Source organism: Amphiura filiformis, chromosome 16, assembly GCF_039555335.1.
Source record: "Amphiura filiformis chromosome 16, Afil_fr2py, whole genome shotgun sequence".
Taxonomy (NCBI): domain Eukaryota; kingdom Metazoa; phylum Echinodermata; class Ophiuroidea; order Amphilepidida; family Amphiuridae; genus Amphiura; species Amphiura filiformis.
Window position 1 is genome coordinate 11011191 of NC_092643.1, and position 144179 is coordinate 11155369.

General features: G+C 37.0%; 4 protein-coding genes and 1 long non-coding RNA gene across 5 annotated transcripts in view; 2 read left to right on the plus strand and 3 right to left on the minus strand.

Annotated features, from left to right (window-relative positions):
* LOC140135558 (uncharacterized) overlaps window positions 1-1612 on the minus strand; it is a 6668-nt gene extending 5056 nt beyond the window's left edge. Inside the window, exon 1 of the long non-coding RNA XR_011856538.1 lies at window positions 1519-1612. This is a non-coding gene — a long non-coding RNA (uncharacterized lncRNA). The remainder of the gene's footprint in view (window positions 1-1518) is intronic.
* A 13549-nt stretch (window positions 1613-15161) lies between these two features.
* Window positions 15162-21529, minus strand: LOC140172425 (CD5 antigen-like). The gene is made up of 4 exons (XM_072195573.1): window positions 21472-21529; window positions 20142-20483; window positions 17142-17474; window positions 15162-16168 (listed from the first exon to the last, which is right to left on the minus strand). The coding sequence occupies exons 1-4, from the start codon at window positions 21527-21529 to the stop codon at window positions 15945-15947; spliced, it is 957 nt and encodes a 318-aa protein (XP_072051674.1). The 3' UTR covers window positions 15162-15944.
* Window positions 21530-23492: 1963 nt separating this feature from the next.
* Window positions 23493-36029, plus strand: LOC140135559 (proteasome assembly chaperone 2-like). The gene is made up of 7 exons (XM_072157099.1): window positions 23493-23633; window positions 26165-26336; window positions 29290-29348; window positions 30779-30897; window positions 31722-31910; window positions 34444-34558; window positions 35413-36029. The coding sequence occupies exons 1-7, from the start codon at window positions 23577-23579 to the stop codon at window positions 35512-35514; spliced, it is 813 nt and encodes a 270-aa protein (XP_072013200.1). The 5' UTR covers window positions 23493-23576; the 3' UTR covers window positions 35515-36029.
* Window positions 36030-43853: 7824 nt separating this feature from the next.
* LOC140135560 (pre-mRNA-splicing factor ATP-dependent RNA helicase PRP16-like) lies at window positions 43854-77159 on the minus strand. Its single transcript, XM_072157100.1, has 24 exons — window positions 76827-77159; window positions 75978-76132; window positions 75121-75285; window positions 74347-74587; window positions 73354-73463; window positions 71907-71971; window positions 70209-70364; window positions 69323-69508; window positions 68270-68428; window positions 67308-67535; window positions 66875-67036; window positions 66084-66230; window positions 65344-65442; window positions 61836-62010; window positions 57103-57258; window positions 55034-55181; window positions 53047-53209; window positions 51772-51936; window positions 49502-49650; window positions 48314-48503; window positions 47301-47426; window positions 46760-46855; window positions 45454-45575; window positions 43854-44797 (listed from the first exon to the last, which is right to left on the minus strand). The coding sequence occupies exons 1-24, from the start codon at window positions 77147-77149 to the stop codon at window positions 44713-44715; spliced, it is 3771 nt and encodes a 1256-aa protein (XP_072013201.1). The 5' UTR covers window positions 77150-77159; the 3' UTR covers window positions 43854-44712.
* A 7859-nt stretch (window positions 77160-85018) lies between these two features.
* The window catches only part of LOC140135561 (pyruvate dehydrogenase phosphatase regulatory subunit, mitochondrial-like), a 72960-nt gene continuing 13799 nt past the window's right edge, over window positions 85019-144179 (plus strand). Inside the window, exons 1-16 of the mRNA XM_072157101.1 lie at window positions 85019-85210; window positions 91197-91480; window positions 92521-92654; window positions 93257-93338; window positions 95230-95393; window positions 96381-96502; window positions 97813-97927; window positions 110346-110495; window positions 130092-130216; window positions 131330-131522; window positions 132684-132842; window positions 137837-137973; window positions 139184-139332; window positions 141753-141960; window positions 142467-142556; window positions 143690-143872. Of these exons, the coding sequence (XP_072013202.1) occupies window positions 91227-91480; window positions 92521-92654; window positions 93257-93338; window positions 95230-95393; window positions 96381-96502; window positions 97813-97927; window positions 110346-110495; window positions 130092-130216; window positions 131330-131522; window positions 132684-132842; window positions 137837-137973; window positions 139184-139332; window positions 141753-141960; window positions 142467-142556; window positions 143690-143872 (2265 nt within the window). The 5' untranslated portion in view covers window positions 85019-85210; window positions 91197-91226. The remainder of the gene's footprint in view (window positions 85211-91196; window positions 91481-92520; window positions 92655-93256; window positions 93339-95229; window positions 95394-96380; window positions 96503-97812; window positions 97928-110345; window positions 110496-130091; window positions 130217-131329; window positions 131523-132683; window positions 132843-137836; window positions 137974-139183; window positions 139333-141752; window positions 141961-142466; window positions 142557-143689; window positions 143873-144179) is intronic.

Consider the following 144179-nt stretch of genomic DNA (forward strand, 5'->3'; position numbering starts at 1 on the left):
ATTCAATAGAGTTATTGATCGATTACCGTAACAACGTGCCATAGCTGCTATATAGGTCTATCTGTGTCACTATCAATAATTAACTCCTTCGCAGTAGGCCTATATTATGTTGTTATCATGGCCTGTTCAATGAAGTCAAATGGGTTTCTTAATATCACGGATATCCATTTTAAAGGCCAGTAGAGGCAATTGAGGTAGTGAAGCCTGTGAAGGAGGAGTCGAGGGGTGAAAAGTGGAGAAGCGGATGTGTGATCGTGATTGTAGGGAGGGGAGGAAGACAAAAAGAAAAAGAAAGGAAGATGGGGAGAAGGAAAGAGAGAGGGAGACGGAGAGCGATGGCGTATAGATGGAGGGTGGGGGGATAAATCCCCCGAATATTTTGCCAGGTTGGATTGTCCATACAATCTCCCACACCCCCACCCCATGTTGACGCCTGTGTGTGGGTTTCTGTCGAAATCAACCTCATATTTGGCCATGTTAGCCACAAAATGCCATTTTTTTAGTGCTTCGCGCGTATTTATTCCACTTTTGTCCCATATTTCAACAGTTTAGTTTCAATAGGCCTGTGGTAACATTTTTCGGGCGCCACTGCTAAAGTGTAGGAATAAGAAAGAATAAGTGCAGAGAAAGGAAAAGAAAGTGATGAATAAAGAAAATAATTATTATTATAAATTAAGCATATAACAGCACTAGGCAGCCATTCAATGATGCCAAAACCTTTATGCGTTACGTAATTAAAACACCCAGTCAGATGTATTTTACACCTGCCAAACACAAGTCACCCAATTTCGAAAACTAGACGTTGAATGTACACTCTCATGAATATTGATTGGCAACATTTTCCAATATGTCAGCGCTCTAATCGGAAACAATAGAACAAAAGACCCTGCAGAGCGTTGGATGGAGCTATCTCAAAACGCATCAGAATCAGTGAAGCATGACACCATGTAAAGCAATGGAAATTCAGATGTAAACAACACCTATCACGACGGGTAGTTAGTCCACACTCCATCTGCTATCCACTCAGTAAATATTGTGTTGTTGTGGATAGTAGATATATTTCTTGATCAACTTCATCTTGGTATGATGTCGTGTCCGAGAATAGCAAAAGAATAGTCAGAAGACGTGTATGACTCCACCGGTCCAGGTGTGTTATGCAGTATCACTTCAGATTCAGAAGTCGTCCAACTGGAACATACCAGATAACTTTCAAGTTAGCTTACATATCAATTAATTCCTAGTTTTATCATACCAGTAAAACATCATGTACATACATGTATACATACTGCAGAGCGGATTTGAGTTTTCTTAGAACAAGGGACGTGTTCCGCCGTGTTAACAGTTAAGCTTATGAAAATTTATATGCGACGGATTATTAGAACAAAACAACAACACTGATGTGTCTTGACTTGACTTGAAATCTTGTCAATCGACAGCTCTTAAACTACGTCAAGACAATTTCCAACCTTAGTAAATATATATGCTAGCATTACACTTGTTACTTCAGTATTTACTCACAATATTAGTGAATTTAAGTATGTATTTTCGTCTCATTTCAAGAGCATCTGGACTCGTAACTTCCAATCAATTTGTTTCAGGATGATCATCGATTTATCTCTCTGTGCAATGCGCAGATGCAGTGACCTTTGACACTTGAACTTGAGGTGACGGGTTGTCACAACGCAGGCGCAGATCAATTATTTATGACAGATTATTTTTCCTGTGACGCACAAAGAAAACACTTGTTTTTTGATCCATTTTCATGAAAATGGAAGACATATCGAAACGAAAAAAGACCACACGCGATAGCACCTTCAAGTAGAGACATTAATGACAACAAAATGAATATAAAACGTCAAAGGAATCGTCCTCTACCTGCTGATGATATGCATGGTCCTTCAACAAGTTTTGCAAGGCCAGATATGGTTGATGGCGAAACAGATCAGATTCAGTCAAAACTGGGAGAACTTTGTTTAAGTCAAATGCCAGAACTGTCAAGCACTGTGCAGGCAGAGAATAACAGTACAGAAGAGAATATGGGAATCAAGTATCGAAGGCTGAATGTGACAGAACGTGTGAAAAAACAAGCTTACGCATGCCCAAGTTACTCGGAGAGTATTGATGAAAAATCAAGATTTTTCCAATTTCAAGTGAACAGGCCAAGAAGTTTTATTTCAACTTCAAGTGGTACGGCAGGAAGTGAACCTCATATCGATACAAACATACCTTTTTTCTCCAAAGAATCTAGTGTATCTCCTAATACTTCCACTTTAAATGATTTAAATGAGACGGAGGATTCTCAGGATTGGTTATCGACATCTGATGATTTTGTTGAACAGCAACCTGAAAGCATAACCACGCCACTCCAACAATTGGACATGGATGTATCCAGAAACTCATTATCACAGCATGATGACAACCAGAACTGCATTATAACTGTACCATCAACAAACAGTTTGGCCCTAAGTGTTGAAAACCATGATCTCTTTTCAGTAAGCCCAGATATGAATGCACTTTTAAATTCAAATTATAATGGGCTCCCATTAATCCCGATATTTGCATCAAGGCAATTAAATCCATCTCAAAATGTTGATGTGAATTTACCAAGGCCATCACCATTTGTAAATGGTTCGACAGACTTGGATGATGAAGGATTTGAAGATGAACCAACTGAAAATGAAATGACTGTTAATAGTGACTTGGAAGAAGACTATGCTCTCTAAACTTAAAGAGGGCATTTCATTTTTCTTTTAAAACTTTGGGCATTTCGTGATCCACAGCATTTTGTTTTTCTTAAGGGCATTTTGTGATCCACATCCTCATCCCCCCACTTTTCTCCAAAAAAAAGTTACGATTTTTATACTGGAATCCTCTACATACATGTAATGTTTAGGCCTACAATGTATACGTACAAAAATTTCTTGCAGATTAATTTGTTTAGCTAAAATATATCGTCAAATTTGAATTGCATTCTGGTATACCAGAATAAAATTACACCACTGGCCTATGGAGCAGTGTAATATACATATCATGCATAACAATTACATGTAAGCTTTTTTCGTTGATATCTACTGAAAATGTTATAAAAAGAGGATGCTAGAATCACAACTCCTTTAAGTTGAACTTATTATTGACCCAATTATTAGCAATCTGGAAAAATACAGTGGACTGGAACCTCATTAACGCAAAATTGTAAAGGCCGTGGGATTTTGTGTAATACTGGGTCTTTATATATATAGACTTGAAAAAAATTGTGTCATCGTATCATGAATTGTGTGGTAAGAGTTGGTCACTTTGTGCTAACATATTGTAATTCTTTTCTGCAGGGTTTGGCATTAGATAATAGAGAGCTTGCGATTTCCAAACGTAGACATCGGACGTCGTTGATCTATTCAAAACCACTCTCCTGTATCGAAGCGAGGTCACGTATTTAGCTATTTTTGAAGATATTCCACGTGCGAAATCGACGTAGATACATCGTTGAAAATGCACAAAATTTGTATATTTCACAATATGTTAAAGACAGTCAAAGATAATGAACATACGAAGGAAAGTCTAATTATTATTATGATCCTTTTTGTTTGTTACAAATCATTATAATAAAGGTACATCGATGTGTTAAAAATGGACTAAATTTAAACGCAATATTCATACGCAGAGATTGTCTATTGAAATGTGTGTGATACTTTGCGTATAAAAAATTAGCTTGCGATTTGACATTTTGGACTCAACGTAGCATTAAAACGTCGTTCCACCATGGTTCCACGTGGAAATAGGCTGATTTTACCTCGAGTCTAGGTAAAGGAAACGTAGAGAACGCAGTGTTTCTCTACAAATGTTATAGTCAAAATATCATGTGTTTTTGTACAGCTGAGGGTGGTGCAATAACTTTGTGTATCCCGAGGTGGTGAAGTATTATAGGGGGTGAGGGGGGGGGCAAAGATTGGTTGGCAGGTCAAAGGGGGAAGCATTTTTTGCAGGTCGAAAGTTGGGTGGGGGGAGGGCAAGGAAATTTTGGCTCAGATATTTTAGGAACATTAGGAACACGATCAAATATGCACAATTCCTGATAGGTTATTTATTTATTTATTTATTTATTGTCTGGCGCTCTAGCTGAAATACAGCAAGATAATGTAAGATAGTAAATGCAAACCTGTATTTTAGCTAGAGTATCTCGAGCTAATGAACACGACCTTTTGCCAAAGCCAATGTAAATGAGTCATTGTGAATTAAAGCTGAGTTTATTCACCGCATAAGTGACATAATTGATCGGATTAACTACCATAGCAATAGATGAATACAATTTTTATTATATCGCCCTGCACTACAACGTTCACGCGGTACCTATGCATTGAACCATAGATGTCAAAGAAAGGATGTTCACTGGCACCTATAAGATTAGTATTTTTGAAAAGAGCTATATTGTATTCAATCTATGTTTGCAGATATACACAGGTGATTAGTGCAATCTGCTTGTGTTGGCATGGTTGGGCGATCTATTCAAACATTGTATTCATATATTGCGATTATTACGTCACTTCTTAACTTATAGAGGCCCTGCATTCTTTTATCGATTGGCTCCAAACAAAGGATTTGAACCGGTGTCCTTCACCGTAGTTATGGCGTAGTGCAGTTCAACAAAAGCGTGATTGCAATCTACCACGACATTTCGGCTCACACACATAAGAAATGCACTACCATGACTACGATAAAATAGGTTGATGAAAACAGTGCAACAGAGCATTAATGCCCAAAATTGAAAAGCTGTGTAATTTATAAACAATATACACTACATATAAAAAATACTACTACAAGGGATTTTCAACATATACGAATCCAAACAATCAAGTACCAACATGCACAGTTTTGTCCTTATATCACTTTTGGGTTTATAACAAAATGTTTTCAAGCCTCTATCATGATTGGCAGCTGCATAAGACATCTCTTTGATAGTTGATATTGCCCATCTATTCACCAAGTGGCTATTAACTGATGAGCACTGTCATTATGCTAATATGAAATCATTGTTTATCAACAAAGGCGAGGGACTCGTCTGTCAATATGCTCAAACAAACCGCTACACTGTTCAATGGCTTTCTTGTAGTATATGAAATATGGTGGGCGATTTGAAATGCACGTGCCCTGAGCAAACTACGATGCGTACGCACACTGCAGGGTAAAGAACAATGGAAATTGTCATAATTCGCGCGCATACTGCCGGGTAATGACGTCACATGTCAAGTAGTCTATACCCGATCATTGTTGGAGTTGCCTATAACCTATATGTTTAAAATTCAATATGGCCACCGAACTGTCATGTGGTCCAGTGGATTAGTGCGCTGGACTTCTGTATTCTGTATGTAGCAGCGGCGCGGGTTCGAGGCCCACCTGTGCCGAACTGAAATTCCATTTTTTTTTTAAATTTAATATTAGGGAAATGAGACGGGGCGAATTTATGTATGACGTAGAGAGGATTAAGATCCCTTTATTGATCCCTGACCCCACCGACTACCCCGGGCTGATTTCATGCAAAACAAATCACCAGACGACTGACTATATGACATAGCGCCACAACACGAGCGTTGGTAAAGTATGTGGCCTCACTGCAATACATAGCTACGTAAAAACGTACGTAAAAACGTACGTCCTACGTCTACGTTTGGAAAATCGCAATCTCTCTAATATGAAAAATATTTTACATACATATATATGTGACGTGTCATGTCAAAAGGAGACACTTTTGGGCAGGATCGTAAATGGAGAAATATAGCCAAAAATCTGCCCGGGGTGATTTGTTCACAATTTGGGTTTGTTGCGAATTTGTGATGTTATTAATGTTTTAAATTTTATTGTCTGCTAGTTTCAGACCGGAATATAACTGGCATCTTGTATTTTTTGAGACATTTTTCAAGGTAATTCCTACTCTCAACATTGTCAATAATATTTTTAAAGGTCGATATCTCAATTTCCAATTTTATAATACCATAACTTACGAACTCAATATCTTCGGCTCAGGAATGTCCGATTTCATTGGAGAAAACAGCGTTGTGGAGTAAAATATCTCTATATTTACGATATGTAAAAACCTCAAAATTGATAACCTGCCCAAAAGTGTCTCCTTTTGACATGACACGTCACATATGTACTTGTACAAATGTGTAAAAATTGTAACAAGTTAACCAGTAAATCAGGATTACATACAAACAAATATTTCTATCAAGTTCACAAATTATGTGTGTTATTAAATTAAACTATTATGAAAAGAGGAATATCACTATTGTTTCATGCGGTATTCCTTTGGCATACCCTACCACATGGTTTTCAATGCAGGTCTTTTGAGAATACACACACAGTAAATGGAAGAAACGGTAGGGTATTCTGAAAGGATAACCAAATTATGGGGTATTGACATTGTAACCAGGGATGTGCAAGCTGACCTGAAGGACAAAGCCTGAAAAGTGTGTGAATCTGGGCCAAACTGAGCTTCCAAAACGGGCTGAAAATAAAGAAAAGTGTGGGAATTTGGACTTGCAGAATCATACATTTTTTGGGGGTCTTCTCAAGGTAATATTTGTAATCGGATCGGAAAATGTCATTTTGGTTCACTTTTTTGGACAGGGTTTATCAAATTGTTGTATAATTATATTGTCTCAACCCTATAACCCTAAAAGTAGAACATACGCTACATCTACTTTGTTTTGCCTGGAAAGGAGAAAATTATTGTGATATTGTGCTCATAAAAAGCACCATACTTGGGAAATTATTATCACATTATTTGCATTGCAAATTTGTTTTTGATTCAATAGTAATTCTCAAATAATCTCTATAGACCTATCCCACAATTGGATCCCACTCAATTTTAAATTCTAGCCTACAATGTTATGTAGCCAGAGTTTTTAGGGTGTTTTTGTTTCCTCCTCTTAAGGGGGTACTACACCCCTGGCCAATTTTGTGCCTATTTTTGCATTTTTCTCAAAAATTATAGCTCATTGGTGACAAGTAAGATATGTATATTATAGGGCAAGGACTACACCTACTGTACTGAAAATTAAGCAAGTCAAAGCAAGTAGTTATTGATTTATTGATCAAATATTGGTTTTCCCTCATTTTTGACTGTAACTCCACAACTGTTGTCTGTGCTGAAATAAAATTTCCATTACAGTAGTTGTAGTCCTTGCCCCTATAATATACATATCTTACTTGTCCCCAATGCTATAATTTTGAGAAAATGCAAAAAATAGGCACAAAATTGGGCAGAGGTGTAGTACCTCTTAAGCAAAATAGTTATGACAGCTGTTACCTCAAAATACTAAGCTTAAAATACTGGCAAAATTATATACACTTATAATGGCAAAAGCATGAGAATTTCAAAATTATGTATTTATGTGCTATACCCATGGGTCTCTTGTTCATATCACCCGCGTACAAGGACTTTTAAAAAGTACCCAAAGCAAGTATGTATCATTGGTGTAAAATGGACCCAAAAAAGCAAGTTGTTTTCTACCCTAAGCAAGTATTTTAGTGTAATGAGTTGTGATGAACACACCAAAAACCGCCGGTAGCGATACAAAAAAGCACATGTTTTGAGGAGTTTTTGAGAACAATTTCACTCAGAATTTTACCTTTTTTGGCAACTGATTTGTGTTGGCATCTTGATGCCGAGTTAGCTACCCTTTTCAAGTAACTATGCAATTACGGTACCTTTTGTCCTCAAAATAAAGGTGAAATATATGTTCATGTTTACTGGGCCAATTTCAATTTTACACTTTTTGGGGGTTGAGTGAGCAAACCAAATCATGTTGCTGACCACACTGCTCAGCAGTCTTGTGTTGTCCTTTTTGGCCTGTTTCCTAAATAAAATGTAATAATTTCCATATTATATCTTGCATCCCTCTTGTATTGTGTGTTATTTGAGTATACATGTAGTGCCTTGGAATATTTCCCTTTTAAACCCAAAACATAATAATACCCACAACTGAGCACCACATAATTTCTGATATAAACAAGTTTATTCAAAGTACAACAAAAATACATCAACAATAGAAATTTACACAATCTTTAAAATACATCTTGTATTTTGACAAAATTAGAATACAAGTCTGCTACAAAATATGAAATTACTTTGACCTAACAACAAAAAGAAAAATGTTATGTCTCCAAGCCCATGGCAGATTCAAAAACGGATGCATAATGCACTTCTTTTTTTTTTTTTTTTTTTAAATTTATTTTTCACTTAAATTTGCATGTATCAAATCAAATAACTTTCTTCAAATTGAATTTGCCATTTCAGCTAAAATGGATGTGCTACATGTAGGCAAAAGGAATGCGCATGAGATTTGAGACATAACATTTTTTTGGCCTAATCTTTGTTTCAGGTGTGTATAGACTTGATTCACTTTCCTAAGCCACTAAAGGCTTTTTCATGTTTTTCCCCTTCCCTCGATTTTCAAACAAATCTACAATATAAACAATCAATGCACAATTAAACATTTTATTTTGACACCCAAGATGTACATGTACCACCAACTTACCTATGCCGTGGCATAGCCAGCATTTTGGTGTGAGGGGGCATAGCTAAATTTCCGGCCCCATTTAAGGGGCAAGGCCAGATTTTTGTCCCCATTTAGGGGGCAAAGCCAGATAATTTTGTCCCCATTTGTCAATTTGTTGTCCCATTTCTGGTCATTTTAAGGACATTTTGCTCTTTGCCATCCCAATTTTGTCCCTGAAAATTTTCTGGTGGGTGGGGGCACTCTGCCCCATGCACCCCTGGCTATGCCACATACGGTACCTGTTTTGATAAATAATGTGATTGGACAACCTGACCCTGCAACCAGGGGTGAAGCCAGCTTTCTTGGTCAGGGGGATAAAAAAAATTTTTGGGGGATAAAATTTGGGGGAAAAGATGGACAACATTTCTCGGTTGCATCATTTGACCAGGTATTATCGGTGGGATATACACATGCACCATTTTTCAGAGAGACTGTACATGTAAAATCTTTAAGCTTGCAAAAAAGGCTTTTAAATTGGTGCCAAAATATGCATTTTACACTATTTTGGCCCCTTGCCCCCTTTTTTTTCCATTGCCTTCCCAATTTTCTTTCATTTTTTGTCAAGGGGGCATGCTGGCTACGCTACACTCCAGCCTGCAACAACACACTGCATTCTCAATTCAACACCCTTGAATAAATTGCATGTATTCCATCATGCATTTAGCTAAAAGATTGCCCTTATACATACAGAACTGATAATTCTCAATCAATCAGTCTTTATTTCATTCAAAATACAACAATACAATAACAGCTAAACAACACATTTCTTATTGGATGATGTTCACCATTTTCCCTTGAATGGAACTTGCGGAACTTTTTTTGTGTGATAAGGTTTGGTTTTCATTTTAAAAGGGTGTCACAATTTTTTCAGATCATTTTATTAGCAAACTGACAATGTCCCTCTAAATATATTGCAGTGAAAGACTTGTGCCATCTTCATTGCCCAAATTCTTCCTGTATTTGTAAAATGGTTTCCCACTAAAGCGATGAAATGATTGATTTTAGTGATGAAGCAATAAAGTGATTAATTTTGGGTCATTAAACCTCTTCCATAAGGAAAAAATCCCTACTGACCAGGCCTACTTGGCAGTCGACCTGTGGAACAAGTTTGGTTAAATTCAGTTACCTAATCTATGCATATCATTTGATTTTGATTTTAAAGCATAATTACAAGGAAGCGGGGAGGGGGGGGGGACACATCCCCCTATATTTTGCACAATATTTGCACTTAAATTACGACAAGCTTACACATTTCTTGACCTCGGAATAATTTGTTTCAGGTGTGCAAGGAAGGGTGTCATAAAAATTTCCAATCCGAGATGGGAGTCATAAAAAATTTCAGTCCGCAATAGGGGACATAAAATATTGACTCTATGGTCACCAACATATTCATAACCCCCTTCAGAACAAAATGGCAGCCCCCCCCCCCATGCTGTGTTTTCAAATCAAGACAGTGGCGTAACATGGGTCATCCAATTGGGGGCACCGAACATGATTGGGGGACACCAACCATGATCGGGGGTGGCACAAGCTCCCGGTGCCCCTATGTAGCTACACCACTGAATCAAGAGAAATCAGAAAAACTTTGGTGGTCCTCAACAGATCTCAAAAAGTCCCTTTTTAAAGTAATAATCCCATCCATGGACAGAGAAGATATCTTTAATACACTTCCCACAATCCATTTTATCCCTGAAGACACAAAATACCTCATTATTGATGAGATCCCATAAAAAATGCCAGACTATCAAAAATCTGAATTACTTTCTAGTCCGGGAAAGAAGTTCAGAAATATCTCAATCGCAAGATCTGGATAAGCTCTGTTGGTATTTATTGTCACTATCAACCCATATTGCACTGAATCATGCAAATCAGTACATGAGAGAAATGCATTGTGGGAAGTGTAAGATATCTTCACTGATTTATAGGTAATCTAAATAATCTTGTAGAAAATGCAAGACTATCAAAAATCTAAATTACTTTCTAGTCCTGGAAAGAAGCAAATCAGTAAGTTTTAAAAACAAATATCATAATAGTCCAAACAAAAATGGGTAGTGGTGGGGTGGTACAAGGGACATCCCTCAGAAAGGAAAAACAAGTACCAATATAGTCCTTGCCCATCACTGACCACAGCATTAGGTCAGAGGATGATTTAAGGAAGCCCCATCATGCACCGCAAACGTGTTATCACTAGAGTTTCAACTGCCACTTTACTTTTCAAATCCCATTGAATACTGTGCAAAAGATGTTATTTTACATTGTGCGTGTGTCATTATTACTTGGCCGATTTCAGAACAAAAGTGATGTATGCATAAAGGATAATTCACACCTTCTGTAGGTAACATAAAATGTGAAATCAACTAGCATTTTGAATGCGTTTTATTGTAAATATATCAGTTCAAATTCAAATTTAACCATGCCCGTCAATGCAATGTGCGAGCAGTGGTGTCATGTTCACTCACACAGCTGTGCTAACCGCAAGTCAACACAGTGGCATGGTGGGAAGTGGTTAAATCATCCTCTGGGGTTAGGTGAAGCCAGATATCCATGGTGATTTAGATAGGCTAGAAATAGAAGGCCCTCAACGCATGGAGAAGTGAGCGTAGATGCACACAAAGTAAGACTCACTTGTGCGTCTTTGTTGCTATGCAAAGTCAATATGCACATTGAAGTCAGTACTTGTTTGTCTGGGACTTCCCCTTGGTGCCCCTCCCCCATCAGAGCAAAACATTACTAAAAATCAAGCTATTTTGGGCATATAATGCCAAATTGTTGGAATTTTGATCACCCCAGATTTGACTTTGCTTACTTTTGGTTTATAGGTCTCCTTCAGGATATCCCCCCCCCCTGAAAAAGGTCCACATTTTCAAAATCTGCATCCTATCAAAAAATCCTCTATGCAGGCCTGGTCTAATTTAGTACAATCTCATAAAATTCATGTTGAAAATTTTGGTTACTATTTCAGAATTTCGAAATTTACATTATAAAGTAATAACATACACTTTACCTAAATATTGCTATTATGCTATACAATTCTATAAAGAATAACAGAATTTTACGAAGCTGCAAAAATAGAAGAAAAATATACTAGGTACAAACTACAAGGAAAATATACTAGGTACATTGTATTTTACATCTAGGTACATTATATTTTACATTGATTTTTCAATTATTTATTATTTATAGAATTGCACATCACATCAAACATGTTAACCTGGAGTTACACTTTAGAAAAGGTTACTAGTATTGAATGTGTTGCCGATATGGTCACATTTTCACCTCTTACTATAACAATGGGTCATTTTTTATGATGTTAGGGGGCTGGCATTTTCTTCGGAAGGGGGGGTCCCAAATTTACAAAAAGTCGGCGCGAATAAAATTGCGACCCCCTATTTTGGCAACAAAAATTTTATGACCCCCCCCATCACTGATACATCTTACCCCCTAAACAGGCTAAAATTGTATTGAAATCTGTCTTTTTGAATAAAACAAACACACTATCTGTGGTCATCTTCATGTGACTCTACATTTTGGTCATCAAAAATTGTATGACCCCCTCCTTATTTTTCTTTCCAAAAATTTATGACCCCCCAGTATATTTGAGACCCACCCTTCCGAAGAAAATGCCTGTACCCTTAACTACATGTATGTGGATGGGTCAGTTGGTTTTTTTGTTGTCAGTTTGACTCTACATGTACATGTACAAATGTTTCGTAGGCTTACTTTGGTTACTAGTCATGCTATAGTTCTATTGCAAAAGTCCAAAATTGCCATTTTTGGACGATATATATAAATGTATCATATTTTTGAAGATTACTATATATTTTGTACAATTTTCTACTACACCATTTTCAGCCTGATGTGGCAGTAATGTCAGTGCATACTCAGGGTGCAGCCTCAAATCACTAGCATTCACTGAAAGAGTTGGCGTACACTGACGCTACATAGATGTGCAAGTGAAACAGCCGCTTCAACACGTTGAAGTCACTGCCACATCAGGGTGAAAATGGTATAGGAAGTATGTTAACATAATATGTACATATTTTGGCAATAATATTTATGACACTGTTTATCAAAAGTATACATCGAGGAGGTTCTTGATTTTGGATATAGGGTGCAGATATGCGGCTAGGATTCTGACCCAAAAATATATTAATAATCTGGACTTGCTTTATGTAAAATTTCAATTTGCTACCTTTTTGAGAAAAAAAAAATCGAGAATTTTGTCATAACACAATTTTTTATGATTTTAGATGAAGTTTGAAGAAGGCACCCAACACAAAGCTATATATATATGCCTGTGAGCCTGCAATGCTTTCCTTCTCAGCTGCACATCCTTTTACCACCTTTCCGCTAAGAACATCCAAATGCTCTTGTTGATACTCATGTTCCTAATAATGGTATATCCCACCGAACATAAAATGTACTTTACAGAAAGCATTTAAATGTTGGGTTGTAAAGGGTATATCGAGGGTTCAGAACCAGAAAGCTGTAACTCACTATGACCAGCTCTCACAAAATGAGCATAAAGTTGGCTCTTCAAAATCAAAATATCCTCCACAATGTCTTTTGTTTTCTTTTGAATTTTGTCATGATAAATGAACTGTATCTTCTACAGTGCTCATTTTGTGGGAGCAGGTGATTGTGACTTGAGCCTTTCTGGCTCTCAACCCTCGATATACCGTAGAATTCCGTCTGGAAGCATATATGCCTCTAACGAGGTTTTTTTTAACGAAAGATATGAAAGCCCAATACCCTTCTCAAAAACATTGCAATAGATTGGTCTTACAAATATACATGTTTGTACAGCCGCCTTTATCAGTAATATAGTTGTTCAAACTCCAAATAACATTTTTGTTGAGAGTGTCTGCCTCTTGTCTCTTGTGTCAAAAAAACCTCGTTTAGAGGGATATATATGCTTGTAGACGGAATTTTACGGTAATGTTTTTATAACATTAAAAAACTTTTTTGACAACTTGCTGCAACATTTTAACATTTTAACAAAATGTTATTTACATGTTAACAAAATACTTAGCAAAAATGTTTGCCAAAATATTTCACAATAACATTTTGAAAATGCTGTGACGTTTCAATGTTATTAAAATATTTGGACCAACACCAAAATATGCTTATAATCTGTTTATGTTTTAAAAACAATTTTGTGTTTGCTGGGATGATATCATACATTTTCAAAACTTGTATTATAAATGTAGTAGAATATATTGTACATACATTATGGTCTACCACACTACATGTTGATCTTTGGCAAAATCAATATCTAAATTGCACAGTAATTGTATCCCTGATTGCTTATTATCAATGTCAGCACCTCAAAACTCAATCAATTTATCCTTCAGCCAGAGGATGTTTAAAGACATTCCCACAACCCAATGGGGTTTCTGACCTTGTATGTCTGGCTTTTGTACACATGTAGTACAGTTGAGCATACCTTGCATTGGAATTGTGTGCAAATATCTGGTGTTTTCATCCTATTATTTAACATTCAAAACATCGAGACTTAGGAATAAAATTAATGCAGTGGGACAATATGAATGTTTCCTGTAAGAAAATCAAATATCATTCCTAAGTCTCAACTATTAGCTCGTTGGCTGCAGTTTTAAAATTACCATTTTGTGTGTGTGGCAATGGGGACTTTGCCTTTAAAATTAGGTTATATTGATCAAATTTCCCAATCATAGTGCATTGTAGGAATGCCTTTAAGCCTCCTCTGTCCTTCAGCAGACCTTGCCATTTGAGGGGAGCGATTGCTCTTGATTGCTTTAATTCACTCGCCACCGAGTGAGTGGTTTTCTACTCGCTCGCTGCGAATCACCCAAAATTGAATTCAATTTACAATAAAATTTCAGCACTTTCAAGGTATTCAATTTATCGCAATAAATTAACCTTAGCATAATCATGATAATCCCTGAAAATGAAATGTCGACTGCTCAGTACCAGAAGTAGGTAAGTGCAATAGGTGTTATGTGTAGATGAGTACAATATTCTGTGTGTAAATTGCCAAATGTTCACAGGGCAGCTATTGCACTTACCCACTTCTGGCACTGAGCAGTCAATATGGTCAACAGTATGAAAGTGGTATGAATGATCTTTCAGACCTAGAGAGTGATTCGACTACGATACTATACTAGAGAGTGATTCGACCACTCGCCTAGCTTCATGCCAGTGAATGATTGACCACTCACCTTTAAAATCTACACGGCAAGGCCTGCTTTGATCAGTACACCTGCCATTGCATATGTACAAATTGAAGACCATTGGACAATGGAAAGTCAATTTCCAGTGTCACAAAATGTTTCCCTGAGACAGTGAGGAGGTGACATATTCATTATTTGACATATTCCATGATTGCACAATTTGTTATTATTAACATCATGCATAAACATAGATTCATGCATAAAACTTCTTTATAGACATTTGGTGGGACAATATCCTGGCCCCCGCACTCCGTTTATCCACTCAAGCTCGTCAGCGAACTTTGAAAACACTCCTTTTGCATATCATTTCGCGAACTTTTCAGAAGAAATACCCTCTTTTCTTAGCAATTTCACTGACCTTTAATAATGCCCCTTTTTTGGTACTCTTATTGGTATTTTAAAATCAATAAATCATTGTTAACATTGTTTGCTTTATGCAAATCCAAAATAAATGAAGATGTTGAACTCACATTTTTTTAGTGAAGTTTCACCACTACACTAGTGGTTTCTTCAGACTGGCAACTCATCACATCTGACTGCTTCCTTTTATAGGCAACAGGATGCACTATAGAGGGCATGATGAGTTGGTCAAAGCGGGGGTCAAAGATGTTGTTGAGTAGGCCCCCTCGTCCTTGTTTAGAGTGACTTTTCCTTTTCGGCGTATCCAGCTGGCTTCTTTCAGCGACTTAGTGGTCTTGTCAGCTCTGTTGATGACTTATGAGTCCTTTAGCTCCCAATTGATGGAATGATTTGTAGAGACAACATGATCAGTGATAGCTGACTTGTGAATGTCTGTGATAGATGACGTGCAGCTGGCTCGTATGTTGGGGCTTAATTTCAAATTTCTCCACCTCTTTTTGGTGTTCTTTGAGGCAAACGCAGAATGGATGTCCGGTTTCTCCAACATCTTTGACAAACTCATTACGCCTTCTATAGCGGTTCCTGTTGCCTATAAAAGGAAGTAGTCAGATGTGATGAGTTGCCAGCCTAATGAAACCACTAGTTTAGTGGTGAAATGTCACTAAAAAGTTGAGTTCAACATCTTCATTTATTTTGGATTTGCATAAAACGAACAATGCTAACAGTTAAATCTAACAATCCAAATGAACTTGTTCAAAGATTCAATAAATCATGCCTGATACTTTAAAAACTCATAATTTAATATGATTTCAGATGAAATTCAAACCTTTTCGGGTTCTATTTGCCCCTTTTTATTCCCATTATTCATTTCTATGGATTCCTTCTGATCCACCGATGTATAGTCCACAGATTTCTGTTCCGTTGAAGATTCAGATTTACGCTTTTTGTAGACGCAGAAGACCACCACAAACAGGATGAGAAGAAAGACCGGTATAAGTAAGAGACATAATATTGTGACTAGCACTGCTTTGTTGAAAACACGACCTGTTGGGAGAAATAACAGAACAACAACAGAGTTTCACATACATGTGCTATTAAATATTTCGTAGTATTTGAACAAAAATCCAACTAAACATAGCACTGAAGAAAAGGCTCCCAGGAAAGGGCTATTCCAGATAGAAATTCATACACCCCCTATGGAAGACATGACCTTAATATCCCATACAGGGGTGTAGAACCCATTTGAAACTCACACTCCCTGTCTGGAAGATTAAGGTTATGTCTCTCATAGGGGGACTGGATTTCAACTGGAATAGCCTAATGCTCAAGAGTGTTCTGGATTAAGTTTCCAATTAAATGATAAGCCAATTATAAAAGTTAGAGAAATGAAAATACTAAATAGAAAATAGAAATATATGAAATCTACTCGACACTTGCCAGTTCCAAAGTTGGTAGGAATAAGAAAATTAAGGATCTGAGCATCCCCATCAAGCATCGAACATTTGCCCACCAACTACACTACAAGATTCCTACTGATGGGGCTGTCTGCACAGGTACACCGTTGCCAAGGTACTGGGATGGTACAGAATACCTACACAGTACCAATGCTGCTACTGCACACAACCCACCAGTAGTGGTACTGCACTGGTACTTCACTAGTACTCCCCTGGTAATTAATGCACAGGCAACAGTGTACCTGTGCAGGCGGCCCCAATAGGAATCTGGTAGTGTACATTATAGATCATAAAAAATAACCCAAAATAGCCTCTACATAGTACAGTCAGTCTACTCTGAAGTACAAAGTACCAACGCGGACGCACACATTGTGCCGACTTTGAAGGCACGCATACCTCAGCAGAGGCAGAGACGCAGCACTGCACACTGTTTACGCGCTGTATATGCGAGCGTTATCACTTTGTACTTCAGAGTGGACAAACTGTAACATTATCTTCTAAATGATTAATCATATGTATGAAAATGATTTTGCATTGTATAACTAAAATGTAAGAATAGTTACCTGTTTTTCTGGCCACACATGATGCCTTGGCATAGTTGCCTGATGGACATGTATGTGTTCCATAAACTCTCTTACACAGCCCGATATTAGTCTCTTCCCCAGTACAGTTTACGTTGCTCATCAAATAAAACCTGTCCTCATGGCCCTTAGGATAATCCACTCTAGCGGAGTTATTGAATCCTTTGGAATCAGTAAACCCTAGTTGATTGCAAACAACAGTAGCATCCTTTAGATTCCATTGATCAGAGCATATGCCCCACCATATGCCAGCGGAAGACACTTCCACTCGTCCGGAACTGTTATCATGTCCTCCAAACAACCGCACTGGCAATTCTGTGTACAAATTAAACAAAATTAATGAGACAATAAGGGAAGAGGCCTATGCATCATACACTCGAACATAGAAACATTAAAACTTTACAAAGTAGCGCACAAGATCTAATTAATAATGCTTAATCGTTATTCTTAATATATCAATATACAGGGGAAAGAAGATTGCACTCTAGCACAATTAAACACTGAAATTACAAATGGAAACATAATATGCATAGGCAGATAAACCAGAGAAAAAACTCTGGACATACCTGCCTGTATAAGGACTTGAACCCCAGACCTCTCGCTTGCAGCAATGGAAATAGCTGGTGTTGCGTAGCAAAATGCTACACAATTTTATCAATTTGCTACACAATTTTGGAGTTGAATAGCATTTTTATAGACATAGACTTACACAAAGTATGTGAATGTACCAAGAGAAAAGTAATGAAAGCAAATTTTGCTATGCATAAAAAAATGCTTACTTCCAACACTGCTCGCTTGCAGGGCGAGCACTCTAACCACTGAGCTACACAGACTGTCCCTGATAAACAGGACTCAAATCTGGTATATGAGCATTCAGGGTAAACAGTACAAACAACACAGAACACACCACATGATCATTATGATGCTTACATGCCAGGAAAGAGGCAAGAGGACAAGGGAAGAGGGCAAGAGGCGGATATGCATCATACACTGGAATGTGGAACATACAATGTAGAAACATTCAACATTACAAACTTTTGCAGTTTCAACATCGCACACTAGCACAATTACAAACTAGCCCACAAGATCAAATTAATGATGCTTAAGGGTACTACACCCCTGACCAATTTTGTGCCTATTTTTGCATTTTTCTCAAAAATTATAGCGCATTGGTGACAGGTAAGATATGTATATTATTGGGGCAAGGACTACAACTACTGCACTAAAAATTCAGCAACTCAAGGCAAGTAGTTATTGATTTATTGATCAAATATTGTTTTTTCCCTCATTTTTGACTGTAACTCCACAACTGTTGTCTGTGCTAAAATAAAAATTTCCAGTGCAGTAGTTGTAGTACTTGCCCCTATAATATACATATCTTACCTGTCACCAATGCGCTATAATTTTTGAGAAAAATGCAAAAATAGGCAAAAAATTGGGCAGGGGTGTAGTACCCCCTTAATCGTTATTCTTAATCAATATACAGGGGAAAGTATAATCACGCATCGCACACTAGCACAATTAAACATGAAATTACAAATGGAAACATAACATGCATAGGCAGATAAACCAGAGAAAAAACTCTGGACATACCTGCCCGTGCAGGGACTTGAACCCCAGACCTCTCGCTTGCCGGATGAGTGCTCTAACCACTGGGCTACACAGACTGTCCCTGATATACAGGACTCAAGTCTGGTACTTATGGATATGAGCAGTCAGGGTAAACAGTACAAACAACACATGACATACCAGTGTACAAGATCAATTAATGATGCTTACCTGCCAGCCTAATATAATCATACAAACAAGCTTAGGGAAGAGACCTATGCATCATACACTGGAACATAGAAACATTCAAACATTACAAATTACAAACATCACAATTAAGAATCACACAGCGCACTCTAGCACAATTAAACATGAAATAGAAATGGACACAAAATAAATAATGTTTCAAAAAAAATAATTGAAGTTGATTCCAAAAAAAGAAGAACATAATACACTGACAGTGACATTAATGCCTCCTGCATTTTCAATATGCACTAGAATATATTTTCAATATACTGGAATGGCATGTTTTTATGTTTGCCAATAGTTGACGAACTGACTGAACTGGTGCCTGAATCATCGTTTCCATCAGAGCTATTAAATCTGTCAGTCATTCAGTTTATTAAAATTCAGGTGGTGTATGACGTGCAGTCCCTAAATTCAGTAAATTTTCATCGTCAACCGTGTAATTGAATGGGATTATTTTGAAATTTTAAAACGCTTGAAATATCACAAACAAATAGGCCTATGTTGATAAATAATATAAATACAAGCTAAAACCGTTGGGGTTCGATAATGAACCCCACAAAACTAACCGAGTATATGGAAAATGCCATACGGCCGGGTGGTTTCACGAGTTGCCGGCTCGATCATGTCATCCGCCGCCTGTTAAAATTGATAAGCTAAAATCTCAAAGGTATTCTGTCCCTTGAGTTTGAAATCTACAGGCCCTAATCAATGTTCACAGGCACAATTTGTAAAATTTTAATGTTACATCGGTCCACATTTGTGACACTTTGTAATACTTGCCATTCAAGCGTTCAAGCAATTCCTCCTGGATTTTCAATACAAAATGCCTCTGGCCTTAGTAAATGGTTACTATTTAGTTTGATCAGCTCTTAATAGGCGGGAAATGTTAGGCTTATACCACTACGCCGAAAAGTAGACCCATGTTAAGAGTGCTATTAGTCGACTGCATGGCCTACATTTTGTAAAAGAAAGTAGACAAAGTATAGGACTAGAATTAATAATTTGTGATGCTTCTGGCGAGATCGATGTCACAAGACAATTCTAAAAATAAAATATTTTGATAATAATCAGCGATGTAATAAGGTCCGCCGATTACGAGCTGATCAAAGTATATGGCCCCAAGCTCTAGCGAGACCACAACACCAGTTGGCCTTTGAACCTGTCATACAAAAAGCATTCACCCACCTGCTTGGTGTCTTGCACATGCGACACTATTAGGCCACCCACACACTGTATTCTCTTCAGTAATCAGTGATTTCCTACATCCAAACAATGAGTGAAATCCTCGTGGTGACACCGCATTAGTGCAGTTCACTGTTCCTTTGTGTATAGGCATTGACCCATCTGGAGGATCTATTATAATGCCTTCATTGATCAGAGCACCTGTGTAACCAGACTGACGACATGTCGTATCAGCTTCTGTGATTGTCCATGGAGTAGAGCATAGGATACCCCATTTGCCGTCCAAAAAGAACTCCACAATACCAGTTGATGGGCGAGAACCACCAGTAAGGCGAACATCATGTTCTGGATGTAGATATAATTGTTAATAAGACATTATATTAAGTGGAATAAATTACGTTCCACTCTATAGTGAATGGGAAAATCTATTACAAAAAAACACATGTCTAATGTCTTATAAACATCAAAAATTTATAGCTTAGCCATAATAGTTTTAGCCAAAATGTATGACCTCCTTCAAATTTTAATTTCATTAAATTCTTTACCCGATATGCTGAAATAATATTAGTATACATGTAACTGCCAGGAAGGGGTTCTATCCATTTTAGTCTGAAATAATAAGGTAGAGTGTAAAATAAGGTAAAGCCTCACAGCCACAGGTTATTTTGGATGTTTAACAGCTCTATGGGGGACTTAAAGTCATAATAAATTTGGCTGATTCCATTTAGGTGCAAGTTGGGATATTTGTAAACATTGCAAATATGGTTCGAACAAATTAAACCAATTTCATATTGTAAGATCAGGTATCGTACAATTACCAAATAGGGAGTTTAGAGTTAGAGTTGGGGTTGGGGTTGGGGTAGATTGTAATTTAAGACTAGTAGAGTTGCACCCTATTCGGCAATCACTCCTAAGATCATACATTTAATATGGCTTTTAAGTAATGTCCCATTTTTATTAATTGTCCTATTGAATAGCTAGCTATCTTTACTCTAAACAATGCTAAAGGCAAAGTATTTATTATCTACAAAAATGTAAGTACTGAATCATTTTGTGTTATAAAGACCAAATCAAATAATAAAATAATTTGCTCAAATCTTTACTTGCTCTTCAGCTATCATCTAAATCAAGTTGTTCAAAGCTATGAATTTGAAACTGGCTGGCTGGGTCAGTGGCGTAACATCATAGGGGCATGTGCCCCCCTTGACCTGAAAATTCAGAAAATAAGAAAATTGCTGAAAATGACTTGGGGGGGCTTTTATCACAATACTTGTTCTCAGTTGGAGCTAATTATGGCTTATGCATATATCCAATTTGAATGTTTTGCTTTTACTTATAACCTCACAATTTTTAATATTGAAGCTTAAAGGAGTATGTCGTGATCCTAGCATCCTCTATTTATGTCATTTTTCATTAGATATCCACGAAAAAAACCTATTCCCAAAATTTCAGTTGATTCCGATTTTGTGTTCATGAGTTATGCATGATTATGTGTATTACACTGCTCCATAGACAATGTGTTGTAATTTCGTTCCGGTGCACCAGAACGAAATTCAAATTTCACGATATCTTTGCTAAAACGAATTAATCTGCAAGAAATATTTTGTACATAAACATTATGTAGCCAGAGGTTTCCAGTGATATAAAAATCTCAACTTTTTTTGAGAAAAGTGGGGGATGAGGCTATGGATCACGAAATGCCCTTTTAATTGTTATAATCATATTCTCTCTGCACAATACTCACGTAAATCCCGACCACAGACAGTCAGTACCATCATCATCCCCAGTAATGCTTGCAAATACATAACTTCATACATGTATACAACTATTTAGCTCCAATACGGTGATGTAAGTGGCAATTTCAAATCTTCACACAATTACGCTGGTGGTGACATCTGTTGTACTATCCTCTGAAATTGTAATAAAAAGGAAATTTATATATTATGTTCATTTACTCGAAACATGCTCAAACTTTATTACTTTAGCCTTATTGTAATGTATGTACTATAAGTACTCAGCTCAGTTATTGCATTCACTGTTTTGCAAAAGCGAGATAGACTGACACCCTCATCAGTCAGTCAATGTTCACTATTAAAAACAAGCATTATACACATACATGTAACTTGTGCAGTCAGTAATTGCTATGTCTGGTTCAATCCACACATAGTTCCGCCCCTTTGTACATGTAAAACCCCTCTAAATTGAGCCCTGCACGGATGCTACGCAAAATCTGAGGTTCTGCGGACGTGCAAAAACTCCAAAATCGGAGGTTTTGCATCTATTTTAAATTTTGTTAATAATGTTTACTACATCGATGGTCTAACCTTCGTCATGCTCATGCAGAGTGCCAGAAGGCTAGAGGAATTTAGACTTGCTTGCCAGTCCTATATACGCCGTACCTATGTATATTAAGGACTGGCTTACGCCATTTTGGATGTCAATGGGAAATACACACAAGTTTAACGATTTGCGCCGGTTAGAAACTTGAAAAAAAATCTTAAAAATTTTATCAATGTATATAAAAGTGGTACCAACCTTATTGTGCTTGCTAATTTAAGACTCGGTTGAAACAAAATTAAGGATCGAATGCATTTTAGTGTCCAAAAGGCAAAATTATCGTCAAAGTTCTGCGAAATCGGCACCCTTATGCGAAGGGTTCAGAATTGAATCGAGAACGAAAATATCCGATCTTTGCGATCAAAAACACAAAATTACAACTTTAAACATACTATTGGCAAAAGACATTATTACCAAACAATATAGAATAGAAAATTTGACATCATTTTCTCAAAATATTGAAGAAATTTGCTCACTACTACATCGAAAAAGTACGCAATCCAATTCCCGTTCAAACGTGTGAGAAACTGAAAGTGCATAATCCCGACTAGAGGAATTCAGCTCTAGGTAAACAGGTTTGGGATTTTGAATATTGTCGCACGGGCTTAACGTGCACAGTTTACCTTGTGCAAAATAATGCACGCTGGTTAGTTAACAGTACATACACTGAATTTATGAAACTGAAATCTGCTAAATATTTTATACATGTAGGCTACATTTGTAAAATTTTTATAAAGGAAGCTTAAATTTGTTAAATGCACATGTTTATTACAGGTCTAAAAGTTGAACTTGTGGCATAATTTGACCCAAATTCCAAAGTATAAAATGGATTGAAAACATCAAAATATTAAATAACCAGTGCAATATAGGTAAAAGTATGTGACATAATTATGATCGATTTCACTTACCGTTATTCGATGAGTGGGTTTTAGACAAACCGTCCAAGATTTTGTAAACAAAATAGTAACCAGCGCTGTGTTTATCTGGACTACAGCTGCATTTAGTAAATTACGCATGCGCACAGTTGCCGATGAGTAAACACAAATTCGAGATTTAGATAATAATTTTCTTGCTTTTGAAAGGGTTTTGAGGCTGTGCAAAATGTTTATCAATGCTGGGAAATCTTCTTGTCAATGGGAAGGCTACACTTTGATTCTGGTAAGTGATCGAGCTAGGGGTGTGCAACTTTTAAGTAAGCTTAAAATTGCAAAATACATGTGTTATGTTCGAGTTTCCGAATTCGACACTAACAAAATGTTTTGCCTAATTCCTTTCACAAATTAATTTGCACAAGGTCTTATGCACATGCTTAGTGTCACGAGCGTATACGCAAGGACTAAAGCTGAATTTATACTCGATCGCTTTTGTAGAAAAGCGATTCCCATGCCATGCATGCACTCTCGTGCATAGCCCGAAACATCATGGGCATGGCCTAGCTCGAGATACTGTAGCTAAAATACAGGTTTACATTTACTATCTTACATTATCTTGCTGTATTTCAGCTAGAGCTCCAAACGACAAGCTTCCGGGTTTTTTGGAGAACAATACTGTTACGTAAGATGAAGAAGAAACCCGCCTCGGAGTCCGCCCTACTCATTATTTCATTGTACTTATTGCAATTTGCCTCCACACATTACGTAATCAACACAAAGCTTTTGTGAGGATTAGTGAGTGGATAAGAAATTGACAGTGGAGGATACTGAAGGACACGCCGATTGTTAGTTGTCAATCATGAATTGCCGTAGCGTATTAATATTTTACTGCATGGCATTCCGCAAACACCAAGACAAATTATGCCGTATTTCCCAAAGATCATCTCATATGAAGTAAGCTGAATGCGATCTGTACTTTTGTAACATTCCGATCGCTTTTGATCACCTATTATCGGCGAATTTGCTTGAAAACACATGAGTTCATGTTGTGTAAACATAATTAGCATAGACACAAATGAAATTACGATGCAATACAATGCAATTTGAATGCGCAGCAGATCTACAGCTGTATAGAAATAACGTTGCCCGGTTTTATGCAGAATTAGACCCTGTCTGGCATGGCCCTGTTCCTTCCTCATTAGGGCCATGAATGCCCTACGTACGTAAAAACGGGGCACAAGTCTGGTCTTTTACATCCTCAAATGTGCTCAAACTTTACGAACATGCACCAAATATGTTTTGTTTAAGTCTCATCTTCACGTGAGGAATGGTAGGAAGTGGTATTTATGAGAAAAAGTGGTATTTTATGTGTACCCTGGACCAGATATGCTCAGGAGTCTCAGACCTTCGTACGGAGAAGGACAGTGGAAATCGTAGTGACGGAGGTGTGAGAACCTCGGGCTAGCTAAATGCAGTGTTCACTTCCTTTTCAAAGTGTCAAGCCGATCAATTGATACAAATCGCTGAGGCAAAAACGACGTCGCTTTTGTGAGTTGCAAGAAAACTCAACTTTCTAGTGATATGGCTTGACACGTGAATGCATCGACCAATCATTTCCTATCAACTGGATCTATTATTTTGCTAATTAAGTTACCTTTCTCGATTATTAACTTTCGGTATGAATTAATTCAAAGCAATAATTATTGACAGCAATGGATGTTCTAAGAATGTATTTTGTGGCATTTAGAATATTTTAATTGTTGTCTGCAATCGCTATCACTCTGATATAAGAATAAATGCAAAAGCGTCGAGCAATGTATCGCAAAATTCGGCAATTGCCCATCGCATTCCAAAAGCGGTGCATCGCAATCGCTCGGCGATCAATACATAAATTCAGCTTAAGGGGGTATTACACCCCTGCCCAATTTTGTGCCTATTTTTGCATTTTTCTCAAAAATCATAGCGCATTGGTGACAAGTAAGATATGTATATTATAGGGGCAAGGACTACAACTATTGCACTGGAAATTTTATTTCAGCACAGACAACAGTTGTGGAGTCAAAAATGAGGGAAAACCAATATTTGATCAATAAATCAATAACTACTTGCCTTGAGTTGCTGAATTTTCAGTGCAGTAGTTGTAGTCCTTGCCCCTATAATATACATATCTTACTTACCACCAATGCGCTATAATTTTTGAGAAAAATGCAAAAATAGGCACAAAATTGGCCAGGGGTGTAGTACCCCCTTAATGGTTTAAAAGGATATTGCAAGGTATTTTTATTTTTATTTTAAATATTAATACTTGTCTTGCTTTTTAAAATATGAGATTGAGTGAGAGGATTTATTTTCAAGGGAGGCAGTTGATCGAGAAGTCAATCCAGGCCACTGATAACTGACTATGGATATGCAGATAGAGCTTTGAGCTATCTCAAATTGCATCAGAATCAGTAAAGCATGATGATGACATGTAAAGCAATGGAAATTTGTAAGTTGCTCAAATGACACTTCGTCGAATTGTTAGCATGATAAATCTCTTAAAAAATAGCAAACTTTGCTCTGAACATGCAGATAAGTCATCAAAATAAATTGTGTTACCCGGGTACTGGTAACATTGTATAAAAATTTGTGATAATTAAGTGACTGAGTCGTTCCACAATATATCTACTGATCCATACAGTAACTATTGTGTTGTTGTGGAGAGTAAATAGATCTCGATCAAGGTGGCAGTTCTTGAACTTTCTAGGTTCTTTCCCCCCACAGTATACCAGCTTTGATAATTGACCTGTGATATTTTGTTTGTTTTCATTTTTACAGCCTGCTATTTCTGTTGGAAACGTTGGACAACTGACAGCTGATTTACTGATCTCTACCCTTCAGCTGGACTCAGTAGGACACTTACATGATGAAAGCATACTCCCTCTGTGTGGTAATGATCCATATGCTAGTACGGGAGTTGCACAAGGTGTTCTAGTAACAAGTGCAGAAGGTAAGCTCAAAATAAAAAAAAACCCCTTTTTTTGCCTACTGTATAGAGGGCCAGAGAATTCACTTTACCATGATAAAACTTTTTAAGATTAATTATGTAAAAACAATGGAGTCAATTCATGAATTAATTCACCAATGGTCAAGACGTAATCTTACAGTTCTGGGCCGTGTAACTTATTTTATCTAAGCTTACCTTTCTGATTTTAACTTTGTCTAATCCACAATACGAGTTAATAAAAGATTTAAACCAAATAATATATAAATTTATATGGAAAGGTATTGATAAGGTTACAAGAAATCAAATGATCCAAGATTATGGTCAAGGAGGTGTGAGAATGGTTGATGTCCAGTCATATATACATGCACTAAAAATAACCTGGATCCGTAGAATCATTAAAAATGCGGAGACAGAGTGGGTAAAGCTTTTTCTTCAGACAACAGGTATAAACCGTATCCAGGACATTGCCGGGTGGATCTACTAATATTATGAATTTCATGAATAACAACAATGATAAACTGAATCAATTTTGGAAAGATGTTTTTTTGGCATGGTTTAGTTTTTCTAACTGTCATCAACCAACTACCAGACAGGAGATACTGAAAAGTTCACTTTGGTACAATGAAAACATTAAAGTGGGTAAATAAAGTTTGTATTACCAGCATTGGGTTCGTAATGGTGTTGATCTTGTAAATGATCTATTAAATGAGAGAGGGGAATTCCTCTTGCTGGAGGATTTTATGTGTATATTTCATGTTCGCACAAATTTTGTTGAATACGGTGGTGTAATATTGGCGATCAAAAAGTCATTTCCAAAATTCTTTGACAAACCTGGTGATACCCTTGTTTATCCTACTATTCCATTTCACTTTGATGTTCTCTTTAAAGATAAAAAGGGTTCCAGAAGAATATACAATATTCTTGTTTCGAAAAAAACAATTGTTCGTAAATATGTACAAAAATGGGAAGAAAAGCTTGAAGCTACATTTGATCCTTCAAGATGGCCTGTTATTTTTAATACACCCTTCACATGCACAACAAGTACTAAACTCAGGTGGTTTCAATTCAGAATAATTCACAGAATCCTTGGTACAAACGCATTTTTATTTAAAATTGGGATAAAAGATTCCAGTATGTGTACCTTCTGTCTGGAGGAGAGTGAAACTTTGATTCATATGTTTTGTGATTGTCATGTGGTTAGGAAATTTTGGGATGATGTGAAAAGGTGGATCGAAAACAAAGTTAATATAAATCTCTCTTGGAAAAAAGATAATCTGCTTTTTGGCGTTGGTCCTAGTTATATTGTTTTGGATTTGATTTTAGTTTTATGTAGATTTCATATATATAATGAAAATGAAAGAAAATAACCCTTCGATCCACATTTTCAAGAAAGAATTGCAAAATCATTATAAATTAGAAAAATATATTTACATATGTAACAATAATATTGGTTTATTTTATAAAAGATGGGGTATTTTCAATTCACTCAGTAGAGAATAAGATTTAGACCCTCATACACGCGGAGAGGTTTTTGCATGGCGATGTGTAGTGGCAGAACCTCGTAATGTGAGGTTCTGTACTTGCATAGCGTTGTGTGAGAGCTTTTCTGTGTGTATGAAATTATATTTCATCATGTGTATCATGTAATATCATTGTGTATGATTAATGTTTACCTCTGTTTAAAGTTAAACTTGAATAAATGTTTTTTTTTCCTCTGAAAAAAAAGGAAAAAAAATAAAAATAAAAATAAAACTTTTTAAAGGAGTACTACACCCCTGTGGTAAATTGGTGACTATTTTTGCATTTTTCTCAACAACAAAAAAATAACACACTGGTAACAAAAGTTATGCATATCATTGGGGCAAGGAATCCAGTTACTACACTGGAATTTCAGTGACTCAAGACAAGCAGTTTAGTTTTTATGATAGGAAATGGGGTACATCCTAGCGGTACCTTATTTCTTATCATAAATAACGAACCGCTTGTCTTGGATCACTGAAATTCCTTGCCCCTATAATAATTAATATACATAACTTTTGTTACGGTACCAGTGTGTTATTAGTTTTTGAGAAAAATGCAAAAATAAACACAAATTTATTGAGGGGTGTACAAATGTAGTACCCCCTTTAAGAAGTCAAAGATGTCATGGAGTGAAAAATGGTACCGTAGTGTAATGAATGACAGAAGTAATTTTAAACCAATGAACAAAAAATGTGATCCTTAAAAAAACTTTTATTTTTATCAATTTTACATTTATCCTAAGTACATAAAAAAAATATTTCAAAATCCTTCTCTTTTTTAGTCAAGACTGATTTTACTACAAACCAGCTTACAATTGTGAATTGTCGATGCTATTCCATAATTATGTACATGTTCCAAGCACTCAAAGAAATAATGTGGCTGTATTTTGTTCAAACTAATAATGTTATTGATTCATGTATTTCAGATCACTTGCATGCAACTTGCACAAAACATTACAACCCAGAGATTATACAATGTCATCAGATCATTTTAATGTCTACATTATTTGTTTTATGTCTTCTCAAAACATTCGGGTTATTTACGAAACAATGGCCATTTCCTCTATACAAAATCTGTCATATTTATGAAACAAAGGAATAAACTAAACTTTTTGAAGTTGATGTTAAATATATTGTACTTTCGCTTTTCAAGTGTCTATTTAGTGCAGTTAGGAAAGTATCAGACTTATGGAGGATGGAAATAACAGATCACTGGTTTGAGTCCCACTGAAGCCATGGAAACTTATTTTCTTTTCATAATCCGTTCATAATGCATGATTGCATTCCAATTAATGAAATTTTGAGCAGCAAGATTGCTATTATCCTTAAGTACCGGTATCTTGTTTTTGTGTGATATCAAAGTGAACTGAATTACATGTTTTCTGATGTCATTTCTTTAATATAATCATTATTCCTGTTTTATAATTATCTTATAGTGTACGAGTGCAAGGAAAAAGAGTTGGTAATTATTCAACAAAGAGCACCACTTGTAAAGGTAAATATGAGTGCTTTTACCCTGAACTCCTTCACAACCATGTGTCGCTGTGGACACAATCTGTGAAACATCACCTAACAGCTTATATTATTCATAAGCATGTGTCACTAGGCATAAAATCAGTGGAACTTCATCTTTTTAAGGCTAAGTCAGTAGCTTAAACTAACCTTTTTGCCAGTGGCTACAACATCAAGCAGCAGGAATGGTGCCCGGAATGATGCTAATATTGGCCACAAAATTAAGCTACATGTAGTCCCAAAAGATGTCATTAAATGCATATAATTATTTCCTGTGCAGTGTTCCTGCGTATAGTATACTTTACAAGCCATGTGACAAAGCCATGTGACAAAGGTGGATAATAGGGACAATCCCCTTGGTACTGGACCTAAAGACAGGGTGCACATAGAGGGCCCTATATTAACCATAACAACCAACATTATTACAAAAAAATCTTACAAGAAGGAAAACCACTGGCCAGGGGTCGCATTTAAGGAGTTTACGCGTCCAGGGACTCCTTATTTTTGGATTTTGCCCATTTTGGACTCCTTAAATCTCAAGTTGAAAGTGACCAAAGGGTCCGATAAAAACTGTATGGACTCCTTAATTTCACCATGCACGGAATCATAAATCATCAATTAAAAATAAAAAAATAAAAAGATCATAAATAATTTCACTGGAATATTTGACAAGTTCTGAAGTTTAGAATTTCGGACAGATGGACTCCTTAAATTCTCATCTGACCCCTTAAATGTTGGTTTTGCAGGTACCGAAGGGTCCAGAAAAATGAAATGGGACCCCTTGATTTTTTGTGCTCGCGCTACCCCTGCCACTGGCCCAATTAATGCACATGCATGCATCCCATGTGATGTCATGATTCATCACTCGAAGTCAAATACACACAGCTTCGTTGGCCACACCAGCAAAACCTTCATGGCTACCGGTTGGTGATGTTGTGCTTGTGCTTGGCACACGAGGGGTCTAAGCTTTGAATCTCGGGGGTACCAAGTGACATCTTTGTTCATCTTCTCTCCTTTTTCATTCCTTCTTTCCCTTCCAATAGCCAGAAATCATCATAGAATCGCAGACTAATTACCATTTAGAGGACTACATTGGTGTAAAAATATTTTGTATGTTTCATGTTCATTACTATACTAGAAAGCTGAGTCCTGTTGGCAGGCTCAGATTTGTAAACTAATTCGATTAAGGTTCCATCACCTCGAGCTTAGTGGTGATGTTTAGTTGTGTATTTCTAATTTGCATTAAAGAACATTTTGTGGGCATTTTGTCTACACGCTTATGGCACAACAGCAAAGGCACTGATGCCCGGGCACTGATGTCACAACCAAACACAAGGGGAAACAAAGTAAGGTTTTTTTGTATGTTTACACCTATATGTTGTAATTGTTTCATTTTTTTTCTTCATATTTCAGGGCAAACAAAGAGATTTTAGGAAGAAGCTACTAGCCTGGATTAAGGAATGTAAATTTTCTCAAGTTGTTCTTTTGAGCAGTACACATTCACATGAGAGAGTAGATTCCCAAATAACTGGGTAAGTAATCTTTGCAGAATCATTTCAAAAATATCATCCAATTTTGGCGATGACATTTTCAACAGACTAAAAGGAGAGCATTCAAGTTAAACAAGGCAAGCCATACTTTGGCACATAATTGTTGTGTCACCTAAAAATATCACTTAGGAAAATTGCTCAGAAAATAGCAAAATTCAAAAACACAACCTTTTTTTTTTTTTTTGATTTGATTTGTTCGGGTTTTTGACAACCCTGGATAACCCAAGAAAGCCTCTATTGAAGCTTATTTCCATTGGGGTCCATTTGTGTGCATGTTACACTCACATTTATACTTCCAACAGACCGGGTAAGGAATTACGGGGTCACCATACAATCAACCTGAAAGGGAGGTTTCCGGCATGTCTAAGAAATGGGTACATCATTATTATGTCCAGTAGATTTATGTATAAATTCTTTTCTTTTACACTGGTCAATATTCTAGCCTTAAACTTATTGATATGTGTAAGTAAGCTATTCTAATTTTCAATCCAACTTCTCATCTAGCCATAAAAACACCTCATCCAATAACCATTGTCCATAGTTTTGAGTTTAAAGGTTTGATTATTTCTGGAAAATAAAATAAAATAGCAAAAACAAATAATCATCCAATTCTCAGTGATGTAATCTTTTAAACATAGGACATACGACACCTGTGGCACAATGACCATGCTCAAGTTTATGCTAAAATGGTGGAATAAATTCAAATATTCTTAAGTGGAACCCACTTCTGGCTAAGCCCTTGATACATTTTCACAATGTTGCCATTAAAAAATGTATACAATTTCTCACTATGATGCATTCTATAGGAGCCCATTCCGCTTCCTCTCCACTGCATCATTATCTATATCTGCTGATGACTTGAAGTGGCAAAGACTTGAGACTAGAGAGGATATGTGGGGTGTACAGAGGCAGACTGCAGAGGAGACTATACCAGAAGAGGCCAAAGGAGTGTACATACCTGGTGGTGGAATGGCCAAGAGGTTCTTTGAGGATTGGTAAGTAACCGACTGAGGCACCCACTCACCCAGAGGAGGCTTAAAGGCATTCCTACAGTGCACTATGATTGGGAAATTTGATCAATATAGCCTAATTTTAAAGGCAAAGTCCCCATTGCCACACACACAAAATGGTAATTTTAAAACTGCAGCCAACGAGCTAATAGTTGAGACTTATGACTGATATTTGATTTTCTTACAGGAAACATTCACATTGTCCCACTGCATTAATTTTATTTGTAAGTCTCAATGTTTTGAATGTTAAATAATAGGATGAAAATAACAGATATTTGCACACAATCCCAATGCAAGGTATGGTCAACTTGCCACATGTGTACAAAAGCCAGACATACCAAGGTCAGAAACCCCATTGGGTTATGGGAATGTCTTTATACATCCTCTGCCACTCACCTTAGAAATGGATAGATCACTGAACCACATTCATTCAGTGACCATTATGTTTCACTACCTGGAGAGAATTGATAAAAAATTGAATTCCCTCCTGAGGTTCGTATCTGTCAATGAGTTGACCAGATCACAAGGATGTCATTATAGCTAGAGGCAGTATATAACACAAATGGGTCAATGAGTTACATAAAAATGACCTTGTGTGGTATTTGGTTCCCAGGAAGTGAGTTTTGCCTGAGGCAATTTGTGGTTAAATGTTGATCCCTCACTACTGTCAATTTGGTTGAAAAAGGAGGTGAGACATGATCAAATCTCTCCAGCTAACAAAACATAATGACAGCTTTAAATGAAGAATACTTTTTCCACAAATTCAATCCCTATTCAATGTTGTACCCTGTTTATTTGGTCATGCTCCCTAGATATACCCAACATTGATTGGTGGGGAAAGAGGGGGTTGTAGTAGTAGAAAAGGGCTCAGGCTTCACGCCAAAATTTTAGAGTGTCAAATATAACTGAAGTACGATTTTAAAAACAGTCCTACTTTTACATAGGTATTCCAACTACTTTTGACCAGGATTGTGATTCAGGCCACCACCACCAGGCAGGCTGGAACATCCACAGAAGCGGCCCAGACTTGCATAAATAATGAGTTGGCGACGACCTTTACTTACTTTAAATATATTGAACCCACTCATGAATAGCTTAAAATCTGCTTCAAAACATACATATAGGTAGAAGAAAAAACAGAAGAAATCTAATTATGAAAATGGGGTTCAACTCCAAAACTATCAGATAAAAGTTATGTACAAATACATTCATAAATGTTGTACATGAAGAGCTTTGTTGCAAAACCCCTTACACATGTACATCCACTTGAGCAATTTTGAGAAAACATCAAAAAAAGTACTGATATATGGGGGTTTGCAACAAAAGCAGTTTTTGGCGTGATGCTCTAGTAGGATAAGCATCCCGCCAAAAACAGGTTTTTTTGCAAACCCCCTTATAACTTTTTTTATGATTTTTTGATGGGTTCACAAAATTCCTCACATGTTGGTAAGAGGTTTTGCAACAAAGCTCTTCATATGTTCCTCAAAATGTATACCAATGATTCAAATTGCAGCTAGTTAAGGTTTTAGGACAACATTTTATTCTGATAATTCATGTCGATTCCATGTGAGGTCACTATCTCCAATATCTTACCGAGCTCTCCTGTCTGCCAATGGTCAATTGCAATTACCCCAACTCAAATATCTTTTTTGCTTAGCAGACTGGTAAACGCTGTCATGTTTTAAAACTAGGATCAAAGCAATCAAAGCATGCCAGACTTGGACTACTTTGCAAGTGTCAGGTGGAATATAATATTATAGGGTGTCTGATGGAATATGAAATAAATAGGTGTTGCTTTAAGGGCTGGGGTATGAACGTTTGGACGGTATTTATTTTGGGACATTAGAGCACATCAGACATATCGAATTGCATTCTGAATACGAAGAATGTCATTCTGATATCAAATAATTTTGATTTTTGAAATTCGCAATTTAATACACATTTTATGGCAAATCATTAAAAATTGATATTTTTGATATTTAAGAGTACTTGAAGTGAACTTTATAAATCTGATGATTTATACTTAAAGTGTATGTAGGTGGGATGAAAAGCCGACGATCAATTGAAAATTTTGACCTTTCAGTATTGAAGATATGGATTTTTTCCCAAAACACCAAAAAAAAATTAGGTCTTTTGGGAAAAAAATCCATATCTTCAACATGAAAGGTCAAAATTTTCAATTGACCGTCGGCTTTTCCTCCTGCTACATACACTTTAAGAATATATCATTAGATTTATATAATTCACTTCGAGGATTGTTATATGTCAAAATTTGAAAAATATCAAATTTTTATAATTTGTCATAAAATTTGTATTATATTGTGATTTTCAAAAATGAAAATTATTTGATATCAGAAAGACATGCTTCAGTATTCAGAATGCAATTCGATAGGTCTGAGGTGCTCTTATGTCGCACAAAAAATACTGTCGAAACGCAATAAACGCTCATTTTAGATCCCTTAATAAAAAGAATTTATCAAACAATTGAATTACAAAATAATTTTAATGTTCTGTACAGTTGCAGAGAGCAAGTCCCCCTGGCAGTGTTGATGGTGTTTTGTTCCGAGGGTGATAACATTCCTGATGCTATGATGCTGGTTTCAGAGCTCAATAAATGGATTAAAGTTGTACAGGTAAAATATTGTCAATAATTTATAATAGGCGACTCAACACTTGAGGCCTGATCCTGGAATGTGTCAATATGATCTCCTCTGTGCTTGCAGATGGCATCGCGTCATGATCTTGATCATTTCCTGGATACGGATACAATTGCAGTGTAGACACTTTCTACCTTGAATGCACATACTACATGTATCCTTGGTTTCAGGTGTTAGGGCACTGGGATAGTTTTGTTTTTTGTTGCTGTTTTGTTTTATGCTTCTCGATTTATTTTTATTCTGATCTCTGTCAGTCTTGTCCACCTACTTCTGCTCAGGTGGCCCTGTTGACTTGGTCATCAGAGATATGAGTGAGAAGTAACCAGAGAAAATTGCTAATCTCGATTTTCATCATGTAACTGCTCTCAACAACTTCAAGTTCTCAATCTATTATAGGCTCTCTAAGTGATCTTTCTAGCAGAAAGATCACTAAGGGATCAAATTCTTTTGTTTTATATTGTTTTCAGCCATTGATAAATTGCTCATAACTTGGTAATCAGATGTCCAATTTTGTTGAGGTTTGCATCAAAATGTAGCATTTGTAAACTGCCAGAAAATGATGGAAATGTTTGTGAGGGGGCAGTCTGCCCCACCCTCTGGTTATTCCCCTGTGTTGATCATTTGTTTGTGAAATGGCAGTCTGCCATACCTTTTGGTTATACCCCCTGTGTTGATCACTTTCCATTTATCTTGCATAATTCCTGCAAATGTAATGTGGTAATAATTTTATGTTTGAAATAAATTTCATAGTTTATTGTTCATTATGTGCAGATTTATTTCTTGCAAGTTAATGTAATTGTTCATATCACATTTATTTCAATTATTTACAGGAAGCAGAAAATCAATCCCAGCAACAGAGGAGAAGTCCTTGGAAGAAACCAAAGTCATGGGATTTGCTTTATGGCAGTGCTGTAGAATCATCTTTGTATTGAGAAATGAACCAACTATAGAACATTTGGGATATGGCTGTTGTGTATCTGAAATGTGTACACACACTGTGTCTATGTGGCTTTTTGTCATTTTGATGATAATAGAAAGCACAATTACAGGTAATATTGAGATTGGATTCCCTATAAAACAACTGCAGGATGAGTACAGCCAAAAGGGACTACAGCTAGATAGGGTATCAAATTTGCAGTATGACCAAGAAATGGTGTGAAATTTGCTGTAAATCATGAAGAAATACTAAATTCAGGTATCAAAATTACCTTTTTTCCAAATACAAGCATACAAAGTATCCAAATTCAAAATTGATTTCAGAGAAAGCAGCCTCAAAAGGATAGGAAATTATAGGCCTATCTGTTTCAATGTTTTAAATACATTCCTGAAGCCCTTTATCAGAGATTTTCTGTACCAAATGTTTTGTGTAACTTCACCACCATCTTATCACAAAACTGGGGTTCAACCCCTTTCATTTCCAATCTTAGATGAATGTTAATGAAGTAAATGTGACCCATCACATCGAAACAGACCACTTTGCGGCAAGCTTCATTGGCAGATATAACAATGAAAGAAGATGGAATAATATAAAGAAAATAAAAAGAATTCTGAGCTTGTTTTGCCTCATAAAACATTTTTGCTGTATCTGATTTCAACAAGTAAGGTGTCATTTTCAAGCTAAAAAGCAGCAGTTTATCCTAGTGTTTAAATCTCCATTTTCATTTCTGCCGCAAGGTGGCCTGTTTCGATGTGATGGGTCACATGTACCTCATATAGATTCCTGTCATCTGATTGGTTAAAAGTGCAGTCATTGAATTAGCTATGCCCTCCTTTTTGAGAATTACGTAAACGCCACAACGCCTTTTTCCCCAATAAAATCGGACATTCCTAAGCGAAGATATTGAGTTTGTAAGTTATGGTATTATAAAATTGGAAATTGAGATATCGGCCTTTAAAAATATGATTGACAATGTTGAGAGTAGGAATTAACTTGAAAAATGTCTCAAAAAATACAAGATGCCAGTTATATTCTGGTCTGAAACTATCAGACAATATTTTTAACATTAATAACATCACAAATGCACAACAAACCCAAATTGTGAAAAAATCATCCCCGGCAGATTTTTGGCTATTTCTCCATTATGATCCTGCCCAAAAGTGTCTCCTTTTGACATGACACATCACATATTATCCAGTCAGTAGACCCTTCTTTCTCGGGCGTCACAGTTTTCAGATGGGAGCGTTCTCATTCTGAACTTGCAATCATTGCGAGATGAGTTGATATGAATTTCCAAAAGGGGCTTTGAAATGACTACATTTATGCTTGTTCCAAAATGAGATTTGATGTATCCAGGAATTTTGTCAAACACGTTGCTCCAAATATGCATGTAAACTCAAAAAACCAATGAAAAAATATAAGGAAAAAAGTACTCGAATTGACAACTGTGGGTATAACATTCTGTATGTAGTCTCACTGTGTGATATTAGGAGATACCAGTTGAAATCTATATACCCCCTGTGGAAGACATGACCTTAATCTCCCACAAAGGGAATGTGAATTTCAAATGAGGTTACTGAATGAGTGACTCCATTTGAAATCTACACCCCCTGTGTGAGAGATTGAGGTCATGTATTCTGTAGGGGCTGTGTGGATTCCAACTGGAATAACCCATTGCATCAATATTTGTTCGAAAAGCTTGAAATTTTGATGGCTACACTGTATATGTTGAAAAGCTTGAAATTTGGACCCAATGTGTGGTGGTTGACCGCCATAGAACTTCCTTTTGAGCACGGTTTTGCCAAGAATTTTAAGGTTCCTGCTTTGATATACAAGTTAATCGTATTTGGTATTTTCTGATACTGTACAACTTTTAAAACCAAATAAAATAAAATTTGATTGCATTTCAAGAATGTATTGTGCTGTACTAATTGTGTGTGTCTTAGTGTTGAGAAATATTGTGACAACCACATACTGATGATAAACTTGTGTTATTATGACCTGAGAGGGCTAGTGTTATATTTATAGTTGTTTTTTGCTTCTCGCACTGTTTGTTAGGCTTTTGATACAGACGGTTTATAATTATCAATATGCTGACATCATAACGTTATAGGTATAAGATGATCATAAGCAGAGATGCCAGTCAGTGTTGTTAAAAAATCCTGAAATGGAAAAAATCCTGAAAAATGTACTTTGCCTAGATACATTTGTACCTGGGGATCATCCGAGTAAAATTTCCTGAAATCAGGAAATTTCCTGAAGACTGGCAATACTGCATAAGGTTGATCATTGTTCCAACCTGTGTTGGGAGGTCACTTTATATTGTGATAAAGTTGAAATATGCAAAAATGATTACAAATGAGTCAAAGCTATGTAATGTGGTTTTCTATAAACATTATATTTGTACATTCACATTAGGCAAGTACTAATAAAATACAAGAAATACGTTATTTGACTGATGTCCTTTCAATAATCCAGAACATGATTACCCAGCAAACACAAAAATGTTTTGAAGACATTATAAATGTTTTGGTTTTGGTCAAAACATTTTAATAACATTTAAATATTAAATGTTGTACTATATGAAAAAACAATACAACATTTTTTTAAATGTCAAAATGTTGTTGTAATATACCGTTTTGCAAATGTTTGTGCAAAATATTTCGCCAACATTAACGTTAACAACATGTTATAATATTTTGCAGCAAGTTTTCAAAAATGTTTTAATATACTTGACATTGAAAACATTTTCTGTAAAACATTTTGTGTTTACTGTGTAATACCCCATTTACACTGGGCAAAAGTTGTAATCAATGGGCTATTACAGAAAAAAAAGGCACATACCCTATAGAAGACAAATTTGACACATCTAACCTCGTAAATCAAAAAAATTTTATTTTGGGAATCCCATGTCTTCTATAGGGTAGGTGCCATTAATTTCTGTAATAGCCCATTATGTATTTATTTATTATTTCCCCCAAAAAAAATTTCATAATGCAGAACCATTTCCCACCACGCTAGTAGATGCCATAGTTAAGTAGTGTTTGAGTTGGTGTGGGTGGGGGAGGAGATATAATTATAGATAGTCGATAACCGATAATCAATGATCAATCAGTTATCAACGTCAGTTAAATTCTAAACCGTAGTACGCAAATGATGAAAAAGACTCTCATGTTCAAATGGCTAAGGATGATATCCTTGTGGATACTTGGGGGGAGTGAGTGGGTATTGATTATTGATAATCAATTATCGATTATAGATAATTAATAATCGATAATCGATAATCAATGTTAAAAATTTATAGGCCTCTTTAACCCGACAAAACTGGGAATCGCTAAGGATGATTCCTTCTGGGTATGGGGGGGCTGTGCAGGAATTAATTATCGATTATCGATTATCGATAATCAATTATCGATTATCGATCATCAATCATTAGTTTATCAATATCCAATGTTTAAAAATGTATAGACCTACGCAACCGACAAAACGTGATATCTGCATTAATTTGAAAATATGATTTTCTCCAAAGTGCTAGAAAAGCACACTCTTTGACCATTTCTATGCACATCGTATCTCTTGCAACCCGAAGGAACGAAATTTGTTTCCGTTTTCGATTTCAACAGCTTAAAATTGACATTTTTCGTAAAATGCACATCAAATATTTTGTTCTGAATTGGAAAATCTCTCTTGGTATAAAATGAAAAATATTTTGGATTTTGGTTGTCAATTTCAAACTTTTTATATCAATCATCATATCCGTAAGCACGTGGTACTCTATTTTGAAAGACATCCGAGTCTCCATTTTGACAAACGGGTAAAAACAAAAATAGTTTTAACATTGTCATCTATGGAAGAAAAATCACAAAACTGCCTTTTTTCTCAAGAAAAAAATTGGGACTCAAGATAAATTTTCTTCAAACTCGCTTTTTAGAATCTTTATATATGCTTAATAACTTAAAAAAAAAAAAAAAGCGAAAAAAAAAAAAAAACGAAAAAAAATCCAAGTTGATACTCCATGTAAATGATTTCAGTATACGCTAATCCGAACCCAAACCTAACCATTATCCTTCTAATAACCCTAACCCTAACCCTAATCCTAATTTCGTGTAAAATAAGGCCTACATGATGAAGAAATAACCAAACTATATTAGAATATTGGAAACTAACTCAATAATAGCCTCATACCCCAACTATGCCTGCTGCTTTAGCTTCACTCTTGAATCTCTGTTATGGAACTGTGACAGAAGATTGATATGCAACCTCTCAGAGCGTCCGAAGTTTTGTGTCACGTGACCTTGCTCTGTTTATGTATTTATTTCATTTCTGTAATAGCCCATTATGTATTTATTTATTTATTTATTATTTCCTCGACAAAACGTGATATCTGCATTAATTTGAAAATATGATTTTCTCCAAAGTGCTAGAAAAGCACACTCTTTGACCATTTCTATGCACATCGTATCTCTTGCAACCCAAAGGAACGAAATTTGTTTCCGTTTTGGATTTCAACAGCTTAAAATTGACATTTTTCATGTAAATGATTTCGTATACGCTAATCCGAACCCAAACCTAACCATTATCCTTCTAATAACCCTAACCCTAACCCTAATCCTAATTTCGTAAAATAAGGCCTACATGATGAAGAAATAACCAAACTATATTAGAATATTGAAACTAACTCAATAATAGCCTCATACCCCAACTATGCCTGCTGCTTTAGCTTCACTCTTGAATCTCTGTTATGGAACTGTGACAGAAGATTGATATGCAACCTCTCAGAGCGTCCGAAGTTTTGTGTCACGTGACCTTGCTCTGTATGTATTTATTTATTATTCCCCCCCCCAAAAAAAAAAATTTCATAATGCAGAACCATTTCCCACCACGCTAGTAGATGCCATAGTTAAGTAGTGTTTGAGTTGGTGTGGGTGGGGGAGGAGATATAATTATAGATAGTCGATAACCGATAATCAATGATCAATCAGTTATCAACGTTCAGTTAAATTCTAAACCGTAGCACGCAAATGATGAAAAAGACTCTCATGTTCAAATGGCTAAGGATGATATCCTTGTGGATACTGGGGGGGGTGAGTGGGTATTGATTATCGATAATCAATTATCGATTATAGATAATTAATAATCGATAATCAATGTTAAAAAATTTATAGGCCTACGCAACCGACAAAACTGGGAATCGCTAAGGATGATTCCTTCTGGGTATGGGGGGGCTGTGCAGGAATTAATTATCGATTATCGATAATCAATTATCGATTATCGATAATCAATTATCGATTATCGATCATCAATCATTAGTTTATCAATATCCAATGTTTAAAAATGTATAGACCTACGCAACCGACAAAACGTGATATCTGCATTAATTTGAAAATATCATTTTCTCCAAAGTCCTAGAAAAGTACACTCTTTGACCATTTCTATGCACATCGTATTCTTGCAACCCGAAGGAACGAAATTTGTTTCCGCTTTTGGATTTCAACAGCTTAAAATTGACATTTTTCGTAAATGCACATCAAATATTTTGTTCTGAATTGGAAAATCTCTCTTGGTATAAAATGAAAAATATTTCCGATTTTGGTTGTCAATTTCAAACTTTTTTATATCAATCATCATATCCGTGGGCACGTGGTACTCTATTTTGAAAGCCATCCGAGTCTCCATTTTGACAAACGGATAAAAAACAAAAATAGTTTTAACATTGTCATCTATGGAAGAAAAATCACAAAACTGCCTTTTTCTCAAGAAAAAAAAAATGGGACTCAAGATAAATTTTCTTCAAACTCGCTTTTTAGAATCTTTATATATGCTTAATATGCTTAAAAAAAAAAAAAAAAAAAAAAAAAAAAAAAAATGAAGAAATAACCAAACTATATTAGAATATTGGAAACTAACTCAATAATAGCCTCATACCCCAACTATGCCTGCTGCTTTAGCTTCACTCTTGAATCTCTGTTATGGAACTGTGACAGAAGATTGATATGCAACCTCTCAGAGCGTCCGAAGTTTTGTGTCACATGACCTTGCTCTGTATGGGCTATTACAGAAAAAAAAGGCACATACCCTATAGAAGACAAATTTGACACATCTAACCTCGTAAATCAAAAAAATTTTATTTTGGGAATCCCATGTCTTCTATAGGGTAGGTGCCGTTAATTTCTGTAATAGCCCAATGTCAGTAGTAACAATTGAATTGATTTAATTTATATCAGAAGTGTAAACAGGCAGCGTTGTATTCAATCATAATTCTAAGAGTCATAATTCCAATGACCCAGGAAATGCAGAACACTTTTTACATTATTCGCAAAGGGTTGCCAAAAAGACTGACACATCGGGTCATATATGTGACCCGTTACAGCAAAAGGTACCTTAAGTCGGGAGCTACATATGCCTTATTTTGCTAGTAACAAATGCATTCTAAACCAATCATTAATCCTATTGTTGTAGAGGATAATAAGCTTGTACCTGTCTATAGAACTGTTTGTTATACAGCTCTAGTCTTTATTTGATATGTGTAGATCTGTGCTTTTGAATATAATCTGCATCTTAACTCCTATTACATGAACTCACACATGGCATGGTTAAACCTTTTGCATGATTACATTACATTATATATTGCATATGCTCTCACTAACAAAGCTGTTTTACATGGGCTATGTAACACATCTGTCATCGATGCTATGTATTATGCCTCGATGAACTCTCTGCATGTACATTTTTTTTTTTTTTTTTTTACTTTGCACGAACTTACACTTTGTAGTAGAGCTTAGATTAGAGTAGACCCTATGAGCATTTAGTTTTTGTTGTGGATTTTGATGTGTTTTTAATGAGCTTACTTCGCCATTTGTATTGGATTCATCATTATACAGACCTTGATGGACTAAAGATTTTAAGGAAAAAAATAACGCTTCGCTCAACGGACCCTTCAACACAGCTGTGACAGCGAACTTGAAGGGGTGCGCCTGAATATAATAGGCGGGATATCCTTGATGATTCTGATTCTGATTCTATGGCTAATCCCTGTTCAAGTGGCATGAGTGGTGGGTTACAAAAGCATTGTATTGTATTTGTATAGGTATGTATTAGCCACCCACTAACAATGAGAGGACATTCCTGAACCTCGTTGACTTGTAGATGATTTGAAATGACCGCCACTTCAGATTGTCATTATTGTTTGATATTTTCTGCCAACATTGGGGAAAAAGAGACACTTGTAGCAGCCGACATAAGGTACCTTTCGCTGTAACGGGTCACATATAGAATATAAAACATTTTCATAACATTCAAAAACATTTCTGGTTTCTGAATACTTACTGCAAATAACATAATGTTATTTAAAAATAATTGTATTTTAAAAATGTTCTTGTAGTGTTTTTTCATACGAAACATTTTTTTTAAAAATTTCATAACTAGCTTGTCGGGTGAGAGGTCTGGGGTTCAAGTCCCCGCACAGGCAGGTATGTCTGGAGTTTTTCTCTGGTATATCTGCCTATGCATGTTATGTTTCCATTTGTAAATTCATGTTTAAATGTGCTAGTGTGCGATGTGTAATTCTTCTTTCCCCTGTATGTTGATATATTAAGAATAACGATTAAGCATCATTAATTTGATCTCGTGCACTAGTTGTAATGTTTGAATGTTTCCATGTTCCAGTGTATGATGCGTAAGCCTCTTCCTCTGTTTCCAACATTTAATGTTATTAAAAACGTTGAACCAAAACCGAAACCCAAAATAACCCGTTTAAAATGTTTCAAAAACATTTTGTGTTTGCTGGGGGACTTTAATCATCATACATTTGATGTGAATTAAAATAAGTCACCAATAATTACATCTTTTCACAAATGTAAACTCTTGATGTAAAAACCCATTGTTGAATGTGTGTTTACTTATCAAGCTTGTGGCTGCTGCACTTCTGGTTATCATCTGCAACCAAATGAAATTGACTTTCCTAAATGATTCAGCGTAAACACAAGCCTTGAAATAAGCTGACTGGAACCAGGAGCAATTTATTTTTGAACATTGCTCCTGGTTCATGTGAATTTTATAAAGATCGGGAGCAATTGGGGGGAAATTTGCTCCCAGCGCCTGCTTATTTCAAGGCTTGTGTAAACACCTGCACAAATTACTTTATGCATTATAATCCTCAGATGTATGTTAAAACACAACTGAAGTCAATAACAACTTTTGCCCAATGTATTGATAAGATGCTGAGGAGAAGCTTCTGTACGAGAAGCAATCATAAATAAAATATAAACATAAATTAATCATATCACAGGAACTGCTTCTAGTGGGCTATTCAGTTGAAATCCATACACTTATATAAGACATGACCTTAATCTTCTACACAGGAAGTGTGGATTTCAAATGGGGTTACATGAATAGTTGACCCCATTTGAAATCTACACCTCTTGTGTGCAAGATATTTAAGGTCATATCTTCCATAAGGGTAGTATGGATTTCAACTGGAATAACCCAATTTTAATGTAATTGTCAGCAAGTAGCCTGTCAAATGAATAAGAATATAGAATTCACTATTTTACTAAATCTGGCATCACGTTGCAAAGGTCTTGTGCATATCCAATAAGCACACATACTAAGCACAGATAGAATATGTCATCTTCTTAGCCATTGTCAAATCTAAGTACAATACATATTTCAACTTCAGGTAAACTGCCTTTGTACATGTATGCCTTGATCAGATTACTTATGGTAGGGGTTCTCTTAACAGGTTGCCCACAAGCCAAATCCAGCCCACCAACCCTTGATAGTTCACCCTTGATCAACTGTAAAGTAAACTTAGGATTCTGGGGTGTATTTTGTCTGCTTAGTGCCAAAAGTGGGTAAGTGCCATGTGTGGATGCCATGTGTCAGATGACTACAATATACGGTTTGTAAATTGCTAAATGTTCACAGGGGCAGCTATTTGCACTTATCCATTTCTGGCACTAAGAAGCCAATTTGGCCCTCAAGCATATAAAGTGTTTGAAATGTATTTGGTGCCCTTGTGGCCCTCAAACAAATAAAGTTGAGACATGTATCCTTCTTTCAAAACACCCAAATCTAAATGTTGATGATTTTGGGGTTCTCTGGTTCAGCAGCACATCAAAGGTGCAACTTTATAGGATAAGTACTTTGTCCATGACTGAAATTCAAATTTTAAAATCCCCTTTCTGTGACGACATCATAGTCCAAATGATGAGGGTGTTTTTCTTCTTGGTGTGCCTGCGACTTGTGTTTCCTTTCTGCCTGGTGTTACGATCTTTAATCTGTTGAGAAAGCATATATACGTGACTTTTAAAATTAAAGTTTGTAAAGTCAAAGGTATTGACACTTTTATTTCACTCACTGGCACACCTGTTTTTTGTGACTGTTAAGCTGAATTTACACCTGATCGCTTGGCGATTGCCATGCTTGTCGCTTTTGCATTTATACTAATTACGGCCACTGAATTATCATTTTGAATTAATATACTTCCGAAAGTTGATGATTGAGAAAAGTCAATACATTAGCCAAATGGATAGATCCAGTTGGTTGGGGGTTGGAAATTTTTTAACACTGCAATGTTATCAAAATCCATCGGCTTGATGCTCTGAAAATGAAAGGAAATATTTCAGGCATGAAAAATTTTAGGCTTTAACCTGAATTCAGGATAATTTGCATTTGTAATCAGCATTTTTATTTTTTGTCGGCCTGTTTATAGCCTTTAAAGCCTGAATTCATGCACTTTTTCAGGCTATTTAAAAAAAAGTGAGCAATTAGTGGTTTGGGCCCCTTTATTGTTTAGATAGCCCGACTGGAGTATACTGTTCGATTTCACTTGTTGTACTGGCTCATAAAAACCATATTTCACCTTGGGCCTATAATTTTGACCATGCCCCTCGTAGCAGTCAATATTTGTATACTATAATTCTTGTTGACTTACTTCTTGATTGTAGATGTCCTTTCACTTTCTGCTTCCTCTTGTCTTGTTCGCATCTGTTCTGTTGCTAGTCTCATCTCCTCTTCCATGGCAGTCAAATTAGCCTTGGCCTGTTGCTTGCCAGTCTGCATGGGGTCAAAGGGTAACGGTCAACTATTATAGGTTAATAGCTGTTATGTGAAAATATAGCAAAATCCCTCACAAAAAAAGGGGGAAACTTAACAAGTGCCCCTCTCACTATCAAAGGTTCCAAATGTTTGGTACCTCTACTCAAATAGCTTAAAATTCAAGTATGATGCGCCCAAGTATGATGCGCCCAACAGAATGTCCCAATAGCTTAGATGTCTTAGGCTATGCCCCAACAACATAAGCCAACCCTGCAACCTTGGGCCTAATAAAAAAATTGGTGTTACATAAAAAAATTAGTGTAGGTAGGTAGGGATTTTTTTGTCACTTTTTAAGCTGTAAATTTTGTTTGATAAAGGCGTTGGAACTTTTTTTTCTTCTTTTTTAAAATTAATTTATTTTAATTCATTTTATTTTTAAAAATTTTATATTTTATTTGCAAAAGAAAAAAAGTCAGGGTCGGCCCTACTTTTAGGGTCTGTAGGGGTACGTCAATCAAACAATTATTGTTAGGCCTTAGTCAATATGGCAACAACCTAGATCGGGTCGGCTATGTATTTAATCATTAGTCAAGTCATACAAAATAAAAATCAAGAACAGTTCATACACTAGAGTTCATTCTCAAACTCCATCAGATTTGGAATGAGAAAGTATTTTTTGATAATATATCACACATTTAGAATTATTGGTCATAGTTTTGTACATGTACTTCAATTATGAATCAATGTCAACATTTAAAAATAGTCATGGACTAAGTATATAGAGCACGTAGTGCGATGGACTTGAAACCCTGTTCGTCGACATGAGGACAGCGATGTCACACTTGGAACATGTCATGTGGACGTAGGTGGCAGCAGCATTTTTCTTTAATTAGCATATTCATGAATCGTCATGTTAACATAAGTCTCCACAGCACTACGCTTATTTTTTTAGGTAGCGTTTAGTACTATCATGGTGGCAGCAGCATTTTTCTTTACTTTTCCAATATGGCCCCACCCGTGAATCAATTTGGCGACGCCATCGGACGCCATGTCAGTGCAGGGTAATACACAGGGGAAGCCGACGCTGTCGCCACCTTTTTGTATTGTGCTAGTATATGAGTTGCAACGGCCTGAGATAGTATATCTTAGCCTTCAATGCTTAGCTATAGATGATGCCCCTTCTGTAGGTATATACCACTCACCTGTCTAGATTTGCCAGCTTCTTTGACACTGTAGAACATAGGACCCAACTCAGCCAACCACTCCCCATCTACTGCTGTCACACACTGCATGTATTCCTGTATATAACAAAGAGAATAATAGTAACAAAGGTTAGTTATGTTGTCATTGTCAATGGCATGCAATTTGGCCAAATTCACTGTCTTCCAACATTTTTTCAACATTTTACTCAAAGTGGCCACTTCACTACAGAGGAATTGACGTACACCTGTTACTTTGGTAACAGACAGAACAAAATTTACTTGCAAAAGTTTCAATTTTGACTAATTCTCTAAGGATCTGGAACCAAAAGTGTTTTTTCCCCTTCCCATAGATGTTCCCGACCCCAGGGTGAGGTTTGAGAGCTTGCTAGCTAGTAATGACCAATTCATGATAGATGATATACTCTGGTGTAATCCCCAAGCCAAAGAGAGAACTGGTTTGATGTATTTGACATGACATGGCAAAGCGCTTTCCCCCATTTCCTAGATGTCTCCTCCCCCAGGGTAAGGTTTGAGAACTTACCTTGCTAGTCATGACCAATTCATGATAGATGATATACTCCGGTGTAAATCCCATGCCAAAGAGAGCACTAGTTGGATGAAGATGACATGGCATACCAGTGCGGATGTTCACATACTCTCCAATACCCTGTGAGCCCAAAGTATCATCATTGGTTAATGTAAAATAGGCACAATGGGTTACATAGAAAGGAACTACAGATACATTATAGTGGATCACAATTTTTGCTAGCTTTCCTTGTATATCAAAATTGTTTAGTTATGAATTTGTGCTGCTGTAATGTCACGCTTTACTTCAAATTTGCAAATTCTTCAAATTTGCTCGTTTTGACTCTAACCTTTTTTAAGCTGAGGGAGGTCTAAAAATGTTTTTGATGTTACATTACTACTCGTATACTGGGCAAAGCCATCTTGATGTTTACGTACTTTCATTGTTTCAGCACCATAGCATGATATTTCTTTCAGGACCCAAATAAAAAAAGTCTCAGGTCAGGTATATTTTTAGGGTTAGTCAGGTTACACCATTAAAATTATAATAATTTTTTGGCCTTACAAAACCCACTGTTTAGTTTACATGTACACATGACCAAACGTTATGCATTCCTAAAAACCCAAACATGTCAAAATGTCACTTCCTGAGATTTTGATAGTAAAGATAACTATTAGATTAAAGGAGTATTTCGTGATCCTAGCATCCTCATTTTATGACATTTTTCAGTAGATATCCACGAAAAAAGCTTATTCCCAAAATTTCAGTGGATTCCGATTTTGCGTTTACGAGTTTGCATGATTATGTGTATTACACTGCTCCATAGACAATGTGTTGTAAATTCAAATTTCACGATATCTTTCCTAAACGAATTAATCTGCAAGAAATTTTTTGTACATTAGCACTATGTAGCCAGAGGTTTCCAGTGATATAAAAATCTCAACTTTTTTTGAGAAAAGAGGGGGGGGGATGATGTTGTGGATCACAAAATGCCCTTTTAAGTCACTTAATGTGAGTGTGTGTATTACCTTGAGTTTGGCAGCCTGATGGAAGAATGCTGAACAGATACATTTCCTGATGACATCCCATGCTGTACCAGAAGCAATGATTGGCAGTCCTTGTTGCTCCATGATCTCCTTCAGTTGCTGACGGACTTCACGAACCTTACGCATCGCCTTGATGTGAATGAAATGCTCACTGGCCCAAACGGATGAATAGCTGGAAGAATGGAAGAATTTGCAAGCAAAATATAAATTGAAAAGAGTAATCTAGGCAGTAGGCCTTTTACATGAGAGTGCACAGTTAGCATCAGCATTTGCCTACTGGGAGGTATTAATAATGTTGCCTCCTATCTGTGGATGGTTTGAGCAGCCAATCAGTGGCACAGTATTACTATGCCCTGGGTACTACACCCCTGGCCAATTTTATGCCTATTTTTGCATTTTTCTCACAAATTATAGTGCATTGGTGGTAAGTAAGATATGTATATTATAGGGGCAAGGACTACAACTACTGCATTGAAAATTCAGCAACTCAAGGCAAGTAGTTATTGATTTATTGATCAAATATTGGTTTTCCCTCATTTTTGACTGTAACTCCACAACTGTTGTCTGTGCTGAAATAAAATGTCCAGTCCTTGTCAAATTTCCAATCAGTTGTAGTCCTTGCCCCTATAATATACATATCTTACTTGTCACCAATGCGCTATAATTTTTGAGAAAAATGCAAAAATAGGCACAAAATTGGGCAGGGGTGTAGTACCTCTTAAAGTAAATTTTGTGAAAGGAATCACACTTCCAAGTTTAATAAATAACAGGGACATTTTAAGCATGAGATTTGAGTAAGAGAAACATTAACAATAGCAACCCCAGTAAAGCTACAAATTTGCACACATTCCAAATTATACAGCTATGCATTCTTAAATTTAAACATGATGTGATAATAAGTGATCAACTTAGCTTGTGCTACATTCAGTGAAGACTCATTCAGTTGATCCGCGGGTTTTCAAAAGTGGGGGGGGGGGCACAGGTCTTGAATCCCCAGACTGCTCAAACAATTTCAGCTCACTTCACTCGCCGTAATTAGTAACCACATAATTTTTACCCCAACTGGGTGCATTTCCCCCAACACTGAATGACAAAAGTGAGAGGGCCATAGCCCCCAGTCCCCCCCCCCCCTCTTTGTGTATGCCACTGGACTCATTCTTGCACACTTACTGGTTATTTTTCCACTGTTGGTAGACATTCAGATACGTCAAATGGTCACTCTCTGGGACGGAAAACTTCTCTCTAGCCAAATCACTCTCCTCCTCACGGCCTTTAGGACGGTAAAATATGGATGGTACTGATAACATGGATACTATCATCTGAAAGTACATAAAAGAAATGCTGCTGATTATGCAATTGACTATGCAACATGCAACAGACATTTTAAGGAGTATTTCGTGATCCTAGCATCCTCTTTTTATGACATTTTTCAGTAGATATCCACGAAAAAAGCTTATTCCCAAAATTTCAGTTGATTCATTCAGATTTTGCGCTTGCGAGTTATGCATGATTATGTGCTGTAATTTTGATACCAGAACAAAATTCAAATTTCTCGATATCTTTGCTAAACGAATTAATCTGCAAGAAATTTTTTGTACATAAACATTATATAGCCAGAGGTTTCCAGTGATGTAAAAATCTCAACATTTTTTTTGAGAAAAGTGGGGGGATGATGCTGTGGATAACGAAATGCCCTTTTAATATGTGACATGATCTGGCTCTCAGGGCCAATGGCAGCAAATTTGAAATTGAGATAAAGACAATAATATGGAGTAAAAAAACAATAAAATACATAACAAAATACATATCACAAAGCTTCAGAACTTTAGAACCAAGTGTGCCAAACCTTTTTTTTTTCAGTAGATGATAGTCTATTGTTTGTATAAGGTAATACTTATAGTAACTTGATTTTCAAAAATGCCTCCTTTGGCCTTGTGGACCAGAGTGTCACATATGGTCTAATTCTTAAACAGCTATAATGATCTTGGTAATCTGATAGACAGTGCTCGATTTGAGATTACTGTTCCGAACACAGGCTACTTTTTGTACATTACAATGCACACAGCCCGTAGTATTGCCCTCAGAATAAAGCGTAGTATCAACACGTCCGTCAAGAGCCTCATCAGATTGAGCATGTTATGCAATTGATGAATGATTGGCATTCTGTCTTCTTGTTCCATTTAAAATAATGGTGTCTACAATGTTATATCAGGCAACAGATACAATACCTCTATTCTCTAATTCGCATACAATTTGTATAAACGCATCCCAAAAAGAAAGTATCCAGTTTGATTTTGGTCCATAAGTCAAAGATAAGGTCTTAAATCAAGACCTACCAAAAGTATGTTACAAATAAGTTTATTCCGCACAGTTTGATACCTCATTGTCTGAATTGATGCAGAATTGATGACACAGTGACCTTTTAAATGCAATAGCCTCAATTTTAAAAGTTGCAGTAATTTCTATTGATTTGGTCATGCTACTCATGGTGCATCAGACGTCTCACTTAGAGCATGCGCCGCAGATGTCTGGCAGTCATTGATGCAGCAGGAGAACATAACAGATATTGACTGTGGAGGGTGAAGGGTAAAACATTGAGGAAGGAGTAATTTTAAGAGTATCTGTATTGAATAAAACAGATGAAGTGGAGTCAAACAGTCCGTCTCTGTTATTGTGTCAATACGGATTACTGCAACTTTTAAAATTGAGGCGATTGCCTTTAAAAGGTCATTGTGTCATCAATTCTGCATTGATTTGGACAAATGAGGTATCAAACTGTGCGGAATAATTTCATCTGTAACATACTTTTGGTATGTTTTGATTTAAGACCTTATCTTTGACTTATGGACCAAAATCAAACTGGATACTTTCTTTTTGGGATGCGTTTATATAGATGAGTTGACTTCTGACGTCAATGCCTGACAGTATGCGCACGCATCAACACAATTGCGATTGTTTTTTGCCTTTTTTTAATCGCGCGCATCATATTTTGTTCAGGGCCCATGTTTTTAAAACTCCCGCCACAACACAATAAAGCTATTGAACAGTGTATTGGTTGCATGGGTTCACATGAGCATATCGAAATACCAGTGCCTTGCCTTTGTTGATAAACATTGAGGTCACCTCATCTATACTTGAATATATTTTAGTTAACATATTTTTCCCTCAATAATTCACTCCTTATCTCCCTACTCTTTCTCTTTGACCTCTCACTCTGCTTCTGTCTTTCTGTCTGTCTCCCCTCCCTCCCTCTCTCCCTCCTTCCTTCCTCCTCCATCATTCCTTCCTTCCTTCTCCTCTTCCTTCCTTTGTCTTTCCTCCCTGCCTTTCTTCCTTATCCTCTTCCTTCATTTTTCTTTCTTTCCTTTCTTCCTTCCTTCTTTCCTTCGTTCTCTTCCCACTGACTCTTGGTCCCCCAGTTTGTTAGTAATACGACTTACCAATGCTTCTGCACTACATTTCATTTCACATGCAACTATAAGCATTTTTGACAATGCTGGATCCAACGGAAACTCTACCATCTGTCTGCCTATAGATGTCAGCTGACCTGTGTTATCCATGGCTCCTAGAATCCATAGCTGGTACATAGAATTCAACATGTTATCCTGTAAAGAGAAATCACAGTTATAATCACAATTCTGAATGATTTGTAGGCCTCTATTTGTATATCGAATTGAAAGGTCACCTCATCCCCCATTTTTATATAATCACAAGTACAATTTTTGGGCCTGTCCTCTTTTCGAGCTCAAAAACAATTCTTTAATTTGAAGACATTCATTCATTCATTCATTCATTTATTTATTTCCACAATTCACATAGAAATACAAAATACGCATTAAAATACCATCAAAGAATCATGGAGGAGATGGCCGAAAGGCCAGTAAGGCCAGAGGTAGCTATCCCCTTTAACAGAAAAGTTACCAAACAGAAAATTCAACAGCAAATAATAAAAATTAAAAACAACAAACAACCAAACAAAAAAAAAAAAAAACTACAATGCTCGTCAATTAATCATATTTTGAAATTAAGTGTCTTTTGTACACGTTCCGGAAATGTTTCACTGAATAAGACGCTCTTAAAATTTTTTGCAATGAGTTCCATAATATAGGACAAGCTGTACGGACAGCGTGATCGGTGAAAACCCTGCTATTTTTAGTCAAGTTATAGTTATTAGCGTTTCTTGTTTGGTAATCATGAATATTAGATCGTAGGGTAAATAAACTGTCAAATAAGCTCGGTAATTCATTAATACTGTACTTATACATAAAAACTCCCAATTCTAATTTATAGGTGTCATTGTTTGCTAAAATGTTATATTTGGCAAACAAGGGGGCTGTATGACTTCTGTAATGACTACTGGCAACTGTCCGTATCGCCCATTTTTGGAGTTTCACAATTTTATCCAAATGTGTTTGACATGTGTTTCCCCAAATTAACATTCCATAGTTCAAATAAGGTTGAATAAAGGTACAATATAGAGTATAAAGAATGCGATCTGGTACAAAGAATTTGAGTTTGTTCATTACACCAATATTCCTTGAAATAGTTTTTGCTATACATGGAAGACATGAACTTAATCTTCCACACAGGGAGTGAGCATTTCTGAATGAGTCCACTCCATTTGAAATATACACCCCCTGTGTGGGAGATTAAGGCCATGTCTTCCATAGGGGATATATGGATTTTAACTGGAATAGCCCATTTATGATACATACCTGAGGGGGTGGGTCCATAAAATGGAACTGCAATAAGTCTTGTACTCCTAATGACTTGAGTAACAGTACCACATTAGCCAGATTGGTCCTCTGTATTTCTGGTACAGTAGTTACCAGTAGTTCATCTTTGTATGCTCTCTCTGTGTACAGACGGAAGGCTTGACTGTAATGAAAATATAAGAAGAGTGGAGTTATAATAGGGTATAGTGGGAAAAAAGGATTTAAAGTCTGTTGGAGAGTGTACTCTTGTAATTAAAGGAATTTTACAAGACCATTACACGCTGGGAATGCTAGCGACTTACAGGGTGAGTAAAAAAAGTGCAATAAAGAAAAGAATCCATTTTTATTTAAGAACAGAGTTGAACCTTTTAGATTTGAAAACATTTTATAAATGATATATCCATTAGTGACCTTGTGTGAAAAAATCAAGAAATTAGCATTTTTATGACACATTTTATAGCGATACCCAATTTTAATGTTTGTCCAAGAGACATCTAAAATTTAAATGTCAGCCCACTCTGTGTAAGGTAGATTTGGAACAACTACCATTTGCTTAACCTCATTGGCATTGAAATAAAATGGAGCACCCAAAGTGTTATTGCCCTTGGTCTTGTTTAAGGAGAAGAAACATTATTTATTGTTATTTTCATTTACCTTTACTTTCAAGATGTTTATTCTCTATCAAAAACATACACATTTGTGGGCGGGTTTTTCAAATGTGGAAATGAAATGTGTGCAAATTGAAGTAGAGTGAATTAGAAAATATCCAGTAAGTTAGTCATATTGGGATTTAAAAAATTGAAGTTGGAGTCAAGTGAAGTATGAAGGACTTTTAAGACCTTCATACTTCACTTGACTCCAACTTCAAAAAGTAATGTTAGAAAGTTTGTTTGAAGCGAAAAAAATAAATCAAAATGCAAAAATCAACCTTATTTAAGTCAGTTTCAGAGCTGGTGCCTTTATCGTGCATTGTGTGCTCTCTCATTCCATATACATGGTACCTCATGGATAAATAATGAAATTGGGTATCACAGCAAAAGGACTCAATAAAAATTAAACGGTAGTTGCGATTCACTTCATATTTTCACAGTACTATTGAGTGTGGCATTTATAGAAACTTTCAATAATGAGAAAGTTCAACTTGGTTCTTACATAAATATTGATTCTATGCTATATTGCACTTTTTTTTACTCACCCTGCATAATATTGATATTGATATATCGGCCAGGTGGTTTTCCAATAGAGCAATTGGGCATAGACAGAAATACATTACCATAATGCAATGCTCACTATGACTAGGGTTCGAATGTGGCTGTATCGCATAGCAGTTTGCTCCATATTTTGAAGTAACTGCTACCCAATTTTGCATTTGTATAGCACTTTTTATAGTGCTTTAGTATACGGAAGTCTCCTGATTATGATGAATTAACCAAAAACTGCTATGCAAAATTTTTAAACGAATTCGAACCCTGACTATGACTGCTTAGTACGATATGACAATAATGACCATTATTTAACAATATCACTTTGTTTTGCACAAATTTGAGCGATGGGAATTTAAACCTTTCATACAACTCACACAAAATGGTCTTGCAATATTCCTTTAATTACAAGCAAGAAAAAAGGGTATGCTAGTCATTGCTCCAAAAATGATTGACAATTCAATGCACTTTCAAGGTATCATGCATATTCATGCTGCAAAAGGCCTCTACTTGTGACCTGCTCTTGCAAAACAAGGAAAAAGTCACAATTTTTAAAATTGCATTTTTTGTTTAGTAGAAAAGAAAACACCTGCAAATAAGCTATAAAACAACCAAGACCATAAATAATTTTCAAGATATGAGTGATTTCGTAAAGGATGATTATGATATCATATCATTATTTTCAAGTTTACAACTCCAAAATATCTCTAACCCTTGTTTTGGATTTTTTAGAAGCAGACGACATATATGCCTGCAACTTGGTGATAAGATATTGAGAGCCTTACCCTGGTCCGGTCCTGCCAGCTCTGCCTGATCTCTGCCTAGCATTAGCCTGACTAATAGGGTACACTTGCAATGCATCCATACCTATGCGAGGATTGTACACCTTCAGTTTACAGTAACCTGCATCTACTACAAACATGATCCCATCCACTGAAAATGAAAGGATTTGTAACAATGATTTATAGTAAATATAATACACAATAATACTATAATTATTACTTCTCTTAAACTCAATAGATACAAAAATATGACAAAAAAATTAGTTTAGTACATTATTAAACCACAAGACTTCTAGGATATCATCAAACAGTTTCACCTGTAAATATAGTAAGCCTGGGGTCGACATAGCTTATGTTGCTATTTATGTCGACATAGCTGAAAAATAGCCATAACCCAACATGTCGACATGATACCTCAGATAGCGACAGGAAAAAACTTCAAAATACAACAATCTTATGTTTAATTAAAAGTGGTTTGTTGAACAAACCTTGCATCGGGCAAATGGTACTGTAATTCCATAGCATCAGCGGTATATCAATACCCCGAAAAAGACGCAACCAAGAATCAGGAAGGCCAACACACTTATCACCACAGTGTTCTGTTCATTGCAAATGTACGTTGTCCTTGTCCATTTATTACGTTACAAATTAGTGATCACTGCATGACTGTACATGTATTGTGAATGTGATGTAAATTCCACGTATACTCCTGGCACCTTACGAAAACTGAGGGGGTTTTAGGTTAAGACACTCTGATTGGCTGATCACTTATACATGAATATTGATCAGCCAACAAAATTTTGATCGTGATTGGACAGATGTATGATGTCGACAATGCCCAAATATGGAACTATTGGGTGTGACAAAGCTATTATTAGAAGACCAAAATAAGAAGCTTTATTTATATTGATAACAATTTCCTAACTAGCTGATCATGCAATGCTTTTGTTGTTGACTTTGATACATGTTTTGGCTGATTTTAAATACAAGATTATGTCAACATGATGTCGACGTCGAGATTAAATTATGTTGACATGTCAACATGAAAAAAACATGCCGACCACGGCTCTAAAATATAATCTGTATACCTTCCTCGAGTCAGTAAGTTAGATATTGTTTTTTATTGTATCTCTAAATGTCATAAAATGTTACAAAAGTCATAAAATTACACATTTTCAGAAAGCAAATGATCCAAGGAATCCAACTAGCATAACAGACTCCTGCAAAAATTAACAGTTTTTGAGAAAATCTCAAATTTGATTTTACTTTACTGACTCGAGGAAGGTATAAGGACTATAAAATGTATTACATTGCACAATCAAAGTTGGAATGGTAAAGACTATAAATGCATGATGTTATCGTTGTTTTCCACATGTGGCTGATGTAGATGGTTAAATATTGAATGGCAATCAACCAATGAACTGTCTAGAATGTGTCTCGTCTCAAATTGAGAGTAACGCCATGTTGGATTTTGCAGTGGCAGATTCAAATTTTGCGCTCACCTAATCCCACGGGGCGTATACACAAGCATAGAAGGGCGATTTGTCCGTACACTGGTAATGCAACCGCATACATGCATTGATTTTGAATCTGCCACTGCGAAATCCAACATGGCATTACTCACAGCTCGAGAATAGACAAATTATAGTATTCTTGGTCGAGTGATATAAAAGAAAAATGAATACAAGCCAACCCCTCCAAGTGTAACTTTGTTGCACTCATGAGAAATGATTTATTAAATTTTTTTAACCTGATTTTTTGCATCTTTATAATGCTTGCACATGTCCCAACTTATACAACTTTATGGAATCAGTCAAATTTGTTTGTCAGGTAAACAGAACAATGTTAACATAATGTCATATTCAGTAAATAAGTTCCCCATAAAACTCAATGTTAAAAACCAAAATAGCCAGTGGAGTTTCTGTTACTTTACCTTGTTATTTCAGCTGGACAGAAAACTTTCCTGACAGTTATTACAAATACTATTTCAACATTTTGACTATAGAATAACAAAATCAAAATTTGATGGCACTCATACATTATGTCTTTAACACATCAACTATTTCCTTTACCTGTAAGTGATGTCTCAGCGATATTGGTAGCCACCACACATTTCCTGACTCCGTCTGGTGCCTTCTGGAAGATCTTGGCTTGTAAATCAGATGGCAGCTGAGAATAGATGGGCAAGATGGCTAACTGAGGAGCGTTATCCAACTCACCTAACCGCTCTGAAAACAAAAATAATTTGTAACCGGTTAAAGGAAATGTCTGTAAGATGGAAATTACGACAAGGTGTAGCTTGGTCAAATTGGGCTATACCAGTTGAAATCCATAACATCATATGTAAGACTTAGGGATTCAATCATGTTTTATCGTTGTTTATTACCGTTAACAATAATGCGTCCATGTTGTCTACATGGTTTACTTCGCAAGGGAAGCTTTAGCTGCCTGAGTGAAGTAAACCACGCAGACGCACTGCACAAGAGTTTGCCATTGTTCATTACCATTTAACAACCATGTGTTCGCGTCATCTGCATGGTTAGTTCGCAGAGCGAAGTAAACCACACAGACACGCCGGACGCGAGTTATTAAATAGTGGTGAACAATGCGCGCTTCCATTAACTTGCATTCGCATATACGCTACTGGAAAAGTGTGGATTCATCACGGATTAACAACATTTGGATCCTGTACCAAGATATAGGGATGAGTTGTTGAAATTACCAAAGTCTTCCACACAGGGAGTGTAGTTTTCAAATGAAGCACCCAAGTGGAAATGTGTCCTTACATTGACCTATGCACAAAAGGAATGTATTCACACATTTTTATTTTGCAGTATCAAGTTGAGAGTAACACCATATTGGATTTCGCAGTGGCAGATCCGAATCGCGCATACTAACATAATCCCACAGGGCATATACACTCCTGTAGAAGGGGCTGGTTGGAGGTGAATCCTATGACTTACATACAATGGAGTCACAATAAGTTTAGGGATAATACTAACCTGAAATCAGATCACATGTGGTTTCAATATCCTCCTGCCCAGGCATGAACACTAATATATGGTAACTGAGGGCGTAGCGCTGATCACGGCTGCTTTCGCTCTCCCAAGAAGTTAAAGTTTTCATTCGATCAGCGATGTTATTTTGGGCTAAATTTTGTGTCATCATATTTGTTATAGCCTCTGGATCAGAATGATGTGCCTCAAACTGATTTTTCTGTCAGGATTTGTCGTCATTTTGGCGAATTTGTTGTCATCATCTGTAGCAGAATTGTCATGCACGGAATCGCTATACGATCACGTTGATTACCATTCTGAACAGCCCATCAGGGTAAGAAATATCGACTGTTTTCAATCACTTTCGATCGTAATGGAAACTAATCAATCTGAAGCCTATTCATACTCCCCGGATTTCATGCGGAGTTTATCTCACACTGATTATCATGACTGTAAACTTTCAAACGAAACTTTTGAAGTATTATCATCTCTTCATCTACTGCGTTACCCGTGTAGGAAAAATGAAACCTCCTTACATAGGCGTTCACACAATAATAAGCGTTGGAGACATCGTGGTAGACGTGCTGGTAGAAGACATTTAAGAAGAGAAAATCAGATACCAGAAAATCAGATACCAGTTATTATATCCAATTCACGTTCAAATATTTATGTTGGTGGGCAGAATGGATGTAATACTAATAATTTGATACCAATATCTAGAGCTAAACCATTCTCAAACTTAAGCGTGTATCATTGGAATGCCCGGTCTATAGGCAACAAAACAGTAACATTAGTTGACTATGTCATTGAGAAAGATATAGATATCTTCTTCATCACAGAAACGTGGCTAGCCGTCGAGGATTCCGTAGTCATCGGCAATTGTACACCACCCGGTTATGAGTTCATCAATATTCCTCGTGGAACCTCCGATCATGGCGGAATAGGTGTTCTCTTTAAGAAACCCCTTAATCTTGTTGTCTCCCCTACCAGTTTTGAAGCGATAACGTTTGAACATGTATGTGTTACTGACAAAAGTAAATCTGTCCAGTTTGTTGCTGTCTACCGCCCATACCCCTCCTCTACAAATCGTCTGACAACAGGCCAATTCCTATTGAATTTGACAAATTTCTTGATGAAATTTGTATAATACCTGGTCAACTTGTCATTCTGGGCGATTTCAACATTCATGTTGACGTTCAGGACTAATGGGACACAAAAACGATTTCAATCTAGTTTGTCTATGTATGGCTTTCAGCAACACATCTCTGGCCCTACTCATATACACGGGCACACTCTCAACTTGGTAATTTCCAGGCTTGATGATGACATTATTCAGGACACTTACACCGATCCATTGTTCTATTCAGATCACAATATCATCATATGCACTGTTCAATATGAAAAACCGCAGCCTATGAAGGTGACTAAAACATCGAGTGAATATCGAAAACTTGATATGCAACGGTTTGTCGAATGTCTTGATGATCGTCTTCGCGCAATACCTTCAGACTGTAACGATCCTGATACATTATGCGATATGTATGAATCAATTACGTTATCTGTTCTTGATGAACTCTGTCCTGCCGTCACGAAAGAACGTGTGGTAAAGGCTAGGCTTCCATGGTATAGCGACAACATCCACCAGGAACGACGCGTCAGAAGACGCCTGGAACGCAGATGGCGCAAGACTCACTCTGTTATAGACTATGATGCACTGCTCGATCAGAAAGACAAAGTTAATAAACTCATTGTTCAATCTAAGCAGCAATTCTTCACTGAAAAGTTTCTTAGTTCAAATACTAAAGATATGTTCAAGACATTGAATGGTCTTTTAAACACATCCTCTCGTGTCTTGCTGAATGCAGACTCTAACACTGATCTTGCTAATGACTTTTTGTCATTCTTTGTTGAAAAAGTTGAAACAATTAGATCTAACAACACTGCCACAACTGAGAGTGTTGTGGTTAACAAAGTTTGTGAAAGTAATATGTCTGGTTTTGAATCACTTTCAACTTCTAGTGTTTCTGAAATTATAAGTCAAATGTCTAACAAATCATGCTCTTTGGACACTCTTCCATCGTGGCTTATAAAACAAAATTTACCACACTTGTTACCCAGCATCACAAGAATTGTTAACGCATCTCTTGTGTCAGGTGTTTTCCCAGAGACATTAAAACACTCTATAATCACTCCTGTCCTGAAAAAGACCAATATGGACCCAAATGCCCTGAAGAGTTATCGTCCGGTAGCAAACATCAAGTGTATTGCCAAAGTTATTGAGAAGGCCGCGTTGTGTCAAGTAACTGAGTATGTTGGCCATAACAAACTTGGAGAGACTTTCCAATCTGCTTATAAAGCTCATCACTCCACTGAGACCACTCTTCTCCATGTTAGAAGTGACATCCTTCAGTCAATGGATGCCAACAAGGCTATTCTGCTTGTATTGCTTGACATGTCGGCGGCCTTCGACACTATCGACCATGCAATTTTGTTAAATAGATTCAAGGTCGTTTTGGTATCACCGGGCCTGCCTTAGATTGGTTCAAATCGTACCTTGAAAATCGTAGAACAAGAGTGATGATTAACAGTGTTATGTCAGATCAGCATGTTTTCAATTATTCTGTTTCACAGGGCTCCATTGTAGGACCACAGTGTTTTATCATGTATGTACATCCTGTTGGTGACATAATTATGGAGCATAATGTCAAATTTCACTCGTATGCTGATGATACACAATTATTTTGTGAGTTTGACCCTAAGGTTCCTGGAGATTGTGACCGTGCTCTTGGTGTACTCTCTAACTGTATATCCAAGATAAATGCCTGGATGTATCAAAACAAGCTGCAACTTAATCAAGCCAAAAGTGAGTTTATGGTAATCGCCACACCAAGAATATTGAGTACATTGCCAGTTATTCAAATGGTGCTCGGTAACATAACCATTCAAATTACCTCCTCTGTAAAAAATCTAGGCGTCATATTTGATTCCGCCATGAATATGTCCGACCAGATCAGTGGTCTGTGTAGGAGCGTAAATTATCATATTCGTAATTTATGGAGAATAAGAAGGTTTATTACACAAGAAGCCTGTCATCACGCTTGTACGATCTTTGGTCCTGTCCCGAATAGATTATGCCAATTCGCTACTTTTTGGCGCCAAGGAAGTCGACCTCAAACGTATTCAGCGCCTGCAGAATAAGGCTGCTTGCGATTGGTATTTGCTTGTGGACAGGACCAAAGTTCGTCACAGCTTCTGTGTACTCTTCATTGGCTTCCGGTTAAGGACAGAATTAAGTACAAGATTCTGTTATATATCTATAAATGTCTTCATGATCTAGCTCCTAGCTATCTTACCAATGATCTTGTTTTGTACAATGTTTCAGATGGCAATGATGACTATAGGCGTCGACTCCGTTCTTCCTCTGATGTTACCACGCTTGTTGTTCCACGCTCGAGGCGTACGGCTGGTGACAAAGCATTTTACGTGGTTGGCCCATGTCTTTGGAACCAGCTTCCTGTTGAAATCAGAGAGACGGCGTCCGTCCAAATCTTCAAACGCCATCTGAAAACCCATTTATTCCCTAAAGTTTAGGGATTTGTTTATTATGGGCTTCTTTTTGATTTTTGCTTCTTGGTTTGTTTGTAATTTTGTATTATTGTAAGGCGCTGTGATCGCTGTAGAGCGCCGTATAAGTATTTGTTAATAATAAGTATTTGTTAATAATAATATCCCCAGGGGCTGGTTGCAAGTGAATCCTATGAATTACTTATGAAGGAGTTTGTCTCAATACATTTAGGGATAATACAAACCTGAAATCAGATCACATGTGACTTCAATATCCTCCTGCCCAGGCATGAACACTAATATATCCCCAGGGGCTGGCTGCAGGTGAATCTGTATGGCTTGCTTAATGGCTGCATCAACATAGTCTTCAACCACAGTCTTGCTGAATAACACATCCACTGGGAAGGTCCTACCAGGTATCTGAGAAATACAAAAAGATGCATGTGTAAAAGTTTAGATGTGATTATTCACCTCAAACTGATAACAATTATAGGTTAATAAAGCACTTGTTGGGAGTGAAATTGTACAAAATAATGCTCACATACTGAGATGCTGATGCGTCTAATGCACGAGCCCTGAAGGGGGAGTGCATTAGATGCATCAACATCTCAGTACAAGTGATACACATTTATTAACCTATTTCATACAGAAGAAAAAAATCCAAGATTTCACTCTTTTTATAATTGTCACTCAAGTGTTGGAAAATACAAGCAAATATAAATGCATCAACCCGCAAGAAAAAAGAACGCGTCCGAAAGCACTGCGCGCCCGTGCATATATACACAATCAATGCATGATTTGCATTTTTCTAACACTTGCTCTGATTGGTTCTCGTTATGTTAGAGTGAATCAAATATGAGCCTACATATTATCCCAACTATATTGGTTGCCAATCAATGTATTAAGGTCAGTAATGACAAACGGCTTGTTTATATCAATGTTAGATTAGGGATTCATTCGATTCAATGAACTTTCAATTTGTGTGTGATTAGCTGTAGATAGATTGTTATACATGCTGATCAGTTAAGACAAGTAGAGAACTTGATTCTTTCAGCAAAAACCAAAATTGGACAACAAGATGGGTCTGTTTAGAAACAGCATGTGTGGGTGGTGTGTGTGACCAAGTTGTCCTTGATTTATTTCCAAGGACTTCAACATTACACATATATAACATATATCTTTTGATCTTCCATGCTGCTCAGTTGTCATGGGCACCAAACATTCTTGCTTCTTGCTCAAAATGTAGTAGTCCATGTACATTGTAGGTTATAAATTCATGTCATTACCAAACTTTACCTTTGGTCACCACATGCTGAAGAAGTTCATGACAAAGTGTCTTGTGTATAGCAGAAATTGTCAAGAGTTGTGTAGCTTTCCAGCGATCAATTTCATGTCCTCTTGTGTTGCTGACTTATCCACAGATATATCATCTGATCTTCTTCATGACCCCAAGCAAAGCAAGTTTGGTGCATATAATCAACAGGAAAGTCCTTTACCATATAAACACTAAGCAAGTTAAGGAACTGCTAGTCTCTCTTGTTTCTTTTATGATGCTGTATTTTAGTTTTTCGTCTGAACGTGTCATCGGTCCTCAAGGTAAAGCCTTAAATGATAGGGTATGTGATTCTTCCGTTATATGTACTGACCTGTCTGTATGCACTTATCACACCCATGATACCACCCAACAGCTCTTGACTGAAACACTCAATCATTTTCCTTAGTAATCAACTCCATCATTTATTACCTCATTGAATCAGAGATGGAATCTAAGAGGAAGTCCAGGTTTGTTGGTTTTAACACTACTACTGTCATTGTCAACGGGAACACTATGGCAGGCTCAAGATTGGATATGCAACAATGAACGGGCCAAGCATTCTTTCTGGTGTCCTTAAAGTGAGGTAAGCCATCTCTAATTAGTGTTAAATGTAAGCAGTAGACCTCTGAAATGATGTCACTTGAATACTGCTTCAAGCAATTAAGCAGCATAGTGTTGAGTCTAACCCATGCCTGAAACATGTCTTGACGTCTACATTTATGTGTTCCCAAAAATAATGAAGTAAGTGGAATTTCAAGATGGCTGTTGTTGTTCAATATCTTCAACAGCATGTCAACCGCATTGCCCTTTACTTCATGTTCAACTGTATTGGTGCATTCCTTCAATTCCCCAGTAAGTGTATGCTGGCCGACCTCTCAGATCATCGGGTGATACCACTCGCTTGGCAGTTCCCAAAGCAAGTATCACTGCCTTTGGTGAAAAGCGATTTCACATCATTGCTGCCCAAGCCTGGAATGAACTCCCCATTACAATCAGATCGGCTCCATCCATTGATTCTTTCAAGAGACTGTTGAAATCATATTTATTCTGATGTATTGTGTATTATGTATTATGTTTTTATGATATTTGTACACGCTATGGTACTTTTGTGTATAGCGTTCTAAATGCAGTGTATTATTATTATTATTATTATGTTGATGCTCAGTGTTGTATTTGCAATCAGTGTCAGATTTGCAGACTACAAATGATACATGTACATCACTGTACATGAACTGTCATCACATGTACATGTACATGTCATCACATGTACATGTACATGTCATCACATGTACATCACTGTACATGTCATCACATGTACATCACTGTACATATCATCGATATCATCAGCATCACTCAAATCTTAATCACTGTCAGTCTGAATACCCTAGTCGCCATTACTTTGATCAGAGAAATCACTTCCATTATTGTGACAAATTACAGGTACTTTCAATGTAACATCACAATCACCGTTCCTATGAAGATGTTCAGTTGTGTCATGGTCACTCTCATTCGGAACAATAGCTTTGCTCACTCTCTTCATCACTGTCATTCTCCAAAACATCACCATCCCTATCACCACTACTCAGGTTAAAACTTCCTGTTGTTGCCTCTCTTCTTAATCCACTCTCTAGCGTATATGCGTATCGTATTCCGTTTGAAATTCATACACCCCCTATGGAAGATATGGCCTTAATCTCACATACACAGGGTGTATATGTCAAATGGAATCACCCATTCAGGTAGCCCCACTTGAAATTCACACTCACTGTGTAACAGATTAAGGTCATGTCTTCCATAGAAGGTGTATGGATTTCACAAATGTAGGCTTGTGCAGACAAACTGTGTGTAATTTTTTTTTAATGCCCCAACAATAATAATATCTATAGAGCCATTTTCATGGATTTAGTGATCATTATTGTCTATTTTTATGAATAATTTAATTTACAGTTTGACACTTTGTCCTCTTTGTTTTTCCCTTGTTGAAATAAAATAATGAGCATGTGTGTGTACTTTTTTAAATATCCTCAATCAAGGACATATACTTGAAAAGGTGTGGAAAATGTGAATCACAGTTATCAGTTGGAAAGTGTTGATAGATGGCAAAGAGTTTAAAAATGCATTATAAACGAAGTCCCCAATTGGGATGTAGGGTCAGTCCAGACAGGTGGGTACAAATAAATCTTGAAGAGTCCATATTAACGTCAATAAATCTCAAAAGAGTCCACAGTAAGGTAATTAAAAATAAAGTGTGTGATACTGTCCATGTTTTGTAGTGGTTAGCATTGCATATTTTATAGCAATGGGTATTCTATTACACAATGATACTAGTTTTAGCAGATTTAGTCAAGAAAAACAAAATTGAAAAGAACTTTGCACATGGTACAACAATATGCTAACATTTCCCCTCCAAGGACATATAAAAATGGGAGAGTTCTCACCTCAAACACGGGAACATTGCCAAAGAATTTAGCAAATTTATCTGAATCCATGGTGGCTGATGTAACTATCAACTTCATGTCTTGTCTCCTAGCAACAACCTGTGTAGAGAACAAACATGCCAAGTCATAGATAATATGATTGTCTGACTATTTGATTATAAAACATGTACCATATTCTAGATAGATGGTGTATAATACTGACTGGTCACAAATAAACGCATAAGTTCAAAAAACATCCTATAAATGGGGGTAGAGGTCAAAAAGTCTGATTAGGTTTATAAAAAACTAGTTAAAATATTGGTTAACGATGATCTTTCAGGTATATTGGTTAAACATGATCTTTCAGGTTTAAATTTTCAACATTTCACACTTACGTTAGAGGGAGGGAGAGAGGCAAGGGGTCAGCCCCCTAATGAAAGGACTTTGTTTATAGGACGTTATCAAACTTTTGGTTTGTTCCCTCCATTAATAATACTTAAGTCCAACCAATAATGCATCTCTCTGGCATACAAATTGGACCAAATTTACATTTCAAAATGCCAACCTACATAAGTGGCAACATCATCATAGCCTCCAAGGACTTCCAACATCTAGAAACACTTAAGTCATTGCAGAGTGAACAAGGTTCTTGATAGGAACTGAAATATATCAAGAAGTACTGTATCCTTCTGTTACCAAAACTTATTTATTCAATTGACTTTTGAATGATCCTGTTGAATCTCATCGATAATCAAACTCACATCTCTTAATAATCCAAAGAGTACATCTGTATTGAGTGACCTTTCATGAGCTTCATCCATTATTATTGCACTGTAGTGATCCAGGTCTGACTCTCGCAAGGATTCCCTTAGAAGGATACCGTCTGTCATGTACTTGATAAGAGTTTTCTGAAAATATCACAAAATCATGAAAAACATTTTCATTTCACAGTACGACATTATATTGTAATTTTTCGTAAATCGAGGTTTGGTCGCAAATTTAACAACAAGTGAATGTAAAAAAAATTACACAAAATTTTCTGCACAAAAATATCTACTTATACAGTATTCCCTAAGCAGCAGTTTTCTATGACATGCAGCGCTCTATGAAATATATTTTAAAAAAAACATCTTCATGGAAAAACCATCTTCATGGAAGCAGGCAATGCTGCCATGATTTGTTGGACATGCACGATCGAACGATTGATTAGCCCTTATGAATATGTGAGAATTCACAGCATACTTTGGCTGTTGGTGAATAGTCTGTATACTCAGTGCCAGAAGTGCCATGTGAACGTTTGGTAATTTACACATAGTATATTGTACTCATCTACACATGGCAGCTACACATGGCAGCTATTGCACTTACCCACTTCTGGCACTGAGCAGTCGATAGATTCATTTTAGAGAAAACAAAAGCTACCTGTGCTATCATCTGATCACAGGTAGCAGATGATTTCTTCTGTTCATGAGTCGTGATAAAAAGTAAGTCAAAGCCCTATGTTTTCAAATGTTGCGAAGAAGCCCTACAGCTAAAAACCTGTGCCACTTACCTCACATGTGACATCCTCAAACCGAATGGCGTACCCAACTTCCTCTCCCAGTGGCACATCTATCTCCTCACTGACACGCTTAGCAACAGACATGGCTGCCACACGACGAGGCTGTGTGCAGCCTATCATACCAAACTTACTGTAACCATCTTCATGGAGGTACTGATCAGAAAAAACAAAGAAAATCTGTGGTTAGAAAATAGCCCATTCCCATGATTTTTGGTCTACGTTTTTTGACAAATTGTATTGTAATGATACCAATCAATCAATAAATTAATCACTCTATCCATCCCCCATCAGTCCATCCATTAATCCACCAATAAAATCAACTGATCCATTGATCGACCCATCCATCAGCAATCAATCAATCCATCAATCATTCAATGAATGAATGAATCAATCAATCAATCAGATAATCAATCAAACTATTTACCTGTGTAAGCTGTGTAGTTTTCCCTGACCCTGTTTCTCCTACTATCACCACAACGCTATTATCTCTGATGACATTGAGGAGTTCATGGCGTACAGCAAATATAGGTAGGAATTCCCTCTGTTCCTTCATAGATTTCTTCTTGGCAAACTCACTGGATGCTTCATTTTTTTGCTTCATGTGATCAGCAAACTGCTGCTGTGATTTATAGTTTACATCCTCTACATCATCCTGAAAAATTATGAGGGAAAAATTTATTAAATGATGAGCAACATAACCCTCAAATCAATATTCAATACTGACACTTACTACTTTATGTGCCAAAGAAACTACTGTCTGGTGGTGGAAAGAAGTTTTAATAACGTGCCACATGAAAAGGAGAATTGTGATTAATATTATACTAAAATTTTGGAAAAGTAATAAATAATAATTAATTTAATCATTCTTCATTAATTATAAAAATACATCAAAATTAACAAAAGAAGCTGAGCAATGGCATTGCACCACTTTTGGAAAGCGATGTGCAATCACCAAATTTTATGATGCATCGCTCGTTGCTTTTGCATTTATACTTATCAGTATCAATTGCAGACGATAATTTAAATATTTTAAATGCCACAGAGAAAGATAAATTAATTAGCAAAATAGTTAGTTGAAAATGATTGGTTGATGCATTCACCTGTCAAGCGACATCGCTCAGAAGTTTAGATTTCTTCAACTCACAAAAGCGACATTGTTTTTGCCTCAGCGATTTGTATCGGTTGATGCTCTGAAAACGGAACTAAACACTGAGCATGTGTGAGAATCACTTTTCTTCAAAACCGATCGAGTAAATTCAGCTTAAAAGTTTTTCCCCAGACCTGAGAGACAAACACTTGTCATTCTTAGGCTCTCCATATTTTATGCCCCTACCCCACCCACCCCCATCCTTCTTAAAAGGCTGGTTCTGCAAAATCACTGCTTACCTTTTCTTCATCTTTCTTCACACCCATAATATCACCTAGTTTAGTACCAGCCAACTCCCAGTGTTTATGTTGTGCTTTCTTCCTTTCCCTCTGTTCCCTATGTTTACGTACAACCAATGACCCTTTGCGTGCCACCTGTGCCATATCAGATGTACCATCCTGAAATCAAAACAATCAGTCAACATTATCTCATTTCTTATGACACAGTTCACAAACCTTCATAGCTTACAAATTGACCTCCACTTGTGAAGGATGAGTTTATGTACTCAATACATTGAAAGCAGGGTTTACTTAATTAACACACAAATCATGCGTATTTACATGTTAACACACTTTCCGTACCCCTTCAATTGCAAAGTGTTAAGTACAAAATCTTAAAAAAGTACACATTCATACATTCAATGATTTGATATAGAAAAACCCAATATTTTCATCTGGTAGTGATAGATGGCGAAAATATGCCCTTCTTATTTTGAGAATGAACATGGGATTATGGCCGTAGCTAGTGTGGGTATGAGTCAGCAGCAGAGTTGTAGCTACGATGGTCAGTGCCGGGCGGCCCGCCCACCACTGACTCTGGTCAACCGGCACAAAAAAAATAAGGAAATAAAAAAATGTTTTGCTTTGTTTTTTTTTTTTTTTAATGATTTTTTCATCATAAAAAGAGCAAAAAACAATTTTTTTAGGGGTGTTCACTTAACTCGTGTTCACTTAAAAGATTGTGTCTGGAGCCATTCATGGACTTAAGCAATTTAGACCTCACCACTAAAATTAGGCTAGCTACAACCCCGGTCAGTAGTAATAAATAGTATTTACTAGCGAGAAAAAATGGAGAAGAAAATCTATACTTCTAATAATGCACATGTACACATAACTAAATCTAGGTGTCTTAGAGGTAACAAACTGTGTCTGGGCACAGCCTGGCTAAAGCATAAAGTGCCTAATCAAAATTGGTCAGATATCAGTAAAATGTGATTTTTTTAAATGGAATGAAAACCCTACATATTTGAAGAACATCCGACATAATCTTAATCTCCATACAGAAAGCCCTACCTTAACAGGTACCACAGGTTCAGGTTGTTTGGTAAAGACTAGTCTCCCATCCAGGAATGGTGGTACTATGTTATGTACCAGTAGATGCACTCTCTTGATAATGTCCTCTTCAAAGTCATCGTCAAATTCTATCCTCTGCACCACACCACTTGTTAGCATACGATTGGTCTCCCATTTTTCATTATCCTGAGGAAAATCAACAACAGCAATTTCAAACGCATAAATTAACATATTAGATGTTACCAGTAATTTCAAATGCATAAATTAATAGATTAGATGTTACAAAGCCTGTATAAACATCTTTGTCTTAGGGGAAAAAACTTAAATATTGATGAAGCCCAATGAACAAAACTTGTTTCTTTAGGAAGAGAGGGGGCTACAAATGTATATACAATATCAATATTATGTTGACCTTACATATGGGGAAGGTGGGATCAGCTCTTCTATGAAACTAGTTGGGAACTAGTTACATTTACAGGCATTCATTAGTATTTTTATCTGTTCCTTTGATGGGGAGTAAAAAGGTTTTGGTTATTCCTTTTCTGTTCTTCAGTCATTTGAATGGGAAGAGTAATATTATGTTTACATAACAGAAGAACCACTTTAACAACCAAGCAACCACTCACACAATTAAAGAAACAAAGAAACATAGCGAAGCCTTTAAAGGTTTATGGTAAGGGTTTGGATACAGGCTAGGATTACTAGGTTTCTACCTCCAAGTTAATTAGACGGAAAAGAGAGACAAAATTTTTACCTTGTTAATTTATGTTACTTGACAGGATATCATTTTATAGCTTTATTAGGCAAATTCTCTTTATCATTCTTGCACACATTATTCTGATTAGGGTCATTGTTAGGGATAGGCACAAGTCAGTCTAAGTCTTACCTTGTTGATTTGTCTTTGTTGAAAGGACATCCTTTTATTTGCTTTATTAGCAAATTCTTTCTCCCTTTTCTGCATATATTCTTCTGGTACGTTAGCAAATGGATTATTGGATTCATCATAACCTTCATCATTACCGTACCACTGTCTGTCTAATCTCTGTAAAAAAATAATAAAATATTAGTCAGTGGCTGTGGTTTACATGATTTAGCCTGTAAGTGCTGAATTTCATTGGCAGGGCTGGAAAAAATGTAAATGTACCCAATAATTTAGTGAACCATATTTCCTGCTATAATTGAATACCTGAGTGGAAGAAGGGCCCAACTCCAATTTTTTACAAAAATGAGTTAGACCCATCATTTTATTGCCAGCAGACTGTTCTTCCTTGTGTGTGAAAGATGAGCCAAAATCCATGCTCTAAATAGTCTTCCATGTACACTTAATCATGGTTTTCATGGAAGAAAGGCCCAACTCCATGGAGTTGGGCCCTTCTTCCACAAATATTGGGTTAAAGACGAATTTTGTTCATCCGTGAAATCTGCTTTTCACTACAATAAACTTTCTTGCTAACATATTATATGCTTCTACTTGTACAATTAATGGATTGCTGTAGCTATTTATAACACATCTGCTTACGGAACTGGTACTTGCAGTATATTAGTGGAAGAAGGGCCCAACTCCCGCTCGTATTCAGACCTGTACCGTTGCCATGGAAACATCATATATAATTTCGAATGTATGTAATATTGTATGTTCATGTATTCAAGGTCCCCTGAAGATGAAAACACTCTGTCTATAAAACTTTTCAAAACATTAAGTTTTTTCTTAATATCTCAAAAACAGTTTTGATGGAGTTGGGCCCTTCTTCCACTCAGGTATTCAATTGGTTGTGTCGCGTTAGTGGCATCAGGGGGGTGTCGGAGGGGGATGTGCCCCCCTCCAAAGCTCTTTTTTTAATAACACCAAAATGATGCGATTTGGTGCATCATTTTTCATATTTTGGAGCCCCCAAATTTCCCACGGCAGAGTTACCCAGTTTTTCCAGGCCTGTTCATTGGTTCTTGCATATCATCTATCACATGGTAGACTGCAGCTGTGGGTGTTATTTTGGTCCACATCAGGTGACAGTTATTTCACACGATGTTAACATGACTTACCATTACCAACTCATACTATTTTGCAGACAATAATAAATAATGGTTAAATAATGTTATAAGGGATCAGTAACTATAACTTCCAGTCATTTCAAAAGGACCCAATGCTGTATTTGCATAAAGTAGGCTTTTCAATAAACATAAAAACTATTGGGTACCAATAATTTTGATACAGCCTGTATAGGACAATAAACTGCCAGCAATATCTCGGTATAAATATCTCAGATACACTCATATGTGACACGATCAAGGGAAATGAGTCGGATGCCGCCAACACTGATTTTGAGATATTGGCATAGAACGAGTTAAAATTCTTTGTTATCTATTGTTTTCAGTAATTGCTAAATTGATGTAACTTCGCAAAGAAAATTCGTAATTACCTTGGGGTTTTCAGTTTCTGAAAGCTAAAATGTCCTCTTTAGAAACATGTTAAACTCATTTACAACCAGGGTCGTAATATGCCTCATTCCCCTTGATCATGTCACATATTTTGATTGATCCCTTCAAATCTATTTTTAATGAACCACAATAAGTCAATTGCCTGTACCTTTTGTTCTTCATTCCAGGCCTCTCTGTCTGCTTCCGATTCAAATCTTTGTTTTCCATCTTCACCTGAAAGAGGAATAATAATGCATAAGCAGAATTGGACACATGAACTTGCAATTTGGCCGATTTTAGGAAAGAAATGACATAGCAGAACTAAATCAACAGTAAGGTTGGTCTTAACCCAGGAATTATGGAAACTTTTGGGCTTCATACCTGCTAAATAGTTTTTAAATACTGTTGTGGCGATATATTATTTTATATCCCGTGCCTTCTATTTTAATTTATTTATTTAATCAAAATTATGGTGTCATTCACCCCGAGTGAGATCACTCTCTCGTATCATTTCAATTAGACTATCGTAAAACGTCACAATGGTCTTTTGTAAACGAAGGTCTTGTGGACGACGCAAACTGAGATTGAATTGTAGCTTGTGGCAGTCAGGACTGGGACACAACTTCTTAGTTTAGAGCGAGAACAATTCTCGCTAATTATTACTTGATAATGGAGTTTGTTCTACTCCTAGTTCACTTGTTAGTTTTAATATAAAGTTTCATACCAAATGAAGAAGATGTAGTAAGTAATAAATATAACTTAATTATCAGTAAATTGTGGTTTTGATTGTCTTCATGTTTGTGTGATAATATTCGTGCTTGGCTGAGTATGAAAGCCTAAATAAGACCCTGGTCGAACCTCTGGTTCTATGAAGAGCTTTTTATTAGCGCCCCTACCAATGCCATATCTATGATGAAGAGACGATGAACCGAATACCAATCTGAGGGACTAGCCGAGACGAGTGAACCAAGACGCATCTACCAAGCCGTGTGATTGAACCTGGTACCTACCTCGCCGCCTAAAAGATTTAGCGAGTCCTATTCCCAAAAGTTCTTTATTAGAATACTTAGAATGGTAAAGACTTGATGAACCCATCTGTGAGGTCAAATTTAGGTAAAAATACTTAGTTTTGGAGAAAATAATAAAACATGCTTTTCTACCCAAATATTTTGGGCAACATAACAAAAATATTCGTAAGTAAAAAATGTTTATTGGTAGAGTTTAAACCTATACACACAACAAAAATTGTTCACTTACGTGAGCTTTAGACACGACGACTCTGTGTCTTTTTCAAACTGATGGTGATTGGGTTATTGATCTGGGATGTCACATGATGTTTGTTTATTAATTTGTAAAAACTTGATATACATATCTAGCAAACTCTCTTTAATTTTTTTGAATTTTGATCAACTTCACCAAAAATTTCTCAAAGTGGGTGGACAGTGCACAGCACACACCACAGAAGAATTAAGTAATTTGCATATTGCATAGTGGGAAGGCATAGTTTTGACACAAACTGAATTCCGGTAGAGACACCCTAAATCTATGCATACCCCATCATAATATCACTTGCATATGTTATCCAAAAGCCCTAATTAACAATCAATATTCTGTACCTATAACTTGTGGTGTAGCTCCGGATTTCTTCCTATTACTGGCCCAAGCATTATAACGATGAGCTGGAGTCATCAGTGGGGTATCATCTTCTGACCTCCTACTTTTCGATCTACAGAGAGAAATGTGAATTACGTAGCAATTTAGCAGAAATATTAAAGAGGTACTTGTGATTGATGGCAGACCGCTTCAGTAATTGTAGCCTTTTTCTTTGAGCTTAAAGCTGAATTAATACTCGATCGCCGAGCGATTGCGATATACCGCTTTTGGAAAGCAATGGGCAATCGCCGAATTTTGTGATGCATCACTCGTCATTTTTGCATTTATACTTATCACAGCGATAGCGATTGCTAACGATAATTAAAATATTCTTAAAGCCACAAAATACATTTTTAGAACACCCATTGCTGTCAATAATTAATTGAGCAAGGTAAATTGATTAGCAAAATAACCGATCCAGTTGGTTGAAAGCGACATCATTTTTGCCTCAGTGATTTGTATCGAATGATCGGCTTAATGCTCTGAAATGTAGGTAAACACTGAGCATGTGTGAGATTCGCTTTTCTGCAAAAGTGATCGAGTATAAATTCAGTTTAATACTTCCTGTGCACAACCCACAAATGGTAATATACCCTTCCCTGCACATCCAAAATGGACGCCATAGAGGAAGTTGTTATTTTGAATCAGCCTGAACAGTGGCGTAGGAGAGGCATCCAAGAAACCATCTGGGAGTGGGCTGAGCAACCATCACTAAACAAGTGAAAGGGCACTCCGTTTTACTTATCTCTTGCATGGGAACAGGGCACTGGGCCATCAAGACGATATCTAGCCGTCTATCACATGACCAGTCTGGCAGGTCAGCTGCCTGATGAAGTCTGGAGGTTCCAGATGCAACATTGCAAAGTTACAAAAAGTAACTTTTAGTATTAGATTAAAATTCCATAGTTGATATTACTTCTAAGAAATTAAAAAACAAAACCCATGTATCTACATACCTCCTATCCTGGTCATTTCTTGAGCGCCTACTGCCGCTATGATAACCACTGTCTGTCCGTTCACTCCTTTCGCTTCTATGCCCTCGTTCACTCCTGTCTCCTCTTTCACTCCTGTCTCCTCGTTCACTCCTGTCTCCATCCCTCCTAGAGGGTGATGGAGTTGGTAAATCCCAGGTGGAAGATTTCTTAGATGACAACTCATCATCTTCATCCCAGCTGGTCCTGGATGGAGTTGTGATGCCTTCAAAAAATGAAAACAATTTAAATGGGATTTTTTTTTATCTTTTGCACATCAAAATAATATTCCGTTTCTTTTAATTAATGCCCAGGGAGCATTGGAGATCATTAAACCGTTCCTTCAATTCATGATAATTTTAATATAAGTTTATATATATAAGTTTATATCTACCAACAATACACATATCTTCCAAATATATTTATTATCTTTCCATATTTTTTGTTTATCTTATTATATTAGTAAAGGGTGCCAAAACAACACGCCCTCAGTGGCTTCCTCATCATTTTCACTATATTATCCAGTGTTTGTAAAAGGTTTTTTATATTGTAATTATTTGTATGGCTGGAATTTGATGAAATAAAACTGAACTGAACTGTACATAATTTTCTTGCAGTTAGACCCCACAAAAGTGAGTAAATGTCAATTATTGGCCTGCTTCAACAGTATCTTCTCAGATTTAAATAGTTACTGTATTATCAGCATTCTATTCAATCCTACTAATGCGCTATTGTTCACCTCGCATTGGTTAGACATACCTCTTGATATTCTTGGTGTTCCAGGTTCATCACCAGACCTAGGTGTTCTCTCCCACTCACTCCTTTCACTACGACTACTACGACTGCCTCTCTCTGAGTACCTGTCCCGTCTCTCATAATCTCTGTCTCGCCGTCTGTCCCTGTCTCTGTGCTTATCTCTTCGGTCTGTTGGGTTAAGATGCAAAGAGGAATGTAACATGTTCACTATTCTTTCTTTTGAAGGACATATTTGATAGTAATCATTACCTTCCCTCAGTTGGATATTGAGATTACCTCCTCCAATACATACTTCTACACTTTGCCACTTAAAAACACTTCAAAATCACCCTTCTGTTGCTGATTTTGGTACATAACTAGCTTGCATTGGCATAAGGAATTCAAATGACGTTCACCATACTTTCTAAACTGACTGTAACATTTACACTGTGTCAACATTGTACAAGAAACCAACAACTGAATTCCAATTCTAAATATACCAGGGGATAGCAAAATACCTGCATAAGGGAGGGTAACAAAGCATTGACTTTCTGGTCAGGTGTATCTAAGGGGCCCTAAGTGTACCCACTTGCCCCAAAGATTCATACATCCGGGGCCACTGGGTATCCACGGACCACCACCCAAAATACTACACTCATTTGAACATGTTTTGGTTATTCCTTCATGTAATTTGACACAAAATTAGGGTTAGGGTTAGGGTTAGGGTTAGTTTAGTTTAGGGTTAAGGTTAGGGTTAAGGTTAGGGTTATGGTTAGGATTAGGGTTAAGATTAGGCTACAGGTTAGGGTTAGCTTAAACAAAATAATTACATGAAGGATCAACCCATGTTTTCACTTTGATAAGTTGTCTCCTTTCCTCACCTCTGTCCCTGTCCCGTCTGTCCCTGTCTTTGGATGATGATGCATACACGCCACCAGTCTTGTTATCTCTTTCACGTCTTCTCTGCTTTTCTTTGGCTGCATCACTGACACCACCAGTGTGGGATGGGGTTTCTATTCTTGGTGACCGGTAATGTCTGTGAAAGTTGAAACCAATTTTAAATATATTTGGTCAAGTAGTTTTACAAAAGAGTATAAAAGTCACATCTTACTTCACACTTCTCCTTTCCTTTTAAAACAATTTTTTGACCATTATATCATTATCTCTGAGATTTGACTGAAATCAATTTTTATCATTATTTTGCATACTTGTAAGCAAAGTACTTTTTTTCAAATAATAGTTTTCAGTCACTCACATACAGTTTCCCATTTTTTGCATTTTGTTCCTGCATTTAAGCATGGTTTTAAAATGCCATAACAACACTGCCAATGCCCAAAGATCAGCAGCATCTTTGTATTAGTTTTTCCAGCACTAACAAAAACTCTTGAGAGCACTGCTGAGTAACAGGATGACAAAATGAGCCAATTAGGGCTCTCATCAATTCCCGGGTACCTCCTGCCTATCCTTGGCCTACCCGGATCAAAATTCCAGTCAAGAATCCCACATCAAAAATATTTGTTTATTTTTTTACAAAAAGGTTTTTTTTCCAAATCTGGATAAAGTTGTTTTCATTACATTTGCTTCTAGTGAACATTACATTTGCTTCAATGTGTCCCTGGCTGTTTAATTTTTGCATTGTTTCGGGTACCCAGATTCCCGCCCAAAAATTCAATCAGGTACCCGAGTACATAATTACCTGTTAGTTGAGAGCCTTAGAGCCAATCACCTACCTTTCTATTCCCTTTTCCTTCCTACTACCACCATCCTCATCAGCATCAGCTTCAACATCATCAGCTTCAACATCATCAGCTTCATCCCAATCATCCTTGTAAGATGTGACCTTTGACCTCTTTCTCTTTTCTTCTTCATCTTCTGTAGCCTTTTCTTTCCTCTTCTGTTTCGCCAGAATGTCTAGTCCCAGGAGTGAAGAGCGAGGCAATGGAGCTTTGAAACCACTTGCATCTTCTGGTGTAGATGTCTTTTTCTTCTTGATGATCAGTCCTCCTCCTTGCCCGGAAGATCCAGCAAGTCGGTGAATTGATGAATCACTCATTTTCACAGCTAAAACTGAAATGACAAGCATCACTGGTTACTAAATTGAATGTACATTGATTGAAGGTAATATCAGGGATGTAAGTAAGCCTGAAGCAAAAAACGGAAAATTGAGGAAATAGCGCGAAAATTCAGGCTAAAAAGCCCCAAAACAGGCTAAAAATAAAAGAAATTGCGTAAATCAGGACTACAAAAAAAACGGAATTCTGTAAAAATACAGAAAACTTACATCCCTGTAATATCGTCGGGTGAGTGCACAAAAATTGTACGGGCCATTTTTGATGAAATTAAGTTTTTGTTGATTATGACAAAAAAAAGATCTCAAAACATTAGTACTATTTATAGGAAAATTCAATTTAATGTGTTCACTGTTCAACCAAGAATATTCACTGACTAGTAAAACTTAAGGCACAATGTCAATTACAATGTCAATAAGTCATGCAAATATAACTTGAACATGTGAATTATAAGTACGGGGTATACTTGTTGTACAGTACACAGCCTAGAGAAGATTTGTAAGCAGTCCCATGATACTACTGAAACATTCGGGTACTTGAGAACCAGTCTAGTAATCTCAGAGTGTCACACCATTCTTCACTCTTCTTCTTCTCCTTCTTTGTATTATACTGCTCAACTTCCCAACGAAGAGATAACACAAGCAGGGATGTGGTGTGCGCAGTTAGTTTAGTCCTTCAGATGACTGTCCTGCTCACGCAGGTACATGTACCGGGTAGTGTATGGTGGCAGTTCCAAAGTCACGATTTTCAAACACTCAAAATATGAGCAAACTTGAAAAGAACATCGGTAACCTGTTCAAATGAGCTCCTTTTTTTTTACTATCGACCCACATTTGAATGAGGAATAAAAGTCTGAAAGTACAAGAAATCGATACAAAAATCAAAAATTCCAATTGAATTAACACAGCAGCCAACAGCTGTACGCGATGTGATCGTAGGCAAAGTACAACGTGAACGCACGACCATAGACACAATAATGAAAATACTAAACAATCATGAGTGAGTTGGCAAGTTTGGTTGGATTCCTTTACGTGTTACACACATGACACGCGGGCGTTCATCACAGTGTACGCTGTTGACAGCTGTTGCAATTTCTAGTAGACTGGTTCTATGGTACCGCCTATATAAATCTTCACTGGGCACAGCCATTCCATACACATACAGAACAATACATACACTAACAACACTAAAGTAACACTGTACATAATTATTTAATTTCATAATAATAAGCTTACCTTACTCAAAAATAAATTAAAATATATTGTTGTTCGGGTAGTTGTAAATTTAGTAACGTATCGAAACGTATGGAAATGGGTGGAAAAGGATGGAAAAGGATGGAAATGGGTAGGAACGGATGGAAATGGGTAAGAATGGATGGAAATGGGTCAAAATATTCCACCATGGATCGAAATTGATGCAAAGGTACTGCAAAAAACGCATACAAAATAAGCGAAGAAATGTTTTCAAATCACCGGCGCAAGTAAATGCACGAATTGCTACAGCTCTGAATTGCTTTAAGTTATGCAGTAGCTAATTGCATGGAGGTCAGGGAGAGTGTGGATTGTGACCAGAGGATTTTCACTAAAGCAAAAGTTTGTTTTGGTTAGTGGGTCAAGGTCACCAAGGTCATTGTTTTATGATTTTAGACTTGGATGGTAAAAAAATGCATGGAGTTTATTTAATGCTAATAAGTAATGTTATTGAGAAAAATTAAGTACAATTATTTATTTAATTGATTAATATCAATAAAAATCAATTTATTTATTCTTAATTAAAGAAGAATTGTTCTTTCATTATTTCCTTCTTGCGTTAATTGATTAATTAAAACAAAATTCTTTTTTCCTTCCATTATTTGAATTTTATTTGCATGAAAAGAAAAAGCAAGAAAAAAGAAATGCAGAAATAGGGAAGATAAGAAAACATAGGGCCTGCACTTTGGCTCGTTTTTTGCAGGTTTACATGGTCCAATAATCACAAGATGACTGACATGTGGTAACAAAGGAAGCAGTCACTGCAATTTGATTATGTCCCATATGATTGGCCATTCAAGACACCCCTGTGAATATACTATAGCGGCCTTTTCAAAATATAATACCTGTTTGCTTGACTGCATTGACAATACCGGGAACAATACACACAGTATATGCATTGGACAAACTTTTTACAATAAGCATGATAAGTGATGATGTGACCTCCAGATTTATACATCGACGACATTTGATTGAATGGACTGCGCCGTGATTACGGTGAAGGACACCGTTCAAATCCTTTGTTTGGAGCCAATCGATAAAAGCATGCAGGGCCTCTATACCATATACCCATGTACAGTTTATCCCTTACATAACCTATGTCTTGAATACGCTGGCAAAGTTATGTAATAATCGGATTAATACTATATAGCAGTAGGTAAAAACAAGTTTTGAATAATCCGCGCTACAAAGTCCCATTCAGTGATCCCAGCGAAAGTGAAAAAAAAAATCAAATTGTTACGTGTATAAATTTTTTAATGAAAAACAAATGGCAAAAAAACAAAACAGGAAAAGCGACAGTATTGGCGAAGTTGAAGCCCCATTCAAATACATGTAGCTAATTTATATACTGTCAGTACCGGTATATAAATTACAGACTCACGTAAATGCATTATTTTTTTTGTCTTAGACACACGGCTTTCGGCTGAACCACTACACTAGGAAGCTATGTTAGCACATCTATGACAATGACGAAGCGTACAAAATCAGCCATAGGCCTTTTATGACCTTTGACATTCTTTTGTGGCGAGTGACATGGTCTTTCAATTCACGCCGAGTGTCCTTGACAGGTTCGACTATGCTTCAGTGGTCATGAAAGAATTCAAAAGATAACCTCTGCCCCAATAATCCCAGGCAATTATCTGAAACTGCTCCTCGGATCATAAGAACTCAGTCCTCAAATGATAGTCATAATAATGTCCAAAATATAAAAACTATAAAAATCATTGAAGACTGAGTTCCGCAGTCTAGTATCCAAAATCTGAATTTTGATGATTTTTACGATCGTCGGGATGAAAAAAAAATCAAAAAATCACTGAATGGGCCTTTAGTTCCCTACTCTCCTTACCCTGGCAATATAAATCAAAGAAAAATAAATAAAACAAGAAAAGAAAAAAAAAAAGACAAAGAAAACGCATTCTGAATACGAAGAATGTCTTTCTGATATCAAATAAATTTCATTGTTTGGAATTCACGATATAATACAAATTTTATGACAAATTATTAAAATTTGATATTTTTCACATTTTGATATATAACAGTCCTCAAGTAAATATCATAAATCTAATGATATATTCTTAAACAGTCCCTGGCATACCATACATGTATAGGCCTATGTATAGTACATTAGTCTGCTTTATCTGTTTTGTGCTGTTTAAGCAAATTTAAACATAATTTCCATAAAATGTAAGCTTTTACTGTCAGATATGTCCCTTTTAATTTTGAGCAGAACAAGTGAGGTAAAGCAAAGAAAATTGGAATTTACTACTACTAGCGCCAATGAATGTTATGTCGATTGTAAAGCTGCATGCGATCCTCTGTGTGTGTGTGGGGGGGTGCGTATGTGTGTCCTGCACGCGTATTTTTCTGCAACTATAACGGGCGCATGTCGATACCGGTATGTTATAAGAATCAAACTTACAAGAAAGATGGCTCTTGTCAAATCCTACAATTCTGTCAGTGAAAATATGCATATTTGCATTAATTTTTTTATTAATTGACATAATTGATTAATTAATAAATATTTTATTTAATGATTTACCATAATTCCAAACATGTCAAACAATATGTCAAATTAAAGCTAATGAAATGCTTTATAAATTGGTAAGAGCACATTTTGCAAAATGCATTTAGTATTTTAGTTACATGATTCCAAACATTCTATTCCAATTTTTTTGCTACACACGCATAGGAGCTGTACTTTTAGAATCCGGCGTAATCAATAATAATAGTCTTTCACTCCATTGTCAAAGTACTGTGCTCCCTGTAGCATTATAGTGACCAGGTCGCGATATTTTTTTTCTTAGTCTACATTTGCATCACATAATACATTTACATGATATAGGCCTATATGAGGCTGGATTGAGCTGTGTTCAGTTTTATACGGTGGATTTATTGCCATAATTATTACCTCTTACTTAAGGGCTGGGGTATGAGCGTTTGGACAGTATTTATTTTGGGACATTAGAGCACATCAGACATATCGAATTGCATTCTGAATACGAAGAATGTCCTTCTGATATCAAATAATTTTGATTTTTGAAATTAGCAATTTAATACACATTTTATGGCAAATTATTAAAAATTGATATTTTTGATATTTAACAGTACTTACTCGAAGTAAACTTTACAAATCTGATGATTTATACTTAAAGTGTATGTAGGTGGGATGAAAAGCCGACGATCAATTGAAAATTTTGACCTTTACAGTATTGGAGATATGGATTTTTTCCCAAAACACCAAAAAAAAGGTCTTTTTGGGAAAAAAATCCATATCTTCAATATGAAAGGTCAAAATTTTCAATTGACCGTCGGCTTTTCCTCCCAGCTACATACACTTTAAGAATATATCATTAGATTTATATAATTTACTTGAGGACTGTTATATGTCAAAAATTTGAAAAATATTAAATTTTTATAATTTGTCATAAAATTTGTATTATATTGTGATTTTCAAAAATGAAAATTATTTGATATCAGAAAGACATGCCAGATTCAGAATGCAATTCGATAGGTCTGAGGTGCTCTCATGTCCTCAAAAAATACTATCGAACGCAAATAAACGCTAATTCTAGATCCCTTAACAAAAGAAAAACAAATTTATTCCAATTAAAATTCTACCAGGGTTCGAACCCACAACCTTTTATTTAACAGTCGAGATCGAATACCACTACGCTGTGAGTGCTTCTGCCAGAAATGCGTTTGTTCATCATACTTATTGATTACGGAATAAATCGCAAACACACGATATATATATATATTACTTGTCTATTAGTAATAAATACGTATATAATCTCCAATCAATAATGAACCTTGCCTCCGACTTGCGGTTCCTATGCAAATGTTGACTAGTAAATTAATATAGGCGACCAGGTCCTAGAGTGTGATGTTTTTGTAGCAGATGACAGTGCTCATTCAAGCCTGTCAAGGTCAGTTAGTAGCCACTTGCTGAATGGATGGCCATTATCAGCTATCAAAGAGATGCCTTGTGCAGCTGCCAATCACAGTAGAGGTTTGATAACATTTTGTTAAAACCCAAATGTGATATAAGGACAAAGCTGTGCATGTTGGTACTTAATTGTTTGGATTCTTATGTTGAAATTCCCTTGTATTAGTATTTTTATGTGTAGTGTATATTGTTCATAAATTATATAGCTTTTAAATTTTGGGCATTTTTGCTCTGTTGCACTGTACCATTATGGAATTTGAGCAAATCAATTACCGACACAAGCAGGTATACAGTGTATTATTTTATTTTTATTTCGGATCTCAGGAGCACAGCTCACTTGGTAAGGCGTCAGAATTTGGTACACGAGCGCTTGAACTTTAAATCGGAAGGTGGTGAGTTCGAGCCTCATCACGGTCACATTAATTTTATAAACCAAATATTGTTCGAACTTTTCATATTTGTTTTTATTTTATTTTTTATTTTTCTTTGTCTTTTTTTTTCTCTTGTTTTATTTAATGTTTTCTTTATTTTTCTTTGATTCATATTGCCAGGGTAAGGAGTCAAAAATCAAAATTCAGATTTTGTACAATGATATAGTCAGTAATAATCTTTTGATCATTATGACTATCATCATCCGAAGAGCAGTTTCAGACCATTGCTTGGGATTGTTGGGGCAGAGGTTATCTTTTGAATTCTTTCATGACCGCTGAAGCAGAGTCAAACCTGTCAAGGACACTCGGCGTGAATTGAACTGATTTAATTTATATACTGACAGTATATATAAATTAGCTACATGTAGGCCTATTTGAATGGGGCTTCAACTTCGTCGATACTGCCGTTTTCTTGGTTTTTTTGCCATTAAAAAAATGTATAAAAGTAACAATTTGATTTTTTTTTCACTTTAGCTGGGATCACTGAATGGGGCTTTGCAACGCGATATATTCAAAACTTGTATTCACCTACTGTTATAGCATTAATCCGATTATTACACAACTTCGCCAGCGTATTCAAGACATCCAATGCAAATAATCACCTAGATTATGACGTTCATACCTTAAATATGGCGGAGTACTCAAATTCATTCAACAAAAGCATGATTACAAGCTATTGCAATCTACCGCGACAGCTCGTCTCACACACATAACAAATGCACTATAGGATCAAATAGGTTGACGACAACGTTTTATTGAATGCACTGCATTGCGCCATGATTACGGTGAAGGACACCGGTTCAAATCCTTTGTTTGGAGCTAATCAATAATTTCACGCACATCCTCTATTATTGCCCAATTATTGCCCGGGATGATTGCACACTGTAAAAGAGCTATTGTTATAATGTTTGATGAAATCGTGTTTAACTATTTGCTTATTAAAGAAAGGCACAATACAGATAAAGCAGACAGATTTACTACATGTGGTACATGTATATACATATAGGGAATGTGTTCGAGTATTACCTAATTATAATAGGGGCGTATCCAAAAATGAATTCACACCCCTTTCAAATGTCGAGCCAAAGTGCAGGCCCTATGCAAATGAAGACACAAGAAAAGAAAAGAAAAGAAAAGAAAAGAAAAGAAAAGAAAAAGAAAAATGAAAGACAAAATACAAAATATAAGAAAAAAGATACGAAAAGAAAGAGAAATAAATAAAAAGGTAAGACCAAAAAAAAGCAATAAGAATCGAAATTTATTGAGATATAGAGAAAAAATGAGAATGAATTAGAATGAGAAGGTATTATCCCTCCTCCATGAAAGAAAGCCTCCCAAAAGAAAGAAAGAAAGAAAGAAAGAAAGAAAGAAAGAAAGAAAGAAAGAAAGAAAGGAAGGAAGGAAGGAAGGAAGGAAGGAAGGAAGGAAGGAAGGAAGGAAGGAAAGAAAGAAAGAAAGTTAGTTTATTGAATTAAATAATTGAATGAAGTTGAAGAAACTTTATAGTGTTTCCATGCCGCTGAAAGCATGGAGGAAGCTATTGGTATCACGTGATCGCACCTATAGCACTGATGGTGGTGAAGTCTTCGGAGACGAGCTTTGTATTATTTGACCGACGGGTGAAACACATTTTGATGAATTTTAGCTCTTATTGTACCCATTTTAAGATGTTCGAGTCATATTTTGATTTATTCCGACCCATTTTCATCCTTTTCGATCCGTTCCTATCTTATTTCCATCCATTTCCATCCTTTTCCACCCATTTCCATACGTTTCCATACGTTTCGATACGTTACTAAATTTACAACTACCCATTGTTGTTCACGTACTGTAAAACGGACACGGATCTTGAGTAAAATAACAATTTAATAACGTCAATTAAAATTAAGTTAGTCTAATGGTAATAATTACGTTTGTGAATTGTAGAAAGAGTACAAACAAACACCACAATGCAATCATGAATGAATCACGTAGTTCTGTCGTTGTTCATGGGAGTCGCCATTTTTAGCTTGTTTCTGTAATATATAAAAATTCTTCCCTAAAATATATGAATTTGTACTGTCAGATAGAGTTGATAAAATTATTTCTTTGCATCTTTATTTAATTTTAATGAAAAACAACGAGAATGTGCAAACAGAATAAATATTTCAAGTGACAAAATGTTTAATTGTACAACTTTGAGATTTCACTCCTGTCCTTGAAACAATCTAGAAAGAAGGAAAAAGTGAGAGGTCAAAGTTCGTGAAGAGACCAAAACAAAATTTCTGTCTCAAATCTTGTCACGTATTTCTCGCCTAGATTTCAAGCATATCGAAGCAAGGTTTCTGCATGGATTTTGTACCTATAATAAATTAGTTGTTATTTCAAATTTACACTAAAATACGAAAGCTACAGCTCATGAGCTGACACTATTTATCGGTAAGCTTATAATTTTAGTTTTACAGACGCAGCTGAGCTGTCTGGCTGTCGCATATGTGTCGGTCGTATAAAATTGTTGTAAGATAAATAATGGGAAACAGGAGACTTCGCACCCTTTCAATTTCGGACCCGTGCACTTTCGCCCCCTTTCAATTTCGCACCCGTGCACTTTCGCCCCCTTTTTAAACCGCGGGTAATGTGCTGCTGTTGATTGATGATGCACGATCGATCGCTTCAACTCCCGGCGGTACAGTGGGGTGTTGTATGTGTATAGTAGGCCTATTGGTTGACTGTTGAGTGTTGATTGTCTGTGTTTGCAGTGCTGGGTCCAGCGTGTACAAAAGCAAATAGTATGTTGACCCGGGATGTTGATGGACTCTCCGGTTCATTGAATGTAATAGGCCTATATTATTACAATATATTAAATGGGCTTCGACTGAAGATTGGTATTCATTTAGTTTTTGACTTGTTATTTTATTTTACTTAATAGGCCTATTTAATTTAATTTAATTTTTATTTTATTTTAGGCCTATTTATTATTATTATTATTATTATTATTATTATTATTATTATTATTATTATTATTATTATTATTATCTTTATCATTATTATTATTATTATCTTTATTATTATTATTATTATTATCTTTATTATTATTATCTTTATTATTATTATTATTATCATTATTATTATTATTATTATTGTTATTATTAGTATTATTATTATTATTATTATTATTATTATTGTTATATTATTATTAGAATTATGTTACCTTATTAGTTATTATTTATCTATTTATTTGTTTAAATTATTTATGCCTTACAAAATTTATATAGGGCCTAATATTGATATGGCCAAAAATTATAATTTATAATTTTACCCCATCTTTATGTTGCCGAATTGATCTTCTTTGACATGAAACTAATGGAAAAACATATTTGGCAAATTTCTCAAAGACAAATGCGCACATGCAAAACAAACTCCTGTAGCAGCTTTGCGATAATGCTGTGCTGACTTTCGCCACCTTTCTTCACCGCAATTATTAGCTGCCACCTCACGCCGAAAGCGCCCGATGTAACATGGGTTCAATTAATGCAATGGTAGCCTACAAGCCTCACGGTGACTAGGCAGTAGAACGCATTATTCGTCCCAGAACACACCCGTACCGGATCGATTGCTTGACAAGTCCCCGGGACACTCGGCCGCATGACTGTATAAGGTGTGACTCCTTCAACCCATTATTCTTTCTTTTTCTTTTTTTCTTCTTTCTTTCTTTCTTCTTTCTTTCTTTGTTTTTCTTTCTTTCTTCTTTCTTTCTTACACTTAATACACATTAAAGTATTTATTTTGGAATCAACTTAGCTACAAATATTATGAATTGCAACTAAACACAGAAACGCATGCATTAAAACACAGAAATATATCACAAATGAAATTCCGATTTAAACGTGATCTTATATAGTCGTACAAACCCATCCGCCCCACCCCACATACACCCCACACGCACCCCACACATCATATATACACCCCACACATACACCCCTACCCCCCATATACACAAAAATGTGAACACCTGAACACAATCAGCTAAAGATATAGTTGTTATACATCATGTCAAAAACAAGTTAATGCTATACTGAAGATAGATGTAGTTTATCTTTTTACATATCGTAACGTATATGCGGTTTACAATTAAATTAAAACTCATTTTTCTTTTCTCTTATTTATATGTTCACGACTCATTTTGTTTTTTTCTTAATTTCTGCAACTGGCCTGTCAATCACGGACTCGTTATGACAATGCTTTATTAACACCACGGCACATCTTACGCGGTATCTTAATCCGCTAATATGCCGACAATTTTAAGGCGGTATGTTTGAACTCGAAGATGTCAATAATGTAATATAGCATCTATTTCTTAGATAATAAAGATCGTGTAAAGGAGATGAATTTCTTTCTTTATTTTTATTTTCTTTTTCTTTTTTTTTTTCTTTTTTATAGTGCCTTTTTTATTCTTTTTTTTTAATCAAGAAAGCTGCTTTGTCTTTTGAAACCTGTTTTGTTTTTGGATGTTGCTGCACATAATAAACAGTTTTAAACAATTAATTTATTTCTATCAATTAGATTTGTTCAGTTCATCTTAATTTCTTTGGATTTTGTTTTTTCTTTCCTTTTCTTTCTTTCTTTCCTTTCTTTCTTTTTTCGTTTGCATGATCAGGCTATAGGGGTCCGACGCATAAATGACATCTATCTTAAAGGAGTATTTCGTGATCCTAGTAATCATCTTTTTATGACATACATTTTTTAGTTGACATGGTAGATATCCTTGAAAAAATCTTATTCCCAAAATTTCAGTTGATTCCGATTTTGCGTTTGAGAGTTATGCATGACTATGTGTATTACACTGCTCCACAGGCCACTGTTGTAATTTCGTTCTGGTACAGAATGTAATTCAAAATTGACGAAAATTTTTGCTAGACGAATTAATCTGCAAGAATTTTTTTGGACATAAACATTATGGAGCCAGAGGTTTCCAGTGGTATAAAAATCTCAACTTTTTTGAGGGATGATGCTGTGGATCACGAAATGCCCTTTCCTTGCTTTTATTAGTATTATTATGTTTCTTTCTTTATTATATCATGTTTATGTTTCGTTTCTCTATGTCATTCTTTCCTAGATTTTTGCCTATTAGGCCTATATGCGTGTAACATCATATTTCTTCATTGACTTCTAGCAAACACCACAACTCTAAATATATACATCATAATTATTTCTGAAAAAATTGTGCAATCTGATTCTGATTTGTAAATGATTGACAGTTATCATAATTCGCTTTTTTTAAATTTCTGTAACTTGCCTGTCAATCACGGACTAATTATGAAGATTGATTTAAACACCACGGCACACCTTATTACTGAATATTATTATTATTATCATTATTATTATTATTATCATTGTTATTATTTATCATTGTTATTATTCTTCTTATTATTATTATTATCATCATCATATTATTATTATTATATTTATATTATTAAATCAACTTTGTTTATATTGTTATCATTATTATTATTATTATAATTATTATTATTATTATGATTATTATTATTGTTATTAATATTACAATAATTATTAATATTATTATTATCATTATTATTATCATCATCATATTATATTATTAAATTAACTTTGTTTATATGTTTTGTGTTACTCCTCCATTGGATGTTGTGTCATACTTTCATTGTTTTTAATTTTATCCATTGCTTGTTGACAATTGTATCCTTTTGGATCCATCCTTTGGTCGTCAGTTGGAACAAATTGTCCCTGTTTTTATACATATTATAATTAATAATTAAATATAAATTTATTATTATTACTATTTATTATTATTACTATTTTTATCATTGAATTCTAATTATTTCATTATTTTGGGTAAGCCTCCTGCTAAAATATCTGGCCTGTAATATATACTGAGAAAAAAAATCGTTCCTCTATTTTGTTATTTAAAATATCCTTTCTTTCCTTCCTTCCCGGGTTTATCATGACTTAATAAGTGCATGCCCGACGGCCCCACTATAAACATACTACGCCGCACCGCCGGGAGTTCAAGTAATCGATCGTGCATCAATCAACAGCAGCAAAAAGGGGGCGAAAGTGCACGGGTGCGAAATAGAAAGGGGGCGAAATTGAAAGGGTGCGAACCGTCCAGCATTCAAATAATGTATACTAATATATAAATATTTTGCAGTGCAGTATACAGTAAGTAAACCTTTGACGAGAGCGTATTTTAAGCGTACATCGCATAATTTACAGCATTGAAATGCTTGACTCGGCTCGGCAGACTGAGTTTTAAACTCTCAATTGAAATCAAAGCAGTCAAGTTAGCTCAATCGATAAGGCATTCGACTACGGTGCAAGAGGTTGTGGGTTCGAACCCTGGCAGTGCCTATTACGCTCTCATTAAAAATTGAGTTAGCTTGAAATTGAAGCAGCAAAGTCCCTGAATTGTTGTTAAATGGTTTATTGAATGATGTGGGGCCATAGTATAGATAGTGGTCAGCGACAACCTGTAATTAAGTGTAAAGTGTGCTGAGGCTTGTCAGAGCCCCGGAAGCTCCTGGATTTGGGCCTTTTCTAGGCCTTTTGGAAGGCTCCCCAGTCAGGTTTTCCTGAGATACATGTATGTGAGCACTGTTTCATCTTGGCTTGCTACATAATTAAAAAGTTATGTAGTTGCTCCATTTCCGGAAGTTCTGCGCCCGAGCGCAAAACCTCCCAAACTGGAGGTTCTGCGTATACCGTGCGCAGAAACTGTGTTTTTGGAGGTTTTGCGCACGAACGATAGTAAATAATGTTATAATTAATAAACTGTCAGTCACGCCGTGTGCAAAAACTCCAATATTGGAGGATTTGCGCATCAAAACTGATGTTATAATAATCATTTAAACATCAGAAATTTTATTCTTTTTAGTATGTATACGCAAAAACTTCAAAATCGGAGTTTCTGCGGCGATCACAAACCCTCCAATATTGGAGGATTTGCGCATCAAAACTATTGTTATAAATAATAATTATTTAAACAACAGAAATTTTATTCTTTTGTATATGGGCAATTCCACTGCAACTCGTGCTATACCGTAAAATAGGTTAAACTTCGGTCAGCGGGGTAACTTTGGTCGGTCAAATATATTTTTTTAAATGGTCATATTTTTGTACAGCAATATTGTTTTTAGTCATATTTGGTGTCAATTTGTTCAGAAATATATTTGGAAGAAATATTAGTCGCTCATGTCCAATTTCCTCGAAATTTATGAAAAAATCTGGATTTTTGACCAAAAATGAGCATTTTTTTACATTTTTTTCAAAAAAAATAAAAATCGATATTTGTGAGCTAGGATGTGTGCTGAATTAATTTTGCAAGGGGTCAAATGTAATAAAAAACAACAACTTGCCCTTATACAGCGAAGATCAATTTTTTTGATTTTTTTTTCTTCATGGAATGTATGCTCTGACCAAAGTTTCCCCAAATGCGGGGTAACTTTGGTCAGGCTATTTTGAACCCCTAGGGCACCCTTACAAAATTATTAGAAAATCTTTTTCAACTTCAAGGTGTAGAAGGGAATCCTATTGTCAAAAAAAGAGATAATTAGCAATATAATTGGTTTTGTTTGGAAGCAGTGGTTTAAAAACTCTGAAAAGTGCCCAAAGTTACCCCATTTTACGGTACTTTTGGGCGTCCTTTTACATACTTTGTGCTCCAGCTTTTAAACTCATTTGATTGGAATCTTTATTTTTTGTATTTTAATACCCGACATTCAAGGCTAGATACTCATAGTATTGCTAGTTGAGGATATCAACTTTTGTACGTATGGGACAGCTGTAAAAAACCGGTAACTCATGCTACATTGTACGAGCAGAGGACATGCTTAAAAATCACTCGTTTTTATTTTGATGGTGTTCTAAAACAAAACACACTAAAGCTTTATTGATTATATTAGGTTTGTTTTGGTATACCTTAAAAAGTTTTGCCCCTCATAGTTTTACATTGACTGGCAAAAAATCGTGCTACAGTTTGTCCGGCCATATACAAAATGGTATTGTTCATCTAAATGTCAGAGTTTTTTGACGTGATACAAAGTGACCTTTTGGAATGCATATTGAAATCATTAATGGAGTATGACATGAACACAAATTATCACTTTGCATATTAAAAACACTAACATTTTTTTTATAAGTCAACCATGAATGATCCTAGCATTTAGCTCTAGGTCCAGGGACACTCCATAATTTTTCATTGCTCACCGAAAATCAATTTTCATTGCTCAACGAAAATCTACAAAAATCAAGCTTTTGTGCACTTTTGAGGGTTCATAAACCCTCATATATATTTGCAGGATTTATATTATGTTGCTTACATGTATTTTGTGTTTTGCTTTGCCAAATATGGATCCTTTAATGTTCATTCTATTTTCATTTGTTTGTACAGGAAGATAACATGTAGACAACTCCCAGCAACATGAACAGAATTCACGCAAAGAGAGCAATCCCACAATTTCTCTCGCATTCCTGGTCTAAATCAGCCCGGTCACCGTTGGGCTGCCATGGGCCAAAGTGTTTGTATTCAACTGAGGGTGGTGATGCAGATCAGGGAGTGTCACTACCTAAAGAAGCTAGGGTGGTGATTTGTGGAGGTGGAATTGCAGGACTGTCTGCAGCTTATCATCTAGCTAAATTAGGATGGAGAGATGTGTTGTTAGTTGAGCAAGGAAGGTAAATAAAGTGTTTTAGAATTGGCTTGGATACATCAAAGCAAACCACAAAAATATTTGAATTTTGTAGCTGGCACTTGTTCATGTAGTTTTCATACATGTATTTCAACAGTAGGGTTTGCTCTTATCACCAGGCATATAGGATATTACCAGTACATTGTAGAAACCTGTATAGAAAGGGCTCTTTCACCAGGGTTCCCACAGTCCTTGAAAATCCTTGAATTTGGAAACACCTTTTCAAGGCACAAGGTCCTTGAAAGTCCTTGAAAATTGGAATTTTTCCTAAAGTATAATTTTGACAAAATTGGGGGAGTGGAGAGGAGCTGTCACATTCGTTAAAAAAGTATGTGCCGCATGGTGAGCCGCATCATGATTTTTGTGTTGTGGTCCTTGAAAGACCTTGAAAGGCCTTGAGAAGTCCTTGAATTTTAAAGGCTTCAAGGTACGGTAACCCTGTTTCACATGTATACTGGTATCTCAGCACAGGAGAGCCAGGAATATTACCACTTAGCACATTTAGAAGAGCAGAGATTCCCTGTATATGCAAGCAATAAATTGGATACATGATCACCTAGGATTTGCCCATGCCATGAACAAAAGAATTCCTGGCACCTCCTGTTGGTATTTCAGAAAGGGCACAATCTTAGATTCTTGACATGGGACTCATGAATTAGAGGGTATTCCTGGCACCTTTACATGTTTTGGCATTTTGTAAACTCCCTAACACCCAACATTTTTACAAACATTTTTGAGGAGTTCAAAATGGTACCTCTACTTTTAACAAGTGCATATGAATTATTTGGCAGATGTCTTGTAAGGTATTACAAATCTTATAATTATTGATTAGGTACAGGTACTTTTACAGAAAATGATATAGCAAAGCGACCAAAAAAGAACAATCAAAGACCTTTCAGCTGAGTTGCTTGAAATAGTATATTTTCTGCACAGGCCTGTTTATATCTTATACTATAATTGACCGTCAAATGACTTCCTAATTTTGTTCACTCTCTCACCTTCATCTGTTTGTTTTCTTCATCACAGATTAACCTGTGGAACCACATGGCATTCTGTGGGCCTAGTGGGGTTAATGAGAAAGCACAAGCTGCTGACTGAAATGTGTCTACGCAGTGCGCATCTCTATCAAACACTACCAGAGGAAACAGGTGTAAATACAGGTAAATGGTAGACCACACCTATCTCATTACTGGAGCCAATCCTCACCATTGTACCCCAATCAGCTCATAAAGGTTTTGCGAAGTTGAAGAAATATAAAAAGTCTTATTTATTTTTCTGTGATTTTCTTGGATTTATTGTTCCTGAATATAGTCAAAGCTCAGAGGTTCCATGGCTTTGTCCTCTGGCCAACAGCAGGCCCTGCAGATGCTTTGTGCTCCAAATATGTTCTCCACCATCTCCACCCTTCATCAAAAGGAACGTGAGATCTTGCTCAAACAGTTGAAGAGCTAAAGCTATCTAGACGCTGGTCCGTCCTCACTTAGAATAATGCTCAACACTGTATATGGAAATCCTCTGATCTTGGAGTTTTCCTATTCTGGTGGCAAAGGTCACTTCCAAACATAAAGGGTATTCCTGATAATGAGAGTACCTACACTACAAAATTAATTTACATCAGCCTTGAATTATGGAAAGGGATGGGATATTCTAAAGTGTATCAGATTCTCTCCCCTTGATTGTAGATACAGTTTGTTACCTGCATAGCACCTGTTATCACCAAGTTAACTTGTCTAATGGGATGTTATTTTCTTATGTTTTGCAGGATACAAGCGATCTGGTAGTGTGGCTGTAGCAAGAAGTAAAGATAGAATGACAGAATGCAGAATTAGAATAGCTAGATCAGAGTAAGTCACAGTACATATGTAACCTGCTACCATGAAATCAGCGTAAAGTCGCAAGGTGTTAGTCACTCCAAATGCCCTGGCTACTGCGTTGGTGTTCACTCACCTGTTAAAGCCACTAAGTATGTCTCTATGTCCTTTGTGAATGGGGGTACAATGGGCCATTCACAAAGGATAATACTACTTGTAAAGGTGGTGGCAAACAAAGAACATCAACTTAGTCAGACCAAATATCTCGAAACTACCAACTCAACAAAATTAGTATAAAGTAGCGGCGACTTTACGCTGATTTCGTGGTAGCAGGTCACATATTTACCCTGACCAACACTTACATAAGAAGGTTAATTGACTATAGTCCTGAATAATAATGGGATTGGGAATGAAAAAGAAAAGGTTTGTTTATTATCTTCTGCTTTAGGAAGATATCAAAACAGTTAATGCCCCATATTAACATTTTTGGTTCATTCTCACACTTAAAGTAAGCTCTTTTTAGAGTAATTTTAATGTGTTTAAGCTATTTGATGAAATGGGAAAACTATGCTCAGGGAAAAAAGTTCATATTGGCATCTGCAAGGGCAGCTAGGTAATTCTGCTAAGGCCTGCTAATGTATACCAAGACAATCACATTGCTAAAGAGAATACATGCAAAGTTACACATTTTGAGGGGCACCAAGGAAAAGGCATGGAGCACCCAGTGCAATTGCCTCTGGTTATTTTTCCCTTGCATGCTTGGATATTAATGCTATAGACAAAAGAGTGTAGTTAGTGATAATATTTTAGCTTATGTGCATGATTTTGAATGCTTCCACTTGTGTCAAGTCAGCAAATTTAGTGACTGTTATAATTTGTAAGAAAACATGTGTTTTTTTGTTTTCTGCTTTTTTCTTCTAAAAATTGATTGGATATAGAATTTTAACTGTTATAATAACCAGTTGGATTGGTCATTATATTATTGCACTATGTTTGAGCTGTGTTTTATGCAGTAAAACAGAATAATGGGGTATTTTTTATTCAAAACAATTAGCACTGTATTTTGTTGACATCAGGAGTAGTTCCATTAACCCTAATGGCTATAAATCTTACAGCACCAAGCCACTGCACAATCATGCATCACAGGAGATGCAATGAGGCAATCGCTCTAAGTCAACTCATATATACGCATGGATTCACTGGCCGTGTCAGCGAAAAACCTGTGGCTACCAGTCACCAATCGAGTGCTTAGCACATGAGGAGTCTCGGTTCAAATCTTGATAGAACCTAACAACTTCTTTGTGAATCTTCTCTCTTTATTCCTTCCTTTCCATTCGAGCACAGTTGTTTGATGGGATCATTTATTAGTTTTTCAAACAAAACATCATGCACAACCAAATTTTAGGCTTAAACAGCTAAATGTGCTATCATGCTAATGTATACAGATGCTTTTGAGTCATTCTCAACTTTAATTTCCCCTTTTTTACAAAATTATTCACTTTTACAGCATTTTTAAAAGCTTTTTCGGATATAAAATGTATCATTTAATTACAAAATTGGTGGCGCTATTTAGTAACTAGAAATTACTCTTTCAAGCTTTTAATGCAAATAATTCCTTTTATTATTTGATAAAATATTTTTAAAAATTACCTTGTTGCTTGTTTCACCTATTCCAGCTGTTTTAATGGCAGTATTAATCACTTACCTTCAAGTTACCTTTTGCCAATAAAGAAATATGATTTAGGATAAATAGTGCCATCTATAGTTCGCATTTTGTTGATAAAGAAGCCAATTCTATATACATCAAACAACCGTGATTCTACTTGTGAAAAGGCACAATGGGTGTTAGGGTTAATTATAATGTCATAAACTAACCCTTTGAATACATATTGTGTAAGAACTTTATCCATTTTTGTCTTTTCAGAGCATTAGGCTATGAAATGGAATTAGTAGGTCCGTCAGATATAGAACAACTCATTCCATGGATACGAGTGGATGATCTAGAGGGCGGTATTCTGATACCAGGTGATGGATCAACAAATCCTACTGACACATGCATGGCACTAGCTAAAGGGGCTAGAGATAATGGTATGTGTATCAAAAGGCCTATAATAGTTGCTATTTAATACCAATTTTAAAAGGACAGGGATGTGATTTTTCCTCGGATTAGAGGAATTCCTCCTTTTTGAGTTTTTCTTCTCTGTACAAAAGTATAGGAGATTCATTAATTTTCCTTCTTTTTGGTGCTTTTCCACTTTTTTGATTGAACCTCTGTCTCATGCCTGAAAGGAGTTGTTTTGAAAGTGTGGTAGATCTTTCATGTAAAAAGGTTTGTAAGTTTGAATGGTAAAAAAAGATCTTTCATGTCAAAAGGTTTGTAAGTTTGAATGGTAAAAACCTAGATATCAAGTTTACATACATTCGGAATGAATCATACACCCAATAATGAATAGGCCTTAGCAAAACCCATTGTGGAGTTACAATTTGTGAAGATAGGTTCTTGTAACTTTACAACAATTTGATTTCAATGGGTCAAACATTTGTAAAATTACCCCCTTGGTCACACAGTTTGTCATCACATGATGGCACTGCAAAGGGAAGAAAGAAACACATTTGAGGCTTTATCAAAAATATTGAATATTCCATGCTCATCTGGGTCTCTAAATAACTTCAGTGGCGTGCGCATTCAGGGGATATTAGGGGGAAAACGCTAAAACCGCACCTTACACACCTAAATCAGACTCCATTCGGGGGAACTGAACAACTTTGCCCCCCACTTTCAATGTGCTGCGCACGCCACTGAATAACTTCACTAATATGTGTCACCAAATTGAATCCTACTTTTGAAGTTGAGTTGCAATGTTCAAGATGGGATTATAAAGTGCAATATAGAATGCTTATTGTTGGAAAAAAGTTACTTGCACCCCACTTTGAAAGGTGCATCTCAACAAGGAAATTTTGGAGTGCAAGCTGCGATGCAATACGGCTTAATTCAAGATCTGTGCTCATCATTATAGATGAAACACTAAATTGATATATAATCATGAGTGTACCTCTTGATTTGTGTAATTTCAGGTGTTACCATCGTAGAGAAAACTGAAGTACTAGAAATACTAACCAAGAATGGACGTGTTAGTAGTGTACGGACTGACAAGGGCGATGTGCAATGTGAATACTTTGTTAATGCAGCTGGAATGGTAAGAGCTCAACAGTTTCTGTCTGTTATAACCACAAGAATTAAGACTTTTAGGTACAATCCTGGTTTACCCTGCGCACCTTGTGTTTTCAATACAATTCTGGCTTGCCCTGCGTACCCTATTTTTTAGGGTTAGGGTTATATTTGTGCGCAGGGTATACCAGAATTATTCTGACTTTTCTTTATTCATTCATCTTTGACCAAAGAATTAAATTTGAGAGAATAAAGAATCCATTTTTGCTGTGTATTCGCTGCTGTAGGCCGACGTCACTTCCTGCCGAGGTCACAACTACTTCCGTAGTGATGGATCAAGCGGTTGCATAACAACGCTATCTACGCTGTACACGTCGATGTTCTGCTGTTTGAAAATCAAGTTTTAGCCATTTCTTATGGGTTTCATTGTCTAGTAAGCTTTTGCAAGATGTTTTCCTTCTGAAATCATGAGGTTTCAGGTCTTAAATATGACTGGTAATTTAAAAATTTTGATAAATAATTTCCATAAATTGATATCACCATTGCGGTTCTCATGAAAGCGTGATCCAGTAGCTAAGGTAACGCCCCGAAGTCACCAATATGACGTCATGTCTACGATAGCGAATAATATGATGGGAAACCTGTAGGGATGAGGCCTTGTGTGACTCATATTAGTGTAACTCCGACATAATTTGGCAGAAGATGGAATAGAACAATATCAGAAGCACTATTATCTTATGCAGTTTATACCAAACACAGACCAAAATATAGTATAAACCTCGCGAGTTACTTCAAGTTCAATAGACCATTTTATATCAAGATCGGAAAAGTTCAGAAAACCGTGCTATTTATTCAGTAAGCTAGGGGGTCACATTGTACCCAAACTGGCGGACAAGAAATGTCATGAATTATGGTACCCTTTTGTGTGAAAATACAGCTTATTAAGCCAATGTGAACATGGTGTCATCGGTTTAAATATTTTCCTAGCATTCCTCAGCCACAGTAAGATACTAATGGAAAGAAATGATCAAATGTTCACCATTTTTAATCAGTTAACTTTTTTTACAGAATGTTTTTGTTTATGCATCGCCTCTTCCACAAGTCAGTCTCTTACACAAGACATACCACCACATGATTGATTGCACATTGAGTATTATTGGCAATCTCTCATCCATAATTAACCGTAGAAAGTTCATTGTAGTTTATTATACCCGTTACACATTGGAACTTCACACTGTACATGATGCTGAAGAGGTACTTTGGTACTTTTGTATTATCGAAATGACTCACTTTGAAAAAGTTTATGCTAATTTTTGATGTTTTGTCTTTCATTTACAGTGGGCTAGAGATGTAGGTCGAAGAACAAACCCACCAGTCAGATGTCCTGTACAACCTAATGAGCATCAGTACTTGGTTACCAAACCTCTTGATGGTCTGCATACTAATACACCATGTAAGCATATGAATCATGCCAGGGGTGGGGTGGGGGTATTGTGGGCATCAGTACTTGGTTACCAAACCTCTTGATGGTCTGCATACTAATACACCATGTAAGCATATGAATCATGGTAGGGGTGGGGTGGGGGTTTTGTGGGCATCAGTACTTGGTTACCAAACCTCTTGATGGTCTACATACTAATACACCATGTAAGCATATGAATCATACCAGGGGTGGGGTGAGGTATTGTGGGCATCAGTACTTGGTTACCAAACCTCTTGATGGTCTGCATAGTAATACACCATGTAAGCATATGAATCATACCAGGGGTGGGGTAGGGGTATTGTGGGCATCAGTACTTGGTTACCAAACCTCTTGATGGTCTACATACTAATACACCATGTAAGCATATGAATCATGCATGGCAGGGGTGAGATGGGGGTATTGTAGGCATCAGTACTTGTTTACTAAACCTCTTGATGGTCTACATACTAATACACCATGTAAGCATATGAATCATGCCAGGGGTGGGGTTGGGGTATTGTGGGCATCAGTACTTGGTTACCAAACCTCTTGATGGTCTGCATACTAATACACCATGTAAGCATATGAATCATGGCAGGGGTGAGGTGGGGGTATTGTGGGCATCAGTACTTGGTTACCAAACCTCTTGATGGTCTACATACTAATACACCATGTAAGCATATGAATCATACCAGGGGTGGGGTGGGGTATTGTGGGCATCAGTACTTGGTTACCAAACCTCTTGATGGTCTGCATAGTAATACACCATGTAAGCATATGAATCATACCAGGGGTGGGGTAGGGGTATTGTGGGCATCAGTACTTGGTTACCAAACCTCTTGATGGTCTACATACTAATACACCATGTAAGCATATGAATCGTGGCAGGGGTGGGGTGGGGGTATTGTGGGCATCAGTACTTGGTTACCAAACCTCTTGATGGTCTACATACTAATACACCATGTAAGCATATGAATCATACCAGGGGTGGGGTGGGGGTATTGTGGGCATCAGTACTTGGTTACCAAACCTCTTGATGGTCTACATACTAATACACCATGTAAGCATATGAATCGTGGCAGGGGTGGGGTGGGGGTATTGTGGGCATCAGTACTTGGTTACCAAACCTCTTGATGGTCTACATACTAATACACCATGTAAGCATATGAATCATACCAGGGGTGGGGTGGGGGTATTGTGGGCATCAGTACTTGGTTACCAAACCTCTTGATGGTCTACATACTAATACACCATGTAAGCATATGAATCATACCAGGGGTGGGGTGGGGGTATTGTGAGCATCAGTACTTGGTTACCAAACCTCTTGATTGTCTACATACTAATACACCATGTAAGCATATGAATCGTGGCAGGGGTGGGGTGGGGGTATTGTGGGCATCAGTACTTGGTTACCAAACCTCTTGATGGTCTACATACTAATACACCATGTAAGCATATGAATCATACCAGGGGTGGGGTGGGGGTATTGTGGGCATCAGTACTTGGTTACCAAACCTCTTGATGGTCTGCATACTAATAAACCATGTAAGCATATGAATCATACCAGGGGTGGGGTGGGGGTATTGTGGGCATCAGTACTTGGTTACCAAACCTCTTGATGGTCTACATACTAATACACCATGTAAGCATATGAATCGTGGCAGGGGTGGGGTGGGGGTATTGTGGGCATCAGTACTTGGTTACCAAACCTCTTGATGGTCTACATACTAATACACCATGTAAGCATATGAATCATACCAGGGGTGGGGTGGGGGTATTGTGGGCATCAGTACTTGGTTACCAAACCTCTTGATGGTCTACATACTAATACACCATGTAAGCATATGAATCGTGGCAGGGGTGGGGTGGGGGTATTGTGGGCATCAGTACTTGGTTACCAAACCTCTTGATGGTCTACATACTAATACACCATGTAAGCATATGAATCATACCAGGGGTGGGGTGGGGGTATTGTGGGCATCAGTACTTGGTTACCAAACCTCTTGATGGTCTACATACTAATACACCATGTAAGCATATGAATCATACCAGGGGTGGGGTGTGGGTATTGTGGGCATCAGTACTTGGTTACCAAACCTCTTGATGGTCTGCATACTAATAAACCATGTAAGCATATGAATCATACCAGGGGTGGGGTGGGGGTATTGTGGGCATCAGTACTTGGTTACCAAACCTCTTGATGGTCTGCATACTAATACACCATGTAAGCATATGAATCATGACAGGGGTGGGGTGGGGGTATTGTGGGCATCAGTACTTGGTTACCAAACCTCTTGATGGTCTACATACTAATACACCATGTAAGCATATGAATCGTGGCAGGGGAGTGCGGTGGGGGTATTGTGGGCATCAGTACTTGGTTACCAAACCTCTTGATGGATTGCATACTAATACACCATGTAAGCATATGAATCATGGCAGGGGTGGGGTGGGGGTATTGTGGGCATCAGTACTTGGTTACCAAACCTCTTGATGGTCTGCATACTAATACACCATGTAAGCATATGAATCATGGCAGGGGTGGGGTGGCATCAGTACTTGGTTACCAAACCTCTTGATGGTCTGCATACTAATACACCATGTAAGCATATGAATCATGGCAGGGGTGAGGTGGGGTATTGTGGGCATCAGTACTTGGTTACCAAACCTCTTGATGGTCTACATACTAATAAACCATGTAAGCATATGAATCATACCAGGGGTAGGGTGGGGGTATTGTGGGCATCAGTACTTGGTTACCAAACCTCTTGATGGTCTGCATACTAATACACCATGTAAGCATATGAATCATACCAGGGGTAGGGTGGGGGTATTGTGGGCATCAGTACATGGTTACCAAACCTCTTGATGGTCTACATACTAATACACCATGTAAGCATATGAATCATACCAGGGGTGGGGTGGGGGTATTGTGGGCATCAGTACTTGGTTACCAAACCTCTTGATGGTCTACATACTAATACACCATGTAAGCATGTGAATCATACCAGGGGTGGGGTGGGGGTATTGTGGGCATCAGTACTTGGTTACCAAACCTCTTGATGGCCTGCATACTAATACACCATGTAAGCATATGAATCATGGCAGGGGGGTGGGGTAGGGGTATTGTGGGCATCAGTACTTGGTTACCAAACCTCTTGATGGTCTGCATACTAATACACCATGTAAGCATATGAATCATGGCAGGGGTGGGGTAGGGGTATTGTGGGCATCAGTACTTGGTTACCAAACCTCTTGATGGTCTACATACTAATACACCATGTAAGCATATGAATCATACCAGGGGTGGGGTGGGGGTATTGTGGGCATCAGTACTTGGTTACCAAACCTCTTGATGGTCTACATACTAATACACCATGTGAGCATGTGAATCATACCAGGGGTGGGGTGGGGGTATTGTGGGCATCAGTACTTGGTTACCAAACCTCTTGATGGCCTGCATACTAATACACCATGTAAGCATATGAATCATACCAGGGGTGGGGTGGGGGTATTGTGGGCATCAGTACTTGGTTACCAAACCTCTTGATGGTCTACATACTAATACACCATGTAAGCATATGAATCATACCAGGGGTGGGGTGGGGGTGGGGTGGGGGTATTGTGGACATCAGTACTTGGTTACTGTTATGGTATTGAGTACGATGTTTATGATATCGCCCATGCCTATATTGTATATTCATGTAAGGTCAGAGTTCAGGTAATAAAAGGTCTCTTTACGTTACCACAACATGGAGGCATCGCTGTGGTTAATTTTCCTCGAAAAAAGCAGCAAATTTTTGAGGAAATTTCGGTATTTAGCAGCACAAAATGCCGGACGCGAATGAAGCTGGCGATGGGGCAGCTGCCGGTGATGCAGTGAAGATGATCGGTGGTGTCAAACCGCCAGCGCAGCCCACTATTTCCAACGGGATCATAGACGATTGAAACTGTGGAAGCAAGCTTGGGACAATTATGTTATCGTCTCGCGACTAAACAAACAGCCAGCGGACTATCAAACAGCCATGTTTCTAAATGTAATTGGTCCACAAGGGCTTAAAATCTATAATAGCTTTGAACTTAAGGAAAATTCTAGGGATCTGGCAAGCATCCTTCAGCATTTCCATGCATACGCCATAGGCGAAGTGAATGAAACCTATGAGCGTTATATTTTCAATCAGCGTGTGCAGAAAGCTGATGAAAATTTTGAGACATATTTAGCTTCCTTACGAGTTTTGGCCAAGACTTGTAGTTTTGAACCTCTTACAGATTCGCTAATCTGCGACAGAATTGTGTTAGGAATTCTGAAGGATGATGCCAGGAAATTATTATTGCAAGAACGCGGTCTCACCCTGGCCAAAGCCATTAGCATTTGCAAATCGTGTGAAGCAGCAGAAACTCAAGCAAAAGCTTTTAAAGAATCCGCAGCACCCACAGCCATCAACAAAGTTGCCAGAAATTTCAGAAAATCTTCTGGCACAAAGCCAAAACCTAGAAATCAAGCAACAGCTAAAAGGCTAGGCCCAGAGCGAGACTGCTGGTATTATGCGTAACAAACACATTAGAGATAAAAAGTGTGTGCCCGCCCTTGGTAAAACATGTAAAAAGTGTGGCTTAAAAGATCACTTTGCCAAAATGTGCAAACAAGCCTTGGATAAGCCCTATGCAGCAGGTACTACTAGTAAGAAAAAAGTAAATGCAATTAACCAGAATAGTTATGAATATGATAGTGATTCTAGTAGTACAGAATACATCTCCATGGTGAATGTACATGTAAATAGTGTCAAATCTAACATGGATCTGGCTGACATGTTAATTAATGACAAAACCACAGTCGCATTCCAGTTAGATAATGGTGCGGAGTGCAATATCCTCCCACGACAGCATATTGACAATGAAACAGCGCAAATGATTGTCAATCAAGAGACTACGCTACGCATGTGGAATAAGACCACGCTGACCGCAACAGGCAAATGCAGACTAAAATTACGCAATCCAAAAAACCAACGCAAATACTCTGTAGAGTTTAAGGTGGTTGACACACCTGGGCTGCAGCCATTGCTCGGGCGCGTATCGTGTCAACAAATGGGTTTGATAACTGTGAACCATGATCAGTTTGACAGTACAGTCTCAGCAGTACAAGCACCGGTACTGAAACCTGAAGACAATTATGCAAGCGTCTTTGATGGTCAGCTTGGTAGTATTCCCGGTGAAGTGCATCTCGAGACTGATGCCAGTGTAGAGTCGTCTATTTTGCCGCCTCGTCGTTTACCGCACGCAATGAAAGCAAGAGTTAAGAAAGAACTTAATGATCTTGTGGAAAAGCAAGTAATCGCGCCAGTTCCGCCTGAAGAGCCAGCACAGTGGGTTAGTCAGCTTGTAGTTGCGGAAAAGAAGAATGGTAGCTTACGCGTGTGCATTGACCCGCGACCCCTGAATGAAGCACTTAAACGTGTGCGCTACCAGCTACCTACTCTGGATGATATACTCCCTGACCTAGCACAAGCAAAACTTTTCTCCAAGCTGGATCTCAGCAACGCATTCTGGCAGTTAAGTTTGGATGACGAGTCGTCACTGTTGACATGCTTCAACACACCCTTCGGCAGGTATAGATGGCGCCGTCTCCCATTTGGTCTCTGCATATCATCAGAAATCTTTCAAAGTCGCCTACATGCTGCACTGGAAGGAGTACCCGGTGTAATCTGTGTGGCAGATGACATTGTCATATATGGTACAGGTGACGATGATGTAACCGCACTCAAGAACCACGATGCAAATCTTAAGAGCCTTCTGGAACGCTGCACAGCGCTAGACATCAAGATGAACAAAAGCAAGTCAGTGTTCAGAACCACAGACATTCCATTTCTGGGACATAGAGTGACAAACCACGGACTGCGAGCTGACCCAGATAAAGTTGAAGCAGTTCTGAACATGCCGACACCCACAGACGCACAGGGTGTGCAGCGCTTAGTTGGATTTGTCAACTATTTGAGCAGATATTTACCAAGTCTGTCAGACACGCTGGAGCCAATACGCCAACTAGCTAGACCGGATGTCCCATGGCACTGGACACACGCACAGCAGGAAGCACTGGATCGCGTAAAGACTCTTGTAACTGCTGCACCAGTGTTAGCCTATTATGACCCAGCCAAAGAACTAACAATTCAGTGTGACGCGAGCGGCAAAGGCCTCGGGGCCGCATTGCTGCAAAACGAACGCCCCATAGCGTCGCCAGCCACGCAATTACGGACACTGAATCCAGATATGCCTCCATCGAGAAGGAAATGCTAGCCGTCGTTTTCTCTCTCGAACACTTTCACCAGTATACTTTTGGTCGCCATACCAGAGTCATCAGTGACCATAAGCCTTTGGAAGTCATCGTCAAAAAGCCCCTCGTAAAAGCCCCCAAGAGACTACAGGGCATGATGCTTCAAGCTTACAGAAATATGACTTTGACATTACCCACCAAGCAGGCAAATTCATGTACCTCGCTGACACTCTCTCCAGAGCGTTCATCAGCAACACACCCCAAGATAGCCACGACTTGAAGAAGTGAATGTCGTAAGCTACTTGCCCGATCGCGAGGATCGTCTTGAGCAAATCCGCAAAGAAACGGAACAAGATGAGTCGCTGCAACTCCTCAAAGAAACAATCATGAACGGATGGCCAGAGAACCGCGAGACTTCAATGACAGAACAATTGACACCATACTTCAGCTTCAGAGAAGAGCTTGTTGTGCAAGATGGATTGGTGTTTAAGGGAAACAGAGTGGTCATTCCACAGAAACTACGGAGTGACATGAAGCTGAAACTACACTCTTCGCATCTGGGTGTTGACGGTTGTCTCGCGCGCCAAGCCGCCGAATGTATCTTCTGGCCGGGAATGTCTAGCGAAATCAAGCAGTACATCGCAACTTGCGATATTTGTCGCACTTATGAGAGCAGCCAGCAGAAAGAGACTCTCATGAATCATGAAACACCATCCAGACCATGGGAACGTGTTGGTACTGATCTGTTTTCATGGAATGGAAATGACTTTCTGGTAACTGTGGACTACTATAGCAATTTCTGGGAAATAGACCCTCTAACTGACACCTCAAGTAGCACAGTAGTCAAGAAACTCAAAGGGCATTTTGCCAGATATGGATGCCCAACTCAAGTGGTCAGTGACAATGGCCCGCAGTACACAGCAGAAACTTTCAGGAAGTTCGCACACGATTGGGACTTTGAACATTTAACATCTTCCCCAGGCAACAGCCAAGCCAATGGCAAAGCCGAATCCGCTGTCAAGACAGCGAAGCGAATCCTGACCAAGTCTGCAAAAGCAGGAACAGACCAGTATCTTGCTCTCCTTGATCACCGAAACACGCCTTTCGCAAGGTCTTACAACAAGCCCGCTGGCGCCTGATGAGCCGACGTCGCTGACGCTGCTGCCAACATCTGCCAATCTCCTACAGCCAAGAGTTGTGAATGAGAAAGACAATATCAAGAAAAAGCAAGACAAACAAGCTGAACATTTCAATAAATCAGCAAAGGATTTGAAACCCTTGGCAACAGGTGACGTTGTCCGTATGAAGCCATTAGTACGCGGCAACAGAACCTGGGAGAAAGCAGTTGTCTCTGAACGCCTGGACGAAAGATCATACCTAGTGGAAACAGAGAAAGGGAGCTACAGGCGCAATAGAGTGCATCTTCGCAAAACGCAAGAAAATCCGCCTCTAGTCATACCCAAACTGCCACTGAAAAGAAAAAAGACTGATAACGATCACAAAACAACAAAGACACCGACAGACAACACGTTGAAAACGACAGCGAAAGACGCCACGTCGAAAACGCATACACAAACAGCGAAAGACGACACGTCGAAAACGCACACAGCAAAGGACAATTACTGCACAAGGGCAGGCGCAGGTTGCGCCACCGGAACATCTTAAAGACTATGTACAATAAGAGAATAACTGCATGTAGTCAATGAAAGCACATTGACATTTTAAACATTTATGTTTCTAGCACAAACCAAAACAAGAAGTTTTGAGAGTTGTTAAAAGTGTATCCAAATTCCAAAACAAGAAGTTTTGAAAGTTGTTCAAGTGTATCCAAATTCCAAAACAAGAAGTTTTGAAAGTTGTTCAAGTGTATCCAAATTCCAAAACAAGAAGTTTTGAGAGTTGTTAAAGTGTATCCAAATTCCAAAACAAGAAGTTTTGAAAGTTGTTAAAATGTATCCAAAACAAGAAGCATTGAGATACATTCTGCCAAGGACTATTTGACTTTACTTAAAAGAAAGCTAAAATTTTGCATAAAATCATGCAAGTGAAATTTTGTTTCTGGCAAAAGTTTCAAGTGTTATTGCCAGTCTCACCCAAAAGAAAGTGAGCACTTTTTTTTTATCATTTTTTTTGAGAAAAAAGGGATGTTATGGTATTGAGTACGATGTTTATGATATCGCCCATGCCTATATTGTATATTCATGTAAGGTCAGAGTTCAGGTAATAAAAGGTCTCTTTACGTTACCACAACAGTTACCAAACCTCTTGATGGTCTACATACTAATACACCATGTAAGCATATGAATCATACCAGGGGTGGGGTGGGGGTATTGTGGGCATCAGTACTTGGTTACCAAACCTCTTGATGGTCTACATACTAATACACCATGTAAGCATATGAATCATACCAGGGGTGGGGTGGGGGTATTGTGGGCATCAGTACTTGGTTACCAAACCTCTTGATGGTCTGCATACTAATACACCATGTAAGCATATGAATCATACCAGGGGTGGGGTGGGGGTATTGTGGTGCAAAATTGCGATACCACATTGTACTGACTTTATGTGTTAATTGTCTGAGACTGCACTTCAAATTGATTTGCGTTAGATTAAATTGCACTGCAACTTTCAAAATGGGATGCAAAAGTGCACCCCAAGGTAAAAAAATTATTTCGAAGACTGGCTTAAACAGTGTTTAAATTTACTTTTAATCTGTTTTTTGACCCGAAAGTGCAAAAGTATAACTACCAGACACACAGTTTATCATTGCCGGCGTTCGCCTCAGAAAAATTGATCGTATGCAGATGTTTTAAATTGCTGAATAAGTCCTTTCAAAATTAATTACATATTTCTAACATTGATGAATATTACTCTGATCCGTGGAATCATTACATGATAGCAAAGACCATATGCAGGCCCTTACAACTCCTATACTAGGGCAATACAGAAGACTGTGGCTGCGTAAACGTCCATGTGTAAAAGTGCAGTTTTTACACCGGGCTAACCCCTCATTTTAAGCAGAAAAATGATGTTGCCACAAGACTTACTTGAAAATGATGCCACTTTACCTCATGAATAACTAATAGCAGAAAAACGATACCGCCACTACAATTATAGCCTAATTTATTTATTTATTTATTCCGAGATACGCTTTTTTAACTCTACTCAGTGGTGCGTTCTTGAAATACTGTATAATTATAATAAATTAATAAAAAACAAAAAAGACCCAAAAACAATTAAAACAGCGTACTAATCAAGACTTAGTGGAATATGACGTCACTGTCCAGTTTCTTATCCACACACTAAAGTGCGTGTTGTGATGACCAGTTACACACGATCTACCCTGTAAAAGTGCCAGATGAATAACATTCAAAGTACTATGTCCATGCTATAAATTTCTACAGCACAGGTAATGCTAGCATGTTCAATTAACAATACTCTTTTGTCTTTTAATGGATATTGATCATGCCATATGTTTGTGGTTTTGTTTTTTATGTCAAAATAAAACATGTGGTGACATTGGAAAAAAACACAATCGCTCAAATCATATCAACCTCTGATTGTACTTTTTCAAATGATATTATGCTCCTCAAATCTAGACTTTTGCACTTTACATTGAAAAAAAAACACAATCGAATCATCAACCTCTAATCGCACTTTTTCATATTATGCTCCTCAAATCTGGATTGTTGCACTTTACACAAAAATTCCTCATTTCCCCCAAAGTTTATTTCACCCAAACTCAAACATTTGTCAAACTACCACTGTCTCACCCCTGGATAGAGAGAGCACCACCAGAGCTTGAACTCTCAATCCTCCGATTTCGAGGCAAAACTCTCACCGCTCTGCCACTGCCCCCCCCCTGTTGGATGCTGGTCGTCTTGATGTTTAAGATTTTTAGGCCTTTTTTGTCCTCTTTAGCCTATTTTGGACTATTTTGTCAAATTTTTCCCTTTGAAAGTTGCTTGCCCCCCCCCTCTGAAAAAGTAGTGGCCATGTACTGACCTGGACTGAATTCTCTTGACCTTTCCCAGACCGAACCAACAATTAAGTAAAATATGCTCCCTGGTTCAGTCCGGGGAAACAGTTGGAACTTGGGTGCCCAATTATCCTCAGTGAAAACATATTCCTTTGATGATCAATAAGCTGGATATAAACAGTGTGATCTATATTGGACTGGGTAAGGGAGTTGGATTATGATTTCAAAATGAAGACTGGTTGTGCCATATTTCCCCCTTTTTGGTGAGGTTCATACCTGTTTTTACAGCCCAGAGTGCCCATCTCTCTTTCGAAGCTACTTCACCATTATAATGATGCAGGTGGTATGGTCTGCCACTCCTCCTGTACAACACATCTTATTGCCTTCCTAATATAAGCCGGTACCCATTTACACCTGGGTGAAGTGAAGCAAGCGGGATTAAGTGCCTTTTCCAAAGACACTACATGATGTCTACAAAGTAACTCAAACCCACGAACCACCATGCTTAGGCTTTTGTGTATTTTACCACAAGTCTAGCCTAAGGCCTCATGGTTTTAATTATCTTCATTTCTGAAACTGGATCTATTTTTTGTTACATTTCTACCAGTGACATTACAAGAAAAAGCAAAGATTAAAGCCATAATGTACGATCTTATAATATGAAATTGGTTTAAAAAATTTAAAACTTTTATGAAGAGATTGTTCAAAATATGTTTTCTGTTTTGACTTACCTTGTTTTACACCATGCTATAATGTTTCCATCGTCTTTGATGAAAAGCTCCATTAACCTCTGACCTCTATGTTGAATTCAACTTGATCCATGTATGTAAGGTGATCAATATGAATACTTCTTGTGTTGTTGGAGCTAAGATGGGGTCAGACCTTCCACTGATTCATTCTTGTTGCAAAGGTGCAAAGCTCCATTAACCTCTGACCTCTATATTGAATTCAACATGACTCGCGTATGTAAGGTGATCAATATGAATTCTTGCATTGTTGAAGTTAAGATAGGGGCAGACCTTCCATGCATCCATTCTGGTGCTAAAATGAAATGCAATGTCAAGGTGATATGTGTTTCAAGGCATAATGTATATGATACCTGAATGAAAAGACTGTAATTTTTTTTGTGCATATTTATACGAATATACTGGGGTGATTGATAAGTTCACAGCCTAAGGTAGAAGAGGATAAGCCTTGATAACCCTAACCATAACCCTTATTCTATATTTGGATTAGAGAACCTTTGGATTAGCGAACTTAATTTGGTTTTCGGACTAGCGACCCTTCAGACTAGAGAACCTTCGGACCAGAGAGAAGTCACAAATCCATAATGTACAATCTTATAATATGAAATTGGTTAAAAAATTTCAAGCTTGAGTTTTTGGCATATTTGTAATGTTTGCACTTGTTCCAACTTACACGTAAATGGAATCAGCCAAATTCATTGTGTATGTCATTTCATCAGAATTTTGATTTTTATAATGTTGTATTCATACATTAAAGTCGCATAGAACTCCACATTAAACATACTGTATTATTTTTGATAAATGATTGATAAGTTCACAGCCTAAGGTAGAAGAGGATAAGCCATACAGTTTAACTGATATTCTGTGTAGTTCAAACTTATTGAATGAATACAATTGAAGAATTTGAATTTGTACAATTTAATTTTCACCTTTTGAACCAAATGTGTTTTGGGAACTTTCATCAAATTGTGATGTCAAAAAATGATATACTGAGGTCAAAGGTCATTTGGTGTATAGTCAGTTTTGTTTTGGATTTGGAATACTTAGTAGTTCTGGTATACCCTGCGCACAAGTATAACCCTAGCACTAATCCTAACCCTAACCCTGAAAAATAAGGTGCGCAGGGTAAAGCATAATTGTATTGATTATGTAATTGTGATGTCAAAGGTCTCATACCAGGGCTCAAAATGCACAAGGGCTAAAGGTTTTGCCCACAAAATAGCCAGTGAAAATGTTTTCAAAGAATCTGTTCAAAATAGGCCCTCATTTTGAAAACTGTCTTATTACTCTGGTCAATGTTTGTTTTAGGATATTTTCATCCATGGCAATAGCTAAAGCAGGTGATATTTATGAATGGTCTTGGTGATTTTCTTGTCTTGAATAATAATGTGATTCCATTTATCTTTTTATGTCTAGTTCTAAGGGACTACGACGGTCAGATTTACATCCGTGAATGGGGTGGAGGATTGCTATGTGGTGCATTCCACACTAAAGGCAAACCAGCTTTCACAGAGAGCATTCCAAAAGGAGAGTTCCTTACGCTACCAGACGACTGGGATCTATTCCGTAAGTATGCTAGGGGTGTGGTCTGGAACGGTTGTGGTGGGTCAGGGAATAAACCATGCTTTCACAGAGAGCATTCCAAAGGGAGAGTTCCTTACGCTACCAGGCGACTGGGATCTATTCCGTAAGTATGCTAGGGGTGTGGTATGGAACGGTTGTGGTGGGTCAGGGAATAAACCATGCTTTCACAGGGAGCATTCCAAAAGGAGAGTTCCTTACGCTACCAGACGACTGGGATCTATTCCGTAAGTATTCTAGGGGTGTGGTCTGGAACGGTTGTGGTGGGTCAGGGAATAAACCAGCTTTCACAGAGAGCATTCCAAAGGGAGAGTTCCTTACACTACCAGACGACTGGGATCTATTCCGTAAGTATTCTAGGGGTGTGGTCTGGAACGGTTGTGGTGGGTCAGGGAATAAACCAGCTTTCACAGAGAGCATTCCAAAGGGAGAGTTCCTTACGCTACCAGACGACTGGGATCTATTCCGTAAGTATTCTAGGGGTGTGGTATGGAACGGTTGTGGTGGGTCAGGGAATAAACCATGCTTTCACAGGGAGCATTCCAAAGGGAGAGTTCCTTATGCTACCAGACGACTGGGATCTATTCCGTAAGTATTCTAGGGGTGTGGTATGGAACGGTTGTGGTGGGTCAGGGAATAAACCAGCTTTCACAGAGAGCATTCCAAAGGGAGAGTTCCTTACACTACCAGACGACTGGGATCTATTCCGTAAGTATTCTAGGGGTGTGGTATGGAACGGTTGTGGTGGGTCAGGGAATAAACCAGCTTTCACAGAGAGCATTCCAAAGGGAGAGTTCCTTACACTACCAGACGACTGGGATCTATTCCGTAAGTATTCTAGGAGTGTGGTATGGAATGGTTGTGGTGGGTCTGGGAATAAACCAGCTTTCACAGAGAGCATTCCAAAGGGAGAGTTCCTTACGCTACCAGACGACTGGGATCTATTCCGTAAGTATTCTAGGGGTGTGGTATGGAACGGTTGTGGTGGGTCAGGGAATAAACCAGCTTTCACAGAGAGCATTCCAAAGGGAGAGTTCCTTACGCTACCAGACGACTGGGATCTATTCCGTAAGTATTCTAGGGGTGTGGTATGGAATGGTTGTGGTGGGTCAGGGAATAAACCATGCTTTCACAGAGAGCATTCCAAAGGGAGAGTTCCTTACGCTACCAGACGACTGGGATCTATTCCGTAAGTATGCTAGGGGTGTGGTATGGAACGGTTGTGGTGGGTCAGGGAATAAACCAGCTTTCACAGAGAGCATTCCAAAGGGAGAGTTCCTTACGCTACCAGACGACTGGGATCTATTCCGTAAGTATTCTAGGGGTGTGGTATGGAATGGTTGTGGTGGGTCAGGGAATAAACCAGCTTTCACAGAGAGCATTCCAAAGGGAGAGTTCCTTACGCTACCAGACGACTGGGATCTATTCCGTAAGTATTCTAGGGGTGTGGTCTGGAACGGTTGTGGTGGGTCAGGGAATAAACCATGTGCTGTTAATGGCGAAGAAATTTATAATACTATATTGCTCTATAGGCAAGCTGGCCTATGTAGGGGAAGCAACAAAAAGGGTTCATACCCTTCAGATATGGCTAAAACAAGTTTATTGTGTAATAAATGCCCTTCAAAACACCCCACACCTCCTCCATGAAAAGTGACTGAAATGCAGAAATGCTCATGTCATGTCATGTGAGTAAGCATCGCAGTCGCAAAATTGCATGGACAAAACCTAATTTAAATCTCAACTTCCATCCATTTTATTGCCAATTACAGTAGATACCATTTAAAGAACTAAGTAAATCACATTTTTGCTTGAAAATTTCATAATAATAATAATATATGTTCTGTATCATTACTGATAATCCGCCTGCAAATGTTGTTTACATCACCCACCATTTGAATGTGGAAATGAGTAACTCATTTCACCTGATGTGGTTAAGCTTAATTTGTTTCCATTCACAATTTGCAGTATATATCTTAATCAGAAATGGATCAGTAGGTTCAGATATTCTGTAAATATTTTTTAAAGTAAGTTTTTTTTTGCAGCATAGTTAAGATGAGTTAGGCTAACTGTTAAAGACCTATTCAATAATCCCAGCGAAAGTGTACAAATATTATTGTCAAAAAGTAAAGGATAAGGTGCCAAAATCTAAATTTTGATGATTTTTACAATCCTCCGGCTGAGCAAATTACTGAATATGCCTTGCTTAAAAGCATCATGTACTTGATCTCATGCCTTGTGTGTGTTGTGTTTGCTGTTTACCCTGATTGTACTTGAGCTTGGACCTTGAACATGTGTAACTCATTTGTAGATTATCAGACTCATCTTCTATGGTCTTGGGTTCAAGTCCACTTTTTTGCCAATGTGTTCAAATAAAAAAAATACCATTTTGTTTATTTCACTTATAAGCTATTTTTACCAATTTTGAATATTTTACACCTTCATTGATATCATTGAATGTGCCTTTAATATAAGCCGAGTGTTTTTATATTGCACAAGACAAATACATGTGGTCTTTGTAAAGTTGGCACTCTTTACATGTACTGTGTAGCAAGATATTTTTAAAGCCTATAGTATATTTTCACAGGCTTTTACAGTGGGCTGTTCCAGTTGAAATCCATACACCCCTTATGAAAGACATGACCTTAATCTCCCACACAGGGAGTGTAGATTTCAAATAGAGTCACCCATTAAAGTAACCCCATTTGAAATTCACATTCCCTATATAGAAGATTATGGTCATGTCTTCCATAGGGGGTGTGTGGATTTCAACTGGAATAACCCAATTTTGTGATTCTAAAATTACATCAAATGTAAAAATGTCCCACTGTACAATACATACCATCATGATCTTTATTGTGGTCCAAATCATCACTCAATAGACCACAAATCAACATTAAGGGATCTATAACACATATACCTTAATCTAATCACAATAAAGCTTTGAAGCCATAAGCCAAAATCAAATCCCTGAACAGGTAAAACTAGGATAATGGACTCTGGAGTATTTGTCTAAAAGATGGTGGGGCTCAAGCCTGAGATTATTGAAACAGTCCAGTCAATTTCCTAAGTAAAAAAACATCCTGCACAATTATCCTAGGCTTAAAGGAGTATTTCGTGATCCTAGCATCCTCTTTGTGCATGACATTTTGCAGTAGATATCCATGAAAAAAACTTATTCCCAAAATTTCAGTTGATTCCGATTTGTGTTCACAAGCTATGCATGATAATGTGTATTACATTGCTCCATAGCCACTGTGTTGTAATTCCATTCTGGTATACCAGAACATAATTCAAATTTGACCATATTTTTGCTGAACGAATTATTCTGCAAGAAATTTTTTGTACATGAACATTATGTAGCCAGAGGTTTTCAGTGGTGTAAAAATCGCAAGTGTGGGATGAGGCTGTGGATCACGAAATGCCCCTTTAACATTCCTTTTACCATAGAGTCAGACCCTTTTAATCCGCACAACTTTGACAGATTTTCTTTATATTTGATTGAATACTCCAGTTGTAAGCCATATACCAAAGTATGTAAAGATTTAGGTAGACATATTAATTCCTTTTGTGTTGAAATCAAAGACCCCATTTCCAAATCTCATATTTATTCAGTCAGAGGTGGAACTAGGAGTACAAAACAAACTGCTTTATTATGTGCAAAAAATCTACTTTTTTCTGTTTACATAAAAAGAAATTCACTCAAAAGCTTGAAATTCGGTTTCCCCATGCTTGGATTTTATTTGGGCAGACATTTTACAAAAAAATTGTCAGTATTTTGGTATGTTGGTACAAATGGTCTACTTTCTCTAAAACCAGCACCCTTAGTCTTTGTTATACCCCTGTTTTCAGTTTGCAAAAAAATGAAAAATCAGATTGAAATGATAACACCTTCAGGCATATAACATCAAAGCACCAGTCAGTGGGCAGAAATCCTCATGATTTAGCTTACTTGAATGTTTTCAAAATATTAGTAACATTTTGATCCAGGATTTTGATTTTAACAGGACACTCTACATTCACACATTTGCATCAGTGTTTATCTCTAAGATATACACCAGGCACAAAAAGAAACTCGTCAGTTATATTCATCCTTGCTGTTCAATAACTTGATAATTTTGGATTATTCTGAAATATACATTTTGTGAATTGATCTTTTCTTTCTCATTTGACACCCTGTTCGTGAACATTGAGCAAGAATTGACAAAGATATGCGCCTCCAAACTCTCAAACCCCAAAATGAAAAGTTGCAATTTTAACGATTAAATTGTGCCTGTTACACTGTGTACTTTATTGATTGTGTGCAATACAACGATGCGTTCCCATTGAAAATCGTTGAAAATGCAACTTTTGATTTTGGGGTTTGAGACTTTGGAGGCGCATATCTTGGTCAATTCTTGTTCGTTTGTCACAAACAGGGTGTCAAATAAAAAAGCAAAGTCCAATTAACAAAATGTATATTTCAGAATAATCCAAACTTATCAAGTTTTTGAACAGCAAGGATGAATATAACTGACGAGTTTCTTTTTGTGCCTGGTGTAGATGGATCTGCAGTGTGGACTATATATTATGTAGGCCTATGTGTCATAATTTTGTGCAGTGACAGCATGATTGTTGCAACATTTAAAAACAGCGGTAACCTGTAAGTGTGCGCGCATCATGCAGCGTATACACCTTAAATGGAAGCACACCTGAAACATTTGCATTAAAAAAAATATATAATATAAGTCACACTGGGACAGTGGTGTAGCCAAGGGGGATGGGGAAGGGGGAAACTTCCCCCTGTGAGAGGTTTTGCACCCCCTACAACTGAAAGATTAAATGAAACGATTATGGAGGGAATGTTCGAAAGACCAATAAGGCCAGCATTGACCACCCCCTTTTAAAAGAGGGGAGGGGGGGGGGGGAAAGAAAAAAGCTAAACAAGAAAACTATCACACAAGACACATAAAACTTGCTCCAAAAATTAATTGTAAGATAAGGTAAGATACAATTTGTATTTTTTCCAATGATTTAGCTTCTTTGACATTTTTATTTAGGGAGTTCCATAGGATTGGCCATAGCGAGCCTTATTTTTTGACATAGTGAACCTTCGATATAGCGAACTTTCGACATACAGTGCCACACACCTCCATTGTAACAAACCAAGTGACTTGGACAGTGGAACCACAATTCCACAACCACAAAGCAATATTTAGCAATCACTTCCCAAACACACAAAACATAGAATGCAATATTTAATTTTACATACAAAGAATTTATTTCAGTATATAAATACAACATTAACACACAAGGCAAATAATATGTATAAATGTTTGCAAAGCTATGTACAAGAATTTACAAATCCTAAATATTTATCATAAGTTACAGTATTTCTATGAGTACACTATCTGTTGTCAAAGTGCGGGCCCCTGTGTGAGTGGTCGAGCTTTCATCAGATGTGTGTCTGATCTGACAAAAGCTGGACAAAACACACAGGGAGTGGCTGCACCGGTACTGTGATAACCAACAACGTACTTGTAGAAATACTATATCTTATTATGAATTTCCGTAGAGAAAGCCTATCTACTTAAATATTTATAATTTATTTCACAAAAATAATCATTTAAAATAGAAACAGTATTTAATTTGAAATTAAATATTAGTTATTGACATCCGAAAATAGGAGACACAGAAGTTCTTGGCACGCATCCAGAAACATTGAAATTATTCTCAGTCTTTAAACATGGTTGTTTTTGTTGGCATTCTCATTGATGGTGCTGGTTTGCACAATCTGGTCATTAAAAAATATTGATAAATATCATAAAAGTTAAATATTCTAATGGAAATGTTGCCAAATTTGAACTGTTTCAATTGTTTTTGAATTTGTGATTCTAGGCTTCCATGCATTGAACCATACACAAAAGGAATATATTCATGAGTGGTTATTTTTGCTTGGAATACAAAAAAACAGAAATCAGTTTAAGCAAAAAATTTCCACTTTTACAGTATTTTAGATGTTGATTGTTCACATTTATGTTTTGTAATTATTTTTATTTCCTGGTAAAAGTAAAGCAATATTTTTTTTTTCAAACATATTGCTTAATTTTGCCCAGTTACACATTTTTGATACTTTGATTTCACCTAGCTGAAAATATAAGTTCAAATAAAAGTTTGATACATTTTTATAAATAAAAAAAGTCCACAAGTATACGTTTGTTATTTGTTTTTCACCAATGATTTACACACAAACAATTTCAGTACAGGTATTCTGATTTCATTTCTCCTTGATTATTAATAACCAATAATCAAAATTACAAGATTGAAATTAAGAATAATATACAAAGTACATGGAAATTGTGGGTTGGTTTTTTTTTGTTGGTTTTTTTCTTCAAAGTATTAGCCAAAAAATTTAGATTAAACTTTCATTCCCAGATAAATCAAACTTCTTGATATACATTGGTTCTCTTTAAATTTGGTAGTGATGTCAATGCTTTATCACGGTTGCACCACAAGCGTGCCTACAAATCGCCTTTGTACGCTCTGTGTTGTTAACTTTATGCATGCGATTTGATACTATGGCCAGCAAAATATGCATGTACATCACTACCAAACTTGAGGTGAACCAATCACAGCGGGAAATTTCACAGTCAAATAGGCAGCCGCAAATTTTTAACTCCACAAAAATATATGTTACACATAGTACTTAATGTGAATATATTTGGAAATGCGTATTAAACACCCACAAAACTGTCCAAAACGGATAAAATCACGAAACATTAACTCAGTGAAAATATCTCACTATACAGAAAATGATTAATTTTCAATGCTATTGTCAAATCTTAAGTATATTTTTAACTTAATATTAGTGCTGTAGCATTTTGGAAAAGAATTACCTTGGTCACCTTTGGTTACTTATTAAGGGAGTTAAATCCAATATAATTCCAGTTGGATGAATTCTTTCCACAGAGGGTGTAGTTTGACCAACCGGAAGAAAGAATCAAATGCCAAAAATTATTGTACAAATTTGGTGTATGATTGTATTTAGCTAGAATATTCCAATTTTGGATGGTTTCACTTTCATTATTATGTCATACTGGCATATCGTCTTTGGGCGGGTATCATTGGCCCCTGAACATGTTTAGAGCAAAACTTCCTATGTAACCTTTTGGCAGTTTTGTTTTAAACATGTTCAAGGGCCACAAGTACATAGGAGGTTTTTCCTGCCCAACGACGATATGGAGAATATTATTACTTTAGGATCGCTGGATATAGGAGACCCATACCTATCTATTGGCATAGAATAGCATCTAGGAGATTTGGTACAGAAATCCAGCGGGGTTGGGGTTATATCGCCCACACCCACTCTCCCTCCTTTGCGAAGTGTGGAACCAAAAATTACCTCAGTAAGACCCGGAGGTCACTCCCATTGTGGCCTGTACACCATCCGTGATAATCAACTTTTGAAAAGCACCCTAAACAAGGATTTAACCCTTGGCTAAAACGATACCCTAAACAGGTAACACGCATCCCTAAACAGGGATTTTATTCCTTGCATCAAATTTCATACCCTAAATTTAGTTTTCGCGTATTAGCAATTGCAATTTTGCTACCTTTTTTCCAATTTTTCTACCCACGAGAAACTACCCTTTTTACGCGTTTTTATTATCGCGGATGGTGTACAGGCCACAACGGGAGTGACTCCCCCCCCCCCGGAGTAAGACACTGTTTCAAACTAGTGATTAGTAGAACAATTGATTTTGTAACAAGAATCTTCATAATGAATCATACATAGGTGGAGAAGATATCTTAGTACACTTCCCACAATGTATTTCTTCTTTGTACTTATTTGCTATTTACATGGATGAAAGTGACAAAAATGCCCCAATTAACAGAGCTTGTACATCTCTTTTGAGGAATTTCTCGTCACCATCTCCCCATGTTGCACTGAAAAGAAAATCAGTATAGGAAAGAAATGCATTGTGGGAAGTGTAAAATATCTTCTCTGGTACGTAGGTATGTTGGCTTTAATCTGGTAGCATTGTTCTCATCATTAATGGGTTCGTTCTCTCAGACTTGGGTTCTTTCTTTCGAGCACAGATTGACAAAACGGTGTACAAGAAGGGATTAGCGGTAGAATTGATCGGCAGAACTACAGCAACTATCCATGCATACATGACTGGGGATACTGTTAGTACTTCACACTGCACTAGAATACCAAGGACGATTACCGGTAACCAGCAGCACAGATCCGTCATGACTATGATAAACATCTTAATAGCTAGACGCCTGTCTCGGATACTTTGACTGAGGACTCCTGCTGCCTTGGAAGAAGTCTTTTTAAAAGTGACAAAGATGACGATATAGGAGATGACAACTGTAAGGCAACAAAGGAAGTTTAAACATAGAAACACTGCCAAAGGGAAATATTGATGGGGTCTGGCATCGGAAGCTTCAAATACTTGAGTGACTTGTTCATAACCATAGTCATATCTTTGTTCGTATTCCATGTAAGACTGGGAATCTTCCTCTTCTTGTAGCCATGTGTATCTAGATTGGTGGATCACCTTGCGTACAAACGGTAGACCTATACAGACTTCTGACGTCTCATAGATGTCCGTGTTTCTCCCGATAAGGACGGCAGGAATAATGCTAAGGGCAAGTGCTACAAACCACAGCAATGACAGGCAAACAACAGTTGCTTTCTTTGTGAGATGAGACAGAGGAAAACGAATCGCCACAAGTCGATCAATGCTTATTAAGGTCACCATGAAAATAGAGGCTTCACTCGATAGCACAACGAGAAAGCTGGCCACTTTACAGGTTGGACTTGTACGCCAGTCTTCAGCAACAGAAGGAAAGTGAAAGCCAAAATAGAAATCAGCTGAAGAAATGATGAGTATGTAAATACCCATCAACATATCTGCCAGGGCAAGATTAGTAATGAGTAGGACCTGTATGGCATTGTCACGTTCCTTTCTCAGACATCTCCAGATGATAACGAAGATATTCCCTAACAATGCTCCCACACCAAGGACCCACATGAAGACTCGAATGATGTCATTTGGCAGGAGACTTTCACACGTTACAGAAGGAGCAGCAGGTTGTAATGGAGCACATTGGGTGTCATTAATGAAACAACAGGTGGCGGGGGTGTCAACAATGATCCTGGAGTGAGTTGGTAAACCTTGGAATGAACACTCAGAAACTCTGGATAACTTGTTGCCTTCCAGTCTGATACTCTGCACCTGGGAGAGGCCAGAGAAGGTTTCACAATCAATATAATGGATGGCATTGCTTTCAAGATAGAGGTACTCGATCTCTGATGGGAAAGTACAAATGCTCGTATTAGTCATAGGACATTCTAAGATGTCTTCAGTTGGACTGAAGATACCTGCCTTAATAGTATTCAATTTATTATTGCTTAGGTACAAATACATCAAATTACACAATCCATGGAATGCACCAGGAGAGATGTGTTTAAGCTGATTATGCCCTAAAAAAATTGCTCCAACTTGAAGGAGACCGGTGAAAGCACACGGTGGTAGACTGGTCAAGCTGTTATTTAGAAGATGAATCTGTTTTAAGCTAGGCAAACCATCAAAAGCACCTGGTTTTATTTGCGTCAGGGAGGTATCGGTTAGATTGAGATCGCTGAGTTGATCCAACCCCTGAAACACACCAGGATTTAAATCAACCAATGGATTGCCACCTAAATAGAGATTAACCAATAGGGACAAGCCTTGGAAAGTTCCCGGTTTGAGATTATGAAGCAAGTTGTTTTGAAGATACAAATCGTGAAGAAGCATTAGATGTTGAAATGTACCAGGTTCTATATTGGTGATGCCATTGTTATTCAAATTAAGATACTCTAGTTGTGGGAAGTTATAGAACATACCAACCTGCAAGCTGGTTATGTTGTTATCTGCTAACGCTAAATTTCCTAGATTTGGTAAACTTGTAATGAATAAAAAATCATTGCTTAATTTGTTATTGTCTACATTGAGAATGTACAGCATGGGTATATCGTTAAACAGATCTCCTTGAATAGTGTTTAATCTATTCCCTTCCAAGGATAGTTCATGCAGCGTTTCAAGTCCAGAGAAAGTTCCAAGTGGAAGAGTAATCATTTGATTGTAGCTCAAAGACAATGTTGTCAATTTGCTGAAGACAGAGAACATTCTTGGCTGGAGGTCCTTCAAGTTGTTATGTGATAGGAGCAGCTGATCAAGATTTGGAATATCAATAAAGATCTCTGGATTAATCACTTCGAGGGCATTTCTCCTCAAAGCTAGCACATGCAGCATTTGTAGGCCTTTGAATACAGTGTTTTCAAGGCGATGTAGTTCATTGTCATTAAGGACTAAGTTTTTCAGTTGGCCCATGCCATTAAAAGAACCTTCTACCAACACTTGCAAGTTATTGTTCGATAAGTAGAGTCCTTTCAAATTGTCAAGACCTGCAAATGTGTTTGGTTCTATCGAAGTCAAATTGTTACTAGCCAGATTTAAAAATCTCAAATAATTAAGCCCAAGAAATGCTCCTGGCTCTAAGCTGGTAATCCCCCGTTGACCGACTTCCAGCGTAGTATACGATGGATATTTTCCCAAAATGGAGTCTGGTTGCAATGTAGGATATATGATTAATGTATTATTCGGAGGTTGATTTGGGCAGCTGATAGAAAACTTCTGAAAGTGAAGTGAACTTGAACAGTCTGTAGGGTTGGTCGGCAATACAGCTTCGACGGTAAGCAGAAGGTGGAATTCCACTTGAAAAACTTGGGCAAATCCGTGCATTTGACACAGTGCTGCACTTGCCTCATCACCGTAATCAATTAGATCACAAGTGGAGACTTGATCGATACCCCACTTGGACAGCCTCAAAACACCTGTCGTTCTTACCTGCAGCTGCACCACCCCACGAGTCAGTAGTCGTAATGCGCATCGCTTTGTTGTGTTGTGAAGTGCGTATATATCGTTAAGGCATTGGATTTGATGATCGGCGGAAGCGGTTTCTACATAGAAGTGATCCAAAGGTTCCCACTGGACTTTGATTAGTTCTACGTTGATCCCAAAGTCTCCTTCAGGTGTGATGATAACGGTGCAATCATGCCATTCCATATCTCGTGAAACATTCAACTCCACCTCACCATTGTCCTGCAAGGTGACGTGGGCCGTAGAACTGTCCGTACAGATCTCGTACGAATCACCGGCACCACTAGCCTCTGTTTGTTGCGTGTGTATTGGTAAAGGCACATAGAGCAAGCCATAGATGAATGATACAGTCACCAAAATTGACAACATGGTTGGTAGTTAAAATTGTTGATTGACACAACAATAATGAAAATAGATCCAAAGAGTTTACAACTTGAACGGGTGGCGATGATGATAAATCTTCGGCAGGTAATCACAATCCTACGTGTAGAAGTTGAGTCTACAGGTGGTATAAATTCAGTGTACGGTATAAATAAAATCACTTTATAGTAGCCATTTCAAGTATGTATTAAATGCACACACCTGAAATGACAGAGCAGTTAATTGGCCTCCATTCAGTGGTGTTAGTTGCACAAGTGTGAGTGGTCCAATGACTTTACATTGTGATTGTGTTATTGTATTGCTGCTGATGCATTGACTGACGGCCCTGGGAATAACGCCACAGGCTCGCATAGTTTTTGGTATTTCCCTCTGACACGGTGTGGTGGGATGATGTGTAGATTTTGGTAAAAAGTTCAATAAACATAATATATTGCTTTAGGCTGGCAGCTTAGTTTGGCCAATCAAAGAAGATTACGCGTTGCCCACTTTAGAATAGATGTAAAACTTGTGGTGACTATTACTGTATTTAGTATTGAGAGTGTTAACAAATGTATGAATTGTCCAAGAAAAATGCTTATTATTTAAGTACTTTCTCTCTAACTACATCTTATTATGCCAAATTCAGTTACGCAGCTGTATATACACACTCGAGAAATTTCACTATCATTTTTGACAATTTTGGAATGGATTAGGGGAAAAAATAAAAACATCTTAGTAAGGAACTATGTTGAGAGACAACATAGCAAAACTTTTGCTGGCCCTTTGTGTGAAACATATTGTTGCCATGTGAAAACATGAATGAACAGGGGGTCAAGTTAGGCGGTGGTATGCAGTAATAGCATTATTGGCTTCATTCATAGTAAGCTCAGTTTTTTCACATTTGGTATATTTATATATTGATTGATAGTTTGGGTAAGTGTGAATGGAATTTAAAGAGTGAGAGAGTATATGACTGACTGACTCAGACTGAGTGAGTGAGCGAGCGAGCTAGTGAGAGAGTTGAATATAAGTGAGACAGTGAAGTAGGTTTTAGGGATGGTCAAGTCAGATATTGTGTGAGTATGTAAGCCAGTGAGAGAGTTGAATATTTGCTCTGTTCATCATGTTCCCCTTTGTGATCATATTCCTGTTGTTGCGCAGTGAGCGGCTCTGACAGATACTTGCGCATTATAAATTTCCATATTATTATTATTATTATTATTAATATAAGTGAGACAGTGAAGTAGGTTTTAGGGATGGTCAAGTCAGATATTGTGTGAGTATGTAAGCCAGTGAGAGAGTTGAATAAGTGAGTCAGGAAATAAGTGTCAGGTATGAGTGAGACAAAGTGAGCGAATATGTGACTGACCAAGTGAGTGAGCCAGTGAGAGAGTTGAGTAAATGAGACAGTGAAGTAGGTGTCAGAGATGTTTGAGTCAGAAAGTGTGTGAGTATGTGACTGACTGAGTAAGCTAGTGAGAGAGTTGAATAAGTGAGACAGTGAAGTAAGTGTCAGGTATGAGTGAGACAAAGTGAGTGAGTATCTGAGTGAGTGAGCCAGTGAGAGAGTTAAAATAAGTGAGTCAGTGAAGTAAGTGTCATGGATGAGTGAGTCAAAGTGAGTGAATATGTGACTGACCAAGTGAGTAAGCCAGTGAGAGAGTTGAATATAAGTGAGTCGGTAAAGTGTGAAGTATGTGGTCAGGGATAAGTAAATCAGAAAGTGCAAGAGTATGTGACTGATTGGGTGATTGAGTCTGTGAGAGTGTTGAATAAGTGAGTAAGTGTCAGAGATGTTTGAGTCAGAAAGTGTGTGAGTAATGTGACTGACTGAGTAAGCTAGTGAGATAGTTGAATAAGTGAGTCATTGAAGTAGGTGTTAGGGAAGAGTGAGTCGGAACGTGTGTGAGTATGTGACTGACTTTTAAGCCAGTGAGCAGGGTTAAATGTTGAAGTGAGTCATGGTGTTGGGATGAATGAGTCAGAAAGTGAGTGATAGTGAGTTCAATAAGTTAGGAGAATTTGAGTTAGCTAATGGATCATTGAAGTATACATGTGTACTTTATGTTTATATTTGTTCTTTACACATAAAAGAATAGAAGGCGTTGATAATGGTTAACACTAACACATTTGTAGGGGTATTTTCAACCAAAATATGGTCACCAATTTCAAAATGCTTTGATTTATATCGAAATTGTTGCATTGTTTTGGATGTTTTTTGATATTTTGTTACATTGATGATATCACAAAATGGGTCAATGTCGGGATTCAGTGGACTTTGACATTTGTTGCCCTGTTACCCAAGTTTTAAAAAAACACAGCCTCTGTGATATATGTCAAACTATTCTTTGTGTAACATGTTTTTGTTGATATCTCAATCCTTATGATGAGATGATGAGAGAACTACATGTAGGGTATGTGTTTTAACTAGATTTGAAAAAAAAAGCACAGTGATTTATAGTGCGCTACGCTTTGAGGCACAACGCCTAGACGTTGATCCACAAGCCTCAGCACACTTTACAGGTTGTCGCTGACCACTACGGCCCCACATCATTCCATAAACCATTTAACAACAAATCAGGGACTTTGCTGCTACAAGAGCGCACACCCTAGGCACTCCACAATTAACCATCACAACCAGGATCAGCTCCCTGAGTTCGTACGGGTTGCAATGAGACAATTAGCAGCAAATTCCTTGTCCAGGGGAATTTCCATCAGAGCATATTGGCACCGCCAGGGTTCGAACCTGCAACCTCTCACACCATAGTCAAACGCCTTAACGATTGAGCTAACTTGACTGCTAACTTTGACCAACTTTGACTAACTTTGACCAACCATTTCTGTTTAAATGCAATTAAGGCATCTTTTCCCTGCAGGAATTTCTTAGGACTTTGATTATGGTATTATGGGGACCTCATAGAAATAAAATTGTTTTAAAATAAATTCTGCTGCAATTAGTTCCAAGTGAAATGACCATAATTGTTGGGTGATTCATATGGGTGAAATGACCATAAATCATTAAGATTTAATTTAAATCTGGTCAACCAGACATACCTATTTTTGACAGGACGAACCGACGTTGCGACTGAAACCTTCAGTCTTCAGACCATAAATCATAATTTCTTGAAATAATTTGTTGTTTACTGACCCTTAATAATACCAATAATCTACAAATTGGATGTATCTTACTCTCTTAATGTAAAAGAGTGAAAACTCACTCTCCAAAAGAGTGAGCAAAAATGACCATGATCAGTCACTCCTAAAAGAGTGAAAACATTCCTAAAAGAGTGAAATTGTATGATATAACGGACATTACTCTTTTTCAAGTAACATACTCTATAAAACCTATATCATACTTTGAAAGAGTGTTTTTTAACTCTTTTAGGAAGGGTTTCACTCTTCTCACTCATTGGGAGAGCGAATTTTTCACTTTTTTTTTTTATTATTGCTCTGCGTGCTGGCCAGAGTCTTCAACATAAAAAGTTCAGATTTTGAGAAATTTTCTCAAAATATCCAGAGCTATCTTAACTACTGAACCAATACTATGCTTGTTTGTACTCATTTTAATGCATTTTCATGCTGATTCCAAATATGGTCATGAAAATTTACAATTCTTAAAATTTTTGTTGTCTGCAGTCTACACCCGCGTGGGGAGATGTTAAGAGAGTAGGCCTATGTATTTGATGTATCAGTCTTATCCATAATCACAGAATAATTGCTGACTGAGAATCATTTGATACTGCAAATAAATTTATTCAAATATTTTTTCTACATATCTTTTAAAATTCTCATTTCAAGAAAAAAAGTTTGAAAAATAATGTGTTTTAACAAGTATACTGGTACATCAGGGCACATATGTGTTAGACGTACTAGCAAATAAGCACAAAATGTCATTCAAATACAAAATATGCCATTCAAACACAGGAAATAGATGCAAGTGGACATTGTATGTTGACAAATAAATGTGAAACATTACACTCGTAGCCTAGAGATATGCTGACATTGTCAAAACACACAAGTGCCGATTAAAAGCCTATTCAGCGATTTGCTCGATCGGAAAATGGTAAAAATCATAATTAAGTGTTTTGCACCATTGCTAGATGTGCTAACATAGCCTGCTAGTGGTTGAGCTTAAAGCCTTAATGTACGATCTTTTTAAATTTTTAGATTTTTCTTTTTTTCTTCTAAAATGATAATATACAATCATTATGAAAGTTCACAATACATTTGGACGCGAAAAACATTGGGAATTTGCAAAGAAACAACATCATAATCTTCACCTCTATCACTGCTCGAAACATCTCGCACTATTTGGATTAGGATAGCGAGTGCGGCTTCAGAGTTAGTCTCCTACGCGCCCAGTTTGGTTACGCTCCCTCCACATGTGGAGGGAGCGTAACCAAGCTAGTTTTGTAGGAGACTACGGTTTGCGATCGTGGCCGACATAAAGTCATAATCTAAAAAATTATGACTTTATGTCGGACCAACAGAAAATCGTCCCGTTTTACTACAAATAGGACGAATTTGACAGCTTGCTCATAGATTTAAGTTAGAACATGTGTAAGTATTACAAATATGCCAAAAAATCGGTTTTGAAAAAAATAAAGGTAAATTCTGAAAAAAGATCGTACATTATGACTTTAAAGCTGTGTATTCAAGACAAAATATGACATTTTACATGAAACTGTAGTATCTCTACAAATACATTAGCTACATGTATTTGAACAAGGCTTTCACTTTGTCAATACTGCTATTTTCTTGTTTTTTGTCAATTTTCAAAAAGTTCAAAAATACCTAATGACAATTTTAATTACTTAATCATTGACAATTTTTTTAAGCAATTTATGCACACTTTTAATTAATTACACTTTCATTGGGATCACGGATTATACCTTTAACGTTTGACCCAATCAAACAATGTGATGATGGTAAAAGTTTGGAATGTCAGTTATGACTGTAAGAATAATAATTTGTAGATGAAGTTCTGAGCTAACTCCTGTCAAAATGTGCTGTTTAATGTGACCATGTGGGCACAGCAATTTGAGCAAAATAAAGAGGGTAAAATGCCAGCCTAAAACTAAAAAGCAAGTTTTTTTCTCACACACATTCCACACTTCACTTAATGGAGATAATTAGATTATTAGTATTAATGAATAGTCCACATTTTTCTGCTGAGCTAAAACTGCTTAAGTTAAGAGCCAAATATTTCAAGCTTAATGCTACTGTCCAAACTCTATTAACCCTAAGCTAATGGGCTATTCCATTCAAAACACACACTACCCCTGTAGAAGATTAAGCTAAAGTCTTCCACAGAGGGAGTATAAGTTTTGAATAGAAAAGACACATGGGTAAGGAAGGGGCAGTATGTGTTCCAAAATGACTAACTTTGACCAATTACATTTGAAAAACATATTCCCCCTGTGGAAGATATTTCCAAAATCTTCCACAGGGGTAGTGTGGATTTCAACCGTAATAGCCTAATTGAGGTAACTCATGCTTAAACCAATTTGAAATGGGTGTGAACAGAATAGCATAGAGTATCAAAGGTAATGACCTCAAAATGAAGAAAAAAATCCTGTAAAGAGAAACCATATTGGGGAAAAGCATCCAGCTACAAAATTCTCTTTTCCCCCCTTCTTTATAAGAAAAAGTGCAAATGTTGTGAAGAGGTCGGGGTAGTGTTGTAAAGCTGAATTGTACCTTGGGCAGTTTAGCCTGGTGTGGCAACAGTTTAGCTTGTTGAAAAGTACAACCCTTTTATTCCTGGATCTCCCTTAGGGCCTAAGAAAATAAATGTGGCTTTGAGTCTGGTCTTTAACCACCAGTATGCCAATGTAAAAGCAGACGACATGACTAATATTTTTATCAAATTTTCAAATTTCCATGAAAAATATGGGATTTTTATTAAAAATTTATTAAAATATTGCAAATTAGCATCACAAATGTTCATAAATATGTGTTTTTATGTAGGATATACATTAAAATTTACAATAGATTATAAAATTGTAAGAAATTGTGTGAAATTTTACCTTTTTTTCAAAATTGAGCAAGAGTAACAGCAAGTAAAAGCATAGAAAACTTAGTAATGTTTGACAGGCTGGCCTTTTGTGTCACTGTTGAAATCACAGCAGAGCTTTACTTAAGATATGTTTATAGACAAAATAACAGTCTGGATTTGGTGAGGACAGAGAAATTTGTATATCACAAAATAGGGATAAATATCTTGAAAGGCATTTGATATGTTTGCAGGGTAGGGGTAGATTACCATGAAAAGATGCTCATTTTCACACGATTATTTATGGAGGGGGCTTTTTCTTATTATGAAACATTTTATTTTTGAATAATGGTTGAGGTTTATGGTATCATTATTTGTTGACAGGTGTGCTATGTGTGTCAGTGTCTTTGTGTGTGTATGGCCTGGGGTGTGTTTGTGTGTGTTGCTTGCCCTTCCGAAGACTCCAACATAATAAAACACTGATACACTGAGGACCTCATGCTTAACAAGGACCTAGCCACACATCCTCGCAATGTATGTTCTCGGAAAACGTAAAAAATGAGATCTTATACCCCCTCTATATAGCTCGTGTCCTCAAAGCGTTAACCGTTTTTAAACTGAAAAAGTTTTTATACCAAATTTTTTGAGGACTTGACGACAGTCCAGGGGCGGACTGGCCACTGTGGTGTTGTGGCGATCGCCACATGGGCCGCTTAGTCTGGTCTATGGGGGCCAAAGGAGGCATTTTTGAACATTGAGTTACTGTAATTATAACATTATACATTAATATGCTATCTTATACATACAATATGCTATCATTTACTGAAAACACCAAATGTCTATCATACTTGGTTCTAAAGTTATGAAGTTTTGTGATGTCTATTTTCTTATGTATTTTATTGTTTTTTACTCCATATTTTTACCTTTATCTCAGTTTCAAATTTGCCGCCTTTGGCCCCCATGGACCAGATTGTGTCACATATGCAAGGCATTTTTATTAAAAACTCTCCTTTTCAAATCAAATTTTACCACAATGTTTCCCACATTACACTCCCTTTTGTTTAGATGCCAAATAATACTTCATTTTAAAGACCTCCATTTAGAGGACAACTACCAACCAAAAGAATAACGTTGTATCATTTGTTGATATATACTTGTCCAATTAAGCGTAAAGTGTAAATTTCACTTATTATACTTGAAGGACATTTGGGTGTGGCTAGAATAAAAGAGCCTCAAAAGACTCAGGAAAAGTGTTCCTGCCCTTTTCTATGCCCAGCTTCCTTCCTTGCATGCCTGCAGCAGAGAACCTTGAGATACAGCAGCTATTCAATGAACCTGACAACTTTGACATGCAGCAGCTATTCAATGAACCTGTGGCTATATTTATTTCACTCTGATACTTTTGACTTGTCTTAGTTCACTGTGTCATTTTCTATAGCCTCATCTAGACGCCTTCCTTCATAGAGTGCCTGCTGCTGAGAATCTTGAAGTACGGCAGCTATTCAATGGACCTGTGGCTTTATTTAGTTTAATCTGATGCATCTCAAACTTTTGATTTCTTTTATTTCACTGTCATTTTGCAGAGCCTCATCTAGACGCCTTCCTTCATAGAGTGCCTGCTGCTGAGAATCTTGAAGTACGGCAGCTATTCAATGGACCTGTGGCTTTATTTATTTCACTCTGATATATCTCAAACTTTCGATTTCTTTTATTTCACTGTCATTTTGCAGAGCCTCATCTAGACGCCTTCCTTCATAGAGTGCCTGCTGCTGAGAATCTTGAAGTACGGCAGCTATTCAATGGACCTGTGGCTTTATTTAGTTTAATCTGATGCATCTCAAACTTTCGATTTCTTTTATTTCACTGTCATTTTGCAGAGCCTCATCTAGACGCCTTCCTTCATAGAGTGCCTGCTGCTGAGAATCTTGAAGCACGGCAGCTATTCAATGGACCTGTGGCTTTATTTAGTTTAATCTGATGCATCTCAAACTTTCGATTTCTTTTATTTCACTGTCATTTTGCAGAGCCTCATCTAGACGCCTTCCTTCATAGTGCCTGCTGCTGAGAATCTTGAAGTACGGCAGCTATTCAATGGACCTGTGGCTTTATTTAGTTTAATCTGATGCATCTCAAACTTTCAATTTCTTTTATTTCACTGTCATTTTGCAGAGCCTCATCTAGACGCCTTCCTTCATAGAGTGCCTGCTGCTGAGAATCTTGAAGTACGGGAGCTATTCTATGGACCTGTGGCTTTATTTAGTTTAATCTGATGCATCTCAAACTTTCAATTTCTTTTATTTCACTGTCATTTTGCAGAGCCTCATCTAGACGCCTTCCTTCATAGAGTGCCTGCTGCAGAGAATCTTGAAGTACGGCAGCTATTCAATGGACCTGAGGCTTTCACCCCAGATGGCTTCTTCCTGTTTGGTGATGTTCCTGAGGTATGCTGTGCAATGGTTTAAATATATTATTTGATAACTGAAATTTATGATTGTGTGTCGTGTGTGTGTATGAAGGTGTCTGCCGAGCCATTCAAAGTGAGGACAAGCTATCGTTTCCCACATTCAAAGTGAGGACATTTTGACAAAGTGAGGTCAAAATCAGAGTCCTTGCTTTCAGAGTATGTGCATTGGATAAAAATATTGCATTTATAGATATAGTATGTGCATTGCAAAAAATTACCAAGGATTATACTCACTGTATACTGTACATGAACTAACTTGAAAGAAGTTTTTAAGTCACCGAACCATATCCTTTAATCATAATAACTTTTTGATGAAATATCTCTTGTTAGTCTCCTTTGCTCTATCATTGTGTAATCTGCTAAAAACAAGCTTTAATCTGGGGGCACTGAGTACAAATGACCATACAGGGATGTGCCATAAACATGGCTAGTTATAGCCCAAGTTTGCTTCAGTGTAGCCAAATTTTTTGAAATTTGCTCAAAATTTTGGCAATTTGTATTCAATTTGGTTGAAAATTTTTACTTTAGGTACAGTGATGGATCATAATTTTGGTGTGTTTTCAACGCTGCTGCCATTTCACACACACAGATCTTTTATGAGACATATATACCAAGTTGCCTAAGTTTAACCAAATTTGTCCAAAATTTTGGCAATTTGCATTTAATTTGGTTGAAAATTGTGACTTTTGGTACAGAGATGGGTCATAATTTCTGGGAGAATTGGTAAATGGATGGGTTCACTTTCAACAATTTAATGCTGCTGCCTTGCACACCCCTCCCCCTCACACAGACCTTTTATGAGCCTCAGTATAACCAAATTTGTCGTAAGTTTTTGGGTTCAAAATTGTGACTTTTGGTACAGTGATGGGTCATAATTTCTGGGAAAAATTGGTATATGGATGAGTACACTTTCAAATTCTCAGTGGCACAGTATCCAAACCAAACTGAGGTACCCTTCCTCCGGAACTTTGGTGTGTATTTATCACTGAAGCCTTGCACACACAGTTTCTTTTCACCAGGGACCTTTAATTGTATTTTTATTTGTTTGTGTTTCTTTGTTGTTTAACCATCCAACATGATCCATCCACAGCTTCCTAACTTCTTTGTCATGGCCGGGTTCTGCGCAAATGGTATAGCTCTATCAGGGGGTGCAGGACAGTTCTTGGCAGAATGGATCATACATGGAAGGCCTAGTAGAGACCCATGGGTTGCCAGTATAAAGCGTCTAGCACCTCAGCATAATAGTAAACGATTTCTAATAGACAGAGTTAAAGAAGTAGAAGGTATGTGGCACTTTTGAAATTTTATCCACCAGACAGCATAGTTAATAAACAATTGCCATGTAGATGAATGTTAAGGTATATCCCCAACTGTAAGCAGTAATGGCATACCGGGTGTTAGCTAGTCCAGTCACCCGTCCATCCATCATTTTGGACAGGCAGTTTGCTTCAGAGACAGGCAAAATTAATGCTAAATTCTAAAAATTATGCTTGAATAAGTTCTGTGAACTCTGAACAAGACCAGACTAATAAATCAAGGCTATAACAATAACCATTTGAACTGACTGAAACCACAGAAAGGACAGAGGTCTGGTTTATGTTTTCAGGGTCAAATTTTGGCCAGGCAGTTTTGGCGAAAATGACAGGCAATCGTCAAATCATAGCTATTGACCCTGATGGCATACCCAGCTTTTGGAGACAACAGAGGCACAAAAGTACAAATATACTTTAAACCAAAAAATACTAAAAATGTTTTGGAAAAAGCCCCCAAATAAAAATTCTGAACCTAAAAACACTTTAAAAAAAACACGAAAGAAAGAAAACAAAAAAGAGGCTTCCATATGCTCTTTTGTATCAGAAAATTTTTTGAAGAATTTTAAAATAATTTCAGACAATTCTATAATCATGAATCTTGTTCATGTGACTGTTTCCCTATGAAAACATCTTTCCATTGTCACAGTACACTATTGCCAATACTAGCCTGTAAATATGTGTCAAGGAGTGGTATTGTAACGACAGATCCATGATACCAGGGGACACAGCCAACCCTGCCAACTCCCATACCCCACCCTTTGGCTATACCACTGGTAAACAACAACCATGATATATCCCAATTCTGTCATTCTAATTGTTGTTTTGATCAAGAAAGATTGTGGCATGAAAGTAGTCACATGTCCAGATCAAAGCCATAACCAAGGTGTTGGGATGTGAGGCACCCCATGTAAAAAACATTGAAAATCAGTCAGTTTTTGAAGGAAAATTTTACAAAAGGTCCCCTTTTGGGGAAAAAACATTTCTGAAGGGCCAATTCTCAAAAGGTCCCCTTTTAGCTCCCTCCACCCCCACCACCCAAAGAAATAAATCCTGGCTATGGACCTGGCCCAAACCCATGTTCTAAATTAACAGACCTGAATTGATGTTAATATTTCTCTTGTATACATATAGGTCTGCATTATCGTATCAAATTTCCGCACATACCCTGGACTACTGGTAGACAATTGAGATGCTCAGCCCTGTATGCAAGATGGGCACAAGCTGGCGCTGTGTTTGGGGAACGCATGGGAGTAGAACGACCCAAATTCTTCATGGATGTTGATGACACAGGTAAAGAGGGGAAATATGTGGCTATTTTTGGAGATGAGTGGAAGGCATGAGGGTGCAAGGATTGAGAGGACGAGTAAGGGAGGGAGTAATGGAATGAGTGCGGCAGAGTTATGTGACTCAGTTAAACAATGAGTTGGTGAGGAGGAGTTAAGGGAGTGAGTGTGAAAGAGTTAGTTAGTGACATAGGTGGTAGAAGGGGGGATGGGGGTCATGTCCCCCCTAAACTTTTGCCATGCAGGGACCATCCTGGACATCCTTAGAAGAAAAAATAAAGGAATGATTGCCCTGTAATCTTTGGACCAAATTGAGTAAAATTGCAAACTTTTGGCCCATCAAAATATCCAAATTCACCTTCATTTTGGGCTAAAATAGTCTTGAATTGAATAATTTGCATGCACTTTGCATGCAAATGTCCCAGTAAAACCGGAACAAAATATGCTCATCACCCTCTAAATTTTAATGCTTCTGCCACCACTGGTAAGTGAAGGGAAGGGAAAAAGTGAGTGAGTGAGGCAGTCAATCAGCTAATGAGTGGGTGAGCACATACGTGTGTGTGGTGAAGGCATGAGTGTGTGAATGGGTAAGCAACATAAGGAGACCTTTTAGAATCTTAAAAGATTTGATTATCTTGTTTTCAGATAAGAACTCTTTATTTCTAATTTAGGATATCATCAAACAGGATTCTTTGTAAGAACAAATTATTCAAATAATTGAAAGTTTATAATATAGAATTTATGCATGTGAGCAGTAGTATGAAGTAAAATGACTACCGTATTGTTTGTAATAAACGCTCCCCCTCTAATAAACGCCCCCCTCCAATTTTTCTGTGAAAAATTTGACAAAAATGCGAACATTTCCATGACATATCGTGTAGGTAAGCTTAAAACTTGCATCAGTCATGTCAGTCACGATCGCAAAATTGAATGGACAAAACCTATTATGACTCAACTCCCATCCATTTTATTGCCTAATTATGGTAGAATTTCACTAATTCCATGCACTTACAGGTGTAATTTTGTTGTATTCCCTACTGAAAATATCATTTTCCGTGGGCGCCGCCATCATGTATAGTGTAAATCCTCCTTTTAATAGGAGCACCATCGGGAAATTGAACACGATTTTTAAGCTTTTTTCACTGACGACAATTCACTTCCAATAAACGCCCCCTTTTGGAAAAATGCAACGCCCCACAATACGGTATGTAGGATTTTATGTTTTAAATTAATCTATTACTGTAACTAAAATTTGCAACTCAGTTTGCTACATTGGTTTTGATACCATCATACTTCATCAGGCATCTGATTAATGATGGTGTGACGTCAGACGATAGGAAAGTGAGTGTCAATTTATAGTTCCAGTATTAGATTAATTTGAAAAATAATATTTTAAACTACTGGATGAATAATCTACACCAAGATACTACATGTATATAGGATTATTTGTTTTACAGGACGGTATAGACACTCAATATATGGAGATCATTCAACCAAAATGCCACCTCATAAAGCTAGCAAGAGACAGTGTACTATTATTTATGCAGTATTTACTTGATTTGATGCTCCTATGTGTCATTGGCCCTTGAACATGTTTAAAGCAAAACCTCTTATGTAACCTCTTGGCAGTTTTGTTTTAAACATGTTCAAGGGCCACAAGTACATAGGTTTTTCCTGCTGAAGGACGTTGTTTACTCCTTGGTACCTTACCCTATTCCTAACCCTAATTTGAACCCTAACCTTTATCCTTCAACCTTTCATTGTTGACACTAATCTTATAATACTAACCCATGTGAAAAAAGGAGGCATTTATTAGGGGAGGGGCACTAATTAGGTGGAATACAGTACTATGTAGTATTATTTCTTTTATTTATAACAGGACGGTATATACCAATACACGGAGATCACTCAGCCCATATGCCGCCTCATAAAGCCGCCCAAAGACGCAGTATTGTTATCTACTCTCTATTTATTTGATTGATGCAAATAATTCCATTAAAACCTTTGCACCTCATCCTAACCCTAATCCTAATTCAAATTTTCATCATAATTGCAACCGAAGCCCTTGCCCTTAACACTTAATCTTAAAGGTGTGTGACCAGATTAACAACCTCATCCACCTTTTTTTTTTTTTCTCAGTACCCGCTAAAATTTATTGTCCGAGATATGTCTGGTTTAGATGGTGTGTGTGAAAAAAAATTGGGCAAGCACCACCAGTAGTATGTACTAAAACCAATGGGGCCATGTTATTCATGTTTTTGCATCTCATCAAAATTGAGTTAATAGTAGTCTTCAATGCAAGATAGAAACCACAATATGAACAAATCTGACCACCTACCTTTAACACTAACATTTTGAAACTGTTCAATTCAGTATCAATTTATCAATTGTCATCTTTTTCACTGCCCATTATGCAATATAATTTATTACCCTAATTTAAGAAAGGATCTCTGGACCTCCAAAATGGGATGTTTCCAGCTTGGTTCCGTATATCTCAGTTTTTAGTCTTGTTTTGTATTTTGGAAGACTCAATCCCAACCCCATATATTAAGACCACACTGTATTTGTGACATGTCATGTCAAAAGGAGACACTTTTGGGCAGGTTATCAATTTTGAGGTTTTTACATGTCTTAATTATAGAGATATGTTGCTCCACAATGCTGTTTTCCCCGATGAAATCGGACATTCCTAAGCGAAGATATTGAGAGTAGGAATTACCTTGAAAAATTTCTCAAAAATACAAGATGCCATCTATATTCCGGTCTGAAACTATCAGACAATATTTTTAACATCACAAATTCACAACAAACCCAAATTGTGAAAAAATCACCCTGGGCAGATTTTTGGCTATTTCTCCATTTACGATCCTGCCCAAAAGTGTCTCCTTTTGACATGACACCTCACATTTAATGAACCTAGTGAACTGCCCAAGCTATAATTCACTTCATTAATTGCACAGGGCCTGTGGGTCTAGCATTGTTTTCTTTGAATCACAATCTTAACAAATTTTGTTGATTTTTGTTAGTCCCTATTTTTAGGAATGTTAGTTGCATTTTACTTTAAACCTTTGCATTATGATTCATCTAATTTGAGCTGTTTTTGTTTGTGGTTTATTTTTCTGCTTGTGTTGTGCTTTATTTTTACTTTAGAAAATGTAGTTTGTTGTGTTTGTCCCCAGGTGTTTTTCATCATGCAGTATGATTCATACTGAATTAACTCACATGTGTGATTGTATAAATTGTTTAGAAGTTGATTATTCTACTTTGTATTTCATTTGATATTATGTAATATTGTTGCCTTTGTTTTTGAATGGTTGTCCAAAATGACAAGATTATTCATAGAGTTTCATAAAAATAAATCTTAGTATAAATATGCTGGCCATTTTTGAATTATAGTCATTGAACATAAACAGAGAAAATTATAAAATTTAAAACAGTTGGTTACTCTCAAATATCAATTTAATTTCTTTATTTGAATTTGCTTCCAATAATACAGAGAAAACATTATTTCAGTTTCTAGAATGTACAATACTAGTTAGTCATGGGCGTAGACCACCAAATAACTTCTCCATTGAAAAGCATGTAAAAATCAATGTATTAATTAAGGACTGAATTTTAATTCAAGCTTCAATTTTGGTCAACTTTACAGATTCCGTTTTTTATTTAAAAAATGTTGAAAAGTGACGCTGCTATTTCAATGCCAAAACTAGCATTAAAACTTTTTCCGTTAGCAGTAATTCGGACAGGGCCTACTTTTCTTGTGAAATCGATTTGTATAATTTCATATCTATTTTGGTCATTAATAGGTTAGCATCTTTCATTTAAATCAGAACATGGTCCCTAAGGATACCACATTGTCTCCAGTAGCCATATACTTTTAACCGGAACTCATCACCATTGCACCTTTTGAGCAGTGATTTGGTGTAATGCGCCCTCATGTCCCCTTTCTAAATTATGTTGATGTGAGGGCAGTATTCCATGCACAGTTTGTACTCCAGGTATAGAGATGACCCAAAATTGGCCCAGAGGAATTAGAGCAATAACAAGGAAAATAATAATAACAAAGTGGGGTTTTTATTTAATTTTTTTACTTGCAATACCCATAGAAAACAAAGTTTTAATTGGGTAAATAAGTTTGGTCTGAGATTAAGGTTGTTTTTTCCTTAGTTTGAAGTTTAGTACAGCACTATTTATGTTTCTCAGTACTTTAAAAGCTGAATTTATACTCAATCCCATAGCAATTGCGATGCACCACTTTTGGAAAGCAAATAAATGAATCTGAATCTGAATCTGAAAGCAATGGCCAATCTCTGAATTTTGCAATGCATCGCTTGTTGCTTTTGCATTTATACTTATTACAGCGTCAGCGATAGTGATTGCAGATGACAATTAAAATATTCGAAAAGCCACAAAATACATTTTTAGAACATCCATTGCTGTCAATAATTATTACTTTGAATTAATTCATCACCGAAAGTTAATAATCGAGAAAGGTAACTTAATTAGCAAAATAATAGATCCAGTTGGTTGTAATTGATTGGTTGATGCATACACGTGTCAAGCGATAATGTTTGAAAGCGACATCGTTTTTGCCTCAGTGATTGGTATCGATTGATCGGCTTGACGCTCTGAAAATGGAAGTAAACACTGAGCATGCATGAGAATCGCTTTTCTGCAAAAGGGATCGAGTATAAATTCAGCTTAACACTTTGAAGTATACATTTTACCTTAAAGTAAAATGAGGGGCTAGTGCAAAAAGGCCATATCTGCTATAGCTGCCCTATAGACATTTTGACCATTTCTGCATTCTATATTGTGCACATCTAAATATATGACTCCTGGCAGCTATTTCAGGTTAGGCCATTTGCATTAAGCTCTCAAAATGATAGTCCCTTTGTTAAGACTATTTACTAATTTTATAAAATCTGTTACATGTTTTCAGTTGAAATGATGTGTCCATTTGTCAGACTATTTATCGATTAATTTATCACCTGTTTTCAGATGAATTCATTAAAGAGATTCAGAAGGGTACATTTGGTAAACCAGGTTGGTTTGATCTGGTCAAAGCTGAATACTGGGCATGTAGGGAAGCTGTCTGCCTCATGGAAATGTCACCATTTACTAAATTTGAGTTAGAGGTAGGTATCATAAGCCACAGTGTATGTTATTCTTACCCCGAACCCGACTGAAACTCACTGATGCTCACTATGTAAAGCACTGCGCATGCATGCATTCTATGCGATGCTATGATGCAATCAGCCTATGTCATATATACCCAGGAAATACCCAGTGTAACCAGTGGCGTAGCATCATAGGGGCATGTCCCCCCCCCCCCAATTGATTGCAAAATTTAGAAAATCCCATAGGAAAATTGCTGAAAATGACTTGTCCCCCCATCAGACCCAGTGCCCCTCCCCAATTATAGTCAGTACCCCCCCATATGATGACCCAGGCTACGCCACTGAGCGTAACCCTGTGGCTACAGGTCGACAATTTTCTGCATGGCATGCAAGGGGTCGGAGGTTCAAATCCTGGGGGTACCATGTGACTTCTTTGTTCATCTGATGTCCTTTTTCATTTCTTCTTTCCCTTCCGATAGCAAAAAAATCATGGGTTGCGTTAGGTTTAAAGGTTACATATGAATAATCCAATTTGTATAAATCAGTTTTGGATGTTTTAACAAAGTTACGAGCTTAATTTCACACATGTATTTCACCCATGTATCACAGAAACTATCTCCCTCTGAGCGCGTATGACCTCATGTATTGATAAGTATTCAGACCTACTACTGAAGGTTTCCTATGTTGAATGTGGTTCATTTAATTATTCAGCTAGGTAGAAACTGCCCTTGCTGTCATTTGCAATCGACACAGCACACCAAAGTCAAACATTTTCCGAGTAGGTTTTAACTGTTTTGAATACTGAAAAGCATACATTGTGCTGGTTAAGTGTGGAAACAGTCTGGATACTCAGTCTGGTAGAAGGCTTGTTGATGATGGTATCAGAAGAAACATGCTAATTACTAGTATCTGATAAAGAATTTGGACTTTGAGCCATAAAGTGATTTCATTAGTAGATTTTGTTCAGAATGCAATAAGCCAAATCGGCATTAAAAGTTGCATTGCATTGCATTGTTATTGTTTATTTCAAATATTTTACTAGACGAAAAAATGAAAAACATGGTTATTTCATAACTTAATTAATAAAAATATTTTAATGATAACATTATTACAATTATAAATAAATGAATAATAATTAAAGCAATTTCTCAGATAGGCCAAGGTTCAAAGTGTCTAAAAATTGCTCAGTGAAAACCAAAAGTTTTGAAACATGTTTATTTAACTCTAGTCCACAGGAGATGAAGCCCTGATACTACTACAGAGACTGTGTCCCAATGACATGGATATACCTATTGGTGGAGTAGCACACACACCAATGCTTAATGAAAATGGCTGCTATGAGAATGACTGCAGTGTAGGACGCTTAGACCATAACAGGTTTGTTATTAGATAATAGAAACTTTGTCTTAATGATATGGATATACCTATTGGTGGAGTAGCGCACACACCAATGCTTAATGAAAATGGCTGCTATGAGAATGACTGCAGTGTGGGACGCTTAGACCATAACAGGTTTGTTATTAGATAATAGAAACTTTGTCTTAATGATATGGATATACCTATTGGTGGAGTAGCACACACACCAATGCTTAATGAAAATGGCTGCTATGAGAATGACTGCAGTGTGGCACGCTTAGACCATAACAGGTTTGTTATTAGATAATAGAAACTTTGTCTTAATGATATGGATATACCTATTGGTGGAGTAGCACACACACCAATGCTTAATGAAAATGGCTGCTATGAGAATGACTGCAGTGTGGGACGCTTAGACCATAACAGGTTTGTTATTAGATAATAGAAACTTTGTCTTAATGATATGGATATACCTATTGGTGGAGTAGCACACACACCAATGCTTAATGAAAATGGCTGCTATGAGAATGACTGCAGTGTGGGACGCTTAGATCATAACAGGTTTGTTATTAGATAATAGAAACTTTGTCTTATTGATATGGATATACCTATTGGTGGAGTAGCACACACACCAATGCTTAATGAAAATGGCTGCTATGAGAATGACTGCAGTGTAGGACGCTTAGACCATAACAGGTTTGTTATTAGATAATAGAAACTTTGTCTTAATGATATGGATATACCTATTGGTGGAGTAGCGCATACACCAATGCTTAATGAAAATGGCTGCTATGAGAATGACTGCAGTGTGGGACGCTTAGACCATAACAGGTTTGTTATTAGATAATAGAAACTTTATCTTAATGATATGGATATACCTATTGGTGGAGTAGCACACACACCAATGCTTAATGAAAATGGCTGCTATGAGAATGACTGCAGTGTAGGACGCTTAGACCATAACAGGTTTGTTATTAGATAATAGAAACTTTATCTTAATGATATGGATATACCTATTGGTGGAGTAGCACACACACCAATGCTTAATGAAAATGGCTGCTATGAGAATGACTGCAGTGTAGGACGCTTAGACCATAACAGGTTTGTTATTAGATAATAGAAACTTTATCTTAATGATATGGATATACCTATTGGTGGAGTAGCACACACACCAATGCTTAATGAAAATGGCTGCTATGAGAATGACTGCAGTGTGGGACGCTTAGACCATAACAGGTTTGTTATTAGATAATAGAAACTTTGTCTTAATGATATGGATATACCTATTGGTGGAGTAGCACACACACCAATGCTTAATGAAAATGGCTGCTATGAGAATGACTGCAGTGTGGGGCGCTTAGACCATAACAGGTTTGTTATTAGATAATAGAAACTTTGTCTTAATGATATGGATATACCTATTGGTGGAGTAGCACACACACAATGCTTAATGAAAATGGCTGCTATGAGAATGACTGCAGTGCGGACGCTTAGACCATAACAGGTTTGTTATTAGATAATAGAAACTTTGTCTTAATGATATGGATATACCTATTGGTGGAGTAGCACACACACCAATGCTTAATGAAAATGGCTGCTATGAGAATGACTGCAGTGTGGGACGCTTAGACCATAACAGGTTTGTTATTAGATAATAGAAACTTTGTCCCAATGACATGGATATACCTATTGGTGGAGTAGCAGACACACCAATGCTTAATGAAAATGGCTGCTATGAGAATGACTGCAGTGTGGGACGCTTAGACCATAACAGGTTTGTTATTAGATAATAGAAACTTTGTCTTAATGATATGGATATACCTATTGGTGGAGTAGCACACACACCAATGCTTAATGAAAATGGCTGCTATGAGAATGACTGCAGTGTGGGACGCTTAGACCATAACAGGTTTGTTATTAGATAATAGAAACTTTGTCCTAATGATATGGATATACCTATTGGTGGAGTAGCACACACACCAATGCTTAATGAAAATGGCTGCTATGAGAATGACTGCAGTGTCGGACGCTTAGACCATAACAGGTTTGTTATTAGATAATAGAAACTTTGTCCCAATGATATGGATATACCTATTGGTGGAGTAGCACACACACAATGCTTAATGAAAATGGCTGCTATGAGAATGACTGCAGTGTGGGACGCTTAGACCATAACAGGTTTGTTATTAGATAATAGAAACTTTGTCCTAATGATATGGATATACCTATTGGTGGAGTAGAGCACACACCAATGCTTAATGAAAATGGCTGCTATGAGAATGACTACAGTGTGGGATGCTTAAACCATAACAGGTTTGTTATTAGATAATAGAAACTTTGTATTAATGATGTGGATATACCTATATATTGGTGGAGTAGCACACACACCAATGGAAATGGCTGCTATGAGAATGACTCATGATTTTTGTTATTACTTTCAGATTTTTTATCATCTCTCCAACCGTTACAATGACAGCTGCTAAAACCTGGATAAAGCGCCTTCTACCAAGCGACGGCTCTGTAAGACTTCATGACATCACCGACACATATGCAGGGTTGAATATTCTTGGACCTAGATCAAGAGAAGTGCTACAGCAACTCACATCAACATCATTGAAGATGTCAGATTTTAAGCCTTTCATGTGCAAGGTATACAAATATTTGGATTCTTTGTAAATAACAGGGTAGGGGCAGATTTAAGTGGTGGCCCACGCCAGTGGATTTTATATCGGGCCAGTTAATATTTAACAATGCTGGCCTGGTGGGCCTGTAGATTTTTGAGATGATATGAAGCAAGACTATTATTAAAATTAGTGGAGACATGGTACATTTTGGGGGTACAAAATGGAGTGTTTTCTTCTGATTTTTTTAAAAATTATATGGGGCCCAATCCTATTGGCTAAAAAAAAGAAGACCAGTGAAGAACTATGTGACCAACCACGCTGTGATTTAAATACTAGATCAAGGGGATAGAGTAGAATTCTGTCTACGAGCATAATGCCTCTAAATGAATTGGTCTTACAATAATTAAATGCATGTGAAACACGCTTACAAGTTACGCACTCACTACATGATCATTTTTCATTAGCGAATTAAGTGCCCATGTATAGCTCATTTCCAACACTGATCCTGAAATATACCATGTTTGTTTGCAGGAAATTGATATTGGTTATGCAGAGAATGTACGTGTGATGAGTATAACACACGCAGGAGAGGATGGATTTGTCTTGTATATGCAGAATCAGGTAAGCAAGTCAATGGAAGCATCAAAATATATCGATGTGTTTTCCAGTCTCCTGACCAAGGCTCAGGAGCTAGGCTTTTACCCCATGGCTGCCAAGTTTTAGCTCCTGGTGTGTCCAATATTTTACACTACAAACTATAGGACCAGGAACTCTTTGGGACCAGGAACTCATTTTAGCTCACCTGACCGACCCCTTTTGAACCCTACCACCACAAAATATTTGTGCGTGCTGGAACAAAAATATTTGCAGGATTCCAGCTTCATAACCAAAACACTAAAGTAGACCTGAAATATTTTTAGCATTTGTAACATTTAAAAACTTGTAGGAGACTTTTATATTTATAAATTAAGGGCTGGGGTATGAACGTTTGGACAGTATTTATTTTGGGACATTAGAGCACATCAGACGTATCGAATTGCATTCTGAATACAAATAATGTCATTCTGATATCAAATAATTTTGAATTTTTGAAATCGCAATTTAATACACATTTTACGGCAAATCATTAAAAATTGATATTTTTGATATTTAACAGTACTTGAAGTAAACTTTATAAATCTGATGATTTATACTTAAAGTGTATGTAGGTGGGTTGAAAAGCCGACGATTAATTGAAAATTTTGACCTTTCGTATTGAAGATATGGATTTTTTTTTCCAAAACACCAAAAAAAATTAGGTCTTTTTGGGAAAAAAATCCATATCTTCAATATGAAAGGTCAAAATTCTGCTACATACACTTTAAGAATATATCATTAGATTTATATAATTTACTTCGAGGACTGTTATATATCAAAAATTAAAAATATCAAATTTTATAATTTGTCATAAAATTTGTATTATATTGTGATTTTCAAAAATGAAAATTATTTGATATCAGAAAGACATGCTTCAGTATTCAGAATACAATTCGATAGGTCTGAGGTGCTCTCATGTGCCACAAAAATACTATCGAAACGCAATAAACGCTCATTTTAGATCCCTTAATACTGGAACTGAAATTTTGCAACTCATTGTGCTATGTTGTGTCCGATACCACAAGTAGAAATACTGAACTTAAAATTGACTTCAACTACCAAGTTCCCCGTTTTGATGTTTTGCATCAAATATATTGTTGTTGAATATCTGTTTTCAGCATGCTGTACAAGTGTATGATGCCTTGCTGGATGTTGGCTATAATTATGGTATACGTCATGCGGGTTACTTTGCGCTGAGATGGCTGCGCATCGAGAAATTCTACGCCTACTGGGGAGAAGACTTTGGTTACAAGAATACACCGTTAGAGATTGGACGTGAGATGCGGGTCAAATTTGACAAGGTAAAACCACTTAAAGCTAGTATCAAGAAAATTATGTGTTCAATTAATTCTGTTCTTTCTCTGAAAGGAGCACTTAATGATCCACAACCTCATCCATCTAACTTACTAGAAAGTTGACATTTTTTATATCGTCAAAGAAAGTGTGAGTGAAAGACCTGTGGATATATATGTTTGTATGCGTAACCTTCGTTTGACTAAGACACCATCTAATTTGTATTTTGACAGACATAAATTCCAATACAGCTACCTATGTGGCACTGTAAAACATGTATTTATGCGTAACTTCCAATTTCTTTGTCCGAATCAA

What these genes read in the sequence shown, in the direction of transcription:
- LOC140172425 (XM_072195573.1), bottom strand. Translation starts at nt 21,529, where the DNA reads ATGCTAGGATCACGACATACTCCTTTAAGCTTCAATATTAAAAATTGT. An exon ending in ATGTGCAAGACACCAAGCAG is followed by an intron (nt 17,475 to 20,141) that starts GTGGGTGAATGC and finishes ATTTGTACACAG; the next exon opens with AATTGCCAGTGCGGTTGTTT. An exon ending in ATGTGTGGCCAGAAAAACAG is followed by an intron (nt 16,169 to 17,141) that starts GTAACTATTCTT and finishes TTCTCCCAACAG; the next exon opens with GTCGTGTTTTCAACAAAGCA.
- LOC140135560 (XM_072157100.1), bottom strand. Translation starts at nt 77,149, where the DNA reads ATGAGTGATTCATCAATTCACCGACTTGCTGGATCTTCCGGGCAAGGA. An exon ending in CAGACGGGACAGGGACAGAG is followed by an intron (nt 75,286 to 75,977) that starts GTGAGGAAAGGA and finishes TTAACCCAACAG; the next exon opens with ACCGAAGAGATAAGCACAGA. An exon ending in CCTGGAATGAAGAACAAAAG is followed by an intron (nt 70,365 to 71,906) that starts GTACAGGCAATT and finishes ATTTTTTTACAG; the next exon opens with AGATTAGACAGACAGTGGTA.
- LOC140135559 (XM_072157099.1), top strand. Translation starts at nt 23,577, where the DNA reads ATGTTTATCAATGCTGGGAAATCTTCTTGTCAATGGGAAGGCTACACT. An exon ending in TCTAGTAACAAGTGCAGAAG is followed by an intron (nt 26,337 to 29,289) that starts GTAAGCTCAAAA and finishes ATTATCTTATAG; the next exon opens with TGTACGAGTGCAAGGAAAAA. An exon ending in AAGAGGTTCTTTGAGGATTG is followed by an intron (nt 31,911 to 34,443) that starts GTAAGTAACCGA and finishes TGTTCTGTACAG; the next exon opens with TTGCAGAGAGCAAGTCCCCC.